Source organism: Pyrus communis, chromosome 4 (genome assembly GCF_963583255.1).
Source record: "Pyrus communis chromosome 4, drPyrComm1.1, whole genome shotgun sequence".
Taxonomy (NCBI): Eukaryota; Viridiplantae; Streptophyta; class Magnoliopsida; order Rosales; family Rosaceae; genus Pyrus; species Pyrus communis.
In genome coordinates this window covers 6,895,326-7,028,265 of record NC_084806.1, presented here as the reverse complement: position 1 = coordinate 7,028,265, position 132,940 = coordinate 6,895,326, and the positions used below count along the sequence as shown (strand labels likewise).

The following is a 132,940-nucleotide window of genomic DNA, read 5'->3' as shown; positions in this document are numbered from 1 at the left end:
TGTTGGTGGGACAATAACTTGCTACAACCACAACTCAAAAAACTCATCACTTAGCTGTGCCTTCCTTTTAAGTTGATGGATTTTAAAGACTCTTTCCTCACTCCACTATAAACTGTTTTGAAAACGATTTTGATGTTAATCTGTTCTTGAAAACAATTTACTTGCAAATATTCTTTTGGAAAAAGTCAAAGCATTAAAGATAAAGATTAATTACCTGCCACTTAGTACTACGGTCTAGTGATATTTTTCTTCACTTGTAAGTGGGGGGTCTTAGGTTCGATTTTTGTCAAAAACGAATTTGAACCACATTATTGCTAGCTCATTATGAGGTTAAGTCAACCCCCCTCCCTTTTAATGTAGGTATATAATATCATTTGGTCAAATAAATAAATAAATAATTATGGATGATATTTAATTAAGTGGAGGCTTTAATTAGTTATTCAACTTTAAGTTTTTGTGAGATATAATTATGTGAAAGTAAGGATTCGCGATCTACTTTTCATACTAATTTATTGTCATATAAAGGGTTAATTATAATTATTTCGAGTTAAAATAAATGACTAGACTACTGAACCAAAGCCATGCATGGCTTTACAGTCTAGATCGTATCATCCACATGTGGATTACTTACCTACTCGGGCTTAATTAATTTGACAATGTTTAGTGGTTATGGCGGCTTTGACCTGTATGTGTTCAATGTGTGATTGTTGTGATTGTTAATCATATTTAACCTTTAAAAACCAAGATTCGGTTTATCTCTTTTACTTTGGTTGAAAGCTGTAACATATCTAGTTATTTAGTGGTATACAGTAGAATCTCGATAATTTAATATCTGATAAACTAATAATTCGTTAAATTTAAAAGACAATACATTACAAAAAATTTGTATAGGTCTCACGTAATATATAAATTAATAGTTTCCTGATTTCTTTACACCTTTGAGATGAGAAATCATTGTTGTATGTATGATGTGTTGTTTTGTTTATTTAAATAGGGTTTTTGTTTAGTTAAATGTTCATAAAATAAAATAATGTAGTACTTTGAGCAATGTACAAACTATCTTGGGGAAAAATAAGTTGATTCATGAATTTTACTTGGTTAAAAAAATGCATAGAATTGTTAGTTTATAAAACGATAAGCTAAGTATGATTATTATACTTAGGGAAACACTGAATACCTTGATAAATTAATAAGTTATTAATTAGCCAATAAATTAATAAACTATTAAAAATAATACTAAAGAGACCATATATTTAATCATATTTATAAACTACATAACGTGAATATTGATGATTAAATTATTACTTAAATACTTCATTAATGAGCTTATTTTATATTGAGTCGCATCATATGGTTTATAAAGCACCGTGAATATATTGGCAGTCAGTCATAAAGTAAGACGTTGAACATTAATGCAAAAGTTCAAACCACTAGCTTTTATAAAATAGTCAAAACAATATTTTACAGTGTTCATGAGCCAAGGATTCCTTACATACATTTTTGTGTAGAGGTTTTGAGTGTCCTTTCCTAACCCCATTTTACTGGCCTCAGATACATTATGCAAACCACGCCCTAGCTACTTCGATCACTACTCACACCATCGTACAATTTTCAACCAGTGCACTGCATTATATTTCCCCTAATTATTCATAACCACTAGCTTAGCTAGCTTCATTAACTCGTAATGCACTGCGTGGGGCGACGCGGCATGCGAGTGGTTTCTTCATTTCAAGAGAGAGCCTCAAACACTCTGAAAGGTCTACATGCTCAGCCGGTAACCACTTGAATTGGTGCAAAAGCCTAGCAAGCCACAAATGCACGGTAGTTAAACCCAACGCTTTGCCTGGGCATACTCTCCGACCAGACCCAAATGGTGCGAGCTTGAGATCCGAGCCCATTATTGACACGTCCTCCTCGATGAACCTCTCAGGCCTGAACACCATCGGGTCCTTCCAGATGGATGGGTCATGGGTTATGGCCCACATATTGACCATCGCAGTTGTGCCAGCTGGGATAAAGACCTTGTCCACATGGACATCATGGACCGCAAGACGGGCCCATGATAGCAATGGGCCTGGAGGGTGCATTCTGAGAACTTCCTTAACTATGGCTTGCAGATAAGGCAGGTTTGGAAGGTCGGAGTCTCGCACGTGCCTCTTGTTCCCCACGTGTGTGTCAAGTTCTTGTTGTGCTTTGGCTTGGATGTCTTGGTGTAAGACTATCCTTGCCATAATCCACTCCAGAAGTATAGCAACCGTGTCTGTCCCTCGAAATATCATTTCCTGGATAATGTCACAAAACCAAAAGACAAAAAGGCTTGGTTAATTTAAGCACGGAAGATCTTATGGTTGTACTAGGAGCTAGGAGATCAAAATTATTAGGGAAACAAATCTTAGTATATATGTTAATTTAATCTAAGCTAGTGCAATGTGCATGTTCCACCAAGAATCTTAAAGTCCCATGAAAAAAATGGTAAACAGGAAAGAGATCAACGTGGATAGCATAAAAGAGATATTTAATAATATAGGCCATATTTAGATAGAATTCGTACGGAGTATGATTTATTCCTAGTGGATAAGGGATAAAAATATCAATAATTAATCCCCAAGAACAAAAATAGCATGTGAAAGGTTCTCCATCATCTTATTGTGGCAATTTCTAATTTTAACTTAATGACAACGGAGTCTAAATCAATCTTCTTGATTACTTAGAAGCATTTAGCGTTGATATATTTGACAATAGTATTTGATTCAATGATTTAAAAAGAGTGATAAAAGACTGCTGAATCAAATTTAATGCTTAAATACGTGTTGAAATTGAGTTCAAATATACATTAAAAAAAAAGGGACTCTAAATGGAACTATATTATAATTTAGAATCTTATGGTCAAATACCAAGTTAGCAGCCAGGGTATGGTGTTGTTCAATCATGACTCTAGATAGCTTTTGCAGCAGGACTTTGGATTGTCACTTTTTATAAAGTCCTAGGAACTATAGGGAAAAATATCCCCCATAATTAATGATCTATCAAACGAACTATAATAAACTTAACAACAATTATTCATATGTATATAGATGATCGTTAATTTGTAAGTTGATAAGTCTTAGTATATGTAAATTAATAACTGGTAGTTATTCACATTTGTAAGGGTCATATAAAAATCTTATTCAAAATGTTAATCACATTTGTTATCGAAGCAATATATATCCGATTTTATGAATCTATACGTTTATTAAAGATGTGATCAATATTATATGATGCATGCAACAATATATAAAATGACATGTATATATACATATACATATATATTGAACAACTATAGTGAATTATATTAAGAACAATTTAAAGTTGAGAGATTTTTGATTGCTCACCCACAAAACAGCCACCATGTCTGAATCACTTAGTTTATCTTCTTCCGGCAAAGCTAGCAAAGCACTGAGAAAGTCACTGCCGCCACCGAAATCTCCTGCTCTTATTCTTTCCCTCACAATTTGCCCCACCACACACTTCACCTTAGCCGCCAATTTGTGACACTTCCTCTTCACACCATAAAAGTCCAAAAACCTCAAGGGAAAATAATCCTCCAAATTAAACCTAGAAATCAATTCGTACCCTTGTTTAACTAGCAACATTAACGTTAGATTAGTACAAACCACCTTATCTAAACCTAAATTATTAGTGCCAAAAACACTCTGGATTATGTTATCCAAAGAACCCTTTTGCAATATTGCTTTTAATCCCACAACCCTATTTTCCTTCATCTCATCCCAAATTGTCACCACCATTTCATCAGCCACTTTTTGCCTTAGGGTTTCTAGGCCTCCGATTCTCTTTGGTGAAAACATATGGACAGCTGCTATCCTGCGCAGGTGGCGCCAATATGTTCCTGAAGGAGCAAACCCTATGGCGCGCTCAAACATTAGCAACTTAGCTGATTGCTTGATCGGACGGTCGGAAAATGACGAGCCTCCTAGGATTTGCCTAGCAGTGTCAGGATGGCTGCTGATGATAACACGAGTAGTGCCTAAGCTGAATGCCATGAGCCTGGTTGCCTTGAGTGAAGTTGCCATAGTGGAGAGTTTTTGGTGGGCAAGAGAACCCATATGATGGGGTAGGAATCCTAGTATAGGCCATCCAGCTGGTCCCCGGAGGCTCGTATCGTTTTGAGAGTTTTGGGCATGACTGTAACATGACCATGCAAAACCTCCGGGGACGAGACAGTGACATAGAGAGACGAGGAAAAGGTAGAAGAATGAGAGGAGGAAGAGAGTGAGAGTGAGAGAGTTTGAGTACGACGTCGTACCTCCAAACCAAAAGACTAAGATTGAAAGGTTGGCTAGCACGAAGAGTTTCATAACTATAACTATTTGAAGTTAAGCGGGGAAACTCTAAAAGCTAGTGGAATTGCCTAGAAACGGACATTTGTCATGAGGATGGAGTGTGGGTTCATTTGAATATATAGTACGTGGAAAGTTGATTAGGGTTAAGGGCCTAGGTCAGTTTGTTAACCATGGTTAAGCATACCCAAGCTAAGGACCATTTCCATCTTGTTAACAGTTGATATATATTATTCATCTTTAAAAATGTTACTCCATCTTATTGAATGTTGTTCACTAACGTATATAACACGTAGAATAATAATATTGTGTAGTAATATATCGAGTGCACATAAGAATTTTACGCTATATTTATAAATAATAATAGTTACAGAATCTGTATTTTGGAGTAAGGCCAAATGGGTTTCACGTCGAACCCACAATTTGGAATTATATCCCACCTCCAAATCAAAATCACAATCACGAATCCTAGCCTTTTGTTTTTTTTGTAGATTTCCCGAAAACAACTTCACGTTTGAAGATCCAAGAAGATGCATATTGTCTAATATCTTAGTGAATAGGTGTTGGGTTTCTAACTTTTCATTCATACGTCTTAGGTTCGAAACTTCATATCTTCTAAATTATTTTAATAATTTCGAACCTCCCATATTAATAATAAATTAAAAAAAAAGAAATCCAAGAAGACCATCAACGACCCTGTTCAATGTATTCTTTTTGCCTCATACTCATTAAGGCCAACGACCACATGATGTGTATATCGTAGGTTGATAATGGCATGTGTTTGAAGATATATTTGTTCTCATCAAACATGAGAGAATTTTGAGTGTGACAGACACATAATGGTATAATGATAATTATTTTCGTGTTATAAGTTATAATATGGGTGTACAACAAGATTGATACGTTTGCTCATGGTGAGCAATTATCAGTTTTTGTTATAGAGTTGTACGCGCTCAAGGCTGGATTGTTTCCAACTGATGAAGATTTTCTCCCTTACAGCAACTGAAACAAATTGTTTGGAAGCGATTCAGTTAGTGAACTCACCAGCATTGACTGTTGATGGTATATTGGTGTACGATATTCGAAATTTGATGGTATATTCGTATATTGTAAGTGTTATGCCAAAAGAGTCGAATATGGTGGCATACAAGATGCTTGTTATGCGGTGCGTGCGAGAGGTTTTTTTCTTTTTGATAATTAGTTTTGCAATTGTAATAAGAGTGTTGTGTTTTTTCCCTTGTTTTGAAGTTTTCACAATTAATTTTCTCCGATACTATTTTTACAAAAGCATATAAGATTACTAAATAACTGTATATATCATAATACGAATACAATGGTAGATGTTATTGACAGCGTGACGCCCACGCCGAAAACTTATCATGAAAGTATGAAACACAACAGCGAATGCCCACCATAAAACTGCCGGGTTGTCACCTTGGAGGCTTGGACAATATTTTAGCTCGTGAAAATAAAAGCCAACGGTCCAGAATCTATTCAAAGCAGCTGGAATGCATTAACTCCGACAAAGTCTAATTATCCACACTTGTCGTTAACAATATTCAGCTTTGTTTAAACTTAAAACCCAGCTAAATTAAATTACTAAATTCAACCTTCGATTCGACGGCTGTGTCGGTAGGCGTGGGCCACACATTTAAAAATACTTTTTATACTACCATTTAGTACTACAGTTTAGTAGTATTCTTCTTTATTTGTAAGTGAGAGATCTTTAGTTCAATTCCGTCAAAAGCAAATTCAAACTAAATTATCATGGATAGCTCATTATAAGATTTAACGCAATCTCTCACCCCATAGTGTTGATAATATCATATGTATTAAAAAATAATGCTAATATTTTGTATATTAATTTATAACTCTTGACCTTCTTTAATGTTTTTTAGTGAGACCTGGCTTCTCTGCCTTCCCACATCCCATATACTTCCATTTCCTCCTATTTGTGTAATCACGGTTAAGTCACGTCAACATTTTATATTAATATTACTTTTTGTTATCTCTATAAAAAAATCAATATAAAATGTTGACGTGGTTTGACTCTGGTCGCACAAAATAAGAAGGGATGGAAGTGTATGAGAAGTAGAAGGGCAGAGAAGCCGGGTCCTGTTTAGTGAGCCCAATTGTTGCGTTCCCGTTGTTCGTTAGGTATCGTTTGGTATGCAGACGGGACGGGACGGAACGGGAGCAAAGATGACCTCGGATGGAAACAAGGAGGAAGAAGGAGACAGAGAGGTTATAATTTTGTGTTCCACGGATGTGGAACGAGTCGTTCCAGGGGGTGAGGTGGAACGAAAATTCACCCAAAACTCGTTCCGTGGAACAGCTCGTTCAACCCGTTTTAGGCGCACCAAACGTGAAACGGAACGCCTTGTCCCACTCTGTTCCGTCCCGTCCCACGTACCAAACGGTACCTTAGATTTGCCACTCATATTAGAATATTTAAAAATCGCAAAGAGCCCGTGTGCTTCCGGCTGATTCTGATTTCTGAGACCAAATCTAAAATTTTACGCCTCAACTCTAAATTGCCCAAGTAATTGCGAACCACCGAGGCTTTCCGGATGATTCTTTGCAGCTCGATGCCCATGCCACCACCGAATCATTTCCAACCACGTCATTCACAAGACGCCTCTTACAAAGCATTGCTTGTATTTTGATCCTGGTTAATCCCACGCCGCTCCCTATATCCATGAGTAGCGCCTACTCCTTGCAAGCAATACCAAAATTCTGATTCCGTTGGAAACTAAGGCAGCTCTACCAAAGTTTCTCTCTTATTGGGGGCTATGCATGTGCTATGATGTTTACATAGAAAGCAACATTCCTAAGTATTGCATATAATTACAACAACAAAAACTCAGTTGAGACCAAAATTATGTTTTGGGACGAACATAAAATTGTGGGCAGTGAAAGATGGTAGGGAAATGGATTGGTAATTCAAGCAGGATTTTAACCCTTTCTTAGTCGGAGCCCAGCATTCAACCTGATAAAGATGACCATTCCAACTATCTGACCCAGCATCGATCAAGCATGCAACACAGAATTTCCGAAGCATGTTACGTCGTTCAGACTGTTAGTAAGTCTCACCATTAGGGGAAAACTCGCATAATCAATGATCCAGATTGACAATGTAAAAACCACGGCTAAAAAGTACGCACAATGTCTCGCAAAATCTATAACAAAACCTCACAACAAATTGATGCAATTTCAATTCCGTTGCAGCCTAACCATTCAGTACAAGACAAGCATGATAAGTTCCCGTGGAATACGGGTGCAGAAAGAGCAAGTTTTCACAGATCATTTTGTAAAAGATTCACAAAGTACACACAAAAGAGATATTCCCCCCTTAATTTAATTCCCAAATTCCTGCATGCGCAATATAAAGGCTTCCAAACCACATACTAAGTAAACTAATCACATATCAAAACCAGCTTTAGTATTTAAAATCCAAAGCCAGAAAGACAAGCCCTCCCACAACCAAATACAGAAAGCATACAACCCATTTGCATCAAAATATATACAAAAATGTACTATCTCAACCGACTTTCAAGAGAAGTTAGCCGACGCTAGCATCCAATACTTGATTTACCAATCAGATTAAAGGTTGCTTTCAATCCAAAAGCACCCGATATCACTGGGGCCTATCAACAATAAACTATAAAGGAGGCAAAGCAGATGACCATAAAGTTAGTAAAATTAAAATCCCACAACACCGAGGGAAGGGGCGTGCAAGCCTCTCCTCCATCAAAGTCTCATTAAACTATGAATTATTAATGATCATGAGGACTCTACTTTGCTCAAAGCACGACAGGCCGATGATAAACAAATCAATACAACTTGTGCAACCTAATAACTCCCTTATTGGTGAAAAGAGAAAAATATATTGAACTATAAGCAGTGTTTAAAAAGAATTAAATCTCAGACACAGACCACCAATTGGTACTCAACCAATGGGGATCAATCAAAGAGGACACAAGAAGTAGGGAGTCTTTGCGACAGAAACTATATTTTCCATAGTCCTGTAGGGCTCTCCCTAGTACTAGCCAGACCCTTCTGGGAGGATCTCTTAGAATAAACCCTTAAAAAATGCAACCAAAGTGGAACACTTAGCTAACCATTGCTGCTTTTGACATTATCAAAGTATTTTCCTAGCATCTACGCAACAACCAGCCAAGATATATTAAGGACTAAAAGCATATTATAGTCTAGAGAGCATCTTTTGTTTCCACTAATGGCAAGGTGTCCAATGCGTATATGACACCTTACCCACTACTACATACCAATAATGGAATGTGGCAGCACTACTACATACCAATAATAGAATGTGGCAGCAGGTCATACGGAAGAAGGAAACAACCTTGACACCGACAAGGGGTCAAGTTTTTTTAATAATTAAACACGATGATGCATCCTGGATTCTGCAAATCATCCCTACAGGCACCCCGCTTCAATCACTCAACCCAGTTCTTTCAGAGATTTTTTACCAGTCAATCTATTAGGCTTCCCAACATGACTATTTTTCGAGTGAGCTAAAAGGGATAGTCTACTCCTATCTATATGATAAAACGTTTGGCTCAAAGAGTTTGACCCTAGTTAATTTTTCTCGCACAAAAAGAAAACAATTTCATCTCTGTCATCAGAACTGCAAGCAAATGGCCTCCTTCAAAATATTAGATGACATTGACATTTGATAAACAATATGAACAGGAGAAAATTGGAGCAATAGTCCCTGAACTTTGGCCCAATCGGAGCTTTGGTCTGTAAACTAAAAATCTGTGAGTAGTGGTCCATGAACTTGTTATAAAGAGGAGCAATGGTCCTTTTGGCTAACTCTGTTAGAACTTATATTCATTTTTTGTCCCTTTAATCCTTTTATTTTGAATGGAAGTTCTAACGGAGTTAGCCAAAAGAACCATTGCTCCACATTATAACAAGTTTAGAGACCAATACTCACCGATTTTTAGTTTAGGGACCAAAACCTCAAGTGAGCTAAAGTCTAGGGACCATTGCTCCAATTACCTCTATAAACAACTTTAGGGCCACAAAACACGAACCAGAATTAGATATGACAAAATAAATAAAGGACGGTGTTAGGTTTACAAAGAGTTTTATACTTTGCCTAACAAAGAGTTACAATTTCCCAAGCCTAGAACATTGTCGGAGAACTGCAAATTTATGAGGACAAGAACATCAAAGTTTCATAAAGATTGGGGCTCAAAATGTTCTTATTATAGTTGAAACTAAGAGAATCATTACTTTGAAGGTCAATGATTGTTAATATAAAAAACTGAATGTACAAAAATAAGATATTTACTAAAAAAAGCTGTGTTCCCAACAAAATTGGTTCCACAGTGATTCCACAGTGACCAAACCAAGAACCAAAAGAAAGAGAATCAGAAATAAAATAGGTCTCAATAGATTATCCACTGCTTTATTTCAAAAGATTTGGCCTCACTACTTTTATCAGACATCATTTCCTGTACTAGATATGCCCTAATAAGTCTTATCCCAAGTAGGAGTTATCATTAACTCGGTCCGCATTGTAGTCAACTCAATTATTGAGGATACTTGAGTGTTGACTGTTGAGACAATAGATTTATAGCTAAAAAATGATTGAGATTTGCAAGTAAAAAGAACTGTTTACGAAGCTAACTTTAAGTTTTCAAGCACACAACATATTTCTACCTGTAATTTTAGCTTCCAGGGCTTGGTCTTACACATGATGAGTCAAATAACTGGTAAGAAAAGCATAAGAACCTTATTTCCATGGAAGTGGGAGATTTCTATTGGTCCAATGATCAAAGTGAACATGCTAGTATGTGCCTGTATAAGAGTTTACAATGTAAAACATGAGAGGCGTACTCTTAGCCTATAAGAGGACTTTCAGAACAAAATAATGGCCTTGAGATAATATATCCGACCAATATTATACTTCCCCTCATTAAAGATGTTTAACAACTGAATCCCTAGTTTTATATTTACCACTAGCAAGTGGCAGCCTCCCTACGTGTATATTATATTTACCACTTATGGTTTAGCGCACCTGTTTATTTGTGTAGTCCATGTATTTCCAAAAAGAATAACAAGATTACTTTTTTCACATGCTCAATTTTCTTTCTAAGAAAACATCTAATCATTCATGTAGAGGAACATTTCATCTTGAAAGATTATAATGAATATGTCACAGTGCATTATAATTATTATCTTCCATGAATAAATCATATTGCACAAAACATGATTTCCATTAATTCCAACTTCTTTTAAAAATAAGACTTGGTTCTATCATGATTACATCAAGCTCATCATAAGAAAGTAACTTAGTATTTTACCAAATTATATGCTTTAGACACTTAACAATGATGATATATTAATAATTAGTTTCCGGGTTAATAATTGATCCATTAGTGGAAAATCAAAATGTGCAATACCAGATTGTTTGAGCCATCTTAGTAAAATACTAAAATTACATTAGCAGCAGAAAATTCAACTGGAGTAGTATATATATTTTTTTAAATGGAAAGTAAAAATGAAAGACAACCTCTTCATTCCCAGGTTTTCACTCAACTTTTATGTAAGTCTGAAGTCCAAACCTAAGAAGAGGAATGGTAGCTTCAAACAATAGCTTGACCAATATAAGCTTCTTCCCTTATTAACCCTGAGGTGAAACATTACTACAAGTTAAACGAAAGAGTTATATACAAAAGGCCTGAACTCCACTTATTTAAAGAGAAAATAGCTACGTCCCTTAACAGTTTAAAGAATAACCAACTTTTACCGATTGGGGACTAAACCATCCTGGATTACCTGGAGAAGGTAAAAAAAAACTGCATTTAAGTCTAAATTTCCTATATCTCCAAAAGAACCAAAACCAAACCCCAAATTCTCTCTCCCCTTGTCTCATGCAAGAGAGAGAGGGGGGACTGAAAACTCCATTGACATCATTCACCAATTGCTTCAAAACTTTTTGCTAGCCAGATGACCCACAAAAAGAGGAGAGCAAACTCCATTACTACCGTTAACTTTGGTGCTCTTCCACTGGTACAGTGACCACTACACTAATGGCAAAAAAAATAAGACAAATGGAGGGAGGGGAAGACAGTTGATTGTGGAAAACTCGTCATGCTGCTGAGTATATCCTTGAAACATGCTGCCAATTTTTCATACAAACTCGATTCAAATTTTTAGGCAGAGATTATGTCAGAGAAGGGCCTTCAGCACACATTCCAAAGATTGAGGAATACTCCTTTTCTTTTGACTTGTTTGTTTGTGGGTTATGACTTATGAGATATGATCAGTTATCAGATTAAGGGCATTCTGTTATTCTTCAGTGAAGCTGGCTAGAATTACATGCTTTAAAAGGTTGGCTAATTCAGAACTAATAATAAAAGACAAAATTCTAGACCAGACCTCCCTAGCTTACAGATATATTACACCACCAAAATTTTTTTATAAACCCTGAGAAAACCTCTAAAGAGTACTAAAGAGCAAGGTAAAATAAGTAGGTCGATGGGAACTTAAGCAAACCAATCAACAGACTATCCAATATTTGCAAGAGCAAACAATAATTCATATAAAAAATGATGTTCTAATTATCATAGCAACATAAAAAAGTTATGGTCAAAATCAACATGTAGTCAACATACCACATGATTTACTTGATTTACTACAGCTCAACCAGATGAATATCTTAAAGAAAATATTACCCTTCAACCAAATGCACTGGCAGGGTTACTTCCGTCTTATTCTAAATAAAGCTTATCTTGGGGGTGGTGGCGGCATGTGGGATTTTGCCATTCCAACCCATGCAACAATGCCAACAGCAAGGATAACCCATCCAAATATGTCATACTTCAGATCACTGCTCTTCTTGGTCTTGGAACTCTGGGATAAATAAACAATTTAATTAGAAGTTCCTATGAGAAAACTGAAGCATTCTTGCATCTACACACTGAGAAATGTAAACTATCCTAAAGAAACTTATATATGCACTAATAAATATGCCTTCAAGCTAGTTTCAAAATATGGAAAAGATGCAACAAGTAACCGAAACCAAATAAAGAAACTAATATTATAGTGATATTATGTGCTCATTCATGTGTGCTATCTATAGTTAGACACGATTTATCTAATGGTCTTTGTGTGTGTGTGTGTGTGTGATTCTAACCCTAACCACATCCAGTCAAAATTGAAAGCCATGTGCCATGCTCCGTAACCTTTGTCTTTTATGGTAGCAGTAACATATTCATATCACGAGAATACAGTATGACATAACTGAATTAACAAAAAAATCCAACAGTAGTTTCGGAACTTATAATTTGTTAAACCAATCAGATCCCATATGACTGGTGACAAGGCAAATAAAGTGTAATTTGATACAAAAAGAAGAGTAAAATACTTGTCAATCACACTTCAAAATAGGGCAGCAGTGTTAACTGACGGTTACTATTTGAACCACTAATTTGTGTAACGTATGTAGATTTCAACCATTCTATAACATATACATATCTGGAAGCACGAGAGTTCGCAATCAACCAGAAATATACATATTACAACTTTTAAATAGAATTGTAGTAGTAATTGAGCATGCAGGTTCCTAACCAAATAATAAGTTGAATGAATGACAATATAAGAGAGTTGTTAAACATCTCAATACAAGGAAATTTAATATCAATGATTCAATATCAATTACATGAAGGACAGCTAAAAACCAAACACAAAAACATTTGCAACAAACAACATGTTGATGTTGGAACGTATTGCACTTAGAATAAAGAAATAAATTGAGAATCTAACCTTTGTACTGGATGATGAAGGAGCAGGTCCCCCACCCAGAGTTTGCTGACCCAACGGTCCTAGTCCATGCTTATGGATCTCCATATGCAATTCTGGTGCCTATGGATACATGATCAACAATTACCTCTGTTGCACTTGCAATGTAAATTCAATACATAAAAATGTGTATTAAACCAACTACGACAACAATCTCCTAAAGTAATTTGTTGGTACTCAGCTGGATAGAAGGTCCTAAAGTTATCAAATTTACAAAACATGATTGCTTCTGCCCAGCCATATACCCATAACCAACCAGATATATATATATTTAAAGTGAAATGAAACTTCTGCCCAGCCATACCCGTAACCAACTAAATGTATCCACGTATGGATGCAATTTAGCATCCGTGACCCTTTCTAAACATTGTCATAGCCCAAAGTGGACCATTTATGAATAGTTTTAAAGTTTGAATTTTCATAAGTCTACAAAGCCCCCTCCTTTTAACTTTATTACCTACTAAATTTGTCATGCCATTGTATTACATACTAGGCCACCAAATATTTGAACATTCCAATCAACCACAATATTAACGTTAAATTCAAGTATCTCTAAGGTAGCCAAGCAATCTCCGAGGTCAATCTACGAAAGTTACACAATACAATACTATAAATCACTAACATAATAACTTGCCAAGTGGAATAACAATAGCAATACCTTAGATGTAACTTCTAAGGACTTCTGATAAAGCTCGTTACCGGGGTCCTACAAAATCAAACCCGCTGTCAATCCTCTCTCTGACTCTAGAATGCTCAAGTATAATATAATATAAAAACTCGGATATCCAATATATAACCTCATCGGCCGCCCTCTGGAAAAACTCAGTGGCCTTATCGAAATAAGGCCTTGCCTCGTCGAGATCAGGGGTCAGAAATGCAAAAGAGGTGTGGGCATTTCCTAGGCACCACAGAGCATCGTGCTTCGTGGGAATTATCTGCAAAGCTTCCTCCAGCTTCGAGATGCAATCTAACCAAAATTTCACGTTCAATTGAATACTCATTACAGAACACAAATTGCAATCGAAAATTGAAAATTGAATGGGAAAAAAACACCATAACAACTAATAATTAGGGTTTATGAAAACAAAATAATAAAAAATTACCAGTAATCATGCTCTTCGAATCCGCAATGCTTTGAAACTGCGACAGTTCGAGCAGCGCTCCTCCCCATTTCGTCAAATTCTGCGGTAAAAAACACCACGGTTAATCCACGCCAGGTGAAAATTAAGAGAGAGAGAGAGGGAGAGAGAGGGAGAGGAGAGAGAGTCCGAACATCAGCGTCGCGGGGGTTCTTGGCGTAGTTAACTTCGGCGGTTTTGCGAGTGTGCTCGAAGAGCAAGAGGCGATCGAAGTCTTCCTGGGAGAACTGCATGGCGGCTGACGGCGATTTTTGGTGCAAAATAGGTTAGTATGACTCGCTCTCTGGCTCAGAGCAGGGAGTTAGGGTTTGTACGTTTTTTTTGGATGGGAGGAGGAAGAATAGTATACGCTATACAACTTCGAGCTTGCGCGAGCGCGGCACACCACGGCAGGATTTCGCGGTTGACACGTGTGTTATCTATCACTTGGCCGCGCGGGTCACGTGACCGGTCTTACAGCAATTTCAAGCCTTGCGGGAGAACAAGAGCATTTACGGTTCGTTTAGAAGTATTTTAAATGATTAAAAATGTTTTTAAAGAAAATATTTTTAAAACCACTTAATAAAAATGCAAGTTTCTCCTGAGGAAGTACTTAAAAGTTGTTCTTGCTAGAAGCATATAACTAGTACCCAATCCCTTCGTTGGGTTGCTCTTACTCCTTATATGGGCCCTCTTCCTAAGCCCACCACCTCAAACCGATGTTTCTTGAGCCTTCTTGGTGGTGAAGTGGGCTCAATCGTGGGCTAACAGGTGGGGGTTCCACCACATCTAATATAAAAAACTCTCTTTTGGCGGGAACGACATTTCGCATGGCGGGTACAAATATCTATCAACTGTCACGACAATATTGTCCATCCGAAACTTATCAACTGAATATTTCCCGCCGATTCAAAAACCTAAACATCGTTTTCCCCTTTTCCACCACTCATTCCGGACCAGAGCTTCGCCGCCATCAATGGCAGAAGAAGAGATCGCAGCTCGAGAGGAAGAGAACCCAGCAGGAGAAGAAGAAAACCCAGCACAGGAAGAAGAAGAGAACCCAGTACCAGAAGGAGAAGAGAACCCAGTACCAGAAGAAGAAGAGAACCCAGCACAAGAAGAAGAGGAAGAGAACCCAGCAGGAGAAGAAGAAAACCCAGCACAAGAAGAAGAAGAAGAGAACCCAGTACTAGAAGGAGAAGAGAACCCAGTACCAGAAGAAGAAGAGAACCCAGCACGGGAAAAAGAGAAGGCAGCAAAAGGAAAAGGGAAGGCAGTAGCAGAAGAATGGAACGCGAATCTGATCCGACCCGAATTTCCGAACGGTCGGGTCAAGAGGATAATGAAGCTGGATAGGGACATTAACAAGATAAACTCGGAAGCCTTACTCCTCGTCTCGTACTCCGCCCAGCTTTTCCTCGAATTCCTAGCGGAGCGGTCGGCGGAGGTCGCGACGGAGAGGAAGCGCAAGGTCGTGAAGCTCGAGCACATGCGAGTCGCAGTCAAGAGGCACCGCCCGACATGTGATTTCCTAATCGATGAGCTTACTGTGCCCTCTCAGCCGTCCGATCATCGGGCAACCGACCGGAGTCAAGGTCGCTCTGTCGTCAGTAGTTCAGCTCCAGCTAAACGAGACCGGAGCCGCCCCGCTGCCGATAGACCAGCTCCAGCTGGTACTCGTCGGATCGATGGTTTCTTTCACAAGCTGGCAAAAAAATCCCCGATCCAGACAGAAGAAGCCCCGATTGAGATCGACGAAGCCTCAATTGAGACCCACGATGCCCCAATTGAGATCGACAGTGGCCCAATCACGAACGACGATGCCCCAATTGAGGTTGATGATGTTCCAATCGAGAGTGACGAAGCTTCAATTGAGAATGAGGAACCCTAATTGAGACCCACGAAGCCCCAATTGAGATCAACTAGTCATAAATCTTCGGTCTTTATAGGTCGAAAAAAGAAACATTTTGTTTGGTCAGGTTGTAATGGTGAGAAATCAATGGAAACCAGGAGAAACTCTACCATTCTGCTCCCATGTATGTTTTTGTGTTGTTCAAAACAGAAGTTCTTCACTTTCTGGCTTGTGTTCATATCCCAATTATTGCTTTATATTGTTCTAAATTCGGATAACCCCTTTTCTGTGCTTTCTGTTTTCCATTTTATTTCTTATTTTTGAATTAGATTGGTCTTTTTATGCAATTTTTTCTTGTTCTGTTGAGATAAACACATTGTATGTATTACCAATCTTGATTGAATAGCTTAAATGAGAATCACAACAATCCTTGCAATATTACAGTCTGAAACCCATGATTTGCAAGCTGCTTAATGTTTTACTTTTTCTAACCTGCAGTGCATGGTAGTAATAAGAAAACAATCTTAGAACTTATTTATTTTTATTTGCAATTACAGTTGTCTAAAAATTCTAGACTCTTCTGCCGGTACAGGGGTAATTCTTAAAATACTGTCTCTTTAGCTGAATTACTAAACTTATTCTTCTGGATGATCTATTAGGTCTTTCCGCGCTACTAGCTCTCGCGCCTTTCTCCTTTATGTCCCTCCCCGTAGGACATGGCAATTGGCAAATCAGACATAATTCAGGGAGATTGTGGACCAGAAACCGTTGACACCACTGAAGCTGTTTCATCTCTAAGATGAGAAACAAGGCCAGGTCGAGCAAACATCTTTTGTCTGTGTACCTTCTTGCCTTCCTTTATAAAGGAAATTCCTTGAGGGGCTGAGTTTACACTGTTTGGTCCCAATTGCTGAAGGCCTAGTGAAAGCCTTCTGTTTAGAGGCATGGCGTTGCTAAAACCTCCGTTCAAAGTCCTGCTTGAAGTTCGCCTTGTACTGGTGCTTGGCCTGGTTATGAACAGATTTTCTTGCTCAACTACTACTTGGCTTTGGACCTTCTTCACTTCCTGTGAGGGAAAACTTGCCTCATCACGTTGGTAAGTAATACAGAGGCCAATAGACCATTATTGAATGAGAAATTATTCTATCGAGTTACATGCAAATATCTAGGAGGTCTAACTGGAAAACTGCAAACATAAAACAGTTTCTGCAGTCTGATAAACCTTTAATTGCATTGTCAAATAAAACTAACCCGTTGTCTTTGCTTATCCTCCTCCTTTTCCTGCCTTAGCACATTATACTCTTCCAACATTTCTAGGAGTGGTACCTGCATGACATGTTTTCCCTGAAATTGTAGTTGACTTGGACTACCAGTCTACCGGAGAGAGAAAGCATGGAACATTTTGGAGACAAATAAATACAGTGTAAAGATGGAAGCTACTGTGATATTCCGCGGAAGTACAAAACTTAAGACATTCATAGAACCCTGGGACGCGTAGGTCCATAATTTCTTGTCATCCTTAAAGACTTAAACCATATTACATCCAGCTTTTGTATCTTCTTATCAGATCGATTAATGTGTATGTGGCTATTTTTCAGTAATATTCATGAAACAAGAGGTTGCATTTAACATATTCATATGCATTCAACTAACGTTTGAGTGATTTTCCTTTGATTGTGGAAATTTGTTGAACACAAACTTCTCTACTCTAGTTTCAATACAGTATAGCATATTGTATGTATGGCATAGCAATTCTTTACGTACCTCATCATACAAGAAAGTTTTCTTTCTTTCTTCTTCCCAACTCTTAGTATTTGTTATTAACAAATCCACCAAAGCTGCATTTTATGATATTGTGAGAAAACTTATCTGTATTGGATCTCAGTAACGGTGTGATGCAAAAACATGGCACATACATTAAAGATTTCCGTTCTTCTTTGATTGATATCTAGGGAGAAACTGCAACTCATCTGGCTAAGATATTCTTATTAGCGCTACGTATGGCATCAAAGTTTAGTGTTTGTATGTAAACTTTGATTGGACCTATTACATATGACAATCCTGCTTCTGTTGTATGTGAATGCGTATAGCTAACAAACAGTTTTTGGATTTACCTGGGATTTTGTTGACTAATACTCGGGCACGTTCTGCACGTCTCAGGTTCTTGTGTGCACCTCTGCTGACTGAGTACCGGTTCTCGTCCTAAAAGAGGTGCTCTTCATTAGTAAAACTGAAGTCTATGTGTGTACATATAAAGGTATGAGCCTACTATAAATGAAGATCCATATACTGACTCTACTGTATTCTTCCAACCAACGCTCCTCGTCACGTGCTAGCATCCACTTCTCCACCTTTTCCATGATAGTCATTCTGCTAGAAGCTTCTTCTTTTGCTCTTGATATCTGTTGATCCAAGCTCATTAGGAGATCTGCATGGTCAATCTCCCCTGTTGTACATCAAGTTAAGTTTACAGTCTACTTTATCCATAAAACAAAGTAAATCATCTTATTTCTTACGAAAGAAATGAAAATCACTGAGTCACACCAGAGTTGATGAGGTTAATAAGATTATCAATCTCTGATTGCAAAGGAATTTCCATGTGTGATTTATTGCATATCTCCTTGAGCTCATTCTGTTTCTTGAAAAATAGTTCTTTCATCTTGCTTGCTTTTAAGTGATCCAGTCTCTTGACTTCAGCTTCGGCCTTTTAAAACGAATTTGAATGATGTTATTACTCTTTTCCGATACAACGAATTACCATCAAAATTTATACTTGCCTGTTGTATTATATTTAGGGTCAGGCTTCCTGGATCTGATACTTCTGCCGATGAGAGTGATAATAAGCCAGTGACATGGGAAAACGATTGACGATCCTTATAGGGTGTGTCCATGAGATCCCATAAGTTCGTCAATGCTTTGCCAAGATAGTGAAGCTGAAAAAATATATACATAAAGATATGATACTGATGCTTTATCTGACAAGTGAGATTGTATCTTGAAAATCCCAGAAGAATAGAGTTGTATATTGAAATGGAAAAATATGCGAAATTAGGAAAAATGAGAGAAGTTGAAATACCAAAACCATGGAATTTATGCTTGAGTTTACCATAACTTAGGCTACTTAGTCAGTTCTATGAATTTCTTTCTGTAATTATATCTCTGCACAACTAAGATATATTTAGTGAGAACTGGTACAACTGCGTAGGTAATTGTCACCTTTTCGAGTCGCTTTTGCTTTTCTTCCTCTAGGGATTCAACTGTGCTGTTAAGTTTAGCCAAAATATTGTTGCTTATGTTTTTGGCCAACCCACATAATTCATTCAAGCTTGGATGAACCTTGGTGATAACCATTGAGGCTTCTGTTCCTAATATCAAAGACAAATTGTGGACTGCATCTATATATTTTTCGACTCTCATGAGCCTTTCATTCTGCAAGACAAACCAAAGAAGGAGATTTGAATTTATCATGTAGAAGGACATAGTATTCGTTGTCCATGAAACAATTTCTGAACTACATTATGGTACCTTCTCGTTGTAGAGTGTTTGTAGCTCCGTCTGACACTCCTCTAGTTTCTTCAACGAAAGATCATTCTCATTCACCACAATATTTGATGATAAGTCTCCGTACTCTGACTGACCTGCTATTTCTGCAGAAATTTTCTGAATTTGCCCTTGTACTGCTCGAAACTTATTCACCCTATCTTTTTTCCTCAATCTCATCTCCCTCAATGCCGGCGTGAGTGAATCCAGCTGCTCTTTCAGCGTTCCCACCATTTTTTCTGGCTGATGAGATAAAATAAGAATCACCCCAAGAAAGTAAGAATTTCTTATATTTCCTCAAAGTTCACATATGTATATGAGTTCTATATTAACATGCATGCAATGTTTATAGTCATACTAATTTTGCAGAGTTAACAGGTATTGCTAAATGATGTACCCGTCCAGGAAGAGACGGTTCGCCCAGCGACAGAAGAAGATGGGTAAACTCAGCCTCAGCTTCAGCCAACTCCTGGTGCAAGCGAGCTCTCGAGGTATTTGCAGCATCAACCTTCTTCCTATAAACCTCCAGACATTCTTGCTCTAAATCCAGCAGCACCTTCTCCCTTTCAAACTGATCTTGCCCAACTTCATTCCAAATCATCTGCTTTCATGTAAGTTAAATAAAACAGAAATTTAAAAGTCTCAGAACGAGAATCATTCAAAGGCATTATAGTTAAGGAGCTTCTTCCGATAATGTAGAACGAAATCTTGCCTGCAATTCCTGAAGCAAGTATCCGCACGAAGTTTCCAAAAGCGTGGAGCTTCGCATTCCCATCGGCGTCTGAAACGAACCCATCTGACGTTTTTCTTTGTTTCTCCAGTGATCAGGGCAAACCTGGCATGCAGTGCAGCCAAGTAGAGGCAGTGCGGAAAGAGAAAGAACGTGGGATGTTCCTTGATAAGGCAGATGTGTTACGGTGGACCTCTTTGGGTGTGAGTGTTGCTTAAAAGACAAGTGTGCCAAAAGGTAGGTAATGTCCAAGCTTTGAGTTCAAGGATCTCTGCAGTTTTTTGTTTTTACAACCCTTGAGCCTTTGTGGCTTTTGGTCGGTCTTTCTTTTTTTTCCCTCTTTTATTATTTGAATAAAAACTTGAGGAGAAATTGTTGTAGTTAGGGTTTCTTATTCACAGGTGCACACCTGTTTTTGCACCGCACCGTACCGCACTGACCATGCTTTGACTTAATTCCTAAGCAAACAAGAATGTAGTTCTGCCTTCACTGTTAACTGTTATAGTCTGTTTTCCTTGCTTTTTTTCGGTTCTAATTTGTATTAGTAACATTTGATTAGCAGCATTCCAGGTTGGGCCCTTCATTACTTTATTTGGAAAATCTTCAGTTATGGATTAGCCCATTTAACATTTTGATTGATCATTAGCCTTTTTAATTTTTTTTTTTAACGTGAAGGTAACTCGAACTTAAGACTTTTTCTGATATCTGGGAGAGTGTGCCACAAATTCATTTGAAAATGCTTGTATGGGAATCATTACAACGCACAAGTGTTTTTTTTTGTGTTAGTATGCACATGTGTGTTTAGTTGGTAGAAATCGTTGTTTACCCTTCTAGAAACAGTCTTCAACAAACTTTAAGATCCAATTCAAAATGCTTATGTAAAAATCACTTATAAACACTTTCTGTAAGAAAGTTACAAGGTCTTTGAATCAAGGATTATTTTCAATTTTTTCTGCAAAATGTTATCACATATGTTTTTTATTATATGAAAGCGCTCAACCATTCCCAACAAGTCTTAGAGCTTGTTTGAATGTGTTTTTAAAATGACTGAAATCGTTTTTGGTGAAAATGTTTTTAGAACCAATATTTACTAAAAATGCAAGTGAATTATGGAAAATGACTTAAAGTGCTTCCTTGAAGAAGCACATAACTGGTGTTTCAAGTGCTTTTGGAACCTAAAACTATTTTTCCTAAAAGCGCTTTCAATCAGTTTAAAAGTACATCCAAACAAGCTATTAATTGCTAGTTGGTTGTGGTTGATTCATTAATAATCACACTAATAACATTTGTCTCTCTAATAAAATGTGGATGAGAAAATGCAACTCCACTAACCTGCATTAGGTGTGGGATTAAAATCTTAATAAGATGATTAGCACCACACTTAGAGCTAATTAGCAAAATCATAATGTGACAGTCTTTTGGCTTGTAAAGAGGATAAGATACCAAGAGTAGCTGTGGCTGTCACCCAAAGGAGACATAAAGTAGAAATTGAAACCGAGTTCAAGATCTGCCAAGAAGGAAAGAAAAAGAAAAGTTGAGCAACCCAATCTCTCTTCATATTACGCAAACTGGACTTGTCAGCTTTCAACCACGAGAGTTTGGGAAATCAAACTTGAGGAGTATTTTGTTCTACTCCACGTCCACATGAGAATTGGTTTTCTTTGTGGTTGACAAGTAAGAGGGAAAACCTACAAAATAGCACATTACGATCTCTATTCTAGGAAAGAAGTTAAATGGAACAGGCCTACAATTATTGTAACGTCGCGGGCCATTTTTACAAGGTCATGTTGAGAGTTTTATACATGACATTGTATTAGTGGTTTGGGATGCCACGATGATGATAAACATGTTTTATTTAACTCTTTCTTACTCTAAAGAGATATTACCGTATTATTAAAAATATATCATCATTTGAGTGTCTCACTGATCATGTACTACAAAAGGAAGTTCAAAAATAAGTATCTATGTTAAATTTTAGGGTATTTTTCAAGTTGATATTCATTTGGGCTATATGCTAGGAGAAAATGATCATTCAAAGAACGGGGTAGAAGCAAAAGCCCAAATGCTAAGGTCACGTTAAGCACACCATAAACCATTTGGTTAGTCGGACACATCCCCAGTCGGTGGCCGGTAGCAAATCACAAGCATTTCCCAAATGTAATTAACACAGAATTTCCTTGTTTCCAAAAAAATAAAAGCAAAAAAAACAAAAAAAAAATTTTAGCACATCGATATTTTTACATTAAAGGGATGAGTGAAGAGAAAACCACCAGACCATAATACTAAATGACAAAAACTTTTTTAAAATCAAAATAAAATAAAACCCACATTAATTTTATGTTTAAAATTTGGAATAGAAAATCTCCCAAGATTAAATGAAGTTCATTAAGAAGGCAACCAAGATGATGTTCATAACCATTTTAATTACCACAGATAAAACTGTCTTAATTATTTATTAGAAAACTTCAAAATGAGAGTTGTTTCTTGCTCAGCAAGCTAACAGAGACGCCTGCAGAGGGTGAGTCCATCTCCAATGGAAACAACGGCTAGCTCAACACGGTCATCCGCGGCGAGAAAGCTGTTGAGTTCCAGCAAATGTTTTCTGCCTTTCCTTGCAAATTCTTGCACATTCTCCTCAGGCTCCGCCACTGTCCCAAACCACAATGTGTTATCATAAGCTATGATTCCTCCAACCTTCACAAGCTTCATCAGCAGCTTGTGATATCCCATGTAGGAGTCCTTGTCCGCATCCACAAATGCAAAATCAAAGCTCCCTTCTTCCTCCCCCTGCTTAATTGATTGCACGTTTAATTCTCCAAATCAAATAATATACTAACTACTACTTATTACTTAAGCTAAGTGTCGTGATGATATATTACATCCCAAATTCATCATTATTTACTCAGAATCAACATTATATTATTAAACACTCATAGAAGAGGTTTAACATGCTAATTTGAGAGTGCGGATAACATTCTCCATAACAATGTAGCTTTCTCTTTGTTTTAAAGACAAATGCTATTCATATTTACCAATTTGTTACTCGAAATCAGTGTTTTAAAAGACTCGGCTTGGGGCACGCCTAGGCGGCCTTGGAGACGGGGCTGCACCATTTTTGCCTCTATTTTAAGGGAGTTGGCGAAATACACCCCTAGGCTTCTTGGGGCGCGCCTAGGAGCCTGAGGCATCAATTGGGCGTCCCTTTTTCTTTTTTAAGTTTCAAAAATCTGGAATTTTTTGAGAGTTGTAGAGCTGTTTTGAGTTGCAGGCCATGAACACCAGCGAAGTAGATGAAGAAGATGAAGAAGAAGGCTAGGTTTTTTAGGCTAAGTTGGTGTTTTTATTTATTTTTTTTTTTTTAATGCTTAAACTGACTCCAGTTTGTCACGTTTATTACCCTATTATCTTCACTTTTTTTTAAACTAATCCCACTATAAAGACATTTGTTACCCCACTATCTCTTTTCTCTTCACTTTTTTATTCCTAATATTTATTTTCTCATATACTAGATATATATTAGATAAGCATTGTTTTGTTTTTGTTTTTATTATTTTCCTGAATATTTTCATGATTGGCCGTAGAAAAGAAAACATCATTTTATTTGGATTATTATTTTCTTATTGTTATATTATTCTTCTTCTTTTTTAATTCGTTATATTTTTTTTCCTTATTTCTCTTTTTTTAAGACTACCTATCCCACCCAAATATCATCCAAAACTCTCACATAAATAGCCACTTACTTAAGTAGATGTCTGAAATTGATTAATTTGATTGCTTGATTAAGCCTGGTTATGTGAGTTAAACTTGTCTGTAACTATTATATTTTTATATGTATAAAATATGTATTAAAAAATTAGGTCTCGTGAGGCTTCGACTCACGCTTTAAAGCTTTCGTCTAGGTAAGGCTATCCATCAAACGCCTCACTCATGCCTTCGCCTTTTAAAAATTGCTTGAAATATAGAGACAAACTTAGGTGGGCCAGCTTGACCAGCTTAACGGGCATGCACTCTGGTAAGAGCTCCACTGTATATGGGTTCCTTCCAACCACACACAAGTACAATGTCCAATGCACACAGGCCACCCGGCGTTATAAATTATAATGGCCTAACCTACTTTCTCCCAACATAAATCACAAACATTAACTTACTTTGGTAATGAGACCATTTAGGACCGTGAAGGCATCTGACTGGCAGAAGTTAATCTTATGTTCCACCCCAGCCTTCTGAATAAATGGCAGTCCAACCTCATAGGCTTCTTTATCTACATCGATTGCTGTTATCTGAAATTTGAAATATTAATCTAGCTGGCCACTACACGTAAAAGGATGAAATTAATCTAACTATTTCGAAGAAAATTAAAAAAAAAAAAAACACATGAATAATATTAATAAACGAGTATTACATACTTTGCCATCAGCAGGCAGTGCAAGAGCAGTAGTGAGAAGAGAATAACCAGTGAAGACACCGAGCTCCAACGTCTTCTTCGCATTCATCACCTTCAAAAGCATCGATAGAAGCAGACCTTCATCTACAGGCACATTCATAAGACTCCTGCGTGTTCGAAATGTAATCCTTCAGGCTCAAGTAATTATACATTCATTTACGAAGAAGCGTACGAGAGGATTGGGTGCAAAATGTGGCCTCGTTAAAACCTTGGCGGGGATTTAAGCCCAGTACGAAGGAAAAAGAGTACTACAAATATCAAACCCTACCAGACCGCATATTTCTCGATGGTGGCCTCCCTTAGTTGCTTCAGTTGCTCGTGTTCTCTTGGAAAGCAGCTTGTTTCAAAGATGTACTGTAATATCAGAAATTAAGGCCGTTAATTGACTGCGTTGTTTGAGGATAAGACCATTAATTAACGCAAAATATAATTAGCACCTTCTGTTTCTTTAGTTTGTAAATATTTCAACAACAACAAAATGCGGACAAGTAAACCTGAATTTCAAGAATTTTTGATACAACGATATATTTACGAATTGCGAACTCGTAATTCCAAACCGTTTTCTTAAAAAAAAAAAAAAATAAATGACAAAGGAAATAGTTTAATGCAGAAGATAGACATTTGTGCATCACGCAGCTTCATGAGTTGTAACTGAACGTATAAACAGGGACACTTGTACATCATGCATGATATACTTGTTCATCATGATATATGGCCATCTCATAATTTAAAAAAAAAAAGAAAAAAAAAGAATCTGATTCCCTCATTGAAAAATTTAATAATAAAAAAGCATCTCACTTTTAGCTGAAAAGACTAAAGATTATAAATGTTGATTTTTTTTTTTTTTTTTTCCACGGTACGAGAAATTTTTATTAAAAACAATTAGAACGAAAATGTTGAAAACTCCAATCCGAATCTGAAAGAAAGAAATCTGGAAAACGAGAAAGAACTAGGCAATAACTAGGGATAGAAAATCACTCATATGAAACAGGAGGTCAAGACGGTGGTGTTACAAACTAATCATGGGATACAGTGTAAGAAAATTAAAATGCCTGATAAGTTTGGAAGAACGTCATTATGACGGTCTAGTTTAATATGAATCTCTCTTTTATAAGAAGCGCATATGATCCGTAGAAGCGACGGGTCACATTAGAGAAAAGAAAACGAGAGTGTACCTTGAGAAGTGCTGGGGTTTTGAGGATTATCTTCTCCGGTCTGTCGTCTGCCATGGCTGAGTGAACAACAAAAGAGCAAATGTTTATTTTCTTCAATTTCTAATTTTCTGTGAAATAAGCAGTTGGGTGCATTGTGTGTTTTATATTGGGAATTTGGGAGTAAAGGGGTAGGCGGCAATAACATGGCCTAAAAGGAAAGGTCGTGCCAGACTTTTGGACTGGGCTTCACTTTTTATTTAATAGAAGTGGGCCGTGTGGCTGGTTGGGCTGTTTTACATTTATGGTTCAGTGGAGAATGATTTATATGCAACAGGGTTATTGTTGAACAGTGTTTTGGTTTAACGTTTATGATATAACTAGTAAATTTTACCCGCACGTTGTTGCGGGAGCAAAAATATAACTATAGACTAAATTTTTAACATATAAATAACCAAAGACTAAGATAAACATTAAGGAGAAAATGGAGCAAATATTTTTACAAAGCTGTCTAAGTTTATGTAACTTACAGAAAAGACATTGTGAAATGCCTTGTCATTGATTTACAAAAATGGCTAGTCTAGTATTCCCCATTGACAGTCACATGAACATAGAATATCCCATAAGAGCACATTTTCCTTGAAGCAGTCGCTGCATATAAAACAATTTGGATCATCAGGGAAAAAAAAAAAAAAAAAAAGGTTACAACTGAAACAAAATGTCAATACAGTTGTAATTAATTAGCAGTAATACTTTACATGAATGAATTGGACAGACGATGGCAAACCATGATATCAATAAATGAAAAAAAAAAAAAAATTCAACAGCCATCATTTATATACAGGAATAATAAAAATCCATTTGCATTAGCTCTGGATCAAGATCAACTCAAGGCTACAAAAATTTTAAACCCGAGATTCAGATCGCATTATTCAACCCCAAAAGCCAAATAGTACATTTAACCGACTTAACACGATGGATGGCATAAATCAAATCTAGGATATCATACTCAACCTGCATTGCAGAAACGAACACTGTAGCTTATATACATTCTCAATGTCCTCAGCAAGTCCTCTCTCCAATGGCTCAGCAATCTACAAAAGGTTTTTAGAAGATTATAATTTAAAAACTGAATCACATAAAATTTCTGAAATTAGGTTGCTTCTTACCATAGTTATTTTATTCTTCTTATTGGATGTTTCAGCAAAGCATTTGATTGACAAAGGCTACACAGCTTCACAAAATGAAACAACTGGATCAACCTACAAACAAAAGCATATCCATCAAGAAAAGAAGAAAATAAAATTTTACGTTCTTAAGGGGTGGAAAAATTACTTTAAAAAGAAACAACGTGAAGAGAGGATGAGGATTGGGAGCAAACAATTACCTTGACTTCTACTTCCAAGTAAAGCTCTCTTAGGTCCTTCATTATTCTGACATAGCCTATAACACATTAATTTATGTTAAAAAAAACCTAAAAACTAAGCACCAAATGTTTCACTTCAAATTCCATAAAAATCAAACCTCTGAAACAAAAAGTTATTGGGCTTTCCCTTGTGAGGAGGAGTCCAAAACTCACAGTTCTGCAATATGGGCATCGGCCGTAGATTCGATTGGTCTAGGATTTCACATTCGTTTTCTGCCCTTTGCAAAAATCACAGAGCAGCCACCTTCTCCCATTGCAATCCTCGCAGAGAATCGCCACGTCAGCCTTGGAAAAAACTGGAATCAAAGCAAAAACATGTAAAAGGGCGGTGCCATACCTGTGGAGCTCGAGCATGGAAAGGCTCTGGTTCCATGCAAAACAACAGAAAAAACGTTTACAGATCTAGCTTTACAGAGATGCACAACCAGTCGAAAAACGGATACTGGAAACAAAATCCCTAAACAAACGAAAACCAAATTCACTCAGGAATCCGATAGTAGCAAGGTCTAGTTCTCTGGTCATCAGCAGAAATCGCCATGTCGGAAAATCGAGCATCTGAACACATAAACAAAACAGTCAAAATTAAAAATAAAATAAAAAAACCAAAAACCAAAATTTGAACATAAGTTGTATTTGCGGAGCAAAGGCCACCCAAAAATAAATACCCGAGCACTCGAGCTGAGTTTTGAAAGAGAAGTCGAGCTAGAATCCTAGAAGCCGTCGCCGGCCAATTGAATAATCAGAGATAAGGCAACGATGAGTGGGTATTTTAGATAGAGAATCAAGCGACTGGATATTTCGATTTGCCATTGGAGATTGGAACGATCTGGATGAATTTTGGTTTCGGGATTCTAAGGTTGGATGAACGCAGGTTTTTTTGTTCATTTCAGGAGAGATGAAGCAAATGAAAGCAATTAGAAGCAATTAGAAGCAATTGGAAGCCACTGGAAGCAAATAGAAATCCTGACACTACGGGCCAAATGATCCCGATGACCAACACGTGGAACTAACACGCAGCAGCAGATAAAAGTGGAAGAAGCTAGAACCCTAGAAAACACGCACGCACAGACGGAAAGAAAAATGAGAGAGGGGCAAAATGGCCAATTCACCTTTCAACCCCACTAAAGCTGAAAAAACATGAAGAGAAAGAGGGGCACAACTGGTGGAGCACTGTTAATAAACAGTGATTTCCACCGGGTTTAAGTATATAGATAATACATATATATATATATATATATTTTTTTTTTTTTTCTGCCACTCTGCATTTATTATCTCTGTTTTGAGGAATGGGTCTGCGTTACTACCACCAGGCAATGGTAATGGCATCCCTCTTTTCCTCTGCCTCTTTTTCAAATGGAAGGGAATGATCAACACGTGGCATAATGCAAACCAAAAGCAATCAGAAAAGGCTTTAAATACTGGACTTGAGAGTGATAGGAGGAAAAAGCACGGATAATGGACAGGTAGATATAAGAAACAGTGAGAGAGAAATAAAATAATAACATGCATAGAAAAGAAAACCCACTTTCAGAGAGAGCTGCAACAGCCAGTGAGGGAGTTTTTTAGAAAAACAATTATATATATAATAAACAAAACAATCACCAATTGTTTTACCCCATGGATAAACACATTGGTTTTTGAACAAAAAAAATGATAAAAAAATAGACTGCAGGACAAAACAATTGATTATAGTTGTCAGTAGTTAACTCCAGCCACATAGTTTGTGGCGCAAAAAGGGGAAAAAATTATAAAAATAATTGTTCTAGGGAAAAAATGATTAAAAAATGTGTTTGGATTTTGAAAAGCAAAGAACCGCAGATGATGGAGAACGGCACCAGAAAGCGGAAAGGGCAAAATGGCCAACTCATTACACAATTCCAGAAAAGGGCAAAAAATTGCTCAGCAAGCGAGGGACAAAACCGGATGAGCACTGTTAATGAACAGTGCCAATCCGCTGAGCTTTAGTATATATAGAATGTTAGTAAATAAAAGATAATTATTAAGGAGTGTATTGTATATAACGTTCAATGGATTTTCACAGAGTTATGAACATAAAGATTTTGAGGGAGTTTAGTTGCCTTTAATAAGTTCATGTGGATTTGATTTGAATTTTACGTAGATCTTAATGAAGTTTGTAAGATTTTTATCATGAATTTTGGAGCTCTTATTGTATATAAAATTTGATGGACTTCATAGAGTTTTGTTTGACTATCAAATTCAAGCGTATACAATATAATTTTGTGGTATTCAATTAAGATTTTTGTGAGTCTCACATAGATGTATGTGTATTAAAAAATTCGTTGATTTTAAAGGATTTTATAGACTTTGAGTGCTTTTATAATAAATATTTTGTAATTGTGAATCCAATCACCACCCATAAGGTTTTGCTGAATTTTACTTTTCCCAATTCTAATATATTCCACCACTCATCATAATTAATACAATGATTATCTCTGGCTACCACCACCACCACCTTACCATGAGCATCTACGTTACCTCTACTACCAACAATGTCACCTCACCGCCACTACACCACCACAACTACTATCATCTAGCCATGACCATCACCATGACCCTATCACCCCCACCATCACCTTATCAATACCACCACCATCGTACCATAACCTCTTATGATCACTCGCCAATGTCATCACTACCATGACTGCCATCTCTACTACCACCATCTTATATACCTTACCCATCGTCACCACCATCTTTACAACTACCATAACCTTCTACGACTTTCTATGGCCGCCACCCCCACCATGACCACCAGCTTTACCACCATTATCACCACCTCATTAAGACTGTACCCACCCCCACTCCTCCATCACCCCAACATTAGGCTGCAACCACAATCTCACCACCCTTACTCTTATCTCCTTCACCAACGATTAAAGGTGGCAAATCAACTCATTGAGTTGTTAATAGGTACCCCCATCACAGAATAAAATTGAAATATCAATATTTATTAAATGGTCATTAAAAAATTCAAGTCAATACATAAAATTCTATTAAGATAATGGTATTACGAGTGTCTTAATAATATCACATAACAGTGCCTTGTCACCTATACTATTTTATTTGCAGTTACCATCCATCATCATTAGCCATTAATCCATCCAACTTTTCTTCGAAACCGTTCTCCATGTCTACTTTACTCTGTTGATAGGGACCATTGCAACTTGAAAACTTATTGAGGAAGTTGGGTACTTTAATGGAGGAATAACTTAACGGGTACTGATCTGGTTGTGCCGTTAGCCTATCAATGGAGATTACTCGCATGAATATTATAGTTGGGTTGTGGAATTTAGTGTTAGTGGTACACCAAACCACACACAACAACCAACCCCACCATCCCCTCCCCCCAATCCCCACACCACCCCACCCCACACCCCCCCCCCCCCCCCCCCCTCCCCCCCCTCCAAAAAAAAAAAAACACTAAGATTATCCCAAATAACATCCAGGTGCATCTTCACCACAATTCATCATCTTTGTCCGAACATGAAAATACAACAGACTCTAAAAGTCAAATTGACACCACACGAGACATCATCATGTAGTTTAGCGTACCATACATGTTGCTTTCTGCTCCCCATGAATAAAGGCCCGAGCCAACATGCTATGGGCAAAAAATAATCTGAACGTTAAAAAACCGATCGAACCAAATCAGCACTGAATATGCAAAATTTCTTTTGTGCTCCATGTATCTATTATCTTGAATTTTTAACCGTTAAATTCTAGTCATCGTATCTTTGACCACAATCTATGGCATACCTCAACCCGGAATATCCAACTAGACTCCGAATCGAGCTGTGTTGGCCAACACCAGGAAGGCGACGAAACCATAAAATGTAGTAATGTGGAAAACGTGAGTAAATTTAAACCTATAAGTGACTAAATGCAAGAGTGCGCATGTGAGCGGGATTGAATCCAATTCACACGTAATGTCAGAGCATAAGTACAGTACAGTAAAAGTAGGATAAGAATTATACCATCGAATGTACTCTCCTATACCAACATTTGCCAATAATCCTCGTCGACACGAAAGCTTGGCCACTAAAACCTGGAGAGGCGAAAAACAAAGATGACTGGGCCTAAAAATAATAAAATAATTAAAATAGTAATTTTACAAAAATATCTTTTGGATTCGTAGTTTCGTAAAATCTTCGTCGTAACTCTAATTTCAATTCTGCTTGCGCCCACGCGTTCGTAGTGACGAGTACTATGATAATATGTTGAGAATGGTTCATATGTGTTATGATACGACGGCCAACGAAGGTCAACCTTGCCTCTAGGGGCATTTTTGTCAATTCACACTTTTAAAATTGATAAAATCGTAAAATTAAGAATGTGTTGTTACAATCTAACAATTAAATATCGGAAGTATAAGAACCTCACAAGCGCCGCCACCACCACCACCACATATAAATAGAAACTTCAAACTTGTGGTCTCTTTTATTTTCAGCATTTGGTTAACTTTAACGAAACAAAACCCCCTGCTTTTCTCTGTGTTTCCTGTTCGTTGCATTTGTAAGTAAAATGTCAGGTCTAAGAGCCCCTTCTGATTATTCTGAGGAGCCACCTCGTCATCCAAGTCTCCTTGTTAATTCCCAGGTCGGATCATCACATGAATATTAATGTCATTATTTTATTTATCCATTTTCTTGTCTATGTATCTGTTTTGCGTCGTGCAGGAACCTTTTAATGCAGAACCACCACGTGCGGCGTTAATAGAGTCGTACGTGACACCGGTGGATTTGTTCTACAAACGAAACCATGGCCCTGTCCCTGTCGTGGATGACATTGAAAGGTTAAAAACATCTTACCATTTTTAGAATAATTTATTTATAATAATTTGGCTTTTTAGCTAAAATAATCCCTGATATTTGTTTAACTTCTCACTTTGGTCCCTAAAATTTGAAATCGATAGAATTGGTCCTTGAGTTTATCCACAATCAATCATTTTGGTTCTTCAACGAAAAATCTCCATAAAATAAGAATAAAATGACAAAAATACCATCAATTTTTGTTAAATCATTTTGGCTATTGTTTATATATTGAAGGTAATTTTGTCATTTTGATCCTTATTTAACATAATTTTTCACCTAAGGTTCAAAATGATTAATGGTGGACAATCACTTCTATTGATTTCAAATCTTAGGGAACAAAATGATGAGTTAGGCAAATCTCATGGACCATTTTGGCAAAAAACCTAATAATTTCAAAAAACATAAGCTTGCTAAGTTGACTGTAGCAACGTGCTCTTCTCAAAGCTCGAGTTTGATTCTCACTCTTCGTATTTTAGAATAGATTAGGAGGAGAAAAGACTTCAAACCAATTTTTTCTGTACTCTTTTGTTCAATTTCATGAATTTTCAATTGTCTACTCCAAAGCAATGTTATGCCATTTTATATTTACTTAATTAGTGTAGTCCTCGTGACGACTCTTAATATTAGTGAGAAATACTTCGAGAATTGAACTAAAGAGAAAGACGTCAACTGTTAATGTTTGTTGCAACAACAATTGGGTTCAAAGTTTCTTTTGTTCTTCAAAACGGTGTTTTGAGTGTTATTGACTACGGCAATGGAGTTTTTGTGGGCTTGTTTGTGAAGAACCCGTTCATTGACGGCTACAATATATTTGGCGGAGCAGGTATCGATTGTCAATATGCGGTTTGGTGGAGAAACCCTTGGAGATATCAATGGCTGACATTGTGTAAGTACTTATTAGTATATCGGAGGGAGACCTAATCATGATTAGTTAATCTGCTTAAACAATAACATTTCGGTTTTGCGAAAACAGGAATCTGCCGAAGCACATTGTGACAGCCACTCTACAAGTAAGTTTGTTAACTGTGATGCTGAACATTGTATAATTTAGTTACAGCCGCTCGATAGTAATTCGATTTGGTTTGTTTCAAGCTAAGCAGTGTGCAGGTAACAGAAGGACTGCAATGAGCAAAGTGAAAACAGTGAAAGGCGTTGGCTGGGACGTTTCTGCCATTGGAAACGGTAAATTTGCTACTATCTGTCATTAATTTCTTTCACTGTTAAAATGCGAGTGTTTAAACTTCATCGTGTTTGTTTGTCTTATGTCTTCTTTCAGCCGTTTGGGGTGGGGCTAAACTCGCTGATGTTCTCCAACTTGCGGGAATCGCTAAGTTAGCATCAGTTTCCCCGTTGGGAGGAAAGCACGTTGAGTTTGTAAGCGTTGACATGTGCAAGGTGAGCTTCAATTTTTGTGCGACATGTTAATCGCCTTACTCGGGAATGTTTTATATGGTACAATGATTTCTTAAGGAGGAAAAAGGAGGACCCTACAAGGCGTCAATACCGTTGATTCAAGCAACAAACTCGGATGCTGAAGTTTTACTAGCATATGAAATGAATGGAGAGGTAAAGGAATAGCTTGTGTGAAACTCTTTTTCTTTTGGATCAAATTTCTTGAATTGTTCTTATACTATCTGATCATGTTGCTATTTTAAAGCCTCTAAACCGGGATCACGGGTATCCGCTGCGTGTAGTTGTTCCGGGTGTTATAGGTGCGCGTTCTGTCAAATGGCTGAGTTCCATCAACATAATCGAAAACGAATGCCAGGTTGGTTTTCACAAATCCAATTGCGTGGCCTACTCTTTATGCTTGTGACTCCTGAGATGGATATAATAATTGTGTTTTGTGGTTGAACAGGGATTCTTTATGCAAAGGGACTACAAAATGTTTCCTCCTACTGTGAACTGGGAAAATATCGATTGGTCAACCCGGCGGCCTCAGATGGATTTTCCTGTTCAGGTACTTCTAGATATCAATAGTCTGCTCCTAGCCTCCTGCTACGACTCTTTTCACGTCGTTACTGCTTAATGCAGCTTCAGTATCTAACTTTACTGATATGAATGAAATAATGGATATTGTGTTTGATGGTTTCTGCAGTCTGTAATTTGTTCTTTGGAGGAAGAAAACGCTGTAAAGCCTGGAAAAGTAGGTTTTCTGTATACAATTAGTCATTATATTTTGTCACACTGCCCTGCACAATTTACTTACATTTGATGTAATTATGCACACAAGCGCGCGTTTCTGTGCAGGTAGTAGTTCATGGATATGCCGTGTCTGGAGGTGGGCGGGGGATTGAGCGAGTAGATGTATCGTTTGATGGTGGCAAGACGTGGGTGGAAGCAACCCGATACCAAAAGAGTGGAGCTCCATATGTTGCAGATGATACGAGTAGTGACAAGTGGGGATGGGTGCTTTTTAAGGCTGAGGCTAGTGTCTCTCGCAGCACTGAAATCGTCGCTAAAGCAGTAAGTAACCGTTGCTTTTAATTCGACTACTTCTCTGCTCATGTTATCTTACACATGAATCTTGTTGAACAGATCGATATAGCTGCAAACGTCCAACCCGAAAATGTGGACGCCATCTGGAACCTGAGAGGAATACTGAACACATCGTGGCATAGGGTTCGAATTCACGTTGAACACACCGATTTGTGATTCTTCTGCGTTCGAATATTTTCTGGTGTACACATTGTACGCTCTTCGAGAGTTGCTCGGTGTTTCAAGGGCAAGCTCTGTATGTAATTCAAGCAACCAGGATTCTAAGCCTACTACAGAACCTGGGGATTTCAGTTGGCACCATATCACTTTGTTTCCAGTTTGACATGTTCGTTCATAAATATGCAATCATTCTCTATAAGATATGTAAGATTCATACTGATTTCTTGGGAAGGGCCGCTAATTTGTTTAGCCATCTTGTCGAAAATCAACTGGACGACTACCCAAGGATACTATACACCATTTTTCTGCATTGCACAAGCTAGAAAATATACCACGATAGCCAAAATCAGCAGCAATGCGGACAGTCGTGTTATTACAACATTAGAACTCAAATAAATATACAGTGCTCGGAAGTCCGACAACTAGCAATTGTTAAAAAATTAGTGACCCGATGCAACTGATCATCAAGAGAAAGTACCTCCCAATATGCGACTTGAAGAACGGTACTGAACCTCTCAAATGACAGAGAGAATTGGCAGGGTCAACGAATAGACAAGCCGCAAGCTATGAAGAACGCTATTGAATCTCTCAAACATTACCCGCAGAATCTGTGGGTGTTGTGGTGCCTATATTTCTTTACCCCGTTAAGGGTTGTCACTATGATGGAAAAAAGGATCTTGAATATACAACAAACGCAAGCTCCTGAAATCACTTTCTCCTCCGCCACCAGTCTGGTATTTTCAACCTTTGGATTCTATGTACAGAGAGTTTGACAGCAGAGAGCTTGTGCTTCACCTGTCTCCATAGCATATTGACTGCATCCTCTTTCTCTGGGGGGTAATTGAATTCAAAATGGTGGGAGATATTCTTAAGTGTCCTCCACATTTCAATCCATCTCTCCTTTGAAACATTACGGAGCTGATTAACCATGTAATCAGGTTTCAAAGCCTCTTTGAATGAGAAGAATAGTGAGAATTTGGTGTAGTCAATTTCATCCTCAAACGGGAGCTCAATTTCATCACTCACAATGACAGGAACACAGTGGCTCACAATAGCATCAAATAGGCGACAAGATGAAGGAGTGTCTCCAGCAGGATGCAGACAGAATTTTGATAAACGCATCCGTTGCGTAGACTGAGATAACAGAAAGACAAACGAACGAGAAACATTAGAAGTTATATTTATACATTAATAAATGAATCATTCCTCAAACTTCTGATGGCTACCAAAAAAATCCTCCTATGCCAAGGGAAAGTTATCCATCCGAAGGAAAAAGCAGATCACATAAATGTAAGTTTCCAACCTTCCATGCACCCTCAACCTTCCCGTCTTCTTTATGTGAGGGCATATATTAAAAACCTTCTTGAATAAACTTAAAAGTAAGGAATTTATTCTTGCGATCATTGCATTAGATATTCAGATAGAAACTACAAGTAGGGGGACTACGGTAAGCACATAAATAGTTTTAATAAGAAGGCTAAAGATCATAAAGAAATGTAAATGATGCCAAGGACGACAAAGAATCATTTCCAGTGACTAGTGTTTAAAACCATATTTTCCAGGATAAAGAATATGCACGAAACAATATCACCTATGACCCATTATAAAACTCCATACTCAATGCATACCGATTTTATGTTCTCTCCTGTTGCAACACTTCGCTCATAGTGAACATCATCATAACCAGCTAAGACTTTTGCCAGTTTAACACGAACAATGCCTTCCTGCATATAACAAGACCGTAGATAATCAATTGTAGATCGAAGTACAAGGTTTCAAGATGGGATGCTGTTATTTCAAGCAACTTTGAAGCTAACATACATCTTTCCTGTATGTCCTTCCCTGGAAGAACAGAAGCGTAGTACGGGACTCAAATGGATCTGGACGGTCATCATCTGTAAAGGAATCCACAACATGTACGTATGGGGTGACCACATCTTTGCTCAGATTTGACATTAAATGAGGATACCTGCCAAAATCTACAACAATCTGAATTGACGCATTGACCTGTGGTCGAAGAAATCTGAAAGCATTGGGATGTGTCAAAGGGATAACATGGTCTCGCCCTCCAGATCTTTGCCAGTACTTTGATTCTCCCAAGATTTTCAATAAATCTATCTGAAATCAGAAAAAAAAAAAAAAAAAAGTTTAGTCATAACAAGACTATGGAATTCCACACAGAAAAAGGTCAATTGGAAACACCACAAGGATCTATTTGACAGTGATTTGAAAAATCGGTAGCGCTAGAGAGAGGACTTAAACTTTGAGAAGCCTGTTGACAAAGACCAAGTAAAGATAACAAGTGGAGACACATTCTAACTTACTAAAAATTGTTCTACAATTTCTTGTATAAATGAAGAAATCAAACAAGGCCCGGGTCTCGAATTCGATATGTCAGCTACACAAGAAAATCCCAGTTTTTACATCGCATCTAAGCTCAGCTAACCACTTTAATCTCAATTTCAGCAGAAGACTCTGTTCAATTGCCTACAAAACTACAACTTAGAAATGAAACTTTCATGTCCAATACAAATAGGGTAAACAAACTCAATCAAGCCACCGGAATTCGATGTTTTCAACGACCCAATTCAACACCCAACTATCAAATTTAAAAATCAACAGTCAAAACCCAATGTTTACCTGCAATTGGCGATCAATCCGAGTAGCCGGGTCTGTCATGTTGTGCCCATGAGTATTGAAGCTCAACGAAGAGAAAAACGGCACAAAGAACGCATCGGCCAATTCCGGATCAGAAACCCTAACCGCCTCTCTCCCGTCACCGCCATTACCGTCGAACAAAAGCGAGCCCATCATCCAGTACTCAATACTGTGCTGCCTCTTGAGCCCGGAGTTCTTTGGCCACGGAGGCCAAGTCCGGGCGGTGACAGGAGTCTGGTCTGTGCTCCGGCGGTTCATAATTCCGACGTTGAAGCGGCGCGGGAGATCGTACATGTAGACCTTGAGAGGCGGGGAGGTGGTGGCGCAGAGGGACTGGACAACCGGCGGCGGCGATGAGGGGAGGAGCGGGAGGAAGTAGGATCGGATGTCGACGGTGCCGATGAAGATTGAGTAGGTGAGGAGGAGGAGGAAGGCAATGATGAGGGCGAAGGCGGCTTTTCCGTACATTTTGTGAGATCTGGCGTTTGGCATTACTGGGTGCGCGGGCAGTATAATAGTACTGGGACTCAACTGTCCGTTTGATTTGGTTAGGGAGGCAAAATCGATGCACTTTTCACGCCTTGGGCCATTGCTTTGCTTCAAGCATTCATTTGGGACTTGGGAGGAACAAAAGAAAAAAAATTTCTAGTCAGCACTCGGTAGAGAGATTTCTTTCTTTTGAAGACACGAACTGGTACATCACTTATCATAATACAAGTGGTTGAATTATTAGAAAAAATAAGCAAAATTTTAAAATCCAAAGATCAATTTTACTCAATTTTATTTTATTCTTTATTTAGCACTAGGCTCTTGTGCCGTTCTACTAGTGCCATGCGGTTTTTAGAATATTTCTGATTAACAATTTCCGTCATAAGTGATATTACTATAAAGAGAAAAACCCAACCATCAAGCCAATTGACTACTTACGAATCCTCGACTTTTTAAAATCATTTAAAATCCGATGTTCAAATATAATTACGTGGATTAACATAAAAAATACAATAAAATTCCTCCAAATCCTTAAATTTTTAAAAAAACTTTAAAACTTCCAAACAACCCAATCCTATTTCTAGAATTTTGTATTAAAGCATCTCCAACAATATTGGCCAAGTTTATTTTAGAGAACTTTAACAAAAAACTCTTGGTATTGTTCACTTTAACGAAAAACCATATTTTTACACTAAAGAGTCAATACTGGTATTATTCACTTTACCTTTTATTTTGTCCTTATTGTTAAAACTCAAAGTTTTCAAGTCATTTTCATTAATTTTCCTTTTATTTTATTGTAGCTAGCCAAATAACTCAAATGTTAATTTAGTTGTTCATCAATTCCAACAACACCAGCTATTTTATGTTAAGTTAAAATACTTTAATATTATTTTTTCATAAAAATAACAATCCAAGCCCTTTTTCTTCTCTTGAAGTTTATAAACAATGCAATTTTATAGTTTTTAACTCTCTCTCCTCCTTGTTAAATCTAGCTAGTTATTGTTCACAAAGTTAAGATAGTTAGGGATTTAGCTAGTTTGTTGGAGCTTGATTTTTCTATAATTTCTTGTTAAAGTTACCCAAAAAATCTTATTAAAGCATATCCAAAGGGATTGTCAAATTCTAAGTAGAGACACCACTATGCATATTTAACATAAAAAATCATTACAAACAAAGTATTATTTACTGACTCAATTTGAAACCTTTGTATTTTTTTGTCAAAGAAGTTTTTTGTGATTAGAAGTCAAATTGACATTAACGCCAATTTTATTTTTGATTAGTTTAATGACGGATCCCTTCTTCCACTAGCATTTCAAACAATAAAAATTTGGTTTCAACAATTTTTCTAATAAATACAATCATTTAAAGCTTTACACTATAAAAAAACAATTGAGTTACAGAAACACAAAATTTAAGGTAGATTATAGAGGCTTTTTAGGCAAAAGGATCGTGAAAATTGACATAACTTCTCCCCTTGGTTTCTGAGATTTGAAATCGATAAAAGTGATCCCTGATTTTGACCACCATCCATCATTTTTGTTCTTTTGTGAAAAAAACTTTCATTAAATAAGATAAAATGACAAAATACCCTAATTTTGTCAAATTATTTTGGCTATTGTTTATTAAATTGAGGATAATTTTATTATTTTGGTTCTTATTTAACAAATATTTTAATAATCAAAATAATTAATGGTGGAGAATTAGGACCACTTGTATCGAAGTTTAGAAAGCCAATCTATAATTGGCACATCACGCAGGCCACGAGTCTGATGTCTTATATTTTGTCTCTTTTGAGTCCATTTTCTAATTTTTTTAACACTTGTCCCTCTATTTAACTTCATATCTAACACTGTTAAATTTTCAATTAAGTTTAATTAAAAAAATAAAAATTGAAGTTAAACAAAAAAACCAAAAACCCAACAGCAACCCTTCCCAACCAACATTGTTTCGCAACCACCAACCCCCAATCTCCTCCCCACCATGCTTGTCAGCTGCATTTTCTCACCATCGGCAAGGTTTCCTTTGTTGGGGATATATGATCTAATTATAGTCCAAGCATCCTGTCTTTCTATTTATCTCTCTTCCTCTCTCTCGTCGGCGAAACCAAATCGGATCTTAGAGTCAGTGGCAGAGCCATGAATTTAAGACAATGGGGTCAAAAGTTGAGCTTCCATTATTAGACATAACAGGCCAAAAACGCAGGTCTGACGATCTGTAGGTTGCCAGGTGATAGATTCATGGTGGTGGGAAGATTTAGCACGGGGAAAAGAGGTGCTGATGGAGTGATGGCTAACAAATGGAGCCACATCTCCTGTTGGACCCTAAACTGCTTCTGGTTCCAAGGATAGACGACAGCAAGTGGAGCTCCAATGGATGAATTGTTGCTGCATCGAAGAAGAAAGAACAAAATAAGGGTTTAGTCCCAACGGCTAGTTTTCAGTTTAAATGCTTTGTATGTGTGTGTGAGAGTGACAAGTGTACACTTCAGATTAGATCACTTAAAACCTCAATGAAGGACCATGATCAAATCTGGAGGAGAATGGGTGTAATATTTGTTTAAATTCTCTTGTCCCCCACTCTTAAAAAATGTTTTCGGAGTTGGCAATGCACCAAACCCTACAAACATTCCTTATTAAATGAAGTAATGGCAGGTGCAATTTGCACAGCCTTGTAGTCGTCCAACATCTCTGCATTATTTGTTCCATTTTTCTGTACAGTTCTAAACCCCATGAAACTAATCAAACAAACACAAACAAACTTTATCAGCTCCTTCTTCTTCTTCTTGTTTGGCCACAAGGTTATTGGGGTCAAGGAATCCCATTGCCCCCATCTTGGCTCCGCTAGTGCTTAGAGTCGTCTTCGTGTCGGTTCAAATCTCAACGTTTGTTCAATCCTTACAGATTTCACCATCGCGCGGGGTTTTCTTTATTTGCATTTATCTCTCTTCCTCCCTCTTGTCGGCAAAGACGAATTAGATATTAGAATTGTATTTGCGTCGGTTTAAATCTTGATGTTCGTCGTCGGTTCAAGCCTTACAGATTTCACCAATATTCAGTTGATTAGATATCTTCCTTCAATCCCCAAATCCCAATAACTTGAAAGAATGTTTGCTAGTTCTGTAGTATGCCGATTGGCGGCAATGGGTTGTAAAGGGTGGAACTCAAAAGTTTATTCTTGGTTTTTGTATTACTTTAATTTTTGGTTTTTTTTTTAATTTAATTTTATAAAAAGTTAACAGTGTTAAATTTGAGTTAAGTCAAGAGAATACGTGTTAAAAAATTAGAAGGAGGGACACAAGAGAAACACGAAATAGGGGACAACAGGCTCGTGGCCCATATATATTGAGTGATATGTGTGTTAAAAAATTAATAACTTAAAAAATAAAATTTTTCATCACTTCTATTAAAACACGTAGTGCACCACTTATGTTTCCGTCAGAATAAAAAATTTCTTCCCAACATCCCTTATTTGGGAATCGGATCCCCTCTAGATCCAACCATCCTGAGCCCACTAATTAATGAATCCAGACCAATGAAATTTGATCTAACGGCTACAAATAGGAATCTTTTAAAAGTTATAATAATTATAGTTGTTGAATCAAATTTTAAAGATGGATTGATTAATGGGCTCAGATGGTTGGATCCGGAGGGGATCCGGTTCCCTTATCTGGGAAAGGTGGCTCTTTGCGTACGCAATTCCCCACTTTCCGACTTCCTTCACCTCTCCGAACCAAAAGCCACCACAACGATCACAAGTTCCCAACGTCCCGTATCTGGGGAAGGTAGTTTTTTGCGTACGCACTACCCCAACTCTCCGACTTCCTTCACCTCTCCGAACCAAAAGCCACCGCAACGATCACAAGTTCCCAACGTCCCGTATCTGGGGAAGGTAGTTCTTTGCGTACGCACTTCCCCTCTCTCCGACTTCCTTCACCTCTCCGATTCAAAAGCCACCATTTCCAATCGTCTCTTCACAAATCCGCACACCCACCAACTGCATAGAGATCGGGAAAAAATGGCGTTGGGATTTAGCTCCGGCGACGCGCCTGGCTTCAAGTTGCTGCTCATTCTGGTAGCGACGTACGGCCTCATGGCGGCGCTGGTTCACTCCGTACTGTACATGCGCTTCATCAAGCCGCTCGACATCGACGCCCCTCTCGATCGCTTCTCCGAAGCCAGAGCCGTCGAGCACGTTCGAGTGTTGGCCCATGAGATCGACGGCCGCCAGGTGAGCTCATTTTTCAATGCCCTCACTGTTTTTTCTCGATTTTTTGTTCAAATTGAAAAGAAAAACAATTTGGGATTTTTCCTGGGTTTGATTTGAATTCGCTATTGTAATTTCTATTGGAGAGATTGGGGACACGTTTTGGGTTGAGGTACTTATTTGTAATTTCCTAATTTGTTGATAGGAAGGGCGTCCTGGCTTGACCGAAGCTGCTCGGTACATTACAGGGCAGTTGGAAATGATAAAGGAGCGAGCTGGGTCCAATGTTAGGTCTGTAATACACTATAAAGATTGTTTCTTTTTTATTTATTCATTGTTTATCCGAGTTTCGTGTGGCAATGGTGCCAAAATTTTTATACTTGCAGAATTGAGATAGAAGAGTCCGTTGTTAATGGCACCTTTAATATGATGTTTTTGGGCCATGGCATTTCTCTTGGTTACAGAAACCACACAAATATTGTGATGAGGTAAACTATACACATTTTCGATTACTTTAATTTCTTGTCAATATGCTGCCGGTCTCAGTTTTGTCACTACTTATTGCTGTCGCTATATCTATTGTTTTGGTCAAAGTTTTAAGAATATTATGAGTAATGCAGTGGCATTGATGTTTTCATCTTGCTGCAGTTTAGTAAATTTCACTTCACATTACATTGTATTCAATGGCAGGATATCGTCAATACATTCACAAGACAATGAACCATCAGTTTTGTTAAATGGACATTTTGACAGTCCACTTGCTTCCCCAGGTGCTGCTGATTGCGGTTCATGTGTAGGTGTGTGGAAACAAACTTTCACTTGATTTTAACCATTTCTTGCATGTTCATGTCATTTTCTTTATTTTTCTATTCTTTTGCAGCATCAATGCTGGAAATAGCAAGGCTAATGGTGGATTCTGGATGGGTTCCTCCTCGGCCTGTTATTTTTCTTTTTAATGGGGCTGAAGAGCTTTTCTTGTTGGTAAGTTATTTCCATAATATTTAGTCTGGAAGTTATTGCATCATATGCTACCAATCCAGGTTTTATATAGTCTCAAAAATTAATATATATATATTTTTTAGCTTGCTATTGGCATCTGATATGTTTAAGCTCATTGGAGGTGATTTCTTATGTTATTAGGGTTCTCATGGCTTCATGAAGACACATCAATGGCGTGAGACTATTGGGGCTTTTATAAATGTGGAGGCATCAGGGACCCGCGGTCCTGGTAGGATATCATCACTTGTCAATATTACCTTCTTCAAGATGTCTAAGTTGTTTGTTTAACTTGGTAATGCTACTCCAGAGTGCATCTAGGTGTTTGTTATTGCTTTTCATTTCCCATGATAATTTGGGAGTAGTATGTCAGCTAGAATACTCAAACTACCTTGCTTGGATGACCGAGTTATAATTTAAGTTGTCTTGAAGAGATAGGATGCATTTGCTTTACAAAATATCTTTTCCAGATGATCTCTTGATGTGACCTTTATTGGCATAAGTATTCATTACATTTTGAGAGGGTGGTGCTATCCACACACCCCTTTTTACCTTCCACACACCCCCTCAATTTCCGGCCGTCGGATTGAATGAATTGAGAGGATCAAAGGACAAAAATTAACAAAGGGTGTTTGGAAGGTAAAAGGGGGTGTGTGGATAGCAATGAATTTCATTTCCAGTTTTATTGCTTAGTAAACCGAATTTTTTTTGTGCCGCAGCATTCTTTGTTGATTTCTGTACTCTTGAGTTTTGCAGATTTAGTTTGTCAATCAGGACCTGGTTCTTGGCCCTCTCAGGTCTATGCTCAATCAGCCGTATATCCTATGGCACATAGCGCAGCTCAGGTTAATGTTTTGCCTTTTCCACTACTAATTATCAATTTTGATTTTGATGTGTGCAGCTTATTCTGACTCGCTCATTCATTTGATATCTTACATTGTTGTGTTTTGTAAGTGTTTAGTTTTTCCTACTGCAAAATGCATCAGCTAACTTTTTTCGTAACTCCAGTTTCATATTAATAATGCAATTGGATAAACGGGATATTTTTACGCTATTGATTCTACCCATTACAACGTTACGATCTTCTAGTACCTTAGAATCTTTAGTGGCGATACTAATTCAGATAATATATATTTTTTTAGTTTGTCTCATTTTATAAACTGGCTTACTTCTGGATTGATTTATGTGCCATCTGCAGGATGTTTTTCCTGTCATTCCTGGAGATACAGATTTCCGTATATTTTCTCAAGATTATGGCAACATTCCAGGCTTGGATATTATCTTTCTCCTTGGTGGTTATTTTTATCATACATCCTATGATACAATGGAGAGATTATTGTATGCATTACATCTGCTATTTTGGTACATATTTACTTAATTTGATTTTTCAAACCACTTCGTCCCTAAGCACTTCCTCTGATACATTCCAATGCCTCCAGACCTGGAAGTATGCAAGCTCGGGGAGAGAATTTGGTTAGCGTAATTAAGGCCTTCACCAATTCTTCTAAGCTACAAGTTAAACATGAAAGAGAGTCGAATGCATATCACTATGACGGAGAACGTGCTGTTTTCTTTGATTATTTATCATTGTTTATGGTATGGTACCAAGCTGGTGATTTGTAGTATTTTCATGATACTGTTGATTTGACAAGTATGTGCTCGGCTGATATATGATATATGATACTCGTGCTTTCTCTCTCATGATGAGTATTACAGATTTACTATACGCGGAAGGTAGCCAGGCTACTTCACAGTATTCCTATTGCCATTTTCTTAGCTATGCCATTTTTTTCACACAAGCAGAATCGTGGGCTTGTTTCTTGGTTTTCAACTTTCTGCGATTTTACGAAAGGTAAATCCGCTACTTTTCAATGTAAATACGTTCCTTATTGCTAAGAGTCCTACTTTTGCACCCGACAAATTTGGTTCTCTACTTAGTGGGCAGAATTCATTATGTAACTTGCGTTTGTCTTCGTATTGAAATATTTGACATCTTATCAAGAATTTTCAACATTGTTGTCCAATTTGTTAATTTTGCAGGAATGATTTTCCATGCTACTGGGATTTTTCTGGCAATTGTATTTCCAATTATCTTTGCCATCCTGAGATTGCTGTTCACTAGTTGTGCTATGAATTGGTTGGTTCATGTTCGTTGAGTTCTTCCTTTATAATTTATAGTCCTGTTAGCATTGTGCTTTTACAAGATTATGAGTCTAGCTTTTAATCAATATTGAAACTTTTCAGTAGAATTTAATTACGCTCATTGATCAGACACTTTATTTCAGCAGTTAAGCTTCATATCATTGATGAAAGGGCTGCCCGTTTTAGTTTGTATGGTTTATAGTGATTACAGATAAATTTCTTTCCACTGAAATGGTGTGTCTCGCTTGGTTGAAGTTCTGGATCATAATGTAAAAAAAAAATCAAGTTAAATGTATAATTTCTAGTCCACTAGTTCTAGCTCCTACAAAAAAGAAGAGAAAAGAAATCTATCTAAGCTCCTGATATGTGTATTTTGAAGATGGAGCTTTGTTCCTTGAAACTCTCACTTACCTTTTGTGTTCAAATGCAGGTTTGCTCATCCATATTTGGCTTACTTGATGTTCGTCCCCTGCTCACTTGTTGGTATGTTGATTCCTAGAATTATTTGGAGTAGCTTTCCCCTCTCTCAAGATGCATCAGCTCTCAAGTCTTTAAAAGAGGTACTCTTATGCACCAGACAAGACCAAGTTTATCTTTTTTCCCCAATAGAAGACAATTATGGAGAAATGCTTTTTTTTTTCATTTATTGGTTGAAAAGTTATAGATTTCTTTAAAATCTCATTGATTACATTATCTGGTTTGTCAATCAGCTTGCATATAATAAGAAAATGTTTTGAAACTATGACCTACTAAGTTTAGTGTGGGCTTATATTTCTGCCTTAGAAATTAATTTGGTGGCATCATGTCTCTTTTTCAGTCTGTAGACCTATTGTCTAATGTCTGTGCAGTAATCCCAGCATGTTAAGTTAGCAAATCAATCATCATACGTCTGAATCTTGCAGGCTTTATCTGATGAAGCGAGGTTTTGGGGAGCATTTGGATTATACGCTATATCAACTTTGGTAAGTGGCATAGTTACTTTTTTCATAGTTTCACTTAAAAGTTTTATTGATCACTTAAAAGGATGAATCATGAACTTAAGATGCGTAACTCATATTTGTTTAGTTAAACCTGAGACAGCTAAAACTATTTTAGTGAAAGCAGGCTTACCTTTTGGCTGGGCTTAGCGGAGGCTTCTTGACTTTTTCAATATCTACCTCTATGCTTCCTGGATGGATTTCATACTGCTTATCAGTCAAATTATTTGGTCACCAGTCACTCAGGTACCCGTTTCCAGAGTTATTAAAGTTATAATTTAATGGGTGTTTTTGTTTGTGTGTTTCCTGTCTTACAGTTCTCAGTAACATTTTAGTCCTGTTCTCATAGTTCGAAAAGAAATTACAGTTCTTTAACAGAATATATATCATTTCTCTCAGGTCAACATTATTTTACGTGTTACCTGTACTTCCATGCCTTGCATACTCTGTATATTTTGGTGGATTTCTTGTACAATTTGTGGTTGAAAAGCTGGGTATGATGGGTGCTTTGCCACCTCCATATGGTTAGTATTTTTGAACTTTCCTTCATTACTGCTGTTATGTGTTACCTTCACATATGAGTTATTATGTTCTTCAAGTCAGTTTTTTTATTGAATCAATATATGGTGGTTTCCCATTTTTATCATAGTTGGGAGATTCAGTTCTCTATGGATACGTTGTGCTTGCAATAGAGCAAGATTATTAAGATTTTGTTGTTAAATATGGTTCATTCTGAAACTTTGAATTATGCTGCAAGTACTTTGGATTCCCGTTATTCAAGAATTCACAAAATCTTCTTTTAATCATCAGTTGCATTCTTGCAGGTTATTTTGTTCCTGATGTTGTGATAGCAACAACAGTGGGAGCTGTGACTGGTTTGTGTGTAGGCCCTCTGATACCAATCTGTGGTCGCTGGTTAGCTAGGTCATCCATTTTGCAGGTTTTGCTGCACATTAGTGTGCTAGGCTTGGCTTTGTCGTCTCAGTTCTTTCCATACAGTGTGGACGCTCCTAAGCGGATTCTTTTCCAGCATACGTTTCTTACTGCAGGTATTCAAGCTAGCAAAATGATTAAGTATAATTCCAAAATGCTTTCCTTTTGATCAGATTTATCCTAGATCCTATGCAAACAGTTTTTCTTGCGTGGCAGATGCAAATCAGGTTATGGACTCCAGCTATGATTTTTCTGTTGTAGATTCCAATTCTTTACTTTTTGTATTCAAACATGCACCGGAGGTGGCAAAGGAATTGCACATTAGTTCAGAGTTATCTTTTGAAACTGCAAAGTTATCTCAGCCGGAAAATTTTATGGTATGTAAGATTGTAATGAGTTTACGTCAATTAACTATTAAAGACAGCCTTCCATGACCTTTTTTTATATTTATACTCTAGTTCTTATCCTTGAGATTGGATCACTCATCCTAAGTATTATCCATGGTCCTCATGTCGTGCACTTAGTCATTGTTCTTTGTGTCTGATTAATCACCTGAATGATTTTTTTACTGATGAGCCTAATATGTACTCGAGATTCAAGAGCAGACCTACACTTTAGTCTTACTGTAAACCATGGATAACTTGTTCATGCAGGTCAATTGCTATGTTCAGTTAATTGTTCAACATTAATTGCGATGAAAGATTATCTGATGGCCTTTTTGTATGTATGTGCAGGGAATTTTTCCTGTGTCTTTTTTGTTCTCAAGAAGCTTGAAGTTCCCTGCAAAAAGTGACAGTATTTTGAAGCAATACAGGCAGTTCCCCCATCTGTCTACTTATGAGCCGCATACGGTTTTCATTGAGGGATCTCGCAGAGTATACTTGCAACTGTCTTTAGGGTAAGTAGAACAAACCACCACATACATGACCTACTATTGGATACTGAATAGGCTTTCAACACCGTTTTTCTGGATTCTTTTTATTAATTTCAGTTGCAAGTTTTAAAGTTTACTGTGTGATACCTTTCTGTCAGTTCCTTAAAGGAGGTTTGGGTTACCGTCCTCAACATAACAGGCCCTTTATCCAGTTGGTCATTTGCAGACAATACACTTCCAGGTAACGGAAAGTTTTTTGCGTTTTGAGTTTCTTATACACATTTACCTTTTCACATGGTGTATGCTTATGCTTGAGAAAAATTGGAACAGCTACTGTAACGAATGACGGAGGTCCACCATCATACATATGCCGGCTTAGTGGAGCTAGCTCTGAGAATTGGAACTTCTGGTTAGAGGTAAAGCTCTTTTACCTGGTGTTGGTTTATTTTCTTTACTGCTCATATCGCAAATCTCTCTGTCAGCTGCTTTAGTTTATTTTCTTTAGCTGCTCATATTGCAAATCTCTCCGTCAGCCGCTCAAGTTTGCTTGCGATAATTGCAGGCTAGGGGATCCGACGGTTTGAGGGTTGACGTAGCTGTCATAGACCAATATATGGTTGACGAAACAAAGAAGCTGAGAGGCCTTTTTCCAGAGTGGGTGGATGTCGTTGCTTATTCGAGCTTCTTGTCAAGTTATATCTTCTAGTTTAGTTTTACTTTACCACCGGCAAGTCCAAAAATGCAAAAGACAAAGCGATAAATTTTTTTTTCTTGAGAAGAAACGATAACACTTCAACAAGAATTACAGAATAGTGGATAAGAAATCCACCATGTAGCAAAAGCCAAGACCTCTCAAACAGATCTGATAACAAGTAACATAACCTCAACCATAATCATTTTACGGCTGCTAACATATCCCGCACTATATGAGAAAGAGAATGATCCTTGAACTCATTCGAAACTGATGCGTGGAGGGTTGCCCAGTATCTTACTCTACCCCATAGTTCTGCTACCCCCACCCCCATTATAATCTTCAAAAACTCTTCTGTTACGCTCCAACCAAATGTTCCAAAAAACTGCCAACATCAAATAGCCCAACAAAGCTTTAGCTTTCCTCCCCTTTCCTAAAGCCTCAAAATTGGTGCTTAGAAGCTCGAAACAACCCTTTGGAATGACCCAACTAACTCTAACTTCCTGAACCAATTTCCATCACAATTGTATTGAGTAAGAACAATGGAGAAAAATATGATTAACACTCTCCTCAGATTTACACAACTGCACCAATGGGGAGAAATACAAATAAAAGGCCTTCGCCATTGAACTTGATCACAAGTATTGACCTTCCCAGTAGCCACTAACCACACAAGAACTTTGACCTTCAGATGAGCTTTTGATTTCCAAATCTGAGAAAAAGGTGGAAAATGTTGCACAGTTCCATTGTTGCTCAAGAAAGAGCAATAGGTTTTGCAAGTGAACAATCTTGATAAGTCTAGTTTCCACCTTCTCTTATCCGTTCTTGATTGAATCAAACGAACATTTTCCACCTTCTGTAATAACCTAGCTGCCTCTTCTATCTCCAACTCATTCAAATTTGTTCTGAAATCAAAATTCCAACTCAAAGAATGAAGAGAAAAATCCACAAAACTTGAAATGATCTGGTTATGCATTCTCAATAACAAGAATAATCTAGGATATGGCTCTTTCAATGGTCCACCTTCCAACCAATCATCCTCCCAAAACCTCACCCTCTTCCCGTTGCCCACCTCAAACTTGCAGCACTCTAGGAACGATTAAAGACCAGACGAAATATCTTTCCAAGGGCTATGACTTGAAACACGAAACGAAGGATTTGCATCCCACCCATTATCCTGCAACCTGTACTTGCTTCTTATCACCTTGTGCCAAAGAGAATTTGATTCCTTTGGGAATCTCCACAACCACTTAGCCAATAACGCTTCATTCCGTTTCCTCAAATTCCCCACACCTAAACCTTCTTCCTCCTCACTTTTAATAACTACCTTCCATTTCACCAAATGGTTTTTCTTTCCTTCCCCTACCCCTTCCCAAAGAAACACTTCCAGTAGTTTTTCTAGCCATCCAATCACCTTGCAAGGAATTTTGAACGAAGACATGTAATAAATTGGCAAACTTCCCAAAACAAATTGAATCCAAGTTAATTTACCACCTCTAGATAAGAAAGCCTTCTTCCAACTTTGAAGTCTTTTTTCCATCTTTTCTACAACTGGATCCCAAAAGGTAAGTGTTCTTGGCCTTCCCCCAAGAGGGAGACCCAAATACTTTATTGGTCAGCTACCCACCTCACAACCCTAGGAATCTGCCATCCTTTTAATTTTCTCACAATCTGAGATTATTCCAGCCAGAGAGCACTTTGCTTCGTTAATTTTCAAACCTGAAATAGTACAAAATAAATTGAACAACTCTAATAAATTGTTCCAAACTTCCTCAGCCCTCGCCAAGAAAAAAAATGGTGTCATCATCAAATTGAAGATGTGAAATCTCCACCTTTTCTTGCCCAATGCACAAACCTTTAATCAGACAATTCTCTTGTGCCTTTTGCAACAATCTACTCAAGACATCAACTAATAAGGTGAAAAGAAAAGGTGACAATGGATCACCTTGTCTCAAACCTCTTGAAGCTTTAAATTTTCCTATAGGCATCCCATTGATCAAAACTGGGAAATTTGCAAAACTTAGACAACCCTGACCCATTTCCTCCATCTATTGCCAAAGCCTTTTCATTGTAAGACTTCATCCAAAAATCTCCACTCCACATGATCATAAGCCTTTTCAAAATCAATCTTGAACACCAATCCCTCCATTTTCTTCTAACTCACCTCTACTACAACCTCATTTGCAATGAGGACCGCATCCAAAATTTGTCTATCTTAAATAAAAGCTCCTTGATATAGAGAGATTGTGCTACCCATAACCTCCCTTAGTCTTGATGCAAGCACTTTCGCCACAATTTGTATAAACTAGTAACTAGGCTTATAGGCATGTAGTTCGTCACTTTCAAAGAATCTGACTTTTTCAGAATAAGACAAATGAATGTTTCATTTGTCACTGCATTTATTATCCCTTTCTCAAAGAACTCCTCCATCACCTTCAAAATATCCACTTTCAAGATATCCCAACAATTTTGAAACATTAGCAAAGAGAACCCATCTGGACCTGGCAACTTATCCCTTCCACAATCAAAAACTGCTCTTTGAACTTCCAATTCCTCAAAAGGCCTCTCAAGCCAAGTTGCCTCAGATTCACTTATTGAGCACCAGTTAATGTCTTCCAAACCCCAACACACCTCTTCATTGCTGCTAAACAGGGACTTGAAAAAGTTAACGATTTGTTTTCTATCTCTTCTGCATCCTCTACCACTCCACCATCTTCCACTTCCAATCTTTCTATATAATTTCTCTTCCTTCTTCCATTAGCTATTTTATGAAAAAATTTAGTGTTACCGTCCCCATCTTTAGCCCACTCCACTTTACTTCTCTGCCTCCACTTCACTTCTTCCTTGAAAGCCAAATCTTCCACAAGGAAAAGTAACTCTTCCCTCTTTCTTTTTGAAGCAACATCTAACCCTTCCATCCCTTCTCTCATATCTAATTCCTCTAAACTAGCCTTAGCTTCCTTAATATCTTTCTCGACATCACCAAAAACCTCCTTACTCCATCTTTGCAACTTCCTTTTTAGAGCTTTTAACTTGCTAAAAAATTTATAACCCTCCCAACCCTCAACATGCTCAGATTGCCACCATTGTTTGAATTTGTTCCTGAAATCTGGGTGTTGTAGCCACATGTTTTCGAACCTGAAAGGACTTGGCCCCCATTTCACCTTGTTAGTATCCAACTCGATTGGACAATGATTTGAAATTACCCTTGCCAAAGCCTTTTGTCTTACATTTGGAAAGATCTCTTCCCATCCAACAAAGACCAAGTATCTGTCTAACCTCCGACGCACTGCTTCTTCTCTAAAATTTGACCAAGTAAATTGAGCATTGAGCAACTCTAGATCTTTGAGTTATGTGTCTTGGATAAACTCATTAAAAGTCCTCATGCTTGTAGTCATCCTTCCCCCATTTGATTTCTCATTTACATATCTCACCACATTGAAATCTCCTCCTACACACCATCTTGGTCCACAAAGCCCATAAAGGCTTGCCATTTCTTCTCAAAACTCCCTTCTCTCTTTATTTTTACAGGGACCATAGACCCCTGATAGCCACCAGTCCAACCCATTCAATGCTTTAATTTTTATGGAGACTGAGAATACTCCAACCAAAGATTCAATAACTGAGATTTGTTTTGTGTTCCGTATCACTGCTATACCCCCAGATCTTCCTTGTGCAGGTGCGAAATAAGAGCATGTTTACTTGCATTTTTGGGAATGAGACATGAAAAGTATAGTAGTTCCACTTGCACTGCTATAGCTATCGCCATGGGTTAGGAACAAACGGTAGGAGTGAGGAACGAGGGTTGCTCCGCAGGCTCTTCATGGGCGCAGCACAAGCGTTCCACGTTCTCCCACTTCTCATATTTCACCACCAAGGCAAGTCCATCCACTGACTCCACCAAATAGATAGACGCGGGCTGCATGTCACGGACGACGATGTCCATAACCTGGGACAATAGCTTTCGCCACCGAAGTCCCATACCTCCACTGAGTTATCCACCCTTAATGCAAATAACCGAACGTCCACAAAATTAATTGGAAGAAGAAAATAAATTTGAAATTTTGATAAAAGTCAGAATTTACAAAATGACATGTATCGATCCTTCGTGTGGATTCATAAACAAATAAATTTAGAATTTTCACGTAGAAAAAAACTTGAATTTGGGACCTCCAATTTTCAAGTTTTAAGTTCCATGTAAACATGTGTCAATTCTAAATTTGTATGAGTTAGAGTTTAAAAATAACAAATTCCGTATTCAAATTCTATTGTTCTTTTAAATTAACCATACATTAAAATTCACAAATTATAAAAAATAAAATTCCATCATTTCAATTTCAGTTATTTTAAAATCCCTTAATAATATTTAATTTTTTCATTCAAACAAAATGTGACGGTTTAGGTGATAGGTTAGATAACACTCTTGTAGTAGTGTTGATGCGACCAAGACGACGAAGTTTTACTGCTTTGTCGACCATTGTTTTTGGGACTACATGCACAAAATTATGCTCTGAATCACTTCTCAACTTTTTAAGTTTTTAATTCCTAATTTCGGTTTATTTTTTAAATATTTATTTTTTGAATTGGTATTGGGCTTTGAATAGAGCCCACATAACAAACATTACGTGGTTGCTAGCATGAAGCCCAAATAAGCCCAATTGAGGGTCCATTAGCATATTAGAGGCCTGGTTATTACTAGGGTTTCATTCCATTTGTTTATAAAATCACAAGTCCCACAAGAACTCGCCTCTTCTGCGTCTAAGCAAAAGCGTAAACCCTTCACTGAGGCAGAAGCTCCATCGGCCGCCATGGTAACCCTTCTCACTTCCTTCCCCTCAATCTTCTATTTCTCTCTTCCTCCTGTTGGAAATTCAGTTTGTTTCTGAATCTCTGCGCCTTCAAATGCACTGACAGTGATTTTGTTTTGTATTTTTTTTTCCAGGTGAAGTACTCCAGAGAGCCCGACAATATCACCAAGTGTATATACTCTTATCGATTTACTGTTACGGATCTAATGGGTTTTTGTATACGAATCTTGGTTTTGTTTTTCCAGGAAATTTGTTTTGATGTGATTGTGGGTTTTGATTTGTTTCGATTGTTTCAGCTTGCAAAGCAAGAGGTTCTGACCTGAGGGTTCATTTCAAGGTATTGTTACTATTCTTTGTTGTTCGTAGAGTTAAACGTTTCGAGTTGCATGCTTTTGGGTTTTTGTTTTAGCATGTGATGATTTGGTTGTAAAATGTGGGATTTCTATTCGGTTTCTTTTGCCTATGTCAATGAATCTGCTCTTTTTTTTATTGTTGGGTGGAGATTCAGTAGTTAATGTAATATTTTGAATTGGTTATATCGGTCCGCTTGTTGTGGGATGTGTGTTCAGTTTACTAAAATTTGTTGTCTGAGAACAATTGAATTGGTATGGTGGCTGGGTAGAAAGTTTTACGTGTCTTGCGAATCTAGTTAAAGGTGTTTGCTTTTCCAGTTTTATGATTAGAAAAACTGGAGTTAGGAGGTAGCGAGTTTTAGAAGTTTGTACAATTAGCTGAAGGTGAGAAAAAGGTTGTGATTTCATGCAATTTACTGACTTAGCACTGATTCAAACTCTGGTGGTTTGGTTCGCATATATACATGCATTAATTTGTCGAACCCTGATGAAAAAAGCAGGGCTCTGTTGCCTTCTGTGAACTGAGCTCCCGTATACTTCAGGAAGATCACTAGCATTGTTTTTGGGTGAACCTCTGTACTTTGCATATGTTGCATTTTGTGACTGAAGGTTCAGTTAATGACGCCACATTTTGTCATTTATGATTTTTTTCATGTTTTTGAAACCTGATTTTAAAAAAAGAAGGGTTATTTACCTTCTGTGAACTTGTCCCCCGTAAATTTCAGGAAATCTATTGCATTGTTTTTGGGTGAACCTCTTTTCTTTGCTTCTTTTGCACTCTTGTGAATGAAGGTTCAGTTCTTGACCCCACATTTGGTCATGTTTAAGATTTTTCAATTTTTCAACACCTGATTTAAAAAAGCAGGGCTTAGTTACCTTCTGTGAACTGGGCTCCCGTAAACTTCAGGAAAATCAATTGCATTGTTTTTGGGTGAACCTCTGTACTTTGCATCTGTTGCATTTTTGTGACTGAAGGTTCAGTTAATGATGCCACATTTTTCTCATGAATGTGTATTTTTGTTTATTTCAAACCTGATTCGAATTAACGATCTTGTGACGTTTTTTCATAAGACATTGTTAGAATCACTTCTGTAGTGTGTGGACAGTACCATGATTTTGCTGCCTTGCATGGAGTGTTGACACTTGTAAAAACAATTTTGTGCTTGCATTTTAGAATTTTAGAATTTTTTTAAATTACTAATTTTGAGGTTTTAACTTGCGTTGCTATTGTGTTTCACAGAACACAAGGGAAACTGCGTTTTCTATCAGAAGGATGCGCTTGGACAAGGCAAAGAGTTATTTGGAGGATGTTCTGGCTCACAAGCAGGCCATTCCCTTCCGTCGTTTCTGCCGTGGAGTTGGGCGTACTGCCCAGGCAAAGAACAGGCATTCCAATGGGCAAGGACGCTGGCCTGTCAAGTCTGCCAAGTTCATATTAGATTTGCTTAAGAATGCTGAGAGCAATGCTGAAGTAAGTTACATCATCTTACATTCTGCTTATCACTTGGTATTGTTATCTTTATCTGCTATCGAGACTAATAATTTCTAATCAATTTTTCAGGTGAAGGGTTTGGATGTTGATTCCCTAATCGTATCTCACATCCAGGTCAACCAAGCACAGAAGCAAAGGCGCCGAACCTACAGGGCTCACGGAAGAATCAACCGTAAGTTCCAACCAATCATCCTCTCATCTTATTTTCTTGTTGAGAATTGTTGTTTTTATATTGATTTGTATTGCTAAACCAATTGCAGCCTACATGTCATCGCCCTGCCATATTGAGCTGATCCTTTCGGAGAAGGAAGAACCCGTCAAGAAAGAGGTAATTTCAAGATTGTACATTTAGTACGACTCTATGTCGTTGAACATACGCGAGGCAAGTTGTTAACCAATTCGATTATCTGTTATCATTGCAGCCCGAGAGCCAGTTGGCAACAAGCAAATCGAAGAAGGCTGCTCTTAGGAGCGGTGCTTCCTCTTAGAGCGTATCATTCGTCGAATCGAAGGGTTGCTGGTTTCCTTTGATGAGGGTTTTTTGCTGCTTTTTATATAGGTTGAGATGTTATGTAGACAACTTTTGGGCCTCTCGTTGTTTTAGTACCAAATTATGTTTTGTTTGGGTAATATGCTTGATAACCAATGGTAGACATAATTTCATACTTAAGCCCCACGTTATCATGCCCCTGGTGCTGTTGTTTGTCAATGGTCTCGAATCAATGGCATTCTGTTATCTCTGCAAAACCGAAGTTTAAATTTTGGATTAATTATGTGTTTTTTTGAACAAATAATATTATTCATGTTAAGGGGGGATGGGGTGGGCTTAGCGTCGTAATTGGCTAACAATATTGTGGTTCAAATTTGTTTTTGGCGAGAATCGAACTTAAGACTTTTTATTTACAAGTAAAGATAAATACTATTAAATTGTGCTATTAAGTGATAAATTCGTTTTTGACGAGAATTGATTTTAAGACTTTTCATTTATCTTTTTTTGTATGCTTCTATAAGTGCTCCTTGGAAGTGCTTTTGTTAGAAGCAGAACACTGATTCAAACTGAAAACCAATGTTTATTGGAACAGAAACTTACATGAAAAGGGTTCATCGTCATATGATGTCAGGTGGGATAAAATTTGCATATGATAATGCATTATTGGATTGGTTATAGCCTAAATGCCTTTTAAGTAAAAATATTCCCAAATATAGCTAAATTAATCTAAAAACATATTATTTTCAAAAAGTTAATGTGAAAGGAGATTAGGCGAAAACGATATTTAACAGTTTTTGGGCCTAAAATTTAGGCCGTGCCATTGCTAAAAGTTGTATCTGATCAAATGAATAAGATGTTGGATTTCTACTCATGCGTTCAACATTTGAAACTCTTCCTTTTCTAAACTAATATAACAATTTCGAATTCTCCGTTTTCGTTAATAATTATAAAATAAAAATAAAAAGAATGGAACTTTAACGAAAAGCTTTCGATACTGTTTATTTTAACAAAAAAATCATATTTTTACACTAAAAAGACAATCATGGTACTATTCACTTTACACTTTATTTTTTCTCTATCATTAAAACTCATAATTTCAAATTATTTTCATTAGTTTTCTTTAAAAAGAAAAGAAGTTGGCATCCTTGGGTTAGAAATCGCAGGCCTAGCTAGTTGGAGAACTTTCAATTGGGCCGGTAAATACCCCGGAACTTAATCGACCCGAAATTTATCAAAACCACCAGAGCAAACCACGTATGCGCCGTGCTTATCAGCCGTCAGATTCAAAATCAACGTCCACGAACTCTTTCCGAGAGTCAACGAGCGTATCGATTTTATTTTTCTAATTTCGCCCCTTCAGAAATTCTCACACCCTCTTCCTTTATCGCTCGCCCGTGCCTTCATCAGTTGGTCCGTTCGCAGGTAAAAACTCACTCCTTCTCTCTCTCTCTCTCTCTCTCTCTCTCTCTCTCTCGTGGAATTTCAATTTCTAGGGATTTCTCAGATCCCAATTTTTGTTCGAACATTTTTCTTTTTGATTCCGTCATCGACCTTTATGAATTTGGTGCTTTTTTGTTCTTTGGCAGCTGAATAAATTCATATCCAACCAAATAATTTTCATGATCTCGTCAATTTTCTCTTTTATGATTGCTTTTTCTGTGAAATTATGGTAATGTAATTTATGCTTCCAAATTTGTTTAATTTTTCAGCTTGCAGAGGAAGAGCTTACCTCAGAGTTCATTTCAAGGTACTGTTTCTAGGGTTTTTGTGGCACAGTGTCGAATGTTGCGAATTTGCGTAATTTTGTTTTGATCCGTTAATTAATCCGAATGAGGAAGATCACTTCTTTAATTTTTTGGTATAATTTGCAGATGGATTGGCAAGGGCAAAGGCTAGCTGAGCAGCTGATGCAGATACTGCTACTGGTGTTCGCCGTAGTTGGATTCGCCGCAGGTTACATCACTGGGTCTTTCCAGACGATGGTTCTGACTTATGCTGGTGGTGTGGTTCTCACCACATTGGTCACCGTCCCGAATTGGCCCTTCTTCAATCGCCACCCGCTCAAGTGGCTGGACCCGAGCGAAGCCGAGAAGCATCCCAAGCCGCAGCCGCAGCAGCCCGTGAGCTCGAAGAAGAAAGCCTCCAAGAAGTAAGAAGTAGGTCAGTTTTTTTAAGACTGATCACAGCAATGAGATATTAACATTGTACTCAAACTTACATTTCCAGCACTTATACAATGACTAGAAGAGAATTTCATGGTATTTGCAGCATTGTGTTTTGTGCGATCTTGTTTTAATAGGTTTTGGTTTCGGATTCGTAAATAGGAAACCCTTCAATTTGCTTTTGATAGTGTTTTACGTAAAACTGAGCGTTTAGGATTCGCACGGCCGACCCCACTTGATAGGATTTGTTGTTGATGTTGTTGACTTGTTGCACCCACAAGCAATCCCTATCTATTGAGAGTGTAAAGATCTCTGAGATTGAATCGGTTGCCAATTATAAACGTTGCTTGCATTTCACTACAAAAGAATCTAGCAATCTGATTACACTCGTGCTGTTCTGTACGGCTGAGGTCAGTGTAAACACTGTTACAACATCACGGCTCAAACTTTTAACTATTTACAACGTAGAAATGAGTGAGCTTTCTACTGGTTTTCATCCCTCATTGCCCTCAGAAAGGCATCATTTTCCTCATCTAGTAAGTTGTCGTCATCATCCAGCTCGTCTAATTCATCGAGTAAAGATTGGTTCGTACTCTTGCGAGATACTCTCCTGTGCTTCTTCAGCTCCAACCGCGGTTCAGCTTGTTGAACGCCCTTATCTCCCGCCTTGTACCTGCAAACAATTTGTCCATTCAGGCTCATTAGCAGGACAAACAAAACATACGACATTTGTGCAGATACTAATTAAGTCTACATAAGCACAACGATGAATGCCAGGGCAAAGTTAAACCGGCAGAAAATTATGAATAGTCAAACGATTCACGCCATAGAGACGGTGAAATACTAGCTGCTTTCATACCACTATGTTTCGGTGGAGCATATGATTTCTTTTTCACCGTAACAACCATGGTGGTGCGGATTATCAGCATTCAAGTACTTAAACCACAGAAGTTGAAGTATTTAGTTGAAAAGCATGCATAATCAAGGTTAATACCCTGATATATATAACACAAGCATACCTGACATCACCCTCCTTTTTAGTTCCATACGTCCTTAACTGAAATTCCTCTCTGATTCGGATCTCATCAAGAAGTTGGAAATAGTACGGATATCTTTCCCAGTCAGCACTAACGACGCACCCCGGTTCACCAAGATGCAGGCAATCATTGAATGAGCATTTAGCAGGCTCACCGTCACTGAGCATCTTCCTGATCTGATAGGATAAAAGCGAAAGTAGCAGTAGAAAGTAACAAAAGTTAACATGTGCCAACAATGTGAGGGAAACGAACTTAAAGGACATGAGTCAAGTGAAGGGCATAAAATAAAAAGTACACAAACCTCTGGGAATGTTTGTGCTAGAGATTGCTTTGTGACTTTTAGTAAACTAGGCTGGTTGAAGCCAGGAGTGTCAGCAAGATAACCCCCGGTAGACAAAGGAAGCAACGAGACATTGCGAGTAGTGTGCTTCCCTCTGCCACTTCTTGTTGAAACCTGTCCAACAAGCTGATCCCCATACCATTTGCTGCCTAAAATCTGAAATAAGTACAGGAAACAACGGATATATGAGCACCAAACTCACACGAACAAAATGATCGAAACAAAAGAAAAAAGAAAGAAGGGAGTGATGAAACCCACCGGATGAAACAAATTTTCCCCTTCTGCATCATCGGAAGCATGGTGGTTGCTCCTCAAAGCATTAATCAGACTAGACTTTCCGACGCCACTTGGACCCACAATAACACTTGTCTGATCTCTCAATATGAATGCAAGAGAATCAAGGCCATGGTTAGATTCAACACTGCAGAAAACCGGGTTGTAGCCCCACTTATGTAGCCTAGACTTCCATGCAACCTTTGCCTGAAAATTTCATCGAAGGTTAGTACACTTAAGAATCAATACTACCAAAACAGAGTATACAGAAGACGGACAAATTATATTGCATCCATAAAAGTAAACCACATTTAGCATGCCAGAACAATTCATCCCAATTCGCGTTCCAATTCGGTTCCACAGGTGATTTTACCATGCAGGATAAGAATAGATTACAAGGAGAAATATGATCGAGCTCAATAACTAATTGTAGGCGCTGTTGCGCGCTACTGTACGATGACAGATTAGATTCGAACGAGTCTTCAACAGGATCAAAATTTCAGAACCAGTTTGATGCTTCGTTGAACTATTACATGAAAAACAGAGAGCACCGGATCAAAAATTCAGAAACATTTTGATGCTGCATTGGATTATTCTACTTTTTCTCAGAGGCCAATTCTCATCCGGAAAACTAAGTTTACTCACGTAACACAAGAGATTAACAATAATTAGAACTAAGCAGCAAACTAAGCACCAAAATTAAAATTAAGAAAGAATCCGATCAAACCTCTTCGTCAACCAGCTCAGACTTGTTGAGACCGAGTGTGAGCGGAATTCCCGTGGACTCGGCCTCGATCAGGAACCTGGTGAGCGCGAACGGCTCGAGCTTGGGCTGCTCCATGGAGAAGAGCACGAGCAGATGGTCAACATTCGCAACCGGAGGGTCAAGAATCTCGGAGCTCCGTTGGTATACATTCTCGATCATTCCCCGGCGGTCCACCCAATCAATCGACCCTACCAGCACCTTGTCCCCAACCAGCACTCTCCTCTTAATTTTCTTCAGCACCGCCTTCACGACGCACAGCAGCTCCACTTTGCTCTCTTCGATGCTTCTGGGAGGCTCCACGATGACGCGCATGAAGTTGGCCTGGGCGGCGGCGACGGTGCCGACGGTTTGGGACTCGGAGAGAGGGGGCTTGTCCTGGGGAGACAGGACCGGGGCGAGGGAGGAGTAGTCCTTGAAGGTGTGTTTGGCTCTGAGGAGCTTCTTGTTCGGGGGCTGGGATTTCCTGGAGACGTTAGGGTTCTGGTGCTGTTTGGCTACAGCGACCGTGGCGCACCGGAGGGTTGAGATTTGGCGGATGAGTTTGGCGACGGTTGGGAGAGCAGCGGTGGTGGGGATGATGGTGCGGTGGCGGAGGATGGACATGGAGGAAATTGGCATGGAGATTGTGGCGGTGTTTGGATACAGAGATTAATTTGGTTTGGTTGCGAAAAAACTGTTTGGGAATTTGATTCAGTTGAAAAGGGGATTATGGTTATAGAGATTCTTCATTTCTGTTATCAGCAGATTGGAGTGAGCACTGCACAGTGCACAGGCATTCTGCATTTCTCAGCGGGGTCGAGACTTCATGGGTATTTACAAAACGACGTCGTATAGAGAATTCATGGTTTGGACCAACACTGGATTTAGGCCCAATTTTGTGCAGTAGACTTTATAACTTGATTTAGCCCGATTTAGCCCAAAGTTAGGCCTCATAAAATGTAATGTAGCCTTTCTTTGGGTCTTGGAACACGTAGTTTTCCTTTTGGTTTAGTGTACTCCTCTCTTTGTTTCTTAGAGTCACTGATTCGGCTCACACGAATACGAGAACGATATTTACATTTACTTATAATGATAAAAAGTTAATGTAAGATTGTAATGTAACTTTGTTGTGAGTTTATTGGTGCGTTAATCATGACTTCGAGTCTACAACCACTGCCCCGTTAATCAAAATTGACAAGACTTTTATGTGACAAGCTAAAGGTTATCGCATAATGTAGAGTATGGTAACTCATGAACCATGACCAAAAGCGTCTCCAATAGAGATCGTACAATCGTGGAGTTCTTAAATATAAGTATAAAAGGTTTTCAACGAGTCGGAATAGAAGTCCTCAAAGTATTCTAATATATAGAGAACTTGCGAGATATCTCAAAGAAATTCTCAAATATGAGGATTGCTTAAGACTTAAAAGGTGGGCCTGCCTGTTGATTTTGAGTGGGAACCAAACCCACCAATGTTTGAATGCTGCACAACATAGCTTCATTCTGGGTTTTTTTTTCTAATTGTTTATTGTTTTTTGAACCAACCCACGTGAAAGATTTCTACAACTTGTTTTTTTTTTAACCGTTGGGAAACCAACAGTAGAGATAGCTTTTTTGATTTTCATCAACGACCACAATACTACAACGAGATGAACAATGATTTTTTACTATTTTAATCTCTCTATTTAAGAATTTTACCATCAAAACCTCTCATTGCAGACAACATTCCTTTAAGGACTCAATATTACATTAAAGTCTCTCAATGAGACTTCAAAGTTAGTGGTGACCATTGAAAATGCCCTAAAATTGGCAACGAAGTCAACACCTAAAAGAGGGTACTTTTTTTATAACTATTTTGTTTTTCTTCGTCTCACCACCTATACGATGCCACCCATGGATAAGATAACCATTTCATCGAATCTATTTTAGATAGAGGAGAACGTGCACGGGCAAAAGGAGGAATAAAGAATGGTGAAGGAATGACGGTAGAAGAAATATAAAAAGAACGTGCCTCGAATTACAGACAAATAGAAATCACTATTGTCGTTTTGTTATTCTCTCCTTTATTTATTTTTTTTTTCTATCCCACCCACTACCTCCCTTTTTTATTCTCAGTTGTTGGTTATTCTCAATTCTTCGTTACTCTCATATATGTTCCTCCTTTGTAGTAACATCAGAAGTAAAAAATTAAAAACGAAAGAGTTATTAAATGACTCTTAATTTCACAAAACACGTGACAAAAGAGATCATTTTAGTCAAAATTTTTGCAAACGTCAAATTTGTAGGTGAGTTACATATAATAAGAGCTTGTGATTTGGTCATTATCTCATGGTGTTTGGCAAATCTATGGGAGTCAATGGTATTATATTATCCCGGATAGGATGACGAACATAACCTCATTTCATACACTTACAAATTCTTATCCCTTCTTCTATGCAATACAGCAACAACTTACGTTTCATGACAAACATGAAACTCAAAGATAATCTACAACAGCAACGTCTTATTTTATTAAGTGGAATTGGTTCTATGAATTCTATAACATCACTGCGCTTGGTTTTGCGTCAAGTCTTCCGTTAACTCCAAGTACTCCATGTCTTTTCTTAAAGTTTCTTTCCAAGTTTCCTAAGTCTTCCTCTACTTCTTTTGTCCTAAGCCTCTATTCATATCTCAATTTTTAATCAGAGTATCTGTAGATTTTCCGCTTACATGTCCAAACACAGAGATAATCACTAAACCAATTTTATGACTAATTCAAATCCTCCTACAGAACATCACCATGTTTATTAAAGATACAAATTCTGCCTACCCAACTTTTATAGTAAGTAGTGTACGTGTAATGATATCTCTAAAGCGTTTCGGAATGTCGGATAAACAAGAGGATACTACTTTTTTTATTCTCGGTCAGGTAATGTTAGGGAAAATAAATTTTTTAAACTTAATTTGTAAATCAAATGATGTGGATGTCAATTATTGGATTATTATTTAAGTAATGATTAACGTGTTTATTTCTTATTAGTGACACATTATTTGATTTGCTAACTTAGTTTAAAATTTTAGCTTCCTTAACATTATCCTTCTTGCTCAGAACACCACCATGTTTATTAACAATGCTTTTCGCAGTCAACTTGCTACAATTTGACAAAAGCCTAAAAGCAATTTAGGTCAAAAATGTTGGTTGTTTATTTGATGGACACTAGGGATGTCGGTTGTAAATTTGCAAAAAAATAGCAAAACATATTCTCTTGGTTTTCCCAAACTGATTTCAACTTAAGGATGGATCAGATGTTTGGTTTTGTTAAAAATATCTAATTAGGTAAAAATCATTTGTTTTGTTGCACAATTGGATTGACCTTTAGGAGAAAAGTCTTCGCTATTTTCGATTGTATTTTCTTTATAATTACCTCGCAATTACGTATCTTGATTTTTATGCATGAGAGATAAACATCCCGTTTGCAAAGCAAAATCTCAATTGAGACAAACACCAAAAACAAAACCAACCCAAAAAAAAAAACCAACCCCTAGAGGCCTGCACGCAAGGATCATTGGCCATTTAGGTAGGCATAACCACAGCCACCAGATGATAACCATACTGACGTGTTGCATGAGATTCTGAACTAAATCAAAATTACCTACCAAATAATTTTTTTAATGCTTTCTTCGAACAATCAAGGAGCTTAATTATATTGGAATACTAACTAATGCGTGATTTTTATATCGGATTATAATCTAATGATGATGTGGTAGCCAAAATCATATAGGAATGTGACCACCTGCTCTGCCCATTACGGGAAGGCCAAGCTACCCCCATCCGTTCACTTCACCGACCCTTTCAACGTGTGCCCACCACACCCATCCAATGGCCAATCCGCCGTCGACTTCGACCCATATTTGCCTGTCAGTCGACCTATCCAACCACACCCACACAACGGCAGTACACAACGATTTTATCCCACCGCAACAGAACACCACAAATCCAAACATAAATTACGTCGATCCCAGGGAGTATTTTTCATGTGATTCTTACATGGTCATGTTGTTTTACTTTTAGCGTAAGAATATTTTAAGTTCATGATATATCAATTGTGTTGCTATAAGTTGTTTAAGAGAGTATTATATCGTTTAATTATAGTATAATACGTGAATTGTTAACAACGTTTGACAAGATAATCGTTTTATGTAAATTTTCTCAAATGATAGAAATTCATGTCGTGTCAATTTATAAAGGAAAAAGAGGAACAAACAGAAAAGTAAACCGTTCAAAAATCACTGTGAAGATGTCGATTTTCACCCCCCCCCCCTTTGCATGAGCATCACAAAAATTGGGGGGAATTATTGTTGAAGTATTAACCTACCAAGGGGCGTAATTTGAAGGAATGTTAGATTATGTTGAAATTGACCGTTTAATGGATAAGACCACACATTTTCTTCTGGCTCCGGAGAGTTGATAGCAGCCTTAGACACTGAGAATCTCTTGGTCCATTTTCAACCTAGATGCTTATAAATCAACAATCTTCTATAAATTCCTCTTAGACACCATCCACACACACACACACACACACACACACACACACATATAGATAGGAATTAATTGTGGAACTCACTTCATACGAACTTCAACGATCCAAACTGTTTATTTTGTAAGTCTCGATTCATAAATCATGCTTTCAAAAATTCAATTTAATCCCAAACATTTGTCCATTTAATTATGATGATGAAATCTTAATGTTTCTTAGAACATAATATTCATTAGTTTTCTTGAAATAAATTAGATGTCTCAAATATTTCTAATTTGACTAATATTTTGTGAGAATTATCTATGAGGTGGATCTTAAAAAATACACTATTCAGATTATTGAAATTCGATGTGATACAAGCCCCACAATTAGCCCTTATTTTGAAAAAAAGGAAGTGTGAAGCCAATGAAAGAATAGGGGGCACGTGCCCTCCTCAAAATTTTGGACTGGAAGAAAACATGGGATGAATTGATATGCTTGTGGCATTTTGTGATCGCATTCATGTACTTGGAGCATGACTCGCATTGCAATAGCTACCAGATATTTTTAGAATCTCTTGTTTTCACCCGAGCAACGAAAAATATCTTGAGAGTAATGTGTTCTCTACCATATATCTTTTATTTTTTTTGTTTTTTGTTAATGAGAGTGAGATTTTGAATTGACAATATTTTTATTAGTGGCGGTTTTATATAACCAACAATATTACAATTTTTTGTCTATTCTATGCAGTGGTGGATGCACATTGAGGTCAAGGTGATCTTAGGATCACTCAGAGTTTGAAATATATACATGTAAACATCTTTCGAAGATTCTTTGAATTTTTGGAATGGGTCTATTTTATGCCCACTAAGTGTTTTATGTAATGTTTTCTAGTTATATCTCGGCAGCATTCAGCAGATTGCATCGAAAACATTTGATACATACACGAGAGAAACTTACCTATAACATAAGTACAATCTAAGATTCAACACCAGTATCTCAAGTACACAAAGAAAACTTACTTGCACCATAAATTCCAGTTGCATGGTTGTTCTTCTCTAATTACAGTGCTCATAAATGATAATATTATTATTTATTTTGTAATTTTTTGCTGTGAATCCAAAAACCAGTCGATCCAACTTTGCAGAAGTCCACAATGTCATCAAGGTATGATTGAACTTCCCGATGCCCCATCTATCCTCTTCAACTTAACCGTCCAAACTCATTTATCTTCTGAAAATAAATTCACAAAAAAAAGGAAAATACATAAAATCCAGTATTATACATGTATATATAGTACTCATTATTTCTTTTTCCCGTATAAATCCAAAAGTGCTTCTGAGTCCTACGTCGTCCAAAAGTGCTTCTGAGTCGTTCATCGCTTGTTTTGATGACCAAGTGCGTTGACCGGGAGTTCTGATTTGGTTAACCTCACTTCTGCTCCACGCAGATCATTCACACAATAATCAATCTCCGAGTCATTACACGCTGGACAATCCCCACCTGTCATTCCTGACAATCAAACAAAATAAAAACAAAAAAGATAACTTGATAAATAAAAAATAAAAAGTTAATTTAATTTTCCCATTGTTTCGTAAACAGAACTAAGATCGTCTGTTTCGAATCAATTTTTTTGTTTTTTAATTTTTATGTTCAAAGTTGACGAAGTTAAAGATTCAGACCGTTTATTTTATATTATATGATTGTTATTATTTATATCGCACAATTAAGAATCTGAATCATTTTTTTTAACGGTTGAAATCTCTTGTCCTTTGGTTTTGGATAGGGAGGGGGAAGATTTTTCAATATGACTGACACACAAAGTGATACATTATGTGTCATTATATAAATATTATGATATGTATGTTAAAAAGATTAATAACTTAAAAAATAAAATTTCTCTTTACTTACATCAAAACACGTGATTTACTACTTGTGTTTATGTCATAATTAAAAATTTATCTGGAGAGAGAGGATATCGATACGTCTGTTTCCTTACTCTGACGTGGTTGGGGGCTTTGTCGTCAGTTTAATCCTCTTCCCATGTAATTCGGGTCCTATAAAACTCCTCGTGTTCCGCTCTCTCAAGCACCTCATCATTCTGATTGTTTCTAATTTTAGCCTCCTCCTTCACACGTTATAATCTCTCTCCAAATTCTGTGAAACTTTTCTGGATAGTCTCCTTTTTCAGGTAATCTTCATTAATCCTCTCTGTTAATCTCAGATTTACATTCCTGCTTTTGCTTATATACATGCACTCGTTTTCAACATTTCCTAATCAGGTTCGGCTTCCATTTTTTTTCTTTTTGATTAAGTTTATGCTGTTTTGAATTCGAGCGTTATTCTAATTTAATCTAAATTACGGGAGGAGATTTGAGCTTGAGTAGGGGAGCACACTGGTTTAGCCAATTTGGCTACGGCCAGGTCTGGATATAGTTTATGCTTTAATTATGCATAATTATTATGTTTCACTAATCCCATCTTAGCTAAGCTAACCCAAATCGACATATTTGGATTTCATTCTGATTTGTTCAAGATATTGGTATTTTTACGTGTTCAGATATCATTCAAATTTTCTGTTTTCGAGAGTGTCAATCACGTCGGAGAATTAAAACTTTGCCTGCTAGTTTGAATGATAATATTAGAGCGGTTTTAGCTCTCAGGAGCTGAAATTTGTGTATATTTGCAAACGTTTCGAGGCTGTATCTTCTTTGTCGGTTTGGGATTTGGGTTGATGATTTTCTGCATTGGTTTTGATCGAGATATTACGTTACGTGATCGCATCATTATCTAATTGTGATTGGATCTGGTTGTCTTGAGCTCCATTTTTATTGTATCCTGAAAGGATGATTAGATCTGGTACTAAAATTAAGATTTTTTTCAATCTGATTAGCTAAACAAAGTGGGTAGGCAGGTTTCTTCCTTGGCCCGTCTGGACTAGTTCTGCTGCCGGCCTTGACTACGAAGGCCGCCGGTGCTTGTATCAATCTTTTGTGTTCATGTCTTTGTTTCTGAAGTTTTTACAAAGTTAGTGTCACAATATAGACACTTCCCCCGAAAGTAATATACGCGAATTGAATGCGGAGTATAGTTTTTTTTTATTGAATTTCGGTTGTTGCTGTCTGAATCACCGATCACTGCCTTGTTGTTTGAAGTGCTAAAATTGTGTTATGGCAATATTCGAGCTGAATCTTCTGACTCATTTGTGATTCATTCAGGTGATTATCCACTTGGACATGTTATGGAAGTTACTGGGGGCTAAAACCTGCCAAGTATATAGCATTGACTGGTATGATTTCTTCGACCTGTCTTACTCCTTGACCGCAGATGAATTGTTTATCGTTTTGTTCCTATTCTTGAAACAAGATTCCGCTAATTTTGCTCCACGATATGCAGGTACTTGGGCAATGTGTGGAGCAAGAAAGAAGTTAAGGAGCAACTACTTTGGGAACAGAAGTTTTGTTATGGAATTTGAACCCTGTCGACACAGAAAATTTCCTGCGTTTACTGCTTGTGTTGTGCGTTTTGCGACATATTTTATGCCTTGGTCTTGTAAAATTCCTATAGGTGACGGATATCATGAATTCCTTTAATCAAAAGTCTGCTTTAAAAAAAAAAGAATACGCATTGTTGGGAGATACTTAACCGATCATAGGGGATATTACCTGCATCTCGTTTGACATGCATAGCTTCTCAATCTACACGATGCCGGCTTTTGTGAGTGAAAAGAAGAGGTTCAAAGATCCAAATACGGGCCTATCCAATTCAGTCAAGCAAGATACACCAATTCGTAAAGAAAGCTATCGCGGTTTGACTTCTCTGGTTGTAGATGATTTTGACAGCCCCATTCTGCCCGGATTGCCAGATGACATAGCAAAATATTGCCTTGCGCTTGTTCCTCGTTCAGACTTCCCTGCAATGGGTGGTGTGTGTAAGAAATGGAGGCATTTTCTTCAAAGCAAAGAACTCATCACTGTGCGGCAATTAGCTGGGTTGCTTGAGGAGTGGCTCTATGTGTTGACAACTGATTCCGAAGGAAAGGAAAACCACTGGGAGGTTTTAGATTGCCATGGACATAAGCACCATGTTCTTCCTCCCATGCCTGGTCCGACGAGATCTGGGTTTGGGGTGGTGGTTCTCAATGGAAAGCTTCTTGTCGTTGGTGGATATTCTGTGATCACCGAGACCACCGTTGCATCAGAAGATGTTTACCAATATGATTCTTGCCTCAACAGGTTTGTTTTGTGTCCATTTTCAGTGATCAGTCTCTTCCTTTAATTTCCTTTCTGCAAAACCTACATAAATGTATAAGAATGCCCCGTATTTTCCCTCACCATGGCTACTTTCTCCGACATATTAGACTCTAACGAATGTTGTATGTTAAATGTGGTTCTCTGCACAAGCTTAACTTCATAAGAATCCAATCTTATCGTTTGTTCGTAATTGTAGGTGGGGCAAATTGGCAAACATGAATGTTGCTCGACATGACTTTGCTTGTGCGGAACTAAGTGGTATGATTTACGCAGTTGGCGGATATGGTATAGATGGCAGCAGTCTATCCAGTGCCGAGGTGTACAATCCTGACACCGATACTTGGACCCTGATAAGCAGTATTCGCCGCCCCCGCTATGGCTGCTTTGCCTGTGGATTTGAAGGAAAGCTGTATGTTATGGGCGGAAGGTCAAGCTTCACCATTGGTAATTCGAAGTTTGTTGATGTCTACGACCCCGAGAGTCACACCTGGTGCGAGATGAAGAAGAATGGTTGTGTCATGGTCACTGCTCATGCTGTGCTGGAAAAGAAGCTGTTCTGTTCGGAGTGGAAGAACCAGCGCAAACTTTCGATTTACAATCCCTACGACAATTCTTGGGAGATGGTACAGATTCCGTTGACAGGAAGCACAAGCATTAAGTTCCGATTTGGGACACTGGACGAGAAACTTTTGTTGTTGTCGCTCGAGGAGGAGCCTGGTTATCGTACTTTGTTGTACGATCCAAATGCAGCACCAGGATCAGAGTGGCAGACTTCTGAGGTAAAGATGTCCGGTCCGTGCTTGTGCTGTGTTACAATCAAGGTGTGAAACTGTAAGGTGTGCCCGAAAGGCAAAGGTTAGAGGACGTTCGTAAAACTCTAAAAATCAGTTGGTGAACTTCTTGTATTGACTGGATTTTAGGACACTCTAGTGTAACTGTATTTGTTTGTTCCGTTGCCCGGATTAGGACTCTTGGGTTCAGCTTCGTGCATTGCTCGGAGTTGAGTCTACTTTGATCATGTATTAACTTCATTGCATTCGATTATATTCCTGTCGGATCACTCTGTGGCATCTCTTTTTTATCTTCTTGAGATTTTCAATCTGATACTTCGATTTTGATCTAAGTACGGTTCAACTACAATAACTCGATTACAAATGAATCAGATTTTTTTTTTAATAAATTTTTTGTAGAAAGGTATTAGGCGAGATTAGCTATTCGTCAATAGTTTCGTCGAGGCACCAAACCTCCTCCAAAGAACCAAGGGAGAAAGGATTGTTGCACCTAGGTTTTCTACGTCCCCCTCAATTGGATTTTACAAATCTACATTGGTTAATCTCTCATTGATACATAATTGTCTTCAACTAACATTAAACATAAAATTAACCACATCAGGTGACTTAGTGGTAAGGGCGCGGATTGCGGCTCCAATAAACAAAAAATATGAGAGGACCCGGGTTTGATGTTTCGAACTGATGAGTCTGCTTGACTGTGGCACGGGTAGAGTGAAATTTCTCATAGCCTCTCTAAGCCTGAAATGGGTGAATAAACGCGTCTTACCATCAATTGTCCTCTTAAAAAAAAATATGAAAAAAACATTAAACAAAAAATTATCTTTAATAAAAAAGAACCCCCAAAAATAAAATTTTTAATAAAAAGGAGCCCTAAAAAATTTGAAATTAAAAAGATCCCCAAAATCGTTTGACTAATGTGAAGGAGAGGGAAAAAGACTGAGAGAAAAAGCGGGGACAAAGAAACCAAAAGCAGGCACAGGCAAAGCGTCGAACAGCGGAGCTACACCACTCTCTCTCTCTCTACATTCAACAGCGAGTGAGATCAGCCGCAGCGGCGACAATGTTCGGAGCTCAATCTTCGTCGTCCCCCTTCGGCACGCCTTCGTCAACCCCAGCGTTCGGCACGCCGTCGTCGACCCCAGCCTTCGGGACGCCGTCGTCGACCCCGGCTTTCGGGACGCCGTCGTCGACCCCGGCATTCGGGACGCCATCTTCGACGCCATCGTTCTTTACTCCTTCGACCCCGGCCTTTGGAACTCCGTCGACGTCTGCATTTTCCGCCGGTGGCTTCGGCGGCTCCTTATTCAACACTCCGTTCTCTTCTCAAACTCAGCAGCAACAACAACAGCAGCAAACGCCGTCGTTTCAGCAGCCTCAGTCTGCTGGCGGCTTTGGGTTTCAGGCTCCGTTCTCTGCGCCGCAGCAGCCGACGCCCTTCCCTAATTCTCAATTGACGACTCAGATGGCTCCTGTCGCTCCTCTCCCTTTCTCTCTCGCCGATCGCGATATTCAAGTAAGCATTTCCCTTTTTTTTTCTTTTTTTTTTTTTATTGATGATTCAGTGCCAAAACCGTAACCTAACCCCCAGCTTTCACTTTTCGTTTTGATTTGACGGATTTTGGTTTTCTCTGCTAGGCAATTGTTGATGCTTACAAGGACGAGCCTGGAAACCCTAAATATGCTTTTAAGGTTCTTTTCTAATTTTTTTTTTTTTTTGCATTAATTTTTTTAGATTTTCGAATGCATTGGCTTCACGCCCATGATATCTGTACCTGTATGTTTGGTTCCTGAGGAAATGGCAGTAAGGTTGTGAATTTTGAAGGTGCTGAATCGGTTAAGTTCATGTTTGATTTAAAACCCTAATTTATTATTTTCCTCTGCTTTTGAGAAACCTAGTTTCGGAGATTCGTGTGAGAAATGAATGACTGTCTTGATTTTTGCAGCATTTGCTGTTTAGCGTAACTGATCGGCAGTTCAGGGTGAAGCCTGCTGGTGTATCGGATGTGAGTTTATTGTTCCCCTTTTATTTCCTAGGTGCCAGTGGGATTATCTGGCTTTTTTTTCTGGCTAAGTTTGGAGAATAGTTTGCATTGCCAGATAATGTGGGCAGAGGCTATGGCGAAGCTTGAAGGTCTGGAAAGTACTGACAGGGAACGCCTGTGGCCTCAGCTTGTTCAGGGTTTTAAAGATCTCTCTCAACGCCTGAAGGTAATTGTTAGTTTGAAGCATAGAGATATTGTTTTGAGTATTTTTGTGTGTTTTTTCTGTTGTTGCTACTTGGAAATAGTACATTTAAGTAATATTTTGAGTTTTTTTGTTGCTAAAACTTAAAATTCACTGGTTGGTGTTCGTGAATGCCAATTTTGGATTAAGATGTTATTGTCCAGGGATATTTATGAGTTCTGAGATGGCAGTTACTGAGACTTGGTAAACTATTCTGTAAAATTGTTGGTTACCCACCAGAGTTGCTGTCCCATGTTTGTCATTGGATCACTGCTATTATGCAAGTATTAAACTAATATGGGGTTTGGGTAGAAAAAAATTGCAAGAACCAGTTGGTGACACCGACGTATATATTTGGAGAAATTCGTTATCATTTACTAATGTCTAATGTTGTCAAACTGAATTGATGCAGCTCCAAGATGAAGTCCTTCTTTCAGATGCTGAGAGATTGCAAATGACCCAAAGCAATGTCAAGATGGTACCTTTTATTGTTCAAATGTCCATCTACTATTACCACATAATTTGAAAATGGGTCTCACGTCTTTTGCCATTTGCAGCTTCAAAGGCATTTTCAAGCTGACACTCTTCCTTGGATCGAAAGAATGAGACAAAAAGAACAAGGTCTTCAAAGGCGCCTTTTGAGGGTGGGTACGCTTTCTCCAATATATTTAAAAAACTGTAAATAGTGAGTAAGATGGGTTTCATCAGTACCTTGTAATTTTCTAGCCTACGTTAAGCTAAAAGCTTCACATAGTGATGAAGTAAAATAAGGTTCAGACCTCATTGTCCTTTATTGACCGTGTTGATATTGAAGTTGGCTTAGAATAAAATACCGTCATTGCAATCTGGCCCTGTTACTTACAGTGCTTAACCAACATCTAGAAGGCCGGATTTATGACTGTTGTTTGCTTGGAGGGTTTAAATCATGTTTGTGCAGGTAGCTTATGCATTTTGTATTTTGCCAAGTGTTTTTGACATCTTTGTTCTCATTTGTTATTCCAAAAGGTGATGAGAATACTGGAGGCACTAGAGGGAAAGGGTTTCCGACTGCCTTTAATGAAAGGTGAAGTAGAATTGGCCGAGAAGTTAGCTGCAGTTACAAGACAGGTATGTTGTTGTTATGCTCTTTATCCCTTTTATATGCATCCTACTCTTTGTGTGTCATTGGGTGAAGATACTAACAAGCAGATGGATTTCCAGCTGAAAGGATCGGGAGCTGAACTTTCTAGGAGGGTACAAAACCTATTAACCATATCCCGTGTCCAAGAGAATTCTATTGGTGGCGGTGGTTTAGGTTATCTTCCAGGATCAACCAAAATACACGAACAGAGTCTTGCTGCTATGCAAGAGGTAAGAGCAGACTAGTTTGAAACACTTCCTTTATATAATAACATCAGAATTGGGTAAATGAGTGTACTTTTTATGTGGAGCAGGTGTTACAGCAGCAGACGGAAGCTATTGCGAGACTCGGCAATGTTTTGAAGCGAGATATTAGGGATATGGAGATTATAATGGCTGAGGATATGGAAACAACACAGAACGGGAGCTAAGACGGGAAAATGAAACAAATTGTTGGTTTGTTAATTGTAATATTTTGATTTAAATTTTCGGGTTTGATTCAGCATCAACAGCCCCTGAATCATTAACAGAGGTCGAGTTAAACTATGCAAATCAATTCAGCTGACCACCAGAGATGAGATTCAGTGTTATACCTGCAGCATCATTTGCAATGAACATTAGCTCTTATTTTACAAATTTTCAATGGTCGTTGCAAGCAGGAGATGTTGCAAGAAACCGGTATATACCCAGTTTCCTTTTGCTTTTGTGTAATCCTTCAAGTGTCTCCTTGGGAGTCCTCTTGCTGGTGGACCCCACCCGGCACTGATTCGTTTATACAATAGAATCTACGAAGTTTAGGGACGGCCTTGAGGGTAGTTGAAAGAGGTGGCTTCGTATTATGTTAAGAGTATTCTCAGTAAGGGGTTATATATAGGGCTAGAAAAGTGATGAATATAGCTTATTTTAAAGCTCTGAGGAATCTTTAGGGTTTTATAAAAGAATCTCTTCCAATGAAGGGTTATTTCTTTCAGGTTTTATATGATGTTATATATATATATTTATGAAGTACTTTGATTATGTGATAATTTTTTTATTTTTTATTTTTATGAACCTTTCAACCTAAAAAAGTTCAAATTGTGATAAAGTTTGATTTCATCACTTATGAACCGTTTGTTGGATTAGAGTTCTTTATTTCAATCTCATGCATTGAAAGATACAAACTCCCACTTCGTCTTCTGAATTAATTTGATTTTCACATACAACACAACAATTTACTTAGCATCAATTGGTAAATTAGTATCATACGATTTTGAAAAAAATTATTTGAAAATTTCACCCACTAATGCCCATGAACGTTAAATCAATTGAAATTTGTAATTTTATGAAATTTAAAACAATTATTAATCAGCCAAATTGCAAGAAAAATATGTAAAAAAAAAGAAAAGAATAAAGGAGAGTATAAATGTATTTGCAAGTGGAGAGAGTGATAGAATTTTGCTCACATGAAATACTACTTTTTTTGTGAGACCCATTGTTTTTGTGTCACCCAATTTTATGATACCCAAGAAAGAAAGTTGTTAGCCCCAACAGTGGATCTAGCCTCATTTTTCGGTTCATTGGGGATAAAATTTCTCACTAAAACTTGAAATATAGTAGGTTTATGGAGGCTAAAGCACCCATTGAAGATGCTCTAAGGAAACACAGAAGAAGTCATGCTGAAGTGGATAAAAAAAGGGCTTAGTACAAAATACACACACACACACACACACACACACACACGCTGAAGTGGGTAGAAAGAAGAGGATTAGGAAACAAACAAAATAGGAAAGTCATGCTGAAGTGTATAAAAAGACAACATTTTAAGTTATCCTGATGGCTTGGGACTTTATGTTTCTTTTTAACTAGGATTCTTGTTTCAATTAGCGCTATCATGTTCACTATATAAACAGTTATTTGAGGTGTGTTTGTTAAAACTTATTGTCGCTCTTGTAGCTCGATCGATCGCATTCGCGCACGCACGCTCTCTCTAGCTATCGTTATTCGTTAAGGATGGCCGATCGAGAGTTCATGAAGAAGATTCACAAATGTGCTCTCAAAGTGACCTTCAAGTGTCCCTGCAGAGCCCATGAACAGAAATTAATGAAAACGATGAAGAAAATTGGAGTCTATGAAATAAGTCTGGATATGAAGCATGGGCAGTTGGAGGTGATTGGCAGATTGGATACAGACCAGCTCATCAGGAATCTTAAAGAAACAAAGATGCTTATGGACGTGGAGCTCTGGGAAGATCAAAACGGTTCAAAAAACGCTCAAGCTGATCAACTCAATAACGAGTTCAAGAACATGACTGTCGGTGTTGGGGAGAGTAGCAAAGGTACTCGCAAAGGTAAGAAAACAGTCAAGTTTGTTTTGCCCGACGAGGAGGAGGAATTTGAAGCAAGTCGTAGGGGAAAAGGCAAAAGGATCGTCGAGTCGAATTCGTCCGACGAGGAAGAACTCGATGCATGTGACGGTGACGAGGGTGACGGGTTTGATGACTGCGATGTTCATAGCGATGAGGGAGATGGGGCTAGTTCTATTCGAATGAATAGCAATGGAGGGAATAAAAAACAACGTGGTAAGGGAAAGATCGGAGGCAAAAAGGATACGAGAGGAGAACTTACATGCAACGACAAAGCAACGGAGGAAAGCGATCGACCGAATCATATCGCCGGCCCCATGGGCAGTCATCCAATGGCTCCTCCATTATCAGGTAGGATGGTGCCTTGGTGTCCTTGTTACCAACAGCAACAGCGACACATGACGGCGATGGAGTACGAACGACGCAAGGCACATCGGGGTTATTACGTGTACTTGCCGTCGCCGGTGATGATCTATAAACACAGAGCAGCAAATATGAATGATATGTTCCCACCACCTTACGGTCCTTACATGCACGCATGGCCGCATCATCCGCCCAAGAACAAGGGATAACCAACGTCAATCGGTCAACTAAATTTCTTATCATCTCGATTCTCAATCGTGTTATTGTTTTTTGTTTTCTGTTTGAGTTGTTAGGTTGTTTGTTATGTTCCGTTACAAATTTAACAGATTTTTTCTTCTTCTTATAATTATGTTATCAAGTTATTAATTGACTTAAGACTCATTTGAAAGTGTTTTTAAAATGATTAAAAGTACTTTTGGTGAAAATATAGTGAATCTTGAAAAAGCACTTGAAGTTCTTTCTAAAAAAAATTACGTAATTGGTGCTTTTTGCAAGAAGAACTTCACGTGTTTATGGAACCCAAAGATATTTTTTTTTCCGAAAAAGCTTTTTCAGTCATTTTAAAACAACCATTAATATTCAGCAATAAGTAAATTACATTCGTTGGTCTCTCGTCATGCTACAAATAAATCAATGTTAGTGTTTGACAGTTTGAGACTGCTGCTGAAAAATCTGAACCGGCTAAAAGTGTTTTCTGACAATCAAAATCGCTTCTGAGGCTCTCCTGTATCAGTACTAGTAATAACACTACGATTCAAGGAACGAAAGGGAAGTTAGACTGAAGACCCGATCGCTATCGGTATACTATTCTCTTCGGGTTAGATTACACCACATTTTGCTCATTCTGGCAGTTTCGACGTTGCGCTATGAAAGGAGCCTTGCCCCTTGTACATTTCAGAATCCAACTATCAATTTTTGTTCTTACGCTGTGCGCTCTAGCTAGAGTAAGCTTCCGCCATGATTAACAACACGAGAGATGTCCAGCCGTTGAATACGCGTGCGCCTTTTCCCTTGCCGTTCCTCTGATCATATTGTTCCCAGAAGAACCCGGTTTTGTGATAATTTTTCACCACGTTTCTGCAACAGTGGAAACGCGTTTAAATCCAGTGAATATAGCAGGTTAAGCACAAAAAATAAATAGGGCATTACAAGGGTAGAAAACGTCTCACAATACCTAATCAAATTGCCTCTTAATTCATCATAGATAGTTCTCGCTTTTTCTCTGTACGGTCCATCCACTGCAACAATTCAAACAATAAGACGGTTATACATGAAGAAACAAAACTTTGCTCTACATTAGGGGAGGTGTTAAGTTGCGTACCTCGAGAGTAATGATAGAGCGATGAAAGAATCATGTAATTCATGTTCATCCATATTGGACCCCTCCAGTAAGGCGCATCATGCTCTGTGTTGTATTTCATGTACAAGGAACTGTCACGTAAAAGTTTAAAGATTTAGTGCTCCCGAATTAACATGGTCTTCAGAAGTCCGAGAAAATTAACTCAACCAAGAGACCAATACGGTTAACATATCTGTATACTTGATCACCTTGTTTTGGCAAGAGAGCGGAGTCCAAAATCTGTCCATAAGATACTCCGATTCGATATAATGTCTAGCTGTTTTTCTAATATCTTTGAATCCTATGATCAAACATGAAAGAGCGGTCTGAATGGTAACATGACAATAATACTAGATAATTGGTAAAATATTCAACCAGATGAAAAAACTTACAGCCGGTATAATCCTTCCAATGAAGGGGAAAAGACTAACAGGGCCAATGTGAGGAACCAGTCTCAGCTTGGGGCTTTCCAATACCTCCCGTACAAGCTCTCGAGTTGCATAATTGTGTCCTGTCATCGTTTCTTTCCAAACTAAACGAACCTAGTACGATCAAACGAATGCCCAATTTTAGCATGAACTATTGTAACCGAAAAGCAAAAAGGCTATCCAATAGTAGACATTCACAACCAAGAAGAAAAAAGGAATTATATTTACTACATGCAAGTAGCATACCTTTTCTGTATGATTTCCGAAATCAAGATATGTTCCATATGCATCATCATAGTGCATCTGTTCAGCATCAGGAGCATATAAGATATAACTATAAATACAATGAACTGAAAGTCTAAAATAGTAATTCACCATGAAGATGTGGTTGTCGGACATGATAATCCCCACACAAATGTGTCATGGTGAAAATGCCACAATAAACTATAGAAACAATAATGAACAACTAACCTGATTCAGTACTTCAAAATCCGAGAGTAACTTAACTGTAGCACCATATTCCTGCATAATTTTTTCTATGTTAAGTATTTGATAAATCCAAGTAGTCTCCAGATGCATTTGTTTCCCTTACATACCTTTGCAGACTTATTTTCCTTCTCAAACAGTTCTGCAATGGAATGCAAGCAATCTGCTGCAAGTAGCATCCAGCATCTAAGATCTACGTGACGCTCATCCTCACTAGGATGGGAAGCACGTGGATAATCATCCAATCCAGAAGTCAGCGTCTGAAGATGCCATAATACAATCTCGGTTCATTAGCAGTGTCTTTAAACAGGAAGTTTTACTTAATTTGATCCAAATCTGAGCAGCTGAGGTATATGATGACAAAAATAATACCACACTCTTGCAAAGTTAAAACAAAAGCAGAGACTGTTTTTTGTTTAAAATCGAGTTTTTAACAGAGTCCGAAATTCCAAAACAGAACCTTCGGGTTGAGTTCCCTATTTGTTATGTTGTCTCTCCCATGCCAATAGTAGCTGCCCACTTCCTTCCCTGTGTTCATCGAATCATACTCCAAATAAATAAAAGATTTCAAAAGTCAAAAACGAAAGTTGACTTTAGCAAGTTTGTAACACAAACACGTGGCCACAGCCACACACTCCACAACACGCATACAAGCACAAGCACAAATGTGCATGCATATACACATTTCAGACTCATGGTGTTTGATTCCATTTCCCAGAATCGTAACTTATCAAAGATGTGCCCTTGAGTAAATATATCACTCAGTAAAACAACAGACCAACACATGCATAATGGCCCTTGTCCTCCTATAAAGAAAAACCCGTGGCAGAGACTTAAGATTGACAAACCCTTATATACCTGACTGGGTAGTGTTGAACCATCGAAACCATGCTTCTAGACGAACAAAAGCCCGTTCTACGAATGAAGATATCGCATCACTTTCAGCAGCAGTAAACTTGTTTTTCTTTAAGCCATGAACTAGGTCTGGAAGAAGCAAACTTTCAGACCACATCATAAATAATCTATACATCGAACCACCTAAATCTTCAAGTAAACAATATACATTTTGAGGGATATGGAAAGAAACTAGGAAGTCAAAAGTTCAAACATATGTCTCACGACATAATGTTTCTTGAACAACTAAAGTTACTTTTGGGGGTGTGGATAACAAAATAGTCTTTCCTTAGCATAATATCACACAAAACTATATTTCCAATTTTGCATGGATAGAAAGGTTTAATAGAAGGAAAAGAAAAAAAATTCAGTTACCACGCAACGCCAAAAGCAGAGCTGGTGGATTTCCATTTGTTGGAAGCTGAGTAACAAAATCACTTGGGACTTTACTGCAGGTACACCAGAAAAAGCTTACATTCTACTTACACTGACAAAATCTAAGCTGACATATACACATATTTGGACAAGGTCACAAGAATCTTACCTTAGAGCTTCAACACCTAAAATTTGCTCACGTGGAATCCATCCATCAATATTCATCAGATCTAACCAGTGTCCTATGATGTCCAAGGAAATATGTGTATCCCAACGCCTGCTCAACATTAAGGATACATATATGAAAAAGTATCCATTTTCAAGGAAGTAGGCAGATAGTACACTGTCATAAGGTACTTAACTTCATATTTTTATAATTTTTCAGGAAATTACAAGGCGGCAGCTTAACTGAGTAAATTGGAGTAAGTTGTAACATGCATATTGAAAAACACAACTCACCAGATCAAAAGTTGATGAAAACCTTCATCCCACAAAAATCCCCTTGGAAAAAAGGGTCGACTTGGAACAGCTGTGTAAAGCTCAGCAGGCCAATATAAGATAGAATTATCATGACTTCCCGGCTGCAAGAGGAAATGGCCAACTGTATGATTTTGTCAGATGTCCACAATGATGTGATTACCAGGCATAATAAATAATTTGGTCACTTTCAATTAACTATTCTATCAGAAAATAGTTACAGTGATGAAAACCCACTGATATCATATTCTAAAAATGTTGTAAACATCATGGTTTTTCATTCCAGCACTAGCTCATATTTGGAAGCAAAAGAGGTGGATTTCACTAACACTAAGTTAAGCAGGAACCATTAGCATGTGTGATCATGCAATTAGTCATATGATGCTTTTTTTCCTAAATTATGGAAATAAAGAGGGAAACTGGAAAATGAAGTATTTTTCTTTAAGAAACAAAATTGTGAAAACAGAGGAAAAGTAAAAGGTTCTAAAAGGAAGACCAGTAGCACATAGAGGTAACCAATAACTTACTAACATATCCCCAGAGACGGCAATTTTTGACTGGCCAAAGAAGTAGCCAATGCCACCCAACAAGTTTGCTATAGCGGCCTTACCAGCAACAACAGATTCAGAATCAAGCTGAAACCATAGTAACAACGAGTTTAGAAGCCTTTTGTTGTACAATTATATTTAAGCACATTATGTGAAACTTCAATTCTCATGATGCACATAACTATCTCAGTTTTGTTAAATTTTTTAATGTCAGTGTTTGTAACTGCATATGTAGAACATCAGCCTCAACTGTCCTACTGAAATGCAAGACATGCCCACTAATGCCATAAAGGTTTTTCCTTGTGTGGCCAAAAGACAGTAAAGACTCCCACACTCCTATAGATACAACATAAAATTGAAAATGGCGGACAAGCTCATCAGATTAAGCTACCAGGATGGACTGGCTTATTCTTTTTCACCATGTCAACCAAAATCACAAGTATATCAATGAACAATACTCAATGTTTCATGTAATTGTGTGACTACATATTAATATTTCACTTTCAACATGACATTCAAATAGCAGACACAGTTCAATAGTTTGTAACAACATACACTGTCCTAGGAAACTGATTTCCAAAGTACCTTGTCAACCAGATTAAAGCTCTTCTCAAATTTTGTGTCAAATTCTCTTTGTTTCTCCTTCAGTTGATTGGTCAGTGAGGTACCTTGATTATAAAGTAACTAACTAAAAGTTAAGGGCAATAAACATTAACTTGGAAGTCAATCATGAAATCATGAAATGCACACACGGATATTAAAGAGTAGCAGAAAGCAAGATACTGATTTCTGGTTCTTGACAAAGCCCAAATTTGAAGGAATAGCATTAAGACTTGGACGAATAACATTGGGATCAACATTTGAGTTCATGACTGTGAAACATCAATTATTCAGTCCTCATGACCCCTTAATGGAAGCCTGACACAGAGCTCAATTTATTTAATGATTCTGACATTTTCAAGTCTCTTAGATGCTTTTGTGTACTCAGTGGAACCCTCTTGTGCTTCTATCATTGTTACTTATCATGATTATATGGAAGACGAACCTGTAAGGCTGCTGACACGTTCTTCTACTCTTGAACTTTCCAAACGAGTTCCAGATATGAATGCAACATCTGTCCTGAAAGGAGCCCTCGCAGAAATCTGCATAACAATGAGAAACCACAGGACAAGGTAGATGAGAAAGAAAAATCAAGAGTGAAAAATGATGATCAATGATTAGTTAGACTAAAAAAGTAGTACTCTTTACCACCATGTACCTGAAAAACTAGAATATTTGGAGAGTCAACAGATGTATCAGGTAGCTGCAGCCGACCAAACTTCCTTACCTAGAAACATGGAAGCGAATCCAGGCATTCAAGGCAAGAATTGTAGATATTAAAAAGCTGATTTTTATTTCTGGATATATAATAAAATGTGTCATGAAACTCTGATATACTTGTAGTCCAAGATTCTCCTGAACAAGATCTGATAAGTTGTGAATATGAGGCGTCTTAAAACCAGCATAATGAACTTCCAAATTGTCCTGAAAAGAAACACAGAGAAGTAATGGATCAGTATTGGAGCCTTCAACAATATACAGCAATTGAAAAATGAGTAACAACGCAGATTAGGTGGAACCAGTGACGGACAAGCCATAACTTTGGGGTGTCTGTGACCTAATGCTGGGGGTAAGTTAGGATGGGGTGGGCTGGGTGGGTTTGTTGGGTAAGTTATTAGAGGGTTTTTCATTTTTTCACCTCATGTTCTAAAGATTTTCCTACTTTGTCCAATTTGTTCCTAATTTTCACATTGGCTCTAGCCTAGCACATGTGAACCTATCTTTGCTCTGTCCCAGGCTGGAACCGACATTGATTTGTCCAAGAGACATGACGTGAAATTTTATCATAAATACTCCAGCTGTAAGAAAGGATATGAATTTTTATCCACAAATTTAACCAGATTATTAATCATTTTTAGCTATTAACACGAATACCACAAAGAGCATGATACTCTGGCAGCATTCAATGGATCCTATCTTAATGAGGTAGACCAAGAATACGTTCATGGAAATATATTTCCTCATCATAATTCATATGACTTTGTCCTTCAAAATAAAAGATATACTTTTTTTATCTGAGTCTCTTCATAACATTACCAGTGATTTTAAATGTAGCTGCCAACTTCCAATGTCCATCCGTGAACCAGATGCAAGGAGAGGGTTCTCATGAATGTCCAAGGTATCTCCACCTAAATTTAGAGTATTTCCATCTTCATCGGCCAAATAGAAAAAGAGATGTGCACTTCTTGAAGCTTCCTCATTCCCTCTAGATCTGGAAGCATGATGAAAAGAGTCAATAGAAGATTCATGTATAAAGAATGCCTGGCCAATTCCATCTATTGTTAGAAACAAAAATGCCACAACTGTGCCCCCGCCTGGGAAGGATCCCAACACCCAACAGAGAAATTAAAAAAAAACCCTCTACGCATTTTTCTTCATTACATAAGCATACTGGTAAGTATAATCCTCTCACCGTCCAATCAATCATAAATTCACCTCACTTATGCCTATACCCTGTCCATTTAATAAAACAAACATTCCAGAATTAAGCCAGGCTATTTACTTGTGGTTCTGCACATCAATTTGAACTGCCCAATCTCCGCCATAGCCACTGTCTTCACCCTTGGATTTCAAGAAACTTGTTCTCAAGTTCATGTCCTGGTCAACAATGACTTGATGTCCAAAACTGCGCCCATCATGTTGTGCCCAACCATATTTACTCAGATCATCAGAATCTTGGCAAACATGCCGAATGAAATGCCTCCCATCCTTTATACCAATCCACATTAACCCGGCTATCAAAGACCGGGGAGTCCTGCAAGGTGCAACAGCTATAATTACCACCACATCATTCGCAAAGTCTAAAATACATAAAAGAAAAAGCAATGCATCCGTCAACATAGTGAAATGCGATAAAGTGCAAGATCGTGGACATCAAGAAACAAATGTTGATCAACAATTTGATCAAGTGCCTAGTTTTAGTGACAAGAGTAACAAACTTACTACCAAAACATAAATTTATGCTCAAAATTCCCGACACAACCTACGATATCAACTAAATGAACATGAATTCTAAACAAACAATTCAAGAAAAGAAATTTAAGATCGGCAATGCAAAAGGCATACCTAGCCCGGATTCCGAGATAGACGTTCGGGCGATATGTTCCCCAATACAAGCTCTCCTTGTGCTCACCTTGAAACTGCCACAACCGGTAAAATGCACAATCAACTCACAGAATTCACACATTACATAGTCTGATAGTCAACGAAGAAAAATCGAATACCTGAGGGAGGTCCATGAGCTTTGGAGCCGGGAAGGGCGTGACGACCCTCGGCGTCTGAGCTTGTTCGGCATGGTTCATGAGGTTGATGATAAAATACAAGACGGCGAAGAAGGCGATCGCGCTGAGCCCTAGCAGGACTTTGAGATCGAGGTTGAAAATTCCGATTGAAGTTTGATTTCTACCTCTGCCTCTGCCTCTGCTACCTCTATGCGGCCGAAGATTGGGAGTTGGGCGGAGAGGAACAGCGTCTCCGTCAATGCCGTCACTGGAGGAGCTGACTCTGCTCCGATAGCTTCTTCCAGTTCCGGCCATTTTAGACTTTCACTATCCGTTATCTGTTTCAACTTTCAAGTCTCGACTGACTCAGAGAGAAGTGTGAAAAATTGTGGGGTGTTGTAAACGGAAATTAATGGGCCCAACTTCTTGGCCCACTAATTTGGGGCCGAAACTCCAAGGGACTTTGAAAACTCGGCCCACAAATTTTCATGTGCATGTTAAAAATACGAAGGTGGCAAAACCCTTTTAGGCGAGGAAGATCGGGATGGCTTGGAAGGTCAAGCTGATGTCGTAGGATTGGAGGAGTGTACCCTGTTGTAAAATCGACGATGTGTGTACAGTGGAATAAATAAAACAAGACACAAAATTTACGAGGTTCCTCTACAGTCAGTGTGACTGGAGTACGTCCTCGGGCAGCAGTGATGCTTTTATTATAATTTGGAATAATAGGAGTATAAAGATAACTCTATTTATTCTCTCCTCTCCTCTTCCTCTCTTTCTCTTTTTCTCTGTGTTCTATCTTCAAAGCATACGGAGTGCTCTATTTATAGAGCAACTCCAAGCACACAATATATTCTCCACATATCAATATTATGCCAAGGTTTTCAACACTTTGGCAATGTTTTCAATGTTGTGGCAGGTATTCAATACTGTGGGCATTCATTACCCACTAGTATTTTCAACACTCCCCCTTGGATGCCCACATATCAACATTAGTTGCCTCGTTAAAATCTTGATCTATTTTTTTGGATGCTCCCTCTTGATGAGTTTCTCCCCCTGATTTCAAATTCTTTAGCCTGATCATTGATCCTGCTGCTTTAGTCTTTTAGCAGTGATAGTTGCCGAATGAGGTGTTTCACTTGTTGTTAACTTTCCACAGGCTTGTTCTTGAACTGGGTTGGAGGGCCTTCTGCTAGACTTCCTCCAAAGGTCTGAATTTACCTATTTTATCTGGAGCTGAATTTGATTCAAGGGTGGTGGACACTTGATCTTGAATCGGACTTGTGATTTCTTCAAAGACCGTCTAGGCTTGATCTTGAATGAAATTGGACCATGAGGAGCATCATGTGACAAGTGATCTTAGACTTTGTCGGGGATGAACTGACATGTGTTTGTTGTGGTTGTCTCCACATGCTTCAATGTATCATTTTCACTTGCCTTACTTGCTCCTTTGCAGAAGTGGTATTTTCCTTATGCAGGTTTGGCATCTTCTCGTGTAGTATTTGTCCTCTGATACAGGAGTGGGATGCAAACCTTGTATTTGAATGGACCATCACTTCTTGGTGGCAACGCAAATTTGAGTGGAGGTTCCGACATATTGCTTTCTTTGTCCTTGTCTTGGCAGGTAAGAACAAGGACAAAGGAAAGGACAGGGAGATTACATGATATGAGATACTCTTGCTCTCGTCCCTGATGATATGAGATACTCTTACTCTGGTGTGACTTGTTTGTAGAGGTATTCTCAGAGAGGAAGAAAACTGAGTATTTCGAGATACTTTGTGAAAGATGCATTCTCGGAGATGAGGAAGAGTTAGATATTTTTCAGTTCTGCCTTGCCATGGAGGACAGAGGTTGACATATATATGGATTTCCCAATAGCAGGTAGTAGTGTTGTGCCTTTACTCTTGTCAGCAACTGTGGTGTAATTAGAACAGTAAGATTCACGCGTTTTCAACTTTATCAGAGATCTTTGACAAAGTTGGACGTGATATCCAAGAGCTGAGATTGTGTCTGAGAAATGTTGACAGACGTCATGCAGGGAAATCCGGCTTTTGAAATTCGAAAATCGGTGTCTCTTCGATTTTTGAATAAGTGGTCCTGTTGCCCCTCCTTTTATAGAGATATCAATTTTGTTCAGAAACACTCAGAAAATTGTTACCTGCAGAAATTTCCCTTTCTTGCACTTCTGAGATTTTATCTGACTTCCTTCATCATTTCTGAAAATGGCTTGCCCATCTAACATTTGCTTAGATTTGAGTCTCAGGATTGATACAGACGAGCAACGTCAGGATAACATATGGCGCCCGTCCTTCTCATCTTCTAATGGTCCTCTTACGGTTGGGGACTCTGTGATGAAGGATAACATAACTGCTACAGTGGTAGCTAGGAATCTTCTCACTCCAAAGGACAACAGAATCCTTTCAAACCGGTCTGATGAGGCGGCCGTTCAAGACTCATTGGCTCTCAGTGTTCAATGTGCGGGCTCTGTATCCAATATGGGCCAGCGCTTACTTGCTCGAACTCACCAAGTTGAATCATTAATGGCTGAGGTGGCAAGTCTTAAACAAGAGATTAGAGGGCTCAAGCATGAGAATAAAGTGTTACACATGCTTGCAAATAATTACTCTACGAGCATGAAAAGAAAGCTCGACCAGCTACTGGAATCCGAAGGTCGGACTCAAAATGACAATCGGGGGTTCGAGTCTTTATTCCAAAGACATCCATTGTCTTAGCTGTCTGGAGTTTCACCAAGTATTGAGACTCCAAATAATCAACTTCTGGTGTCTTCCCCTTCTGGGGTACTTCCGAGTACTGAGGCTTCACATGAGTAACCTTTATGAAGGTTCCTTTCTGTTTGTTTGTTTTAACTCATGTGTATGTAATTTCTCGGAGATGTTAATATATAAGCTTTATTTCATTCAGTGTATTGTGTTAAATACAATAAAGCATATATTTCACTAAGATGTGGTACTTCTGGACCAAATATCAATTTATCTTTACCCCTCGCGAAGATAAATGATTATTCTCAGTGTCTAAATCATTTGAATATTCAACTCATAATCTTCAATCCATATGATTCTTTAATGTCGTAAACATCATGGATAAGATTCGTGTTGGCATATTGTTCGATTCTGCAGTTCGAGACAATATTTCTCTCAACACTTTATAATCTTTCTTGACTCTTCAGGAGTCCCAATTTAATATCATCAACTCTTGCAAGAGATTTTAGTATGTTGCAACAATACCATAATGGAAGTACTCACTAAGGCAATTTATACCATTCATTGGTATTGAGTACATATTTCATGCTTTACCCTTCCGGGGCTTTCTTCAAGCAATTTGAATCCTTCAGGGATTTTCTACATTTCATGACACATTTTCCTTTAGAATTTATACAGAGCAATTCGCTTCCATGTATATTTGAGGGATTTACTTATGGAGATATGATGTGGGCGACTCATAACCCTTCGTATATAATTCTCCATTTATACGAACTCGTTTCTAATCTTGTGTCATATCATGTGGATGTATTTCATGGTATTACAAATGCCCATATGTAACCTTCTAGGTTCAACATCTTTTGGCTATTTGTATTGTATCCAAGTATATAGGTCTATTTTTCTACGTTCTTACAAAATTATAATGGAATTTGCCTTTCTCCATTTTTGGCCCATAATTTTGTTGATGGAAAAAGAACGGGACTCAATATCACCACAGCTCATTGATGAATTTAGTAGCTACTTGTAAAAACCAAAATTACCATTGGTTATCATCAATCTGTGATCCCATATTCTCATGTACATGCGCATGCATAAAAGCTTTTCATTTCTTTTGGATATCCATTGCCTCTTCAAGGGCATTACACTATCTCTTCCAGGATAGTCGTAATTTAGAGAATGCGGATCATAACCTCATTTTGAGCGTTATAGAGCTTGGATTTTAATCTCCACTTTGGGAGTTGAGTCATTAGAACCTATACGTCTATCATGCTTCATGCATGAGACATCAATATTCTCATGTCCGCGGATTGACCTTTTCGGGACAAGTATCCTTGCAACAACTGTCATGCGTCTGGCATGCGACAGTTACACTTCGGGAATGCAATAGTTCAGTACTGCCATATTCTTCTTCTTTTGAATGACTGAACCTTTTGAGTCTGAGGGTCTGCCACGCTTCAGGCGTGCAACAGATAAATCATTTGCTGCCATATTATTTTGTCCAACAGGGACATTAATTCTTGTAGGCACATTTGCAGCAAGCATATGTGATTTTATCACTTTCGTTGCATCATTAAATGCATCTAGCATTTGATTTGCATATCGTTGCATCATTCAATTATTCTCATTTTGTTTGTATATTGATTGCTTCATGAATCAAAATAAGACAAATTCTCTTCGTTCTTCTGGAACGGTTTTTTCTCATCATTCTTCTGAAACAAAGTTATTTTCTCCCCCTAACGGCGGGAAAATTGTCTTATCAAAATGACAGTCCGCAAACCACGTGGTAAATATATCCCCAGTCAAGGGTTTTAAATATTGAATGATAGATGATGTTCAACATCAATGCCTAATCCGCAATGATGCTTCATTTCAGTATGTTGTGGCAGTGCAATAGGCACATAGATAACACAACCAAAAACTCGTAAATGTATAATGTTTGGCTGGTTCCCAAACACGAGTTGTACTGAGAAGTATTGATGGTTGTCAACATGACTCAACCAAATCAATAATGCATCATGCAAAATAGCATGTACCCATGTAAAAAATGGCAATTTTATTTTCATCAGCAGAACGCGGGTAATCAATTTCATCCGCTTAATAAATGCTTCTGCTAAACCATTTTTGAGTATGGACATAAGGAACTTCTGGTCCTTATTTAATAGTCTGCAGACTGAGACTCTTATGGCTTTTATTGCAATTAAGTTGAGGCACTGCGGCACTTCAAACTTAAGGTACTTATCAAGGAACTTCATGTCCTGATCTTTTTGTTTGATGGAACTTCAGGTCCAATCATTTTTATTTGATGAGGATCAAGAAACTGCAGGTTCTGATCTGATCAAGGAACTTCGGGTCCAGTATGTACTCATCGTAACAAAAAAAGTACAATAAATAAATTAAAGTAATAGGCGGTAATTCCAGCCATAATGAATAAATTGCATTTAAGTAAATAAAGTTTGTGATAATGGCTTTAATTTAGCACCATTCACATAAATCAAAACTTAAAGCAGTAGGCGGTAAAACCGTCCATGATAAATAAATTGCTTTAAAGAAAATAGAACTTGTGAAAGGGTTTTAAACCAACACCAATTCACATAAATAACAAGAAGTATCAAACCTCCTTTTATTTATTATTTTTCTTTCTTTTGTCAGCACTTATTCAAACCTGCAACATGGTGCCATGCACCAACAGAAACCTATTTATGTTATGTTGACCAAATGGTGCCATGCACCATTCAAATCCTTTTATATATATTTTTCTTAGGTTACAGTCAACATCCTTTTTTTTTTTTCACATATGCCTTGTCATTCCATCAATCCCCCTTTTCTATTATTTTTTCTTCCTTCTCTGTCTCTGCCAATCTCGAAACGCAGGGCCAGCTGGGTAGCTATGGAGGTTGCCCAAAATTCAATTCAATCCAAAAGGCTACCAGAGACTGGCGTGGTTCTTGCATGACCCAGGGAACATGTCATCGTTAAGCAAGAACCTCCTTACAGGGACATAGATGACAGTGGGGTTGACGAAGGCACAAGAGAGGGAGGCCTGTGTGGATTCATTCTTGCCATCACCATCTCAAACAACCAAGTATTCATGGGAGTTCTCAAGATCCGTCGAAAACAACGTGATCTGGGTTTCCAAGTCTGATGAGATTCTTCTGGATCTCTGGAAACCAGTTGTCAAGTACGAGTTTTCTCATCTCGTGACGACTTCAGGTCGTAAAATTTCAATTCTCACCGGAATTCGGTGGGGCGCTTCTGGCACAGTGGGAGAGACGAAAAATGGACATACCTTTTATTCTGTGAGATTTTAGATGACGGAGGTGAGAGGTGGATAGTGCTTCACCGGATTTATGGCGTTGTGCTTTCCACTGACATGAGAGCTTTTCGTGCTGATAACGTGTTGTAAAATCGACGATGTGTGTACAGTGGAATAAATAAAACAAGACACAAAATTTACGAGGTTCCTCTACAGTCAGTGTGACTGGAGTACGTCCTCGGGCAGCAGTGATGCTTTTATTATAATTTGGAATAATAGGAGTATAAAGATAACTCTATTTATTCTCTCATCTCCTCTTCCTCTCTTTCTCTTTTTCTCTGTGTTCTATCTTCAAAGCATACGGAGTGCTCTATTTATAGAGCAACTCCAAGCACACAATATATTCTCCACATATCAATATTATGCCAAGGTTTTCAACACTTTGGCAATGTTTTCAATGTTGTGGCAGGTATTCAATACTGTGGGCATTCATTACCCACTAGTATTTTCAACACAAACCTCCTTTTATTTATTATTTTTCTTTCTTTTGTCAGCACTTATTCAAACCTGCAACATGGTGCCATGCACCAACAGAAACCTATTTATGTTATGTTGACCAAATGGTGCCATGCACCATTCAAATCCTTTTATATATATTTTTCTTAGGTTACAGTCAACATCCTTTTTTTTTTTTTTCTTCACATATGCCTTGTCATTCCATCAATCCCCCTTTTCTATTATTTTTTCTTCCTTCTCTGTCTCTGCCAATCTCGAAACGCAGGGCCAGCTGGGTAGCTATGGAGGTTGCCCAAAATTCAATTCAATCCAAAAAGGCTACCAGAGACTGGCGTGGTTCTTGCATGACCCAGGGAACATGTCATCGTTAAGCAAGAACCTCCTTACAGAGACATAGATGACAGTGGGGTTGACGAAGGCACAAGAGAGGGAGGCCTGTGTGGATTCATTCTTGCCATCACCATCTCAAACAACCAAGTATTCATGGGAGTTCTCAAGATCCGTCGAAAACAACGTGATCTGGGTTTCCAAGTCTGATGAGATTCTTCTGGATCTCTGGAAACCAGTTGTCAAGTACGAGTTTTCTCATCTCGTGACGACTTCAGGTCGTAAAATTTCAATTCTCACCGGAATTCGGTGGGGCGCTTCTGGCACAGTGGGAGAGACGAAAAATGGACATACCTTTTATTCTGTGAGATTTTAGATGACGGAGGTGAGAGGTGGATAGTGCTTCACCGGATTTATGGCGTTGTGCTTTCCACTGACATGAGAGCTTTTCGTGCTGATAACGTGTTGTAAAATCGACGATGTGTGTACAGTGGAATAAATAAAACAAGACACAAAATTTACGAGGTTCCTCTACAGTCAGTGTGACTGGAGTACGTCCTCGGGCAGCAGTGATGCTTTTATTATAATTTGGAATAATAGGAGTATAAAGATAACTCTATTTATTCTCTCCTCTCCTCTTCCTCTCTTTCTCTTTTTCTCTGTGTTCTATCTTCAAAGCATACGGAGTGCTCTATTTATAGAGCAACTCCAAGCACACAATATATTCTCCACATATCAATATTATGCCAAGGTTTTCAACACTTTGGCAATGTTTTCAATGTTGTGGCAGGTATTCAATACTGTGGGCATTCATTACCCACTAGTATTTTCAACATACCCCAATTTTTTTTATTTCTGATCTGTTTTTTTCACGTACGTGGACAAAATTTGACTGTCATATCAATAAAAATATAAGTAATATATTTACCACGTCATCATTTAACATTCAAACTAATGTTTTGATTAATGAATATATGAAATTGAAATAAACTAATAAAAGATGTATGAGATTGAAATGTTTTGAAAATGTTTATAAGATTGCAATTAACTACAAATCTGAGAGGATAAAATGTAATCGATGAACCATATGTTGATACTTATCGTGCAAGAAAAGCTTAGAATTTCTGGATTCTCTCGTTATAACCATTCACAATTCTTCGTCCTCACCCACAAACCCCATACTAAAATAACTTATACCATACAGATTGAACTTAGAAGTAGCAAAAGAAAAGATTTCAATCTGAACGAGTTTATGCTCGACAAGCATAGCTGCATTTCCTTTCTTCGTGCCTCATCCTGCTTAGGGGCTTTTGGACATCTCATCTATCGGAACCAAAGCTTGATATGTTATAACCCATCAGGGTCAAGTTCTTTACCATGTGGTTGTATTTTGTGGACCAGTACGCAGCTGCTGAAGCAGCCTTCTTTGTCACGCTCTGGACTTTAGGGTAGTGGTCCATCCACAACTTTGAAGATTGGTTTAAGAGATGCTGTTTATATTCGGTAGCTGCAGAATGAATAACCGTGCGTGTGTCCCCAGTTTGAGCATCCTTTGCTAATCTTTGGGTCTGTTCCCATTTTTTCTGGATAAAACTGCGAGCTTGGCTCATAACCTGCTTAGCCAAACTGGGAGGAGCATGCTGATCGAACTTGGTGACTTGATCTACCTGTGTTAATAAATAAAAACATCACTTAGTTCTACAGCTTTTGAATACTATGAAAAAAATCTAACGAGATAGAGATCTATCAAGAACCCAATGGATAATTTTGACAGGTCTATTCGTAATGATTATATAGCATTTCTAATCCCACTTTGTAGTCTATTTCTTCCTCAATCCTTCGGAATTTTAAAGTCCCTCGCACAAACATAGCTTACGTTTTCACCATGTTATCCAAAATATCAAAATGATTATAGAACAGTAATTCTGTAACCACTGTAGATATTCCCACTTTCAATGAAAATACATTCGACCAGGTGCATTATACTACGAAGATGATTTCTGAAATACCTTGTTAGACAGATTAAAGCTCTTCTCAAATTTTGTGTTGAATTCTCTTTGTTTTGCCATCAGTTGACTGGTCAGTGAGGTACCTACATATTACAGAGAAAGGAAAAATAAGTTAAGGAGGCCATGGATGATGTCCCAATTGGGAGTCACTTCCATGAAATCGGGTAAATCAAACACAAGAAAAGCAGAAAGTAGGATTGCAATTTGTAGTACTCGAAAAAACCCAAAATTGATGGTAAGGTTATCAATGATTTCTGATTGTGAATCAGCGGTTTCTGATTCAGTCCTAAAGATCCCTTATGGAAAGATTATAAATTCTTTAATTTGTTTGAAATAATTTTCTCTTTCACATTTACAAGTGTCTCTTGTATACTTTCGTAGACTCATTGGAACCCCTGTGTGCTTCTATCTCCGTTATCAAGATCAAATGGAAGAGGAACCTGTGAGGCCGCTGACACGTTGTTCTACTCTTGAACTTTCCAAATCAGTTCCGGATATGTATGCAAAATCAGTCTTGAATGGTATCCTTGCGGAAATCTGCATAAGAAATGGGAAACCACAGAAGGAGGTAGATGGGAAAGTACAGTTAATAGATTTCACTAATGATCTATGAAATTTAAGATGTTTCCCCACATAACCAATACTCCACAGGCTTTACCACCATGATTTCATACCTGAAAAATTAGAATATTAGGAGAATCATCGGATATGTCAGGTAGCTGCACTCGACCAAACTTCCTTACCTAGAAACATGGCAGTGAAACTCCAAGTGGTCAAGGTAGGTAATACCATAAATATTTACGCTGAAAGTTTTTCCTAGATATATAACAAAATAATGGCATGAAAATGTCACATACCTGTGGTCCAATATATTCCTGGACAAGATCAGATAAATTGTGAATACGAGGCATCTTAAGACCAAAATAATGAACTTCCAAATCATCCTGGAGAGAAAACACAGAGGAAGTATGCCACATATCAGTACTGAAGGCCTTAACAACACACATCAACTTAAAAATGATCAAGGACATGGAGCACGGAACTGACAGTGAAATTGGGCATAGAGATGATAGATACAAGGTGAAATTTTTTTCATAAACACTGGACAGTGAGAGAGAGCATTTGGTTTTGTCCAGAAAACTGACGAATTGGTCAGATTATTCGGTAGTGTTAGCTATAACCTTAAAGTAATTAGTACAGAGACCATGGTACTCTATGGGAGTCCACTTTTATGTCATGGAGGTAGACCAAGTATACTTGGTGGTTCATGGAAACAGATATTTTCCTAGTTTCCACCGTTATATGACATTTTCAATAAATAAATAAAACATTTGAACACTACAATGACGATTCCTTCCTAACATTACCAATGATTTTAAATGTAGCTGCCAACTTCCAACATCTGTACGTAAACCAGATGCAAGGAAATAATTCTTATCAACGCCCAATGTATCTCCACCTAAAGCTAGAGCATTTCCATCTTCATCAACCAAATAAAAAAAAAGATCCGCCTTTGTCCGAAATTCCTCATTCCCCTTAGGCCTGTGATTGACGCATGATGGAAAGTGTCAATATAAGATTCATGAATAGTGAGTGACTAAAGCAAATGTTACCGAACAAAGTAACTTGTGGCTGTTTACTTTCGGCTTTGCACATCTACTCGAACTGCCCAATCTCCTCCATAGCCGCTGTCTTCCCCCTTAGATTGGAAGAAAGTTGTGGCCAAGTTCATGTCATGGTCAACAATGACTTGATGTCCCAAGTTTTGGTCTTTACGATGTTTCCAACTATATATGCTCAGCTCATCAGAATCTTGGCAAACATGGCGCAACAAATATTGCCCGTCCTTCATACCAATCCACATTAATCCGGCAATCAAAGATCGACGAGTCCTGCAAGGGACAACAGTTTATAATGACCACCACCACCATTCAGTCATTTGCCACCCACAAAGTCAAAATTAACAGAGCAGCCTAGTTCTATTGCTTGGAGTAACAAAATTACTTCCGACTTAAACTTATATGCTCAAATTCGCTGCTGAAATACGCAACGAATCGCAGCCACAAAGACAAACCTGGCACGGATTCCGAGATAAACGCGAGGGCGATACGTTCCCCAATACAAGCTCTCCTTGGTATTCTCCTCATCACCTTCAAAAAACTGCCACACCACCCCAAAATGCAATCTCAGTCTCAATTCCTGACCTCTCAATAAACACACGCAACAATCGAAAACAAAAATTCGAATCGCACAATACCTGAGGGTGAGGGGTTTCCATGAGCTTTGAGGAAGCAGTGAAGGGCGTAAGAACCCTAGGACCTGGAAAATGGTTTAAGAGGTCGAGGATCAAAAGCATGGCGACGAAGAAGGCGAACACGCCAAGCCCTAGGGTGCGTTTGAGACCGACGGAGTTGGAAGTTCCGACTGAGGTGTGGTGGTTTCTGGTTCTGGAATCTCTGCACGGTGGCATCAATTTGGGAGGCTGTGTCTGACGGAGATCAACGCCGTCGAAGTCATCGTCGTCCTTGGCATGATCTCTGTGGGATTTGGCTCTGCTTCGAGCAATTCCTTCACTTCCTGACATTTTACTTTGCTTGACTCAAAGACTCAAAAGTCTGATTGCATAAGCGTAAGAATTCAGTGTCAGTATGATTGAGTCCGAGTACGTATCCGGGAAACCAATGCTCAAATACCATGGGAATTTGAAAAGGTTACGCTCCAATTTTTACGCACCGCCACTAAGCCACGTGTCCTGTTATATTATAATTTGATTTGGGAAGTGTTATTGGCACTTCAAAAATCTCATTCTACACTCCTCACAAGTGTATTTTTCTTTCCTAATATGGAAAGTTTGAAATGTAGAATGAGATTTTTAGAATGCTAATAACAATCCCCTTTTTATTTTATTATTATGATCTTCTTAAGCTAATTGGGCCAGGTCTTCTTTGGCATTGTTGTTCTTTTAAAAAATATTGTTTCTAATGTGATAGAATAATAATTGTTGTAACATAAAGTTGTTAAGTACTTATTAAACTTTTATTGTAAAGTGCTTTTAACAAAAAAAAAAAAAAATGTATGAGTGTTTGGTAAATTTTTATATAAATTAATATGAATATGTTGAATGACTAAGAAGGATAAATAATTGTCAAAGACAATAATGTAGGAGCAAATATTGTGATCTTAAAAAATGTGGGGGTATACTTGCCTTTGAAAATTTCATTAAATGGACACTGATTACTGTGTTTTTAAAAAAAATTTAGAAGCATGATAGACCTTACTTCTGCTTTTCTACTATCATTGACAACAGTTTTTTAAAAAATCACCACTTTTTTTTTTTTACAAAACACATTTGATGCTCCAAATTTTTTAATAAGTTTTTTTTTTTTTTTTAAAGCACTACAATCTCAAACCAACCCTTAAAATATCAACATACGTGGAAATATGGATGCGCAAATTTTATGAAAATATCGACGGAAATTATGGTCAAGTCTCTTTAACAATGTTGTTTCACTTCACATCACATTATTGCTAGTCTACTGTGAGACTTATCTCACTTCTCTATCCCTTAGTGTATATAATGTCGTTTGTTAAAAAAAAAAAATGATGATCCGCATTTATTTCTATTGGTTACACATATCATGATTTGTAAATTTGTTTTCAAAATTGTTTTACCTAACATTACTCTAGTCTAGATCGAGAAGCCACACCATACCCTTGTGTGGTTCATACTTCTTTGACTTGTATTGGATTGTTTCAATCCGCTCGCATGTACATTGATGTACGCCGAACTATTACGTATCTAAAGGCATAATGCTAGAGACACAATGATTTGGCTACTGCCAGCTCACATGATTTGGACTTGATCACATCACATCACATCACATCTCACTTTCTTTTCATGAATCCAAAACCGGAGATGTTCTACCTGATCCCAAACACGACGTACCCCTCAGCCACATGCTGAATGAGACACTCTCACACCATTTTAGATCGATGCCGCTCAAAATTTATATATACTAAAACTCAAACTCAAGTGTTACTGTTCTATAACAGTAAAATGGCGAAAATGCCCTCCAAAATTTTATCTGGCTGTGCTTTATTTCAGCTTTTCTACATTGAAAAAGCGGTTATGCCCTTCCCATTCCACCTGTCGACCATCGATGCGTCTTCTAGCTTCTTCCCTTTGCTTTTTACTCTTTTTGCTTCTGTTGCTTTTCACTCTTTCTCCATTGATTTCCGTTCGATTGTTTTGCGTTTGTGCTTTGGTGAGATATTTTATTAGCCTATGTTATGTGTTCTGATCAAGGATTGAATTGGGTTTCTTAGTTAAGCGAAATTGGGCTCTTCTGTTTGCTTCCAATACGTTCTTCCAACCCACCCCAATTGTCTCACAACAGTTTTCCAGGAAGCATCGTCCCGGTTTTCCCGATTCGAAGAAAATTCTTCAACTGGCTTTGATTTCAAGGTAACTCTTTTCTCTCTAGAATTTCGTTTGTGATTATCTTTTTCTCTCTGTTCCGCTGAATCTCTATGGCCTCTAATTGAATCTTTTCTGAAATGGGTGTTCTAAAGCAGCTGTCATCTTTGCATACAACTTCCTTGCTGCTGCGTTGGGGCGACGATCTAAAGTGAAAGGCCTCAAATTTACAACTAATACAAATAGCAAGTATTGCTTATCGCATTTTATCTTCGAGCTTAATCCATCATTTGATATGCAGTACTAACTCACCACCTTTAGGTTTTATTATGGTAAGTAATTGCTCCATTTCGAGTATTATGTATCTGTTCTTGATTTCCACTGAATGCATATATTTGTGTTAAAGTATTAATTTTCGGTTTTTTACAGTTTCGTAATGCATTCTTTTGTCGTGTCATTAATGATCATATGTTCGCTAAGCATGATCATGTGCAATAAAATGCATCTGGTGACTTCATTAATCCTCTATCTAATATTTGTATTAGTTGTTTGAGAATTAGAGTTACGCAATTTCCCAATAATGCATCGAATCGAAGGTTTTTCTTGGAATTTTTCGTTTTCTGTAATGATAGTTGCAATAGACTTGGATTGTATTTTTGCTAAATACTATGATATGCTAGCTGGGGAACTTCGATTAGTATGCTAAATTCTTAAAACTGGGACGTCTTGATGTTTACAGACGGTTCTTCCATCATCATCAACTATATCAATTCTGCACCAAGTCCCAGAAGGTCATGTTGGGGTATATTGGAGATGATGCGCTCTTTTGAAGAAAATTACAGATCCAGGTGATGTGCATTGAGAAGTTGATTGCATAGGGCCTTAACTTTGCCTACTTCTCATTATTTCAAATTTTAGGTTTTCATCTCAAGCTGCCTCTGGTCACCCATTTTGAACCCGTTCAAGTGACCCTGCAGACTGATCGGGTAACTTTGGTAATCCATGTTTGGAAGATTGAGGATTCTGTCTTTCCATTCATTATAGTTTTGAAAGCTTATGTTAGCAACATTGTAGGTAAGGGATATTCCATGTGGTACAAAGGGTGTGTCATGATCAATTTTGAGAAGATTGAGGTAAGGTTGTACGATATTATTCTTTAGTATTTGTATATTAGTTTCACTTAGTTGAAGGTCTTGAAAAACTCCATTTAATAAATCCAGAATGTGTAATCCTTTAGGAGTTGTTTGATAACCATTTGGTTTTTAGTTCCAAGTTTTTGTTTAGATTTATTTTTGGGCATTTACGATAACTTTACTTTAGTATATGTAGATTTAATATTACAATTTAGTATAAATTTATATATTATCTTCTTCTTAGGTTCTTCAAGCATTTAGCTTCTTAGAATATCATTTTTGAAAAAAGCTGGAGTAGTGCATTTTATAGTGTGGCCTAACTTCCTTTTCATTGAAGTGGGATTTTTGAGAGGGACTGGTGGATCTCTGAAAAGGAACTTGGTGGAAATTCCTTATTACACTGTTTTGTCTCAGACGTTGTGAATTATATGCAGGTATGGATGTTGTCTTAGCTAGATCGTTGTTTTAAACAACCGACTCATTTTTTGCTATTACTTTTCAGATTTTACTTATGTAGATACTCTCTCTTCATTTTTCAGATGGTTGACAAATTGGATGATGAAACCATGGCAATAGAACTTGGTCCACTTGATTCTAAAGAGGCCCTATAAGCTAATATGCTCTGCCTCAATTTCACAGAGCTCTTACAGTAGTTTTTTCTTGCTCCCTTCTAACTCTTGACATGATTTTAGGATGCTGAAAAAGCCTTCTTCCGAGTACATGTTGAGGGTCCAGTAAAGGTTAACATATTTGTATATTTATTATTAGCTAACTCTTAATTATGATGTCATTAAAAAAAATGTCAAGGATAAGTTGAAAGGTTTGAAAGAAACTAAAGTGGAATTAATTGGAACCGAACCATTTACTAGAAATCGATATATTTTTAGATGTATTCGGAATACAAAGTAGTATAATAAGTGGTATTTGTGGTTTATATTTTCTATACTTTTTCTTATAATCTCTTATGCATTGGTCTAATTACTTTCTTGAATTCGATCTGTTTTGTAGAAACTTGGTTGCAAGGCAAGTTGGAAATGCACAAAAGTTTGATCGCGTCCTATAGAATTGCCAGAGAAGGTCATCTCCATTTCATGCAAAATCAGACTTCTTTCTGCACACAAAAACACTAGGTAAACACTCATTATCCATATTTTGTTCATAATATAATTTTACTGTCTATAAATTTATTTCAATTTTTTTTCCCTTGCCTGGGATGCTTGCTTAATGACCAACATAGCAGAGGACAACTTTTAGTGTTGCAGTAAACAACATTTTTAATAAACGAAATAGGTTTCTCTTTTGATATTTAAATTTGTTTCATTCATGATGAAGTTGTGTGTAATTTGCATTGGCATTGGTCATTCAGTTTTTGACTCAAACACTGTTTATGAAGATTGAAATTGCATAATTATTCATATAGTTTTCAATCCCGCAACAACGTGCGGGTACAAATTCTAGTTATATATACTAAAACTCAGTTGATGATCACTGTTCATTAACAGTGATTTGACCGAAATGCCCCTCTTTTGATCACCATGGCCAGTTGTTTTTTGTGTTCGGCACAGTGAAATTACGTGTTTACCCCCGTTGTCCACCTGTCGATCATCGTGAAGGTTCGCTGAATTGGGTCTGCTTCGAAACAAACTCCACTTTTGCTTCCATTTCGTCTTCTCTCTCAGAAACATTACCCTCTCTCTCTCTCTCTCTCTCTCTCTCTCACTCAGAAAGCACCAACAACACTGTTTGGCTTGCATAGGTTCGTGAATTTGATGAAAATTAAAATCAATTTAAGGAAAGGAGTTTGAAGAAAGCGAAGGTATGCAGATGCTACATGTTGAGATACTTCTGTAAGGTTTACAATCACACTACTTTTGTTGAATATCTCTTTTGGCAATCATGCTTCCTTAACTATGTACTACTGCCTTACTCAAGCTTTTTATTCAGTTTTTGTACACTCGATTGGTTTTTTCTGGTTGGTTCGAAATACTTTTGAGATTGGGAGACAAACCAAAAATTCAAATAAAAAAAAAAACTTGAATTTGGTCCCGATTCGAAGAAAATTTTAAGCCCAGAAAAAGCTGCGTTCCCTGGTGAGTTTTTCGGCCAATTTGGGGTTGATAATTATGTGATTTGAATATTCTGTGTTTAGAACTGTATATTTGAATTTCAAAATGAGTTTGATTTGCAAATTTCCCTTTTTTATTTTGGGGGTTTTGTTTTCAAACTTGAACGCCTTTGATTTCTCAAGCCCTGTATACTCAAGGTAAGCAATTTAAAGTTTTGTTTAGGTTTTATTATATTGGAGTTGAATTTGGTTGCACCTTGGAGTTTGATTTTGTTTAAGTTTATATTGAAGTTGAATTTGGTTGTTCCTTGGGGTTGATTTTGTTCAAGTTTTGGTGGATTTATTTATTTATTTATTTATTTCATTTTTCTTATCCATTTCTTTTTGTGATGATACATGCATGTAAATGTCCACTGTAGGAGTTCTGTAATAACAGTTCTCCTTATCGTGAGGGAATATATTGTCATCCAGTTTGTAGGAATGAGAGGACTAAATTGATGTAGCCTGAAATAGTTTAGAGGAGTGCATGTATAAATAATAAACGTAAAACTTATTTTTCGTATTTTTGTTTATCTTATTTATGCTTTTAACTACATGGCATAGGTCTAACATGATTAGAACTTTAATATCATGATGTGTGATGCTAATTAAGCACAATATGAGTATCTGTACCAAGAAAAACATGAGCATCTATATGTTCCTATTGAGTCAAGTGAGGCATCTTATGCACAAGCACGAGTCATGACTAATTAATGACCTACGAAATAAACCATTTTTAAGACCTTATATCATTTAGATCTTTAGTTATGTAACAAGCTGGTCATTATGTTGCAGATTGAGACAAGTTTTGGAAAAGAAAACAAATTTAATTAAGTTTGGAGTTGATTTTCTTTGAGTTTAGAGGGTAAGTTCTTTAGCCGATTTGGGGTGGGTAATTTTGTGTTTAGAACTGTAAATTCTGGGCAAATTTCATTTTTCTGATTTTGGGGGTTTTATTTCCAGGCTAGAACGCTGTCGTTTTCTGAAGCCCTCTGTACGCAAGGTAAGAAATTTATACTTTTGGTGGATTTGGAGTTTTGTTTAAGTTTGATCACATTGTTTCGCTATAATAATTTACATTGATTATATTGGAGTTGCAGTTAAATTTCATTGCGTTCTCGGCTGAGTTGGTTTGTTCTAAATTTTGGATAAAGAATAATTCCCGTGTGGGTATATATACATTGAACTCCAAACATTATATAACCAAAAGTATGCAAGAATCAGTGTTGATTTAAACATACAGCATTATGTGTGTATTAAAAAATAGTGGACACCAGAGTAAACCTATTTAAGTATTGACTTATTAGTTTGATCATTTTTCTCCTCCTCAAACAAAATGCAATTTTAACTGTGCAAGGTTAGGAATATGCACCTCTCTCCTTGGGGTTTTCAGTGAGGTGTTTTAATTGAATTACAGATTTGAGTAATTAGATTTTTCAATGCTGTTATTTTTTTAACAATTTATGATGCTATTTGTAAAAATTGGTCAGGTATTTTTTTTAACAACTATAATATCATTTGATTTCAATTCATAATTACTTCTTTTGTTAAATTTAAGCTTGATTCTGTTAGTAAATTTTTATACTTTATGTCCAAATACATATATAGTGTTTTATACGTATAATTTATTAAGTTTTATAATGTTGCTGAGCATTTTGAGTACGTTCTTTTTGTGTGTAGAGAGTGAAAAGTGCACTGTTCACAAAGGCAAAACAAAAGACAGCTTCTACATATTGGAAGAAGAGAGGTTAGTTCGATCCATCTTATTTTGCGTTATGTTCTTCTAAAATCTTGCGTTCCTCTCAAATCCTCTGTACTTTATTTCACAAAATATTCATGAAATTGGCCTCTAAAGTTTTATCCTTTGTTCTAAAATCCTGCGGTTCTTATTTTTGGTTTTTGGGGATTTCATTTGCGATCTCCGTTTTCAAACAAGTTGTGCATCCCTGTGAATGTAGATTTGTTGACGTTCTGTGGAAACTCATAAAATTGGTTTCCAAGGTTTTATCCTCAACTTGCAATTGCTAGGAAGACTTTGTGTCTCTTTTTCCATCTGTCATACCGAAGTTGTCGTCGGATTTTTGACGAATTTTCAGCCCAGCTTACGAACGGCCTGTTTTCAGGTTATTGTGCGATAAATTCTATTGAACCCAAGTGCGTTTTATAACAGCTATGTGTGTGTGTGTGTGTGTTTTTTTTTTTTGGATTTTTATTGATTTGAACGAACGAAACCCTAACGGTTTGGTTTTATGGTGAGTTGTAGTGTTTTCAAGGCTTTGCCGGCTAAAAGCGGATTCTGCCTTTGACATCCTCTGTTGAAAAATCTGAAATTTGGCAGCAGCTGGAACCGTTGTTTTGGGTATGGTTTCCGTGCCTCCACTTCTTCATTATTCTGTATGCATTTCTTATTTAAATCATTGGAATTTGTGTGAATTCATTTCGATGGATATCTCAAAATTTGAGAAGGCAGTTGTGCTTTTATCAAATGTTTCTTCGCTTTGTGTGATTTCATTTAAATGGATGCCTCAAGTTTTTTTTATACTCATTTCTGATAATCATGCCTGCTTTTTCCATTGCTATAATTTTTTGAGTATTCTTGCACTCCTGGGGAGACGAAATTGATATTAAATGTGGATCACAAATTTGGGTGTGTATTAGAAGAGAAATATTGGTTCTCCTCTCTTTCCGAATTTATTAATTGGGTCTCTCTCTCTCTCTCTCTCATAATTGGTGGGTTAGAGCAGGGGATTAGGGGATTGGTGTCTTGGATGCAAGAACTGACCAACAACTAAAATTAAAAAATTTGCAGAGGTGGAGTTGTTTGGGAAAGCTATTGTTTTCATTCAAGAAATTATTTGGAGTCTTTTGCTGCCTTTGTAATCTCCAAATTCTCAACAATGTAGTTAGCAAAAGGAGGGTGTTGTGGTAATTTCCTGAGTAAAATTATAAGTAGAAAGCAACCTTCGTTTTGGACCTTCTCCATGGGATCTAAAACGTATCATTCTAGGGAAGAAATTGGCAATTTAGTGTTAGGGTTTGAGATTGATAAAGTAAATTTTGGATTGGGTTTCCTTGCAATGGCCAGCAACACCCTTTTGAATAACTATTTGTATAGTATGATTGTTTTTTAATTCCATTTTTTTTGTTACTGTGGAATGTTGATTACTGGTTTTGGATCGTCTATTTGTTTTTTAATGTATTTGCTCAAAGAAATTATACATATGTGAAGCAGCGAGCTATTATGGTTGCTACGGTTGTAATACTTATGGTTAAAACGTTACATGCAATGGAGAAATGAGACTTTCTTTGTTTTTATGAAATTAACTATATTTATTAAATTCAATTTACTTTTCTGAGCTAATGATAAGTGATCATTTTTTTTCAACAGGATTTGAAAAGCAATTAGTTATTCTGGTTTTTAAGCTGTTTGTTTCTAGCTTCCAAAACGCTCTCTGCTCAAGGTTAGTAATTTAAACTTCTGGAATGATTTAATTGAAAGTTTAATTATATAGTTTTCTATAGTTTAAGTCAACTTTCGTTTAGTGTTTATATTAGATGAGAGCTATATTGTTTTTGCATATGTTTCATGTCTTAATTGAATTTTTTTTTTTAAATCTGTTTTGCAGTTGTTTGTTTTTCAAATAACGGTAACAGTTTGTTTCCATCATGTCTAAAAAGCCTATAAATGGTCAAACAAAAGATGCTATAAAGCGAAAACAAAATATTACTGATGACAAATATGATAATACATTGTTTGAGCATAATCATCAATCAAAAAGAGTTTGTAGAACTACTTATATCCATAATTCTCAGTGCTCCACCAGCAGACCTTCTGCTGAGCACTGTGCCATTGAATGTGTTGATGATGAAATGCTAGATGTGACCCCACTTGAAAAGAAATTGTACACACGTCATCGAAAAGGGAAAAACGTTGTTAGTTTGTCAAATAATGCTCAAAATAGAGTTGAAAAAACGTTTGCTGGTGACAATTGTAGTCTTATGAATAAGGGTCAAGCCTTCTTCCAAAAAAATAGAAACGGTACGTTTTAAATTCTGTACATCATTAAGTTTTAACTTTAGCATTTACTCAACTGTATGTTGTGATTATATATATATTTTTTTTGGCATGTGTATTTTTGTAGGGGTTGTGAAAGATTATGCGGACTTGGGTGATAAGAGTTATAAATGTGTTGACTGTGGTGCATATTTTTGGCTAAAAGAGTCGCTTAAACAAAGTTGGAAAAAAAATCAACCCATTTTCACTCTTTGTTGTCAACAAGGAAAAATTAAATTTTCAACTCCAAAGCCAACGCCGATTTTTTTAGATTCCTTGCTTGATCCGAATGGAGGTCAAAAAAGTTTATCATTTCGAGAAAATATTAGAGCTTATAATTCTATGTTTTCATTTACTTCAATGGGAGCGAAAGTTGATCATTCAATTAATGATGGGTCAAGTCCTTACATTTTTAAAATTAGTGGTCAAGTTTATCATTTGATGGGATCTCTTTTACCTGCTAATAATGAGTCTCCAAAATTTGCTCAGCTATATGTTTATGATACATATAATGAAGTACAAAATCGTCTTAAAGCTGTTGATTGTGATGGAAAAAATGTAAGACTTGATTCAAAAATTGTAGAAAATTTGATTAAAATGTTTGATGAATCAAATGAGTTGGTCAAACTTTTTCGAACGGCAAGAGATAAATTTGAAATTGATGGTCTCATCTCTTTGAAAATGATATTGTTAGGAAGACAACCAAATGATGGCAAGCAATATGACCAACCAACAAGTGATGAAATAGGTGGTTTAATAGTTGGTGATATAGGTCTGTCCGACTCTAATAGAGATATCATTATAGACTCTAAAAGTGAAGGATTAAAACGTGTTACAAAATTGAATCCAAAGTTTATGGCTCTTCAATATCCTATTCTTTTTCCGTATGGTGAAGATGGCTATAGACCAGATTTAAAATGGAATGAAAATTATAAAGGTCCAAAAATGAAAAGACAAAGAGTGCCTATGAGAGCTTATATAACTTATCAAATTCAAGAAAGAGAACCATATTTAACTACATTGTTAAAAGGAGGTAGACTTTTTCAACAATATTTGGTAGATTCCTATGCAACACTTGAAGAAGATAGATTGGATTACATTAGACAAAATCAAAAAAATTTGAGAAGTGAAGTTTACAAAGGAATTTATGATGCAATATCAAGAGGTGATAATGATGCAAGTAGTTTGGGACAAAAAGTTGTGTTGCCTGCTTCATATACAGGAAGTCCTAGATACATGATTAACAATTATCAAGATGCTATGGCTATTTGTAGAGAACATGGACATCCTGATTTGTTCATAACATTTACCTGTAATGTAAAGTGGCCAGAAATTATGAGAGAATTTGAAAAAAAACCGGGATTCAAACCTGAGGACAGACCTGATATAATTTCCAGAATATTTAAAATGAAACTTGATGATATGCTTGACTTCATCAAATCTGGAAAGCCTTTTGGAGAAGTTGAAGCAAGTGAGTACCAAAAACTCATTTTTCTCCTTATTGTAATTTTTTCATTTTTTTGCTTCATAAAACTAACTTCTTATTATTATTTTTTTTTTTTTGGGTTTTCTTCTATTTTCAATATTTTTACAAACAGATGTTTGTACAATTGAATTTCAAAAAAGAGGTTTACCTCATTCTCATATGTTAATATGGTTGAAATCAAATTTCAAGTGCTACATTGCATCAGATATAGATTCTATTATTTCAGCTGAGTTGCCAGACAAATTTGTCAATCCTCAACTTTATGAAATTGTTAATCAATTCATGATTCATGGTCCATGCGGTCACATTAATCAAAATTCTCCTTGCATGCGGGAAAATAAGTGTTCCAAAAACTTTCCTAAATCATATAAAAGTGAGACAATTTTTGAACCTAATGGTTTTCCAGTTTATAGGCGTCGTGATGATGATACAAAATTTGTTTTAAAAAATGGAATCAAAATTGATAACAGCTTTGTTGTTCCTTATAATCCTGAACTACTTTTGAGATATAATGCTCATATAAATGTTGAATCCTGTTGTCAATCAATGCTTATAAAATATTTGTTCAAATATGTAAATAAAGGTTCAGATAGAGCACGATTAATTCTTCAACAAGATCCAAATGATGAAATATTAACATATCTAAATTGTAGATACATATCACCTTACGAAGCTGTTTGGAGATTGTTTCAATATTCTATACATCATAGAGAACCTTCTGTGGAACGATTGCCAGTGCATTTACCGTTAGAGCAAAATATTGTTTTCAATGGTGATCAATCATTGCAATCAATTATCAATCAAAATGCTTCTGAACATACAATGTTAACAAGTTGGTTTGAAGCTAACAAAATTTATAACGAAGCACGTTCACTAACTTATGCACAGTTTCCGTCAAAATTTTTATATGATGCACGGGAAAAAATTTGGAAACCAAGAAAACAAAAAGGTTCAATAGGTAGAATAGCATATGTGCATCCAACATCTGGTGAATTATATTATTTAAGAATGCTTCTGAATTTGAAAAAAGGTGCATTAAACTTTGATGATATAAAAACTGTTAATGGTGTTGTACATAATTCATATCATGCTGCATGTAAATCATTGGGATTGTTAGGCGATGATAAAGAATGGATTGAAGCTTTGTCAAATGCTGTAAATGTAGCGTCATCTGCTCAATTGAGACTATTGTTTGTTACAATAATTTTATTTTGTGATGTAGCAAATCCTCAAATTCTTTTTGATAGCCATTGGGAAAACATGTATGATGATATTTTGTACAAATTACGAAAAACTTTTGCAATTCCTGATATGATTGTACCACAGGATGAATTAAAAAATTCTGTTTTATTTGAGCTAGAATTGCTTTTTAATAATGCATCAACTTCTTTAGACAAATATAATTTACCAATGCCTGATGCAAGAAAAATGTTAGAAATAAAAAATAGACTTTTAAGAGAAGAGTTAAATTATGATTGTGAAGAATTGTCAAAAAAACACACAGTTTTAAAATCGCAACTTAATGAAGGTCAAAAACATATCTATGATTGTGTTATAGATACTGTAAATAAAAGAAAAGAAGGACTATTTTTTGTCTATGGTCATGGAGGTACTGGAAAAACTTTTTTATGGGATGCTATAATAAGTAGACTTAGATCTGAAGGAAAAATTGTTTTAGCAGTGGCATCATCCGGAATAGCATCGTTGTTATTACCAGGTGGTAGAACAGCTCATTCTAGATTTAAAATTCCCTTAGTTATTACTGATTCTTCAATTTGTCCAATAAAAAAGAAAACTCATCTTGCTGGATTAATTGAAAAAACAGATTTAATTATATGGGATGAAGCACCTATGATTCATAAACATTGTTTTGAAGCATTGGATAAATCACTTTCTGACATTTTGTCACATTTACATGGTTCACAAAATAATATCCCATTTGGTGGTAAACCTGTTTTATTAGGTGGTGATTTTCGACAAATATTACCTGTTATACCAGGAGGAACCAAAGAAGATATAATAAATGCTTCTCTAAATACTTCTTATTTGTGGTCACATTTTAAAATTTTTCATTTGAAAGAAAATATGAGGTTATCAAGAAATGGATTAAGCAATGAAGAAAAGAAAAAAATCAATGGTTTTGCAAATTGGATTTTACAAATAGGTGATGGAAAAATTAGTGATATAAATAATGAAGATAATCAAAATGACAAAGACACATCTTTGATTGAAATACCTAAAGATTTGATAATTAATTCTTCTGGAAATCCGATTTGTTCAATCTTTCGTGCAACTTATCCCAATTTTGAAATTTCTTTTGACAATTTTGTTTATTTAAGAGAACGTGCTATTGTAACACCTCGAAATACAACTGTTACAGATATAAATAATTATATAATTGATTTGTTACCTGGAGAACAACATGTGTTTCTAAGTTATGATTCTTTATGTTCTTCAAATGGAAATATCGAAAATCTAGAAACATTGTATCCTGTTGAGTTTTTAAATAAACTGGATTTCAATGGTTTACCTACACATAACCTAATTCTAAAAATAGGAATGCCAATTATGCTGTTACGAAATTTAAATCAATCTTTAGGTTTGTGTAATGGAACTAGATTAGTTGTTACTCAATTATATAATAGAATTATTGAAGCTAAAATACTTGCTGGAAACAATATTGGTCACAAAGTTTTCATACCAAGAATCACTCTTACAGCAACTGAAAGTAAGTGGCCTTTTATTTTTAAAAGACGTCAATTCCCGATCAGACCATGTTATGCAATGACTATTAACAAAAGTCAAGGACAATCTTTGAAACAAGTTGGTTTATATCTTCCTGAACCTGTTTTTACACACGGTCAATTATATGTTGCATTATCCAGAGTGACATCAAAAGAAGGTCTAAAAATTTTAATAGGAGATGGAGAAAATAATGTAAACAACTATACTGCAAACATAGTATTTAAAGATGTGTTACAAAATTTACAATCAAGTTGTTAGTTTATTTCTTTATATATTTGTTGGATACAATTAAGGCAACTGTATAATGCTGTTTAAACGTAGTTTGAAATCATTGCTAACCATTGTAACTATGTGATTTTTATGTATGCAAGATTAGCAGTGCAGTGATTGCAAAGTCGAGACAGAAAGCAACATTTGCTCCATGTCGGAAACAAAGGTTAGATTTGTTCTATTTGATAGCTCCAGTATTGTCATTCATTATATTGATCCGATTTGATATCATCGAGTTGTAATGCATCTCATTGAATTTACAGGCAAAAGATTTATGACCTCTATGTGAGTAAAATCAAATTGGTCACAGTCACATATAGCAAACCCAGGTTAGCTTCATTGCAACTAACTTTTTTTTTTTTTCACTTTGCTTAAATAAAAAATTAACAAGTTTCAGTCCAACTTAATTTCTTGGAAATTCTTGAATTGGTCATTTTCTTAATCCTCATGATACATGTCAATCTTATTTAATAATGAAATAACATACTTATGTTAGCTAAAGTCAAAACAGAAAACTATTTCTTTTACCCGTCCAGTTTAATAAATCAAGTTTACATAATTGGTGTTCAGGTGTGCAATAAGGTATTAAAAAGTTCGTTTAATATTAACAGAGGTACATATACAAGGATTATTAGCTATACCTTAAACACTAAAGCTTACACCACAATGGTAAGGATCAATGGTATGTGAAAAAATTCAGAGTTTATTAGCTTTCTTTCTTTAACGTTTTACATTTCAATTTGATCTTTACTAACCTTTCTCTTCAGTGGAATTGGCTGATACCAATATATATATATATAGACTTTTTCCTTTTCACTTGGTTTGAATACATGACCAAATTACTAGCCTGCCCGTTCAGGGGTTAAGTTAGACATCCAAAACTATGAGTGAAGACTCCCTCACAAAAAATGTACCCACTCCACGTCTTGATAAAGCCAAAGAACACCTTAGCAATAGGAAAATTGTTAAATCTATCACCATTCTCATTATTCATTAGTTAGCTTAAATAATTCACCTATTCTTAGGGTGTTCTTTGGTTTAGTTAAGGCATGTGAAGAGAGTACATCTTTGGTCTGACCATCTCAATTTATACTTTTGGATGTCCATCTTAAACCTCTCAGCGAACAGTTGAGGAATTAGCCATGCGCTTATAGCAGGTCAAGAGAAGAAAGTCTTTGTCTATAAATTTGTATCAGCCAATTCCTCTGAAGAGAAAAGATGGAAATGATGATTATTTCATCAAACGGGCTATATCTGATCCATCTATCAACACCCCTTCTTTCCATTTTTACAATAAAAATAGTGCGAAATTCACTTGCATGTCTTTTTGGGCCATATTCTCAGATTTAATGCATTTTACATTGTGGTCTTCAATTTGCTTCAGTTCATTTCATTAAATTTGGTTACTATTTTGACTCTGTATTGTAGTCATTTACTGATGATTCACTTAGAATTTACCAATCATTCTAATCAATATCAGACATAAATTCCACTTTTTACTATGCTTTTCCAATGTTTGAACGTCACATCATCTCATTTTGTCACATGATACATCAATTTCCATCTTTGCTATTTTCACGTGTTGTTACAGTACTTTAACTGATCTTTGTCCATAAATTTTTACTAATTTTAATTCTACTTTATCATTTTGGCCAAAGTTCTATAATTTTAACTTTTAATTTCTTGATATCCAGGTGGTTTACATACTTTTTAACCATGGATCACATAACTTACATTTACAATTATATTGTTTCAATTGTTTATATAATTTTTTCTTTGTTCCCTGTAACATGGTCTCATAGTATGCTTTACTGGTATTGAATATAATTGGACAAACTGCTATGAATCTATTATTTCCAATTTAAACACTTCTGATAACTTAGAGGTTCATTTGTTAGTTCAAATTTATGCAACAAATGTATAAACCAAGATCTATAATTTTTGTATTTATCTATTTTCACAAAGTACTATACTACATCACCAGTTCAGAATGTTTATTTTAAGTTTCTATTTCTTTTTTTTTGCTTACATTAATTTTCGATTGGTTTTTTTCAATTTTTGTCCCATGTTGTTTTTGGTGATGTTGTAGCTTTGAAAACACAAATTTCTGGTTTATATTTAGTGACAAAACAGTTTTTGTTTGGTTAAAATACGGGGAACAATAGAGTTGTTCATCACCCGTTTCACTATGAACTTTGGATCAACATTCAAAATCTAATGTAAAAAATTGGTATCTGCTTCTTTACAATTCTCTATTTATATGTTATTGCAATCACGATCTCATTTTCAAAGTTCTTTGAACTTTGACCACATTTAGTTATGCTGAAATTCTTCTTGCCACTCATAACCATTACATTATGCCTTTTCACTAGATAAATTTTTATGTCTTGCTGAAAAGCACTTGCACCCTTCCAACAGATGAAAATTGTGCACGTAAGCAAAACTTTTTACATCGACTCTTGCTTGATTAGTGATTCTGGTATAGCTGATTGATGTGAATATCAATTGTATAGTTTGTGTTGCTCAGTTTATGCTTAATACAATGTCATCTACGGGATCCCTTCATATATATTAAAATTCTTAGTAAGATTTGTGCCAACTATTTTTGTTATGTGGAAGTTGAAACCTTTTTTTACGGTTCTAAATAGAATCCCATGTATATGTAAATAGTGTATATACATATTATAACTTTCTACATATTTTATACAGTTTTAAAACCCGCAGCATCGCGCGGGCACTTTTGCTAGTTTTCACTAAAATTGAGGGCTTCATAGATCAGAAATGATCACATTATTCATCTTCTTCATGCAGTACAAGATTCCTGAAACATGTTCTCAACACATACCTATCAACTCACCAAACACCAAGATATATATTCATAGAATTTTGCAAAGTTACTATTCATCCAACCAGTGGCGAAGCCAGGATTTGTCAGGAGGAGGGGCGAACTTTCAAAGGGTAAATGGTCCCAAGAAAATGTAGACAATCAAATCCTTTTATATAGTAGACAATATTAATGTCGTTCTTAATTTATCAATACAAACAAGTTACAATTGTTGACGACGAAGTTTCATGTCATAAAAACATTGCTTAATAGACTCATTATTAATAAAAGCAAAGACATCTATCTCAATATAAACAACCAATATGCTATCACACAATCATCGCAGCCTCGCAACAGAGCCGCAACAAAGTAGCAGCAGTAAGCAGAGGGGCAGAATCTCGCTTCTAGGCTTGATTTCCGTCGCTCCTAGGCTTTATTTCTGGCGTGGGGAGGGACGGCCGCCCCTCCCTGTCCCTCTATAGCTTCGCCTGTGCATCTAACAACAACAACAACAACAAAGTCTTTTCCTGCTATTCAAATAGTAATTGGACATTCTTGAATCTTTGGAAGCAGAACTCATTGGCATCGGTAGCGTCTCTTCCTCTTACAACAGCTTAGGCTCCGCACCAGTTTAGGCAGACAGCAATATTGTGCAAACTGTGTAGCTTTTCTCGTCCTGCTGGGATTCGAAATCGTTTCCGGAACTGTCACACTTCTGAAAACTATGTCCGCTACAGACTCATACGATAAACTTTTATTTACTGAATTTTGTGGCAGGTCGAAAATGGAAGGTTCGTCTTCTGATCCATCACTGTCGCTCTCATGGAACAATTCAATCAGCTGCTTTTTCGCATCAGTTTTTATTTCATGGATCGGAGTGTTGCTTGCAGATGGGGTAAGATCTGCATAAAATAAAATAAAATAAAATAAAAAAACCAAACGTCGAACTCGACATAACATTTTCTGAGGTGAATGTAAAAATATTGGTGAATTTTACTTGATCTTAGTTCTTACCACCATCGACACTGAAGAAATCTTCACGATCAGATTCTAACTCTTTCCCACCTACAAAGTAACAAGTATATACTCAAAACAGTAAAATTCGATAAAATCGAAGTTTTCCGGCTACAAGTACATGATAGCCATGAATTTAGCAGGACAAGTTAGTATGGAAATACTTGGTTCTTGAAAACTGCTCGCACGGGGGATCGTGGTATCAATGGAGTTTTCTCGAACAGGGCGTTCAATCAGGATGCATTCTGTCCGGGAATCGCTTGAACATTTGAGATCTGAAGCAGAGTCTTGGGTCTTATGAACTGGAACACAATTTCCCATCTCTTCAAGAAGATGTGGAGGGTTTGTTACATGGTTGGTTTTGTACATTAAGGCAGTGATACAAGGTTTGTTTGGCTCAACTAGAATCTGGTGAACAAGTTTATTGGTCTTGAAAGCTAAGCATTGGCTTATGCAGTCGTTGGGTCCAACCATGTAAAATCGTTAGCATTTGAGCAACGGTCACTTTCCAATCAATGAAAGCTTTTGTTTACTTGTAGGGCATCGATTGTGGGAGGTGCTAGGTAGTGCTTTCCTAAAGTTTGAGTTCCTTGTGTAGGGAGCTTTCATGCCACGTTAATTGCACGTCCGAGACACACACAAACGGATTCCTTGCATTCGAATCCCACACGGGCTTATTTTGGGTGAATCCGAGCGCCAGAGCGTCTCTTACTTTTCACTTTTACTCAAAGCCTAATAACAGTAAATTGGTCATATATTTCACGTGTAGTTATGTTTTTCTTTACTTTTCACTTTTTCTTCTACATAGGCGAGTTTAGTGATCAAAATTGGGTCAGTTATTGCAAATGACAGAATGATATTCTTGCAGAGTGTCATATAGCGAGAGAAATATGTTTTCTCACTGAATTTTTTTCGTTAAAAGACCACTTTGTTGTAGGGACTACTGGCCATTATTTGCAGTTTACATCACAGATTGTCATTGCTGTGTACATGAACCTGATTACTTCGGTTTCCAGGAACTTGGAATAAGATACACAACTTAGAAAAGAAAGTTTTCAAGTCGTATTATAAATCTCGAGTGGATTGGAGCGTAACACATTGTTCGCGGGTCTTATGGATTGTTCCGAATCCATGGTGAGTTACAGCACAAATCGGTCTAGTGGTTTGTGTTTAAAGGTTGACGATCGACCACAAAACTAGGACAGAATCAAGTAACAGTACTATATACAATTGGCATTTACAAGCCAAGTTTCTTTGGCCTCAAATATGTAGAAGATCCCTTGTGCAAACCTGGCATCGAGACTTGTTGCTGCTGCTTTGATCTCTTTTCCCTCTCCTTCCGCTTGCTTTCTTTCTCTTCCTCCGCTTGAGTCTTCCTCAGGTTCTCCATTTCCTCCTCCATCGCTGTTTTCTCCTCCTTTTGTCTCTTCTTATGCTCCAGCATCGATGTATCTGAATCCTTCACAGAAAAGAACATGGGCCCCAACTCGGCCAACCACTGCGGCTCCACTGCTGTGGCACACTGCATGTACTCCTTTGCCGTCAAAATCAGTTCATGATAAACCACATAATCTGGAGTGCACCCCATACCGTAAAGAGCACTGCTTGGATGTAAATGGCATGGCATCCCGGTCCTGCAGTTCACATACTCGCCAACTCCCTTCAATCTTGCAGAATTGTGGAAGTACGAGGAGCATATGGCTTTTCTCACAAGATCAGTATCGGGCCAACAGGATGTTAGAGGAATTTTTAGCGTCTTCAGGATCTCCAGCAGTTGGGACCTCACCTCTCTAGCCTTTCGTAAGCCTTTAACATGCAAAAAATGATCTCCACACCAGTCCCCCCGATACTGATGTTGTTTCCACTGCTGGTAGACATTATACAGCGTCAAGTGGTCAGATTCTGGAACAGAGAACTTCTCCCTTGCAGCATCGCTCTCCTCTGCCCTATCTTTAGGCCTAAAAAACACTGATGGCACCGAAAGCATAGACACAATTGTCAGAACCTCATCCAAGCATCCAAGCTGGTCACCCATCAATAACATCTTAGCAAGCGGGGGGTCCAATGGGAACTCCACCATTTTCCAGCCTAGTTCAGTTAAGCCTCCGACATTGTTCAGGGCACCTAAGACCCACAATTGGTACATAGAGTTGAGAATATTGTCCTGGGGAGGTGGGTCCATGAAATCAAAGTCTAACAAGTTCTCAACCTTAAGACTCTTGAGCAACAACACCACATTACCAAGGTTAGTCCTCTGAATCTCTGGCACAGGACTAGGCAGTAATTCATTTAGATATGCATTCTCCGTGTACAGCCGATAACATGTCCCAGGCCCAGTTCTACCAGCACGCCCAGCACGCTGGTCAGCAGCTGCACGACTAACAGGAAACACTTGAAGAGCATCCATACCCATTCGAGGATTGTATACCTTCATCTTACCATAGCCTGTATCGATCACGTAATATATCCCATCCACAGTCAAAGAAGTCTCAGCAATGTTGGTGGCTACAATGCATTTACGTGCCCCATCCTCAGCTTTTTGGAATATCTTGGCTTGCAAATCAGCAGGCAACTGTGAATATATAGGGAGTATCAAGAGTTTTGGAACTGCTTTTTTGGAGGATGAGATAAGTTGTTCCATCCGCTCGGCAAGCGCATAACAAGCTGCCTCAATCTCATCTTGGCCTGTCATGAAGATGAGGATATCACCTGGAGGGCTCGTGATGTGAATTGTCATGGCCTGCTTCACTGCACCTTCAACATAATCTTCACATGGGGTTTTGCTGAACAAGATATTTACAGGAAACGTTCTCCCAGGAATGTGAAAAATCGGTACACTGCAACAAAATAAATAGTCATATTAAGCAAGCAGAGCAAGTTGATGAGAACACGATGACAATGGTACAACTTAACTAAAATTACCTCCCAAAGAAATTTGAAAATTTCTGAGCATTTAGAGTTGCAGATGTCACAATGAGCTTAAAATCACGACGTTGGGCCACCACTTTTTTCAAAATTCCAAACAGCACATCTGTGTTTAGTGACCTTTCATGGGCTTCGTCCATGACAACTACACTGCAAAAGCAAAAACCTTAGCAGTAAATAATTTTGTGCTGAAGGTAAATTACCAGTTAAATTCAGAGATAAAGAGCCTTTCCAAAATTTGGAAATTTTCATACCGGTATTTGTCAAGATCAGAATCTCTGAGCGTTTCGCGCAGAAGTACTCCATCAGTCATGTACTGCAAAAGTTTAAAAAGGCAAGATTTAATATAATGATGTAAAGGTTATGACCATAGGTAAGCTGTACTTCTCTATAAAATATGGGCAAATATTGGTTTAAAAAGCAGACAAAAAAATTACCTTTATTATGGTATTTGGCCCAGTCACATCCTCAAAACGAATAGCATAGCCAACTTTATCACCAAGCTCAGTATCCATCTCTTCACTTACTCTTTTTGCAACACTCATGGCTGCTACACGCCTTGGTTGGGTGCAACCCACTATACCATTTACTGTGTATCCATCTTCATAAAGATACTGTCAACAAAATCAACATAATGAATGCCAGGTAATGGAGTACACCGTTCATATGCATCCACTCTCGTAAATTCAAAAAATGAGAGAGAATTTGATGATACGATATTTATAAAAGCAAACTTACCTGTGTCAATTGAGTTGTCTTTCCAGAACCAGTTTCTCCAACAACAACAATAACCTGATTTTCTCGAATTACCTATCCAATGGATATTAAATCAGGGTTAGAATATAATGTTTAAATATATGGCCTAACCAAGTGGAAGGGAGAGATCAGTAAACAAAACATCAGCATCACAGGTCACTGAAACTAATTAATAATGACAGTTCGAATTCTCAATGGAAGTGAGAGATCTGCTAGATATTATTTCTTTCCAAACCAAACAAAGCATTAGACACAAACAGATAAACATTATACCTGCAATAACTCATCCCGCACAGAAAATATAGGCAAATATTGTCGTTGCTGTGAGAGTGTTTTTGACAACGCAAAATCACTCACAGCCTCCCCGCTCTTCATATGTTGTGCGAACTTCGCATCTTCTTTGAAATCAATTTCACCATCTTCACCTACTGCAGCAGTATCTGCATCAATCTAGCATTAAAAAAATGAAATGCTTAGTCCCAAACCTTAATAGTGCAAAGCAAAAATCAGAACTTCCTCTCAGAAGTTCAATATACCTGCTCCGCCGTTTTTTCAACACCAAGGATATCACCCAGTTTGGAACCTGCAAGCTCCCAGAAACGTTGACGTGATTTGTTCTGACTTTGCTTCTCATGAATTTCCCTAACCAGAGTAGACCCTTTGCGTGAAATTATGGCCATATCCGATGTGGGATCCTTTATAGGCATTATGGGCTCTGCTTGTTTGGTAAAAACAACCCTGCCGTCCAGGAAAGGAGGCTTTGTATCTGGGATAACATCATAACAGTAGTAGATATTATAGCAAACAGAGATTTCCATCTTCTATTCATAAACAGAAAAGCAAATAGTTCATCAATAAAGTGATATGGCTAGTTATGCAGTTATGCTATTTTCTTACCATGGACAAGAAGAATGACTCTCCGTTCTTCTTCATCATCAAACTCAGTCTGCACCTCGGTACCTCTAACAGCACCAGATCTTAAAAGTTGACGATCCTCCCACTGAGCATTATCAGCAGTGAGTTGAGACAACTTTTTGCTCTGAGCAAGAGACATCTTAGTTCCATCTTTTCGGACCTGAAAAGAAAAACAAGACATATAGTGACCATGACAGAAATACAAGCATAGCCAGTACACTTAGGCCAATATACAATCTGACTTAACATAATAAATGAATAAATTTGGCCACTAAACAAGTTAGACTGAGATAACAAATCAGACAGGTGACAATCAGAGAGATGACTGAAAATTTATTTAAGTACAACTGATATGAGTATTCAATATTCATCATATTTACAAATGTTACTAAATAAATGTTAGAGCATCAATGATTGGTTCTTTTCTATGACTTTGCATCACTCTCGAGTTCACATTCTCAACCAATAGGATATTCACTTACTAGCCTCCTCCATCTTAGGAAGCCATCACAATTAGAAGAATAACGAAGAAACGTCCAGTCCTTTAGTCCACTCTCTTTTTAAATAAAAAGCACTGTGTAATACTCATTCATCAACAAAAATACGGTTCAGATAAAACTCTGCAAATTAAAGGAAAAAAAAACAATGAACATACCAGCCTTTTCGCCAACTCTGCTTCCTTCTTTTGAAATGAAGCATCGTTTGCATAAAACAAGGACGAGTCATCAGTCGTATCAAACATTGTGTTTCCTTCTTCTCTATCATACCTGTATAACAAGTTTATATGAGTCAAATGAAGTTCAAAACTAAGCTGCCCTACTAAATCATAACATGAGGTCCAAAAGGGAAATACCGTGCAACAACAAAACATTATGTGGGTAGCGACTACTTAAAAGCTGACATGAAATGCAGGGTTGTTCTAATGATAACGCTATTAAGATGTTTTACCGTTTAACAAAACAATTGTGAAAATTTGTACAAATGATAAGCAAAATTTAGCAGTCAAGGCAAAATAATATTGACATATTGGTGCTCTACAGGGGATCTCTTTTCCCAGGAAACGACAATCACATTTGATCATCCCCTAAACTTGCTTTTGAGGACATGATTTAAGGTTCATTGAGTAAAAAAAAAAACTTATCAGAATTAACTTACCATGCACGATCAGAATTGTATTCCATCTCTTGACGCATGCTTTCAGTAATCTCGTATGTGTGTTCTTCGGCCAAATTATCTTCTTCCCCATCCTGCAAACAGGACTATCATGAATCATTGACACAGCCAAAACAGGCAAAAAACCTAATTCAAAAATCTACAAAAATTAACCACAAATTCACAAAGAAAACATACCTTGAATGATTGTGAACTTTCTGAAGAAAAAGTAAGTTGATGGGACCTCACACCATATTTCGAACTTGAAGATTTGACTGAGTATCCAGAAGCACGTATTGGAGCTGGAGAGGGAGAGACATGATCCCAAGGAGAAGCAGCAGAACCTGTTGTAATTCTAACCTGGTTAAATCTAAAAATGAAGATAAAATGAAACCATCTCTATCATAAAGGAAAAATAAATCCAAATTTGTTCTTCTCCAATAAGGTTGATGTTTAAAGATCATACCAGGTGTATGGCCACCTAACCATGGGGAAACTAGTCGTGCATCGGGTGAGGCACCAAGCAGCATAGGTGCCGGTGATGGTTGATGTCGCCTACTGGTATTAGAGTAGTTATCACGTCGTGGTGACTCCTCCCATTCCCATCTCCCATCATCCCAGTCAGATCTGCCTGCAACATTTGCAAATATGGCATTAGAGACAGCAATATCCATGTAGTTACATAACTTAAGCTATATCTTATTATATAAGCTACCTCCCACATGTACCTGTGACAAATAATAAATAAAAGAAGCATATGAGAACTCATTATTCTACAGTTTCCAATAATAAGTATAAGGAACCCAATTGTAAGCTCCAAGTATAGGTTCCTTGAAAGGAAAACCTACATAAAAGTTTCCGTACATAAGAGGGATACACTATTAACAAATAAAAATTTTGAAAGTGTAAATTCTGCAATTGTGGCCTCAATGGGCTTTCTTATAATTTGGATATGCTATTTTGGGGTTAATCTATTAGGAATAGGGTTGCATAGTTATGGTTCATTTCCATGTCTGTTCTCCTTTATTAAAAGAATCAAATAATTTAACAGAAGAAAAGAAGAAGACAGTGCATACCAGGTGTCCTCTTTGAATCTTCATATCTACTCCGCTTTCTTCCATATTCTCCACTATATTCTTGTTCATATCGGCTACCTTCCCTTCCACGATAATAATCGCTACCATTACTACTATATCTTTGTCTTTCACTCCTACTACCATCCTGATACTCTCTTCTCTCACTACCACGGTTATCCCTGTCGTATCTACTCTTGTAATCTCTTCTCTCATTTCCACGATCATCCCTGTCATACTTAGGGGTCCGAGACCTGACGCTGTGGGAACTTCCACCAGGAGACGAAACCTTCAATTAAGATGCACAGTAAGAAGCATGTCAGAATTTATTTAAGAAAAGCATACACAACAGAGGAAATAGCATGTCACAAGTGCGAAATTCTAACATAAACCTCCCAAGAAAACAACAGAGTGGAGCAGAAGATAGATAACTTATATAATCAAATTGACCAATCAAAAGCACTTTGAGTTCTCATTTACAATTTTCCTCCTCCATATCATTCATATGAGCAGAGTTAAATATAAGATGCTCTTGCCTCCTACATATCTCTCCTTCACAACATAAGAAGAAAAAAAATGCCTAGGTCAATTCAGCTTTTTTTAATGCCACTCTCATGAGATTCTTCATTTTCTTAAATCTAGCACTGCAGTGCTAGTACTGGCCATGTAATCATGGTTCTTATCATATAGAGAATCACAAGTCAGCTTCTAAGTACTAAATAAACAATTTGGTAATGTCTTTAACCCTAAAGGCCAAATTCCTGTATGAGCAATTTCTTGAACAAGTATAAATATCACTTGTGATCTAATTTCTAAACAATGACATTAAAACAGAAAGACAAAGAGTGCTAGAAGTATGCTTACATCTCCATGCAGATGTTCCCTAGAGTAGCGATTCTCGTGCATATCATCAATTTTTCCTTCTTCTGTTACAGTACTTTCTGCAACACAAGGATCACAAAGTGCCTTTTAAGTAAAGAAACATATACTTAGAGAAAAGCAGATGGGACGGAGTAAGATACTATAAGAAAAGTGTACCTGTGCGTGGTGTCTCACTCCCAGATATTTCCCGATATCGCCTCCTAGAGTGACTTCGTATAGCAGTGGGTTCATCAGTACCTTTTTCATCCGAAATTACAGACTCTGATTTTTCGTCTTCCTCCATTGATGAGACAACATTAGCACCTCTTTCTCTTGGGGTCTTGAATCCACCGTTGACCTTAGACCCTTCCCGTTTGGCAATAGCAAGGACATCTAACCCTGTTCCATCATAAATCAAAATTAGAAGGAAGACCCCTAACAATACTACCACTTGCATTGGAGGGAGGCAGGGCACTGATTCCACAAAATTTCATAAACATAACAAAACACATGAACAAGGATAGAAACTCGAAAGTACGGAACAAGTTAAAGACGAAATCTTACCCAGGAGAGATTTCCTCTCTGGAGGTCTAAAAACAACTCTATCCTTCCCAGGTACAAATAATCCCCCATCGCTATTCGCCTCAGGTTCCAACGTCGCTGTTGTCTTATCCAGGTCAATAGGTTCAGTGTGACCTCGTTTCTACACATTAACATCACAAAAATTAGGGAATAAAATGTTAGTAAATACAAAAATGACTCTACTTTCTAGCTAAATCCCACGAATCGGAAACTAACCTCCATGATAATCAGCCGAACTAACACTAAAATCGAACCCGCCGAGCAATGAGGGCACCTGCAAATACAGCAACAGTGAAATCAGAAACAAATTTCAAGTCGTAAGGCACATAAAAACAAGATTTTGCAATTTCAAATCCCCGGAAAATTTTAATACCAATGGCGAATGATTCCAGAATGCGAACTGAACTGAATTCGAACAAAACCCTAGAAATTTCTAGCTTCGAATTCGGACGCCGTGAATCGAGTCGTTCCCCAATTGAAGTTTTGGAGAGGAGAGAGAGAGAGAGAGAGAGAGGGACGTACGTACCTGTGGAAGAAGAGGCCTGCGAGAGTAGTGTTCCGTCGGAGTTTTTGGAGGGGTTTCAATCTGTAGTTTTAAAGAAGAAGACAACTGGCGGCGACTCCACCGACTTTCGTTTCAGGTTCTACTCGTCCCGGAACTCCCTACGGTTTTTTTTTTCTTTTTTACGTGCGAGACAAAACGGGTGCCTATTTTTCGTTTATTTTTTATTTTTAAATTTATTTTTCATATTTTTCGAGATGTGGGTTTCCGGGTTTGGTTTGGTTTTGGTTTGCGAGAAGGATCCAATCTCCAGTCCGAAGTTTAAATACATGGGCCTCCAAAATGATTTCAGCCTTCTTTTTACCTTTTTTTTGTCAAGGGATTTTCTGTGAAGTACAATTGGATCCTGACTTTCAAATACTTTTTTTTCGTAATTTAAATGATTTGTCAAAAAGTATAACTTTCGTCCACGATATACGTCCATGTGAGATGGATAAACTAGTGAATTGAAACATACAACTTAGTAGATCATATACAAATTACTTAATTTTGACAAGCAACGGTTTTAACTTGAACATAAGAAATTAAGGTTGATGTTTCTATGCATAAGAAATTAAGATTGATGTTTCTATGTAAATGGTGGTTATAAAGACTGGAGTTTGATCGAAATATTTGCCAACTGAGCTAAATGTGGCTTTTTTCTCCACCGGTAATGTATACAGGGGACTTACTAGTGCCTTCCAACAATCACAAGATCGCCACTAAGAACAGAAAGGCTCCCCACACAAATGATTGTGTCGAAGAAACGTGGTAAACTACATATTTGATATGTGTCTTCCGACAAGCATATAACTGATGCTTCTTGCAGGAAGTAATTCAAGTGTTTTTATAACTCAAATATATTTCCTCTAAAAGCGCTTTTAGTTATTTGTAAAGCACTTTCATACGAGTTTTTATTGTTTCGTACACTTTGCAATAAGAAAGGGTGCCATGAATGATTTCTTGCAAACATCCTTGTCACAGACCACCAGCCACCCCTGCGATGAACTCACACCGTTGAGCGCATTCAAAGCCTTCAAACACATTCTTCATCGTGTAAACCTTTCTCCGCAAGGCTAAAGATGCAGAACTGATCAGTAGTGCTACTAGTACCTCTTCGTGGCCACGGTGCATCAGCCATGGGGATTGTGGAGGCAACGCCAGCCACGGCTGCAGAGGCATATAACTTTGCAGCGGTTTCCCAAGATGTACAAACAGCTTTAAAGCGATGGACATCGACGAAATTAGTTGAATCAAGGATTTTCAAGATCAACTCGGACAGTTCAAGTTGGAGCTCAGGCCACTTATTACTGTTTGGTAGAGACGTTCTAGTAGTACTAGTCGTCTCGTTGGTGCAATGGTCCCCTCCTTTTGGTGCAAGGATAAAGAGTTTTGTATCAGCCATTACTCCAACATATTATACAGTCCACAGGTTCGGATTCAATCGGTTCGGTTTTTCACCAAAATTGAAAATCGAACCTAAAGTATTGTTCGGCTTATTTTTTTCCGATTCGGTTTAGGTTTGGTTTGGTTTTAATGTATTACAAAGCAAAATTCATTTGTACATTAAAACCACAATAAATTAGGAACTGATTTTTTGTAGTTTCCGTATAGAATTAGGAGGAAGTTTGTACCCGCAGTGGATTGGAAGAGGTTAACCTACCCTACGCGTAGGAAAATAGTTTAAACTCGAAATACAATGAGTTAAAAAGAAAAATTCTAGCCACTAAGACAATTCACCACTTACTATCTTAATCTAATATTTTAGGTTGAATCAAATCATGTGGTGAACAAGGAAAAAAAGATGACGGTAGGAAAAATTGAATTAAGAATTTGTGAATGTCCATTATACAACGCATAAATTGAAGGAGGGGGGGGGGTGTGAATGGAGAAAAGTTACATTATTATTACAAGCAAACTAGAAATTGGCAGAAACTAGACATTTCAAATTACAAAATGTAGCCAATTCTTAATTATCATTTTTACACAAAAGGAAAACAAAATAATGTGTAATAAAATTATGCTATGGGGATTTGCTTGACTTCCAAAAATTAAATGGGGTTCTTCATCAACAAATTGATTCTTCAAAATAAACCTACCACAACCTATCAAAATCCACCATCTGACAAAAACTAAATCTTCAAATTCATCAGGTGAACGTCGAACTTCATGACTATATTCAGAGAAATAATTTCCGCACTCATGTTTTCACCTTCTGCATTCCTCTTGTTTTTGTCCCTTGATTATCCATTAACTTATATTAAACAATATAGAAGCTCAAAAAATAGGAAGGAGTGCAGCGGAATGAAAAAGGATGTGCGGAAATTATCTCCCAACTGTGTATACGTATCGATCCTCACGTTCCAATCCTTTCAAGATTTTCAGAGACGGATTTCATCCTTGGCCTAACCTCAGGGTCCGGCTCAGTGCATGCAAGGGCTACATGGAAAGCTGCTAGTACCTCCTTTTTGGCATGCACTTCCTGTAGCAACACAGGGTCTACCATATCCGACAAAGGGTTTTCATCCTCAAATCCTTTCCTCACCCACCTCACTAGGTCTGGGATCTCGACCGAAGTTGACGTGGTCGGAGAGAGCTCCGGGGACTTCCCTGTGAGCAATTCAAGCAACACAACTCCGAACGAGTACACGTCCCATTTTTGGGTGAGTTTGCTTCCCGTGACACGGGCCTCCGGGGCACGGTAATTGTTTGATCGCTCTGTTTGTACTGGTTTCATGTAAGGCAAAGCCCCGCCCATGAAGCCACCCGAGGAGGGGTTGTTTCCTGTGATTTCGATAAGCCTGTTGAGTCCGAAATCTGAAATGTAGGCTTGAGATTCGTTGTCAAGAAGAATGTTGGAGGGTTTAATGTCACCGTGGACAAACTTTCTGGGGCTGCATTCGTGCAGGTAGGCGAGGCCTCGGGCTGTTCCCTTGGCGATCTTTAGCCTTGTTGTCCACGAGAGGCTTGATGATGACTGACCGTTTCTCCCTGCACATTTTTAATTCAAAATTTTCAGTTTCAATAGCTTTTAAGTAAAGGAATTGTATAACAATTGCAGAACAGGGAAACGCAGAAGAATTGCATTAGAATCGACGTTATCCACTCGAATTATGACATGGTAGTTGTAGTGGCTCCATGCCACCAAGGAAACTTGAAAACAAAGGCAGATGACACAGGAATTAAAATCTACCCTTTACGTTTCCCCTGCACAAACACAGATTCACTTCTCTGCTTCCAAAGTTCCAATTTCATTAACATCGAACAAATATTTGATCAATGTAGGAAAATTGTTTCCGTTCTTTTTTACTTTCTGTACACCGTCTTAATTTCAGCCCTTGATTCTCTTTTGACGTTCAATTGAGTAGCTTAAACAGAAGGGTGTCCAAAAAGCTACAAATGGATGCGGAAATCATTTCCCGTTGAAGTATACTTACAACTAGCGGGGCCAAAAAGCTGTGATGGTGTGCACCAAATATGATATGATTATCCTGACCTACCATGTAGTGAATTGTGTTGAGCTCTCCAAAATGCGCAACCCCCACATCACGAGAGATTTTTCAGTGTGACCGACACACAAGGTGGTACATCATATGTCACCATACAAATGGTAGGATATGTGTGTTAAAAAATTAATAACTTCAAAAATAAAATTTTTCATCACTTACATAAAAACACGTGATATACCACCTGTGTTCCCGTCATAATCAAAAAAAATTTCCCACATCACAGCATGATCACAGTTAGAGTCATTTTCCAAACAACATGGGTACAACTATTTGCCCACATACGAAAAACAATGTGATATCTAAGCATGTCATTTTCTTGCCAAGTTGGCAAATATTCCCACAATTTTCAACATATTTGCTCTTCCCAGAACCTCCGTCTTCATATAAAGAACGGATATGCATCGAGAACATATGTTTTGCGATGATTTGTAACTTCTATTGTAAAGAATGAATATCCGTTTTATAGTTGAACTACAAATTTAATAAGAGACAGACGTCCGTTTCATAGTCAGACTACAAGTTTTAATGATAAGGGTGGACAAACATAATGCAAAATCATCATTTGTGTACCAGGCAGGATGATAATTTGCTGCCTAATAATTAAAGAGAGTTTTAACGAAAAGTTTGCGGTACTGTTCACTTTAACAAAAAAACCATATTTTTACACTAAAAAATCAAACCTGGTGCTATTTACTTTACTCTTCATTTTGTCCTTCTCGTTAAAACTCAAAGTTTTCAAACCATTTTCATTAGTTTTCCTTTAATTAAAACCTGCAACTTTAATTTGAGAGTTTTAATGAAAAGCCCGCGGTACTGTTCACTTTAACGAAAAACCACATTTTTACACTAAAAAGTCAAACCTAGTACTATTCGTTTTACCCTTTATTTTATGTTTAAACTTAAAGTTTTCAAATAATTTTCATTAGTTTCCTTATAATAAAACCTGCAACTTTTAAAGTCCAACCGGTCCAGGCGGAACAGGCCCCGTACCAATTAAATTAAAACTTCTAAACCACCCCTTAAGCTAGTCGTGGCCCAGCTGCCTTATATGTCCTTCACCACAACAAAGGAGAGCAAACTTGCATGGCTTAAAGGCCAATTAAAAATAAAACATTTTAATTTTGTTCCAATTAATTATAAGGTCGTGCTATTTATATTTTCTTTTATTTCTTACGCACCCTTATTAATTTTTGTTCATTAATATCTTTCAATTCATTTGATATGACGGTAGAAAATTGAGAGGGTGTGTGAGAGTAAAAATGAGTGTGGAGATAACACCATCTTTAAATATATTGCTATATTTTGCCTAATTTCTTTCGTATGGCTTAAAGATCCCTCCTATAATCAATTTCTAGTTCCTTCACTAACAACATCCAAATTATAGCATTTTTTTAACAAGTAATGTTATCTACACTAAGGAATATGAGTTTGACCTAATCTTACAAAAACAACTAATAATGTGATTCAAATTCATCTTTGATGATAATTGAATTTAAACTTTTCACTTATAAATGAAAAAAAATATCACTAATAAATGAAAAGGCGAAAACCAAAAATATGACACATCCACGCTCACAAAACGACATAATAACGTAATTCACAACTGCATATTAAAAAAAAAAAAGAGAAAACGAAAAAGGAAAAAAACTTACCGCGAAGTGCAGAGGCCAAGTTACCGTGAGAAATGAAGTCACTGATGAGAAGCTTCTCGTCGGGCGCCCAATAGTACGCCCTCAGCTTCACCACATTCGGATGCTTCACCCGCCCGATCGCCTGAATCTCCGCCGCGAACTCCTTATACCGCTGATCACCGCCCTCCCCCAACCTCCTCACCGCCACCGGGATTCCATTCCCGAGCACCACTTTGTACACAATCCCCAATCCGCTCTTCCCCAGCACGTAAGCCGATGCTCTCAACAGCTCGTCGAGCTCAAACGTGAAACCCTTGTCGATCGCAACGAGATCCCCCTCCCCTTTCCCCCTCTCTCCCTTTTCCGGGTCGCCGGAATCCGAATCCTCGTTCCCGAACCCGCCGTTGATGCAAGCGCAAGAACAGAGCTGGCAGAGATTACAGAGGTGGCGCTTCTCGTTGCCGCCAAAATTGCTCTTTCCGGTACAACTGCATCCGTCCTCGTCGTCCTTCTTTTTCCAGTAAATGTAAACGACGACTAATCCGATAAAAGCCACTCCGGCGGCGTCCGCCACCGAGATTAGGACAATCAGACCCGGACTCAATCCCTTTCCCGGACTTTTTTCCGATCCCGGTCCCGAATTCGGACTATCCGCGGAGCTCTGGCCCGGATTTTTACAAGCTTTCTGAAGCGGAAACCCGCAGAGCAGAGGATTGTTCAGAAACGCGGTGGGACCCTGGTTCGAAAACGAACCGGTTTGAGGAATCTCGCCGCTGAAATTATTGTTTCGGAGATCAAAGCTCACCGTGACAGGCAATTCGCCGAGGGATTTCGGAATCTTTCCCGATAAGTGATTGAACGATAAGTTGAGCGTGCCGGAGAGAGACTTCAACTTGCCGAAATCGTCCGGCACCGATCCGGTTAACTCGTTGGAGGAGAGGTCCAATTGGATTAGATTTTCCATGTCAGACCAAATTCCCGCCGGAATTTCGCCTTCGAATCGGTTTCTCGCGAGGATCAGCCGCTGTAATTGGTGGCAGTTCTTCCAGTAGTCCTTCTGGAGCGGACCGGAGAGGGAGTTGTTGGAGAGGTCGATGTTCTGGAGGCGCGGGGGGTTGCATGTCGACGGCGGGAGAGGACCAGAGAGGTTGTTACCATAGAGGAAGAGGCTGTGGAGTGAGGTGGCGTTGAAGAGTTGGGAAGGGATTGAGCCATGGAAGTTGTTGCTGTGGAGGTTAAGGCGGCGAAGGTATACTAATGTTCCAAGTTCGGAGGGAATGTATCCGCGGAGGTTCTTTCCGGAGAGAGTGATTCCAACAACACGGGGGTCGGAAAAGCCAGTGATGTTCATGCAGGAAATGCCTGTCCAGCGGCAGGGGGTGGGATCAGTGTCGAGCCAGTCGGAGAAGGCGGAGCCGTCGGAGGACTGGTCGACGGCGGATTTGAGGGAGAGGAGGGAAAGGCCGTCGGGGGTGAGCGAGAGTGTGGTGTCGACGAGGAAGAGGAGGAAGATGAGGGCGGAGAATATGGAAGGTTCCATAATTTGGGCGGAGAAATGGGAGGAGATGGAGATTTGTGGGTTTAATTGAAGTTCATATTGTTGTTGTTGTTGTTTAGAGAGAGAGAGAGAGAGAGAGAGAGGGTAGTTGGAGGTGTGGGTGAGGCGGTGCTGCGGGTATTTATGAGAAAGAGACCGGAGGAAGGAGGAGATTTGATTGGCGGGGTCCACTTCCCGCCAAAAGGAGAGAGGGAGAAGGAGGGGAGTAGAAGAGAAGCAAAGGAGAAGGAAGTGGTGGCATTTTACAGTGTTCTTATTATTTTAAGGCACATGATGGTGATGTTGTAGTGTAGGTTGGTACAGGTCTAATACGCATATGATTAACATTTCCTCATTTTCTACTCTTATTGTTGGCGATCAAAATGATGAATTAGATCAATTTTAAAAACTATTTCGGTTAGAAAGCCGAACTGTTATTGTTTAGTGTCATATAGGAAATTAATCCAATTTCCTCATTTTAAGGCACATGATGGTGATGTTGTAGTGACCAAAGGAATGAATTAGGTTGGTCAGGTCTAATACGCTTATGATTAACATTTTCTCATTTTCTCGACTTTTATCGTTAGTTACCAGAGTAATGAATTAGGCCAATTTCAAAAACCATTTCGGTTAGAAAGCCGAACTGTTATTGTTTAGTGTCATTTAAGAAATTTAATCCCATTCTTAATTATTTTTTATGGTTAAATTAATAGAGTAGGTGGTGTATTGTATGCTTAATCAGCACATATGTTTTTGGGATGATCGTCTGCGAAGAATCGTTTGTTTATAAAATCCAATCACTTTGTTTTTTGTACGGACAACCGAATCAAATCTGTTTGAACATATTTACTATACGTATGGAAATTATTGGAACTTAACTAAATGGATAAGTAAAAATAATATTGTCACACGCAGTCAGTCACAGTCACAGACTCAGAGAGTCTTGTGTCGCGGTTTCATTGGCCAAAATACACAGCAAGAGGCAGCGTCAGCAAACAACAAATGAAGCAGGCAAAGGCAATACTTGCTGATAAGGAAAGGATCTTCGACTCAATGTCTGATTTATGTTTGACCCAAGAAGAAAAAAGTCTCATAGCCCCCTTAAATTGTCGGTTTGTACAACGTACTACTATGGGTCATTCCAACAGAAGTAGTGTTTGTATAGCCAAAATTACGTGGCGTATATGAGGTTCGAGATTGGTAAAAGTAATGTGTTCGCTCGTAAAATAATGTTTAGCAAAAACTCGTGACTCGAATTAATAAAGAATTAAGGGTAACCAAACATATGCATTGATCAAAGAGTAATATTAAGGGGATTTTTTTAAATAAAATTTCTCACAAATTGTCAAAAAGTCTATAAAAAGTCTTTTTTTTTTTTAAATGTCCTTTGCATTTTTCTTGATCAAATTAACGAAGGCAATTAATCACTTCGTATACTTGTACCCTTTTAGGAGTAAGTACGGAGGGAGCAAATTGAATTGGTAATTGGTGAAAAGTAAAAGTAAAATTTAATTATTATTCAGTGGAATTTGCACAATGATTATATCTCACTAGTAATCATCAAAACATGCTTAGAAGCTAACAAAACAGAGAGAGAGAGAGAGAGAGAGAGAGAGATAACGTCCGTCCAGTCTTGGGTGGAAATTGAAATAATAATTGTATTTTTAATGGGAATAATGATGTATTTATCATATGAATCATTTTATTTTTTTGAAATGAACAATTAATATACTTATTGTGACATCCCACATCGTCCAGGGGAGTGATCTTTATATGTATATTCTCATCCCTACTTTGCACAAGGCCTTTTAGGAGCTCACTGGCTTCGGGTTCCATCGGAACTCCGAAATTAAGCGAGAGGGGGCTAGAGCAATCCCATGATGGGTGACCCACTGGGAAGTTGCTCGTGAGTTCCCAAAAACAAAACCGTGAGGGAATGGTAAGCCCAAAGCGGACAATATCGTGCTACGGTGGTGGAGCGGGTCCGAGAAGTGGTCCCGCCCGGGCCGGGATGTGACACTTATCCACTAATTTATTAGCTATTTAAATGGTAGGATTCTTTGTGAAGTTTTCAGAAAAAAAAATACGATATTTTACTAATTAAACATCAGAGTACTTAGAAATTAAATTTAAGTTATTGCAATAATTATGATAATTCAAGACAATAAGTAGAATTCAAGCATTTCATTAAAAGTCGAGCTCGCTAATAACCACAAAATTACAAAGATGTAAAATCTCTTGTCAAGTCATGACTCAATGCATCTCTAACGCAAGATGCAAAAATGTCTTTGGATAGATAATGTATATTTCTTTTCAGAAAGTAAATGAAATTTCAAAATTCATTTTTCGCATTAGAATAATACTCCAATTTATATATTTTTATAAAATATAAAATGAGACGTAAAAAGATGCTCAAGACCCAAAACAGTAATTAAATTTACACACAAAGAAAGCATACATTTTTGTATTCGCTTTTTCTTACTTGGATTAAGATTCTATCAAGTAGCAATGCGACATTCAAATATACATTCACCCGCCACTTAGTACAAAAATCTAATGATATTTTTCTTCACTTACAAATGATAAGTTTTAAGTTCAATTCTCACCAAAATCGAATTTGAATCACATTATTGCTAACCCATTGTGAGACTAAGCTCATCCTCATCCCCCTTAGGGCTAGTTTGGTATTGTTGTACTTTGAAAAAAAAACTGTTTTTCTGTGATGTGAAAATAAGCAGCTATGAAATAAAGTAGTAATGTGTTTGGTAAACTATAGTTGTAAAAGTACTTTTGGCAAAAAAAAAAAAGCAATGTTATAGTGTTTGGTAAATCTTTATGTAAAACAACTGTGACTGTGTAAAATGACCAAAAGGGCATAGTACTAAATCAATTGTTAAACAAGCTTTGTTGTTTTTAAAAATATTCATATCTTAATTTAAATCTATTCTAAATACTAATTAGTACCACAAATTACTTAAAAATATCAAAATCTTTTAAACTGAATATGATAAGATCTTCACTACTAATTTTTTGCTATTTCAGCTAGCCAAATGACAAAAACTCCAATAACTAATCAATTTATCGTAAGCATCTCCAACAATAATGGTTATTTTAACATAAAATTTTGAACAGTTTATTATTTAAAATCCCCATCTTTTTTTATGTTTTATTATCATAATTAAAAGGGAACCATCCCACTATCTTTCCAGAAGCACCTCTCAAACTCTCATTATCTCACGTGTCTCTCTTTCCTTTCCCTTTATCATCATTTCCGCCTTCTTCCCATTTCACATTTTCTTTCTCAATCTGGCACCACCGTGGACAGAGGGTGTAATCTTGCTCGCTGCATCACCGCTTCGACTCCGACTGGTTCCAAAATAGCTCACCAAAAATAATGGAAGATGATAAAAACATGTTTGACTGTAAATTATTTAATTGCTTAAGGTCATTGTGGGTACGTGAAAGTTTCATTAAAGGCTCAACGCCTCTTGGAAAAGAGGTTTGCGCAGAAATTGAAAAGCTGGATTTTACTGCCTTGAACTTTTAGCTTTTTTAAACTTAAAACTGTGAAAAAATGTTGGTTAAAAGATGTTACCAAACGCTGGATTAAGATTCTATCAAGTAGCAAGGTCTAAAATATCGCTAATATCGGAAATATCAGTAGTCCAAAAACACGGAAATTTCGATGGAAATATCAGGATATTATCGATATCGATAAAAATTGAATAAAAACCACGGAAATTGTAAGAAAAACTTGGAAATTTTTATTGAAACTTTGCAGGATGTTTATTTAGTCAATTATCTATTAGTTTATCACAAAAAATTCGAAGAAAATTCATTGCATGATGGATTTAACTGATTTAAGTTGATTATATCGCGAGTTGGCAAACATTATGAGTGTAAAAAATATGTAGTACTTAATGAAAGAAGTTTAAACACACCATAATCATTTATATATAATGAATTAGTACAATATTTTACACTTTATACATTGCATGGTAAGATACATGAATGACTTAGTACCACATAGAGTTCCTATGAGGTTCAAATTTTTCACTATCTTCATCATCTCTATGTGTAGAGTAAGTGTATTGTGAAGAGTAGTCATAAATCCCCAAAATAGTTTTGCATGTAATTGTTAACATGTCATCCATATGGATCCGAGATTGGTTGACGTTGTCTATAAGCAAAATCATTTGAAGATTGAGTCTCGGATTCTTTCCATGAGTTGCTCGATTCCATCCCAACAAGAATGGGATATGAAAGGTAGGGAAATGGTTGGTTATGAGTATAACCATAGTTACTACTTCTCACTCCAACAGAGTCTAAAGTTATAGATAATGAGTCATCTTCTTGACTTGACAAAGTCCCCTTGCCTCTTTCTCTACGAGTATAGTCATTCCCTATGGCACCAATTCCTGGTCCTGCCCGCCTACTGCCATGGTTCTCATCCTGTATTGTATGCGTGAAGTTTGCCTCACCAGTGAAGGGGCTCATAAATCCAGGTGGTGGTCGAACATACTTCCCATATCCACCACTACCTCCAG

At 37.5% G+C, this 132,940-nt stretch overlaps 18 protein-coding genes, 2 long non-coding RNA genes and 3 other non-coding genes across 32 annotated transcripts; 11 read left to right on the top strand and 12 right to left on the bottom strand.

Annotated features, from left to right (window-relative positions):
• Window positions 1–1,470: 1,470 nt before the first annotated feature.
• Window positions 1,471–4,361, bottom strand: LOC137730604 (cytochrome P450 78A5-like). Its single transcript, XM_068469590.1, has 2 exons — window positions 3,372–4,361; window positions 1,471–2,282 (listed from the first exon to the last, which is right to left on the bottom strand). Exons 1-2 carry the CDS (start codon window positions 4,353–4,355, stop codon window positions 1,662–1,664), a joined length of 1,605 nt encoding a protein of 534 aa, XP_068325691.1. The 5' UTR covers window positions 4,356–4,361; the 3' UTR covers window positions 1,471–1,661.
• Window positions 4,362–11,886: 7,525 nt separating this feature from the next.
• Window positions 11,887–14,659, bottom strand: LOC137732212 (mitochondrial import receptor subunit TOM20-like). Its single transcript, XM_068471512.1, has 6 exons — window positions 14,446–14,659; window positions 14,276–14,354; window positions 13,970–14,139; window positions 13,831–13,878; window positions 13,137–13,235; window positions 11,887–12,224 (listed from the first exon to the last, which is right to left on the bottom strand). Exons 1-6 carry the CDS (start codon window positions 14,542–14,544, stop codon window positions 12,099–12,101), a joined length of 621 nt encoding a protein of 206 aa, XP_068327613.1. The 5' UTR covers window positions 14,545–14,659; the 3' UTR covers window positions 11,887–12,098.
• Window positions 14,660–15,187: 528 nt separating this feature from the next.
• Window positions 15,188–16,298, top strand: LOC137730524 (uncharacterized). Its single transcript, XM_068469515.1, has one exon. It carries the CDS (start codon window positions 15,267–15,269, stop codon window positions 16,179–16,181), a length of 915 nt encoding a protein of 304 aa, XP_068325616.1. The 5' UTR covers window positions 15,188–15,266; the 3' UTR covers window positions 16,182–16,298.
• Window positions 16,299–16,884: 586 nt separating this feature from the next.
• Window positions 16,885–20,478, bottom strand: LOC137730636 (65-kDa microtubule-associated protein 8-like). The gene is made up of 11 exons (XM_068469612.1): window positions 20,395–20,478; window positions 20,080–20,283; window positions 19,668–19,925; window positions 19,359–19,571; window positions 18,920–19,075; window positions 18,687–18,846; window positions 18,437–18,588; window positions 18,257–18,344; window positions 17,907–17,980; window positions 17,394–17,516; window positions 16,885–17,208 (listed from the first exon to the last, which is right to left on the bottom strand). The coding sequence occupies exons 1-11, from the start codon at window positions 20,476–20,478 to the stop codon at window positions 16,885–16,887; spliced, it is 1,836 nt and encodes a 611-aa protein (XP_068325713.1).
• A 2,390-nt stretch (window positions 20,479–22,868) lies between these two features.
• On the bottom strand, window positions 22,869–26,085 carry LOC137732533 (flavonoid 3',5'-methyltransferase-like). 3 transcript variants are annotated; one of them, XM_068471853.1, is made up of 5 exons: window positions 26,032–26,085; window positions 25,125–25,210; window positions 24,819–24,963; window positions 24,557–24,692; window positions 22,869–23,186 (listed from the first exon to the last, which is right to left on the bottom strand). In XM_068471853.1, exons 1-5 carry the CDS (start codon window positions 26,083–26,085, stop codon window positions 22,909–22,911), a joined length of 699 nt encoding a protein of 232 aa, XP_068327954.1. In that variant the 3' UTR covers window positions 22,869–22,908. The 3 variants fall into 3 exon arrangements, with proteins under 3 accessions (XP_068327954.1, XP_068327953.1, XP_068327955.1); XM_068471852.1 differs by having other exon boundaries at window positions 22,869–23,202; window positions 24,561–24,692; XM_068471854.1 differs by lacking the exons at window positions 25,125–25,210; window positions 26,032–26,085 and having other exon boundaries at window positions 22,869–23,199; window positions 24,561–24,692.
• Window positions 26,086–26,817: 732 nt separating this feature from the next.
• On the bottom strand, window positions 26,818–28,328 carry LOC137730472 (uncharacterized). The gene is made up of 5 exons (XR_011068166.1): window positions 28,099–28,328; window positions 27,587–27,988; window positions 27,395–27,450; window positions 27,177–27,269; window positions 26,818–27,101 (listed from the first exon to the last, which is right to left on the bottom strand). It is a non-coding gene; the product is annotated as an uncharacterized lncRNA (long non-coding RNA).
• Window positions 28,329–31,918: 3,590 nt separating this feature from the next.
• On the top strand, window positions 31,919–35,143 carry LOC137731105 (sulfite oxidase-like). Of its 2 annotated transcripts, none has more exons than XM_068470186.1 (12): window positions 31,919–32,050; window positions 32,131–32,246; window positions 33,089–33,151; window positions 33,239–33,275; window positions 33,366–33,447; window positions 33,542–33,660; window positions 33,736–33,831; window positions 33,923–34,033; window positions 34,124–34,225; window positions 34,364–34,411; window positions 34,516–34,731; window positions 34,804–35,143. In XM_068470186.1, exons 1-12 carry the CDS (start codon window positions 31,976–31,978, stop codon window positions 34,918–34,920), a joined length of 1,182 nt encoding a protein of 393 aa, XP_068326287.1. In that variant the 5' UTR covers window positions 31,919–31,975; the 3' UTR covers window positions 34,921–35,143. The 2 variants fall into 2 exon arrangements, with proteins under 2 accessions (XP_068326287.1, XP_068326286.1); XM_068470185.1 differs by having other exon boundaries at window positions 34,364–34,415; window positions 34,520–34,731.
• Window positions 35,144–35,269: 126 nt separating this feature from the next.
• On the bottom strand, window positions 35,270–38,303 carry LOC137731104 (probable arabinosyltransferase ARAD1). Its single transcript, XM_068470184.1, has 4 exons — window positions 37,564–38,303; window positions 36,745–37,041; window positions 36,552–36,647; window positions 35,270–36,057 (listed from the first exon to the last, which is right to left on the bottom strand). Exons 1-4 carry the CDS (start codon window positions 38,071–38,073, stop codon window positions 35,632–35,634), a joined length of 1,329 nt encoding a protein of 442 aa, XP_068326285.1. The 5' UTR covers window positions 38,074–38,303; the 3' UTR covers window positions 35,270–35,631.
• Window positions 38,304–41,760: 3,457 nt separating this feature from the next.
• On the top strand, window positions 41,761–49,054 carry LOC137731101 (uncharacterized). The gene is made up of 21 exons (XM_068470180.1): window positions 41,761–42,297; window positions 42,479–42,564; window positions 42,660–42,761; window positions 42,964–43,070; window positions 43,154–43,254; window positions 43,414–43,501; window positions 44,026–44,114; window positions 44,468–44,607; window positions 44,709–44,865; window positions 44,986–45,121; window positions 45,310–45,406; window positions 45,842–45,971; window positions 46,314–46,373; window positions 46,516–46,634; window positions 46,788–46,912; window positions 47,213–47,437; window positions 47,538–47,698; window positions 48,056–48,219; window positions 48,354–48,436; window positions 48,526–48,611; window positions 48,758–49,054. The coding sequence occupies exons 1-21, from the start codon at window positions 42,085–42,087 to the stop codon at window positions 48,899–48,901; spliced, it is 2,613 nt and encodes an 870-aa protein (XP_068326281.1). The 5' UTR covers window positions 41,761–42,084; the 3' UTR covers window positions 48,902–49,054.
• A 4,563-nt stretch (window positions 49,055–53,617) lies between these two features.
• On the top strand, window positions 53,618–56,209 carry LOC137732142 (large ribosomal subunit protein uL22z-like). The gene is made up of 7 exons (XM_068471442.1): window positions 53,618–53,697; window positions 53,829–53,865; window positions 53,991–54,031; window positions 55,288–55,518; window positions 55,609–55,711; window positions 55,800–55,867; window positions 55,962–56,209. The coding sequence occupies exons 1-7, from the start codon at window positions 53,695–53,697 to the stop codon at window positions 56,025–56,027; spliced, it is 549 nt and encodes a 182-aa protein (XP_068327543.1). The 5' UTR covers window positions 53,618–53,694; the 3' UTR covers window positions 56,028–56,209.
• On the top strand, window positions 54,538–54,679 carry LOC137733081 (small nucleolar RNA snoR74). The gene has a single exon (XR_011068399.1). It is a non-coding gene; the product is annotated as a small nucleolar RNA snoR74 (small nucleolar RNA).
• LOC137733082 (small nucleolar RNA snoR74) lies at window positions 54,722–54,862 on the top strand. Its single transcript, XR_011068400.1, has one exon. It is a non-coding gene; the product is annotated as a small nucleolar RNA snoR74 (small nucleolar RNA).
• Window positions 54,903–55,045, top strand: LOC137733080 (small nucleolar RNA snoR74). Its single transcript, XR_011068398.1, has one exon. It is a non-coding gene; the product is annotated as a small nucleolar RNA snoR74 (small nucleolar RNA).
• A 1,129-nt stretch (window positions 56,210–57,338) lies between the features above and the next one.
• Window positions 57,339–58,290, top strand: LOC137731015 (signal peptidase complex subunit 1-like). Its single transcript, XM_068470053.1, has 3 exons — window positions 57,339–57,451; window positions 57,739–57,776; window positions 57,901–58,290. The coding sequence occupies exon 3, from the start codon at window positions 57,901–57,903 to the stop codon at window positions 58,180–58,182; it is 282 nt and encodes a 93-aa protein (XP_068326154.1). The 5' UTR covers window positions 57,339–57,451; window positions 57,739–57,776; the 3' UTR covers window positions 58,183–58,290.
• Window positions 58,291–58,525: 235 nt separating this feature from the next.
• Window positions 58,526–61,357, bottom strand: LOC137731014 (small ribosomal subunit biogenesis GTPase RsgA 1, mitochondrial-like). The gene is made up of 5 exons (XM_068470052.1): window positions 60,569–61,357; window positions 59,827–60,048; window positions 59,530–59,724; window positions 59,211–59,404; window positions 58,526–58,864 (listed from the first exon to the last, which is right to left on the bottom strand). The coding sequence occupies exons 1-5, from the start codon at window positions 61,223–61,225 to the stop codon at window positions 58,675–58,677; spliced, it is 1,458 nt and encodes a 485-aa protein (XP_068326153.1). The 5' UTR covers window positions 61,226–61,357; the 3' UTR covers window positions 58,526–58,674.
• Window positions 61,358–67,143: 5,786 nt separating this feature from the next.
• LOC137730816 (F-box/kelch-repeat protein At1g67480-like) lies at window positions 67,144–70,395 on the top strand. Of its 2 annotated transcripts, none has more exons than XM_068469798.1 (4): window positions 67,144–67,273; window positions 68,301–68,371; window positions 68,479–69,317; window positions 69,532–70,395. In XM_068469798.1, the coding sequence occupies exons 3-4, from the start codon at window positions 68,764–68,766 to the stop codon at window positions 70,160–70,162; spliced, it is 1,185 nt and encodes a 394-aa protein (XP_068325899.1). In that variant the 5' UTR covers window positions 67,144–67,273; window positions 68,301–68,371; window positions 68,479–68,763; the 3' UTR covers window positions 70,163–70,395. The 2 variants fall into 2 exon arrangements, with proteins under 2 accessions (XP_068325899.1, XP_068325900.1); XM_068469799.1 differs by lacking the exon at window positions 67,144–67,273 and adding an exon at window positions 67,333–67,506.
• Window positions 70,396–71,023: 628 nt separating this feature from the next.
• Window positions 71,024–74,144, top strand: LOC137730815 (nuclear pore complex protein NUP54-like). The gene is made up of 9 exons (XM_068469797.1): window positions 71,024–71,639; window positions 71,762–71,815; window positions 72,070–72,129; window positions 72,224–72,334; window positions 72,762–72,827; window positions 72,907–72,993; window positions 73,355–73,456; window positions 73,550–73,699; window positions 73,783–74,144. Exons 1-9 carry the CDS (start codon window positions 71,187–71,189, stop codon window positions 73,897–73,899), a joined length of 1,200 nt encoding a protein of 399 aa, XP_068325898.1. The 5' UTR covers window positions 71,024–71,186; the 3' UTR covers window positions 73,900–74,144.
• Window positions 74,145–76,750: 2,606 nt separating this feature from the next.
• Window positions 76,751–84,407, bottom strand: LOC137731048 (mannosyl-oligosaccharide glucosidase GCS1-like). Of its 2 annotated transcripts, XM_068470104.1 has the most exons (22): window positions 84,043–84,407; window positions 83,885–83,958; window positions 83,322–83,573; window positions 82,856–83,030; window positions 82,157–82,243; window positions 81,978–82,046; window positions 81,765–81,861; window positions 81,305–81,387; window positions 80,699–80,806; window positions 80,154–80,275; window positions 79,864–79,971; window positions 79,695–79,768; window positions 79,284–79,409; window positions 78,886–78,953; window positions 78,536–78,685; window positions 78,411–78,461; window positions 78,186–78,242; window positions 77,904–78,053; window positions 77,721–77,812; window positions 77,494–77,603; window positions 77,347–77,410; window positions 76,751–77,249 (listed from the first exon to the last, which is right to left on the bottom strand). In XM_068470104.1, exons 1-22 carry the CDS (start codon window positions 84,352–84,354, stop codon window positions 77,108–77,110), a joined length of 2,571 nt encoding a protein of 856 aa, XP_068326205.1. In that variant the 5' UTR covers window positions 84,355–84,407; the 3' UTR covers window positions 76,751–77,107. The 2 variants fall into 2 exon arrangements, 1 of the variants encoding a protein (XP_068326205.1); XR_011068237.1 differs by lacking the exon at window positions 76,751–77,249 and having other exon boundaries at window positions 77,372–77,410; window positions 77,713–77,812.
• Window positions 84,408–91,958: 7,551 nt separating this feature from the next.
• On the bottom strand, window positions 91,959–95,541 carry LOC137731921 (mannosyl-oligosaccharide glucosidase GCS1-like). The gene is made up of 9 exons (XM_068471183.1): window positions 95,122–95,541; window positions 94,939–95,024; window positions 94,505–94,756; window positions 94,232–94,406; window positions 93,722–93,808; window positions 93,539–93,607; window positions 93,305–93,401; window positions 92,865–92,947; window positions 91,959–92,522 (listed from the first exon to the last, which is right to left on the bottom strand). The coding sequence occupies exons 1-9, from the start codon at window positions 95,446–95,448 to the stop codon at window positions 92,175–92,177; spliced, it is 1,524 nt and encodes a 507-aa protein (XP_068327284.1). The 5' UTR covers window positions 95,449–95,541; the 3' UTR covers window positions 91,959–92,174.
• Window positions 95,542–97,097: 1,556 nt separating this feature from the next.
• On the top strand, window positions 97,098–99,841 carry LOC137732347 (uncharacterized). Of its 5 annotated transcripts, XR_011068328.1 has the most exons (7): window positions 97,098–97,329; window positions 97,440–97,613; window positions 98,021–98,129; window positions 98,200–98,267; window positions 98,356–98,414; window positions 98,752–98,848; window positions 98,954–99,841. It is a non-coding gene; the product is annotated as an uncharacterized lncRNA (long non-coding RNA). The 5 variants fall into 5 exon arrangements; XR_011068327.1 differs by having other exon boundaries at window positions 98,200–98,414; XR_011068326.1 differs by having other exon boundaries at window positions 98,021–98,267.
• Window positions 99,842–112,085: 12,244 nt separating this feature from the next.
• LOC137730533 (uncharacterized) lies at window positions 112,086–113,469 on the bottom strand. The gene is made up of 3 exons (XM_068469523.1): window positions 113,076–113,469; window positions 112,912–112,962; window positions 112,086–112,799 (listed from the first exon to the last, which is right to left on the bottom strand). Exons 1-3 carry the CDS (start codon window positions 113,383–113,385, stop codon window positions 112,474–112,476), a joined length of 687 nt encoding a protein of 228 aa, XP_068325624.1. The 5' UTR covers window positions 113,386–113,469; the 3' UTR covers window positions 112,086–112,473.
• A 481-nt stretch (window positions 113,470–113,950) lies between these two features.
• On the bottom strand, window positions 113,951–121,873 carry LOC137730958 (pre-mRNA-splicing factor ATP-dependent RNA helicase DEAH7). Its single transcript, XM_068469976.1, has 18 exons — window positions 121,702–121,873; window positions 121,392–121,449; window positions 121,158–121,296; window positions 120,771–120,992; window positions 120,597–120,673; window positions 119,736–120,021; window positions 119,126–119,290; window positions 118,858–119,003; window positions 118,663–118,754; window positions 118,163–118,274; window positions 117,490–117,667; window positions 117,129–117,358; window positions 116,866–117,042; window positions 116,575–116,646; window positions 116,274–116,450; window positions 116,091–116,152; window positions 115,834–115,986; window positions 113,951–115,748 (listed from the first exon to the last, which is right to left on the bottom strand). The coding sequence occupies exons 2-18, from the start codon at window positions 121,395–121,397 to the stop codon at window positions 114,149–114,151; spliced, it is 3,894 nt and encodes a 1,297-aa protein (XP_068326077.1). The 5' UTR covers window positions 121,398–121,449; window positions 121,702–121,873; the 3' UTR covers window positions 113,951–114,148.
• A 1,810-nt stretch (window positions 121,874–123,683) lies between these two features.
• On the bottom strand, window positions 123,684–128,441 carry LOC137732474 (receptor protein kinase-like protein ZAR1). Its single transcript, XM_068471786.1, has 2 exons — window positions 126,878–128,441; window positions 123,684–124,707 (listed from the first exon to the last, which is right to left on the bottom strand). Exons 1-2 carry the CDS (start codon window positions 128,394–128,396, stop codon window positions 124,073–124,075), a joined length of 2,154 nt encoding a protein of 717 aa, XP_068327887.1. The 5' UTR covers window positions 128,397–128,441; the 3' UTR covers window positions 123,684–124,072.
• Between the last annotated feature and the right edge of the window lie 4,499 nt (window positions 128,442–132,940).

Excerpts from the sequence above, each read along its gene's own strand:
- LOC137731048 (XM_068470104.1), bottom strand. The coding sequence starts at position 84,354 with ATGGCCGGAACTGGAAGAAGCTATCGGAGCAGAGTCAGCTCCTCCAGT. Across the intron at positions 80,276-80,698 it reads CCGTCTCTGGGGATATGTTA|CCGGGAAGTCATGATAATTC; the intron begins GTAAGTTATTGG and ends TTCCTCTTGCAG. Across the intron at positions 77,411-77,493 it reads GCTCTATCATTACTCTCGAG|TGGATGGACCGTACAGAGAA; the intron begins GTACGCAACTTA and ends GAATTGTTGCAG.
- LOC137732533 (XM_068471852.1), bottom strand. The coding sequence starts at position 26,085 with ATGGCAGACGACAGACCGGAGAAGATAATCCTCAAAACCCCAGCACTT. Across the intron at positions 24,693-24,818 it reads CACTGCCTGCTGATGGCAAA|ATAACAGCAATCGATGTAGA; the intron begins GTATGTAATACT and ends TTCAAATTTCAG. Across the intron at positions 23,203-24,560 it reads TAAATGGTCTCATTACCAAA|CAGGGGGAGGAAGAAGGGAG; the intron begins GTAAGTTAATGT and ends CAATCAATTAAG.
- LOC137730636 (XM_068469612.1), bottom strand. The coding sequence starts at position 20,478 with ATGGGTTCGTTTCAGACGCCGATGGGAATGCGAAGCTCCACGCTTTTG. Across the intron at positions 19,926-20,079 it reads AACCGTCTCTTCCTGGACGG|CCAGAAAAAATGGTGGGAAC; the intron begins GTACATCATTTA and ends TTATCTCATCAG. Across the intron at positions 17,209-17,393 it reads AGGATAAGCAAAGACAACGG|GAAGTGAAGAAGGTCCAAAG; the intron begins GTTAGTTTTATT and ends TTTCCCTCACAG.
- LOC137730816 (XM_068469798.1), top strand. The coding sequence starts at position 68,764 with ATGCATAGCTTCTCAATCTACACGATGCCGGCTTTTGTGAGTGAAAAG. Across the intron at positions 69,318-69,531 it reads TATGATTCTTGCCTCAACAG|GTGGGGCAAATTGGCAAACA; the intron begins GTTTGTTTTGTG and ends TCGTAATTGTAG.
- LOC137731101 (XM_068470180.1), top strand. The coding sequence starts at position 42,085 with ATGGCGTTGGGATTTAGCTCCGGCGACGCGCCTGGCTTCAAGTTGCTG. Across the intron at positions 43,071-43,153 it reads TGATTGCGGTTCATGTGTAG|CATCAATGCTGGAAATAGCA; the intron begins GTGTGTGGAAAC and ends ATTCTTTTGCAG. Across the intron at positions 43,255-43,413 it reads CTGAAGAGCTTTTCTTGTTG|GGTTCTCATGGCTTCATGAA; the intron begins GTAAGTTATTTC and ends TTATGTTATTAG.
- LOC137731921 (XM_068471183.1), bottom strand. The coding sequence starts at position 95,448 with ATGTCAGGAAGTGAAGGAATTGCTCGAAGCAGAGCCAAATCCCACAGA. Across the intron at positions 94,757-94,938 it reads TATCTCGGAATCCGTGCCAG|GACTCGTCGATCTTTGATTG; the intron begins GTTTGTCTTTGT and ends TGTCCCTTGCAG. Across the intron at positions 92,523-92,864 it reads GCTTTAATCTGTCTAACAAG|GTAGATCAAGTCACCAAGTT; the intron begins GTATTTCAGAAA and ends TTATTAACACAG.
- LOC137731104 (XM_068470184.1), bottom strand. The coding sequence starts at position 38,073 with ATGCCAAACGCCAGATCTCACAAAATGTACGGAAAAGCCGCCTTCGCC. Across the intron at positions 37,042-37,563 it reads GGATTGATCGCCAATTGCAG|ATAGATTTATTGAAAATCTT; the intron begins GTAAACATTGGG and ends TTCTGATTTCAG. Across the intron at positions 36,648-36,744 it reads GAAGGACATACAGGAAAGAT|GAAGGCATTGTTCGTGTTAA; the intron begins GTATGTTAGCTT and ends TGTTATATGCAG.
- LOC137730533 (XM_068469523.1), bottom strand. The coding sequence starts at position 113,385 with ATGGTTGGACCCAACGACTGCATAAGCCAATGCTTAGCTTTCAAGACC. Across the intron at positions 112,963-113,075 it reads GAGCAGTTTTCAAGAACCAA|GTGGGAAAGAGTTAGAATCT; the intron begins GTATTTCCATAC and ends GTTACTTTGTAG. Across the intron at positions 112,800-112,911 it reads TTTCTTCAGTGTCGATGGTG|ATCTTACCCCATCTGCAAGC; the intron begins GTAAGAACTAAG and ends TATTTTATGCAG.
- LOC137730815 (XM_068469797.1), top strand. The coding sequence starts at position 71,187 with ATGTTCGGAGCTCAATCTTCGTCGTCCCCCTTCGGCACGCCTTCGTCA. Across the intron at positions 71,816-72,069 it reads ACCCTAAATATGCTTTTAAG|CATTTGCTGTTTAGCGTAAC; the intron begins GTTCTTTTCTAA and ends TGATTTTTGCAG. Across the intron at positions 73,700-73,782 it reads GTCTTGCTGCTATGCAAGAG|GTGTTACAGCAGCAGACGGA; the intron begins GTAAGAGCAGAC and ends TATGTGGAGCAG.
- LOC137731015 (XM_068470053.1), top strand. The coding sequence starts at position 57,901 with ATGGATTGGCAAGGGCAAAGGCTAGCTGAGCAGCTGATGCAGATACTG.
- LOC137732142 (XM_068471442.1), top strand. Across the intron at positions 54,032-55,287 it reads ACCTGAGGGTTCATTTCAAG|AACACAAGGGAAACTGCGTT; the intron begins GTATTGTTACTA and ends TGTGTTTCACAG. Across the intron at positions 55,519-55,608 it reads ATGCTGAGAGCAATGCTGAA|GTGAAGGGTTTGGATGTTGA; the intron begins GTAAGTTACATC and ends TCAATTTTTCAG.
- LOC137730604 (XM_068469590.1), bottom strand. The coding sequence starts at position 4,355 with ATGAAACTCTTCGTGCTAGCCAACCTTTCAATCTTAGTCTTTTGGTTT. Across the intron at positions 2,283-3,371 it reads ACATGGTGGCTGTTTTGTGG|GAAATGATATTTCGAGGGAC; the intron begins GTGAGCAATCAA and ends GACATTATCCAG.
- LOC137732212 (XM_068471512.1), bottom strand. The coding sequence starts at position 14,544 with ATGCAGTTCTCCCAGGAAGACTTCGATCGCCTCTTGCTCTTCGAGCAC. Across the intron at positions 14,355-14,445 it reads AGAACCCCCGCGACGCTGAT|AATTTGACGAAATGGGGAGG; the intron begins GTTCGGACTCTC and ends TTTTTACCGCAG. Across the intron at positions 14,140-14,275 it reads TTCGAAGAGCATGATTACTG|ATTGCATCTCGAAGCTGGAG; the intron begins GTAATTTTTTAT and ends AATTTTGGTTAG.
- LOC137730524 (XM_068469515.1), top strand. The coding sequence starts at position 15,267 with ATGGCAGAAGAAGAGATCGCAGCTCGAGAGGAAGAGAACCCAGCAGGA.
- LOC137731014 (XM_068470052.1), bottom strand. The coding sequence starts at position 61,225 with ATGCCAATTTCCTCCATGTCCATCCTCCGCCACCGCACCATCATCCCC. Across the intron at positions 59,725-59,826 it reads GGGAAAATTTGTTTCATCCG|ATTTTAGGCAGCAAATGGTA; the intron begins GTGGGTTTCATC and ends TACTTATTTCAG. Across the intron at positions 59,405-59,529 it reads TAGCACAAACATTCCCAGAG|ATCAGGAAGATGCTCAGTGA; the intron begins GTTTGTGTACTT and ends TTATCCTATCAG.
- LOC137731105 (XM_068470186.1), top strand. The coding sequence starts at position 31,976 with ATGTCAGGTCTAAGAGCCCCTTCTGATTATTCTGAGGAGCCACCTCGT. Across the intron at positions 33,832-33,922 it reads CATATGAAATGAATGGAGAG|CCTCTAAACCGGGATCACGG; the intron begins GTAAAGGAATAG and ends GCTATTTTAAAG. Across the intron at positions 34,226-34,363 it reads AGATGGATTTTCCTGTTCAG|TCTGTAATTTGTTCTTTGGA; the intron begins GTACTTCTAGAT and ends TGGTTTCTGCAG.
- LOC137730958 (XM_068469976.1), bottom strand. Across the intron at positions 120,993-121,157 it reads AGAGAGGAAATCTCTCCTGG|GGTTAGATGTCCTTGCTATT; the intron begins GTAAGATTTCGT and ends ATGATGGAACAG. Across the intron at positions 119,004-119,125 it reads GTTAGGTGGCCATACACCTG|GTTCTGCTGCTTCTCCTTGG; the intron begins GTATGATCTTTA and ends GAATTACAACAG.
- LOC137732474 (XM_068471786.1), bottom strand. The coding sequence starts at position 128,396 with ATGGAACCTTCCATATTCTCCGCCCTCATCTTCCTCCTCTTCCTCGTC. Across the intron at positions 124,708-126,877 it reads CTTGGCCTCTGCACTTCGCG|GGAGAAACGGTCAGTCATCA; the intron begins GTAAGTTTTTTT and ends AAAAATGTGCAG.